This window comes from Zeugodacus cucurbitae, chromosome 5 (genome assembly GCF_028554725.1).
Source record: "Zeugodacus cucurbitae isolate PBARC_wt_2022May chromosome 5, idZeuCucr1.2, whole genome shotgun sequence".
Lineage (NCBI taxonomy): Eukaryota > Metazoa > Arthropoda > Insecta > Diptera > Tephritidae > Zeugodacus > Zeugodacus cucurbitae.
This window is the reverse complement of record NC_071670.1, coordinates 72,988,978-73,133,156: the sequence shown is the minus strand read 5'-3', so window position 1 is coordinate 73,133,156 and position 144,179 is coordinate 72,988,978. Positions and strand designations below refer to the sequence as shown.

Here is a 144,179-nt window from a genome sequence, read left to right as displayed (position 1 = left end):
AGATGTTTAGAAAACAACGCATTTTCGGTAACAGGATCATATCAAATTATTACTGTAGGAAGAGGTCGAGTCAGTGGTCCACGTTGATAAACAGGTTTCGACGGACTATTTAGAAGCTAACATTCAGAAAGACTAGAGGGAATTGGACCGAGAGAATTGTTGCTTTTTTACGTGGCACCGCCCATTTCTGGGTCAAAACCATACCAACTCAGGAACTACTCGATCAAATTCAAAAAAATCAGGTATTTCATATTTTCTTGACACCCTAATATTAGGGATGGAAAATGATTAAAATTTTTTTGCAATCACTTCCCAGATAAAATAGATTGAATTATATTTGATTCGTTCACTTTACATAACATACATATAAATCCAGAACCAATGATATCATATAATCATTACACTGGAGGTGGGACATCGCGGATCTAAAAATTCTAGAAATCGGACTATACCTTTACAAGTACCCAGATTACGAAAATGAGATCCTCTGTCACTATGGTTACTTTTCTACCGAAAATATTGGTAAGGCTCTCAGAAATTTTCTGGAAATTCAGGGAAAATATTTTCTTCTAACAACATGCCTCTGTGCCAAAAATATACTGGGCCCCTGGTTCCCATATACCTAAAATTATGATTTTAAACATCCGGTGGGCTCTATACCGTATATATCGGTTAATTTGTGAGTTATATTATTAATATTGAGTGAACGTATTATATAATCCTGGATATAGTGCCGCGTGGTGGCAAAAATTAGATAAATCGGTCCAGGAAATACCCCAGTTCTCATGTACCATATAAACAGATTGTCATTATTCTGTTGAACTTTATGCTCAATATATGGATCAATATCTGTGTTATCTTATTAAGATTAAATAAATAAATTGCGAGTGTATTAAATATCGGTTCCACCTGAACTTTTCCCTTCCATACTTGTTTTCGAATCTATTTTATAATACATTTTTCTGCAAGACACGATATTAAGCTAATTCTGTAATCTTTAGAAATTGAAAGGACTAGTATTAAATATTTATGGGGACTTACATAGTTCAATAACTAGCGGTTATTTTGATAGGACAGTGGATGAATCGCATCGGCAATTGAACCGTTGTGCAATCTGGCGCTGACTTAGCCAAGCTGGATGGAGCTGGTTAAATGGTGGAACGCACAGCAGCCATAAAAAAGTTATTATACAGGCCTACAAATATGGTAAGTATATAGATTTATATAACACACAAGCAAACCAAAAATAGATTCATGTGTGTGTAATATGCGTCAACATTATCGATAGTTTTATTTCATTTTAATTTATATATTTTTGTATTTTTTTATTTTTTATTTTTATTTTTATTTGTGTTTTTGTTATTGTTAGCAAGGCAACAATAGACCGGCCGCACCCCACCGCACCATGGGACAGCGCGCCGCTCCTGCTGCTGCGACTAACTGGTGAGCAGCCAACCAAGCGCTGCTGTGTCTATGTGCAGCGGGCTCCGCTGGCGCGGCCTCCAACCGTCGCGCTCGGCACTGGCTTAGGCTGGCAATGGCAAACGCGAATCATATTTTGCTTTCCTTTCCTTTTTTCGGTAATTTGCGTTCTCATTCTAGCGCACGCGGACTTTTTATTTTCGGCCAACAGATTCGGCAACTCATTTCAATCGTTGTTGCAAGTGCGCACACATACGCACACTGAATGCCTGCATGCCACATTGTTGCACGCCGCATCATGTTGCATCTACGCCTATATACTAAATGTTGTTGCATGCATGAGTGCTTGAAGCTTGCTGTTGTTGTTGGTATTGGGTCTGTCGGCTTAGCAGTTGATTATCATTTATAAAAATGCGCCGCGTCGTTTTTTAATATTTCATTTTAGTTTTATTTTTGATTTTTTTGTTGCTTTGTGTGTGATGTGTAAGTGCATTACGGTATTTTTCCACTTACATTCGGAAACTCATCAACGCACCCTCCTCCATCCATGCGCCATCATTCACGTTGCTTCGGCCCACCAGCGCTCGCCTACATACACAAATATTATTCCATTTTTAATCATTACGTCTATTAATCAAACACTTCACACACGCACACACACGCGCGCTCTCATCTGTGTTATTCCGTGTTGTGTGTCTGCAGCAGAATGTCCATGCACGCATCCACTCGCCGCCCGCCACCTACCTCCGCGCTGGCCCTGCATACAGCATATAGGCCGTTGTCGCCTAACAACAATGCGTTATGCGTGCGTGAGCTCACAATCACATGTCCACGTGGCTGCGTGCGTGTGAGTTTAGCGCATTTTTATATAATTTCCATGTCACACTTTTATTTCGATTTTTATTTTGTTTGCGAATTTTCGTTGTTTTGCCCTTATTTCGCGCCTTTTTTATTTACATTTTCCGTAGTCCCATTCCGCGCCCGCCATCGCACCGCGTCGTCCACATCGACAGCGATGGTCGGCAAGTGACAGCGCGCTTTGTTGTTGCTGTTTGTTGCATGCATTGCTGCATCGGCTGGCGAGTGGCGAGTTTCATTGGGGTTGTTTGCAGCAGTCCGGCTGCTCTGGGGGTTGGTTGGTTGCAGCATTTCTCTATTTGTGTGCGTGTGCATTTCGGATGCGTGCGTGCAAGTGCATTTGTGTGCGTGCGTGACACAAAAAGCAAATAAACAACAAAAACCTTTAATAGGAGAACTTGTTGTGATTTTTATAACTTTTTCTATTTTCCACAATCACACACACCCACGCGCGCGCATGCATGCGTCGACTGCAGCCGCCGTGCTCGCCGCCGCGTTCAATGTCATCGCGCTGCGCAGCGCGCAAATGGAAATTCACAAAAAAGCCAACAAGTTTTGTGGCAAATGCGTCAACAACATTAACAACAACAACAGTGAGCGCAAAATAAAAAAGCGAATAGAATGCAAAGCAGCGCGCGGCGGTGGGGCCGCGGCGTAGGCCGAATATGCAAAAATGTGCATCGGCCGCGCTCCAGCGTCCAGCTGTTGGCCGTGTGTCGTCGCATGCCATCTAGTCGCCGCACAAGTGTGTCGCTTCAAATGTGTGCATGTGTGCGTGTGTGTGTGTATGTTGTCGGCTGTCGTGGTGCTTTGCGGTGCGTAGGCGAGCGGGAGAGCATGCCAATTAGAGTGAGAGAGCATGATCGATGTTTGTTCGATTTTTATTTTTAGGCCTCGTTTTTGTTTTGTTTTGTTCTTATTTTGTTTTTATTTTGTCATTTTTCTGCTTTATTTCGCGGGAGGTGAGGGTTTGATTTTATTTGGTGTAGTTTTGTTTTGATGGTTTTTTGTTGCAATCTTTGTTGTTGCTGCCGCAGTTTTGCACGACTGAATTGGCAAATGAATCGCGCTGTACATGCATAGTTGTTGCATTGAAGGAGCATTTGAAAAGTGTGTTTATGTTCGCGATGCGCGATGCGGACGAGTGCCATTGTAAAAATATATAAACTAACTAAATAGATATAATGAGTTGTATACAGTGGGCGCAGATAGATGTTTTTGGTCTTCAAAAGCTATAATGACTGTATTTTAATATATGATTTAATATATGATAATGTTTCGATTGCCCAATCAAATGCAAAATACTTTAGTTTTGAGTTTTGAGCTTCAAAATCTGTTGAAATGGCGACACCTAGCGGGAACCCTAAAAATCGAGTTGAATGGTAACCAATTAGCTTAAAAATAATAAGGGAAATATATCGACACTGGGTACCACATTATATAACAATAATGACAGTTCGGAAACCAAAAGAGCCGAATATAATGTTCTCATTATTAGAAGAAACATATTTCCTATGAATGCCTATGAAGTATTAGAAGATTTGCCGATATTTTCGCTAAACTGTCAGTCACAGGTACTGAAATCCCAATTTTCGGTATCTAGAGCCTTGAATGGTTATAGTTCGATTTCTATATTTTTTAGCTGAGCGATGTCACACCCAGATTCAATCTTTATACAATGTTTTATTTCGATATCTTTATTGGTTCTTGATTTATAAATAGTACAGTAGGCATGGTTGCGTACTGATTTCCCATTTCGCATCCATAACATCTTGAAGAAGATAAGAAAATATTATATACCAAATTTCGTTCCATTTGGTCGAGTAGCCCCCTTTTCCTATACCGATTGTCCCCTAATTAGTCGAGCTCCTGTATCTCCATACGTCCGCCTTAATTTGGACATACTTCTATGGATCCGAAAGGTGCTTCAACACTACATTTAAATTAGTGAGATTATCAGCATGTATTCGAAAAGCAATAATAATAAAAACATGTTTGGCCTCACACTTAGTCACATTGCAACTGACCGTTGAACCTTCAGTTTCGCAAACCACGAATAGATATTCAAAATTTGTTGCCGTCTAAGCTGCATCTATGGCATTGCAACTAAAACAACGGGAAAAACAAATACTCGGGCGCAAACAGACAATGACAAAAGTCAACTGCGACGGACAGACAGTGTTTGTTTGCCACCAAATGATGCAGTTGTTGCAAATAGAATCACAGCTGTCACATTTGCAATGCCAGCGAATTCTGGCGTTTTATGCGCTGTTTTGAATTTGAATTCGAATTCAATTAAATGCGCCGCCTTTTTGCTTGATTTTCGCCACTGTTAAGCAGCTAAGCGGCCGCGGCGGCAGCAGAGATCCCCACACTGGGGGTTGGGAATGCAGCGCCTTTTTGTTGTGTCGCAGATAGGGGCTGCTTTGAAAAAAGCACAACCACATTTCCACTCGCCTCTTTTCAATGGAATGCAATGCAGTTTTTGGTGCTCTCACGTGCGTAAATGCGGCGGTGCGTGTGTGTCTGCAGGTGTATGAGCGTGCGTTAGACTGCCGAAAAAGTGCACGACAGCAACAGCAGCGATGACGCGGCCACAACCACCGCGAAAACGACCAATGCGACGCGCATCCTTATCGGGAACGCGCGGCGGCCAGCGGACAGCGACCAGTGCAGCGAGCACGCAGACAGCTGTTCGCAAACGCCGCGCTTTTCGCGTCCGTCACCAGCACCCAACAATAGCGGCAAACGCGCTCACCCCGCTGCAACATCCACATCGACGATTTTTATTTTTATTTTGCTTTATCTTATATCACTTTTTCGACTCCCATTTCGTGTGTGATTCCTTTTTTTCCGATTTTTTTGGCTCGACTTGCCGCTCTCAGCCTCGCTGCCTCTCTATGGCTCCGTTATTGCGCTAAACTAACATGTGAGGAAGTGAATGGCAGAGGCGTAGTGACGGCGACGGCGGCTGTGCTGCCAACTGCAGCCGCTGCAGGACGTTCAACACGGAGCGCATGCAATCCGACGATCGGCGCTCAAAGGCGAAGTGCGGTGACGGTGCACACAATTTTTATATGGTTTCAATTAATTTTTTTCATCTTTTTGGTGTGATTGGTCAGGTTTTGTTTCATTTTTATAATTTTTAATACTTTTTCCATTTTTTCCGTGTTCGGCAATTGCACTCGATAGAGAAGCGGCGAGGATAATGTGGAGCTCGCACATGCAACCGTGTGTGAAGGGCCGGAGCTGGGAGATGTGACATGTGGATGTGTGTAGTATGTATGTCGCACTCAACGAAAATATTGAGTTTCGTCAGAGCGCTCGAGTTTGAGTGGAAAGTTGGTGAGTTGGTGAGGCCGCTCCGCACTGGAGGACAGACTGCAACGGTGCTATGTATGGGCCTACTGATTGATTTTTGTTTTTCTGCCTCACTTATGTGCACGAAATGGAGGCAGGAGAAATGCCGAAATCCAAAAAGCAGTAGAAAAAAGTGCGCAATGCAAAAAAATCAAAGCCTGCAACGTCAACAACATCAACGGCGACAACATTGACAACACAACCGCAGAGCGCACACACACACGCGCGCACGTCCTCGAGTTGTGCGACGGTGCGGGGCACGGCACTGACATTGCACCACCGCTCGGACCCATGCATGCATGGCGGCCACGGCTTATACACGGCGATCTCTGCCAAACAGCGGCTCGGTTCGCATCGGTTCCCAACTTGCTGCAAATCGGCTCTGCGCGCGGCCACTAAACGCACGGAAGCGGCTGCAACGGCACAGCGGCAACGCAACTCGGCTTGGCGCTCAGCTTAACTCGCACGGCACGGAACGGCAATAGCAGCAACAGATACTGCAACAGCAACGGCGACGCGACGCAACAACGCACGACAATGCAATCAAGCGCCTATGCTCGACGCGGAGATCCAAAACTTGTACCCAAAATAATTTTGAAATAGTTCAGAACAGTTTAGATGAACATCAGTGAGCTTTCGGATTGGTCGTGTTTTTGGAGCTTACCTTGCATCCGAGCGATTCCAGTTAAAACAAAGTAGCATACAGTTGGATTTTTTGCCAAAGTATGGAACAACCAAAAAATGTGAAAATATGCAAGTGAAGAAAATGTTTAAGTCACAGATTTTTAGAAAAGAAAATCGGTTTGAAATGTTGTCGAACAGTGAACAGTGAAAGTTGTAGCGTTTTCGAAACGTCGAGAGCCCGCTTGGAACTGTTTAAAAATTGCCGATGTGGCATGCCAAAACTATCAGTGCAATTTTAGGGCTTCAAACAATGGAATTAATTTTCAAAATTGAAGTGTTTTAAAAAATATTAACTCCAATTCGTGCGTTTCTAACGCATAAATAACTGTGTAAACATAACTATAGTACTTAAAACGAAAAGAGAACTTGTTGAATTGAAAGAAGTGCCGAAAAGTGAAAGTCCGAAAACTTGACCAAAGTGAATCTTAGTTATTCGATAGTGTCAGCTAGTGAAGCATATATCGAGTGGTTAATCAGGACATATAGAGTATTTGAAAACGTTAACGGTTTGGATATCGCAGACGAAGATGTCATTTAAAGAGGTAAGTTCCACTTTTCCATACACCATATCGAATGAATTTGTTATAGGAGTAAAATATGATTATATTGTGTAAAAAGATATCTTTAGCCCTCGCAAGATACAGGAAATATGTATGTAGAAAAAGTCGACTTTCAACAATTTTTCGTAAAGTGCTCTTTCTTGCTCTCATAGTTTTTGGTATCAAACCCTACTAACGGTCTCTAAAACCTCTAAAAAATAAAATTCTAAATTAAATGCCCTAACAAATGCACTATCTATGCTCCCAAACTTTCTTACATTTTTAGCCTTTCAATCAACATTTTCCTCAAAAATTATTAGTTATTTCGTTAAGGTAATTTTCCTTAATAAATAAAATGATTTATCCGATTATAAAATTCTTTCAAAAGAGAGTTTTTCCTTGACGATCTCTCTACCACATTTCGTATTTTTTCTTTTCTATTGGACCTTTATGAAATAAGATTATATTGCTTTTATTATAAAAAATTTAAAGAAAAACACAAAATAAATATTATTGATATAGTATAATAATAAATTATTTTTTGATTGTTTTTGTTGTATTGTAGATATTTTAAGAATTGTGTCTCACTTTCGTTTCTAAACTTAAAACCATTATGTTTCTATTACCTTGTTATTGGATAGACAAGAGTCAAATCCACTTCAGTTGTGATATAAGAGCCCGATTCTAACATAACTTTCCATAGACTCATAGATCACTTGGATTATTATTTTAATCGCTTAGAGCTAATGTTTCTAATATTTTATTTGAATCAATTTGTTGTGAAAACTAATAAATAGTCCAAGTATCATAACTAGGATCATTAAATGTTTAAGTAAATTATACTTTACTAATCTAATCCAAAATATATTGTTGAGTTATCCAATTCTTGAGTTATCAAATGATCAGTCTTATACTAGGTGTTTAATTGTGGGATTATCTATGTTGGAATATGAAAAGAAGTAAAGTTGGTGGGTTAGCCTCGACGAGTATATCGTATACCGGCTAGATCCATTGTGGGAGGAATTGGATATCACCCAATATTTATCATTTAGTAATAATAGGAGTGAAAACTCAAGAATGTTCTGTGATGGCTCTCATAGTACGTACATACATATATAAAATGTAATATATAACTATTTAAATATCGAAATGATTTTCTTGGAAATAGAATTTAAACACTAGGAAACTACGGAATCTCTGTATCGAAAACATCAGATCGTGGTTTTGTTAGTCGGCGTAAAGTTCACTGAGTCAATATAGCTGAGTCAATATAGTATAGCGGGAACTAAATGCGCCACAGATTGTGGTTTCATTGATAAATGGGTTTAAAAATGACAGGTTCTCAGGCTATCTTTCCGATTCTGCAACCTAGATTAATTAAAAGCTTGTAAAATGCGGTTATAGCTAACATACATATAACATATGTATTCGAAAGTGAGATACTTTTAGGGGTTTTGGACATATTTAAAATGTATCAGACATTTTGTAATTTACAACGAAAATCCAGTCGAGAAAGGTGGACTTTAAATTTGAGCAACTGCTCTTACCTTTGAGACTGGAGCTTTGAATTAATTTAAAATGGATTAATTACTTTTAATGTTTAGCACTATGAATATAATTCCACTCACATAACGGTAAAAGCCAAATTAAAACAACAAAAGCCTCAACGAGCAAATGAAATCAAACAATGAGCAACTCAAATAGTAATAGAAACTTCAAAACAATACAACGGCCGCACAAGCTGCTGTTATGCTACAACAACAAAAATACACAACAAAAAGAGGCGAAACAACAACAACACGATAACAGAAATAAACGGCATCCAAAGTGGCGGAAATTTCACAACGGAAAAAACTCCTAACAATTTTGCGCGCGATTTGATGCTCAGCAAGGTGATGCGGACAAACGCTTTGCTGTAAGCACCAAACACCGACAACAACACAAACAACGCAAGAGCACTCAATAGTGGCACTTTAGGGGGGAGGCGAGTAGAAAATAGCAAAACAACAAACGTGGCAATCTAAAGCGACGAACGCCACAAATGCCGCGAACAAAGGAAACACTTGACGCCAACACACTCACAGCTCACACACGCGAGATGCAATTGTTGTGGCTGCCGGCTGCAACACAAACTAAAATGCACCGTACGACGCAGCCAGCAGCACCTAGAGGCGCTAAGTGTAACATGCAGCATGCCACATCCGGCGCCAAGCGATTTTGTGCTAGAAAATCGCCATTTTAGATGGCAAACGGACGGAAGCTCAACATGTTGACGCGCGACGAAGGTCGTGTGGCATGCTGCAGCAGGATTGCCATTGTTGAACGGCGTTTGTTGCTTTGCTGTGGCAGTCAGGGTCACTTACTGTTGATAGATAAAGTCGAGGTTTGAACAATCACTGCCGGACGAGAGGAGGGGCGTTGGTGTGGAGCTCACGCATTGCTCTTGTGGCACGTGCATATATATAATCTAGTTCATGCCAGATACCCACGTTCTGGCTTAGCACCTACTTAGTTGGCTAATATTTTTATGAGGCAACGCTGAGCTGACTTTTATCCTTTAGTTTTTATGAGTTGTTGTTGCAAGTGTGCGTGGCAAATAAATCGCATGCTTGTTGTTGCTTGTTTATAAGCACTAAGCAAGTTGCAGCGGCATTCGTGCGGCACTAAGCGCAGCTGATTGCACAGCATTAAGTTTAATGTGTTGCAATTAGCGGCACATTCATGCCACAAGTAATCGCAACATAATCGCGCACTATCTCCGTTATATCCACCATCCGCCAATGCAGGCCATCTCGTTAAGTGTGTGTTGTGCCACAAATGCTTATTTTCAATTAGACGGCGGCGTTGTGGCAAATTAATTAATGCCCACATAAATTACTATTTATTGTTAGCTCATTAGGTCGGGCGCACTTGCAACGCGGTTACAACTTCGCTGTACGGCTGTACCTTCCTTTGCGCCTTCCACTGGCATTGGTGGCAACTAGTTTGAATGTTGCAACATGCACCTGTTTTGCCACTTCTGCGACTGTTATTGCCCTGTTATGTTATATGTGCCACCGTTCTAAGTGTCCGTCGATGCGGTACTCATGTTGCATATGACAGCTGCTTGTCAACGCACTGCGTGCAACCGAGGCAGACGCTGCCACATACAACAGCACCAAAGTGTTTGCGGCCACTGGTGTTGATTGGCCATAAAGCAAGTGGCGGCAGTTGGACTTACGTAATATTTATGCTAAGCAAATGAAGACAAAAAAGTATGCAAAGAAAACGGCGCATAACGGTAAATAAGGAACAGGAAAGTATCCGACAGTACGACGATGTGCGCTCTGCTGTCTGGTGTATCGGCTTGTCGGCTTGTCGGCTTCACACGTCGTTGCGGCTGCCACAACTCATTGCCACACGGCAGCGTTGCATGTGGCAAGGCGATAAAGTGTTGTTGTGTTGCTCTTTTTGTTTTTGTTTGTTGCCTTTATAGTAGGTTAATGAAATTAGCCACTTTCTGACGTTTTTCTTGCTTTTTATCAGCAATTTAGCGCTGTCGGCCGACGGTTGTTGCCAAGTGTCCGTTTGCTTGGTTGTTGCCACACACGCCAATTCGGTTCAGAGCTGGTCTGAAGAGTAGATAGTTAGCTTTCTTTCGGCGCTGAAAAGAAAAGTACTAGCCTCAAAGAATCTAAAATCGGTATTGAAAAGTTCAACTTTCTAAAGGGCCCAGGATTTACTCATAGGCCAACTTATGCCTGCACTCCAAAACACTTGTGATAGAGCAAGTGTTGAAACTTTGCCATGTAGTATATATAATTTTTGAAGGACCTGTCTTTACTCAATTCTAATAAATTATAATAATTATTTGAGTAGGTCCATACTAAAGCTTCCATTTTCTTAACTCCTCTCTTATTATTACATCAAGCATTCCCATATTTTACATATTAAATATCTATATATGTATATAAACATTAAATATGCGATTATATAGTATATACATATCTATTTAATATACATGATCGTGTGATCGTTGGATTGCACAACCATCGCAAACCTGCTGATCTCATTCAGGTTTTCCTATGCAAACGAGAGATAGTCGGTGCACTTAAGTTCCCCAGCACCCGATTGCTGTACACAGATTTAATTATGTGCATTTGCTGTTGTTGCTTTTAATCTGTGGAAGAGCAGCTACACTCGAAGTCAACTGAAAACAAGCAACTTTTTTACAGAAATAATATTAAATATTTTTTTAATTTATATTTGCAAGCATTGCGGCTTTGTTACAGCCGAGTGCTGCTTGTTGTTGCTGTTATTGTTGCTATTTTGCTTGATTTGTTGCCACTCAGTTCGGTGCCGAAGATGAAGCAGAGATCTCGTAAGAAGAACGTAGAAGCAGGAGTAGTGCAAATTTTGACGGTCATTGCCCTAAGCGCATAGCAAATGTATACGAGTATATAACAACAGCAACAAAAACAATAGCAATGAGAAATACAACAACAGATGGTAGGTGAACAAATGTGCGAAATTACATCAAAGAGCTTTACAAGCAGGCAACGTAAACACACACACATACACACGAAAACAGATGAAAGTGGTGGAGCTCTCAAATGCACAAGTGATGATCGCCTTGGAGAGCGCTGCCGCCAGATCAGTGTGTCTAAAAAGAAAAGAAGAGCTTCGCTGCCAAAATAAATTTACTAACTCCATGCTAGCGCAGCCATGGCGATCACAACTGCCGAAATTACAAAGAATAACAACAACAACAACCAAATTTTAGGTACCCACTCCAGCCAATCGCAGTGGCGCACCGAACTTGCCGCCCTAGTCCCGAGGAAGCGCTACGCTCGAAGCCAGCAGAGGCTCAAAACGGCAGCGGCCGCCGCAGCGCCAGATGTGGCAGCGTACAGCAGCAGCATTCTTGGCAAAGTGAAGAAGTATCAAATAGCAAATTACTCATGTGTCTTGTTGTTTGTTGAGCCCAGTGCTGCAAGGAAGGCGAGTGGCACTTAAAGACGCAGCGCTTAGTAGAACCGATTGGTGGAAGCGGTGGGGAAAGCACATGCACCAAATGCATGTGAGCAGAGAATTGCCAAAAAATCACGCACACAACCATACTGTCATACAAATATAAAAACAAAACACACTGTGAAGATTGTGTTAAAGAAGCAGAACACGAAAACTGTGTGAAGAGGAAGTGAAGCCATAGACATGCTATGCTTTCAAGATCGTTGTACCCTACCCTCGCTGGCTCTACTTGCCGGCTGTCAAGTGGAAAAACATAAGTCGTCTGTTCAAGCTATGACTTTTTTCTCAAAGTGTTTAATTTCGTACGGAGAAGGTATGAACTACGAACAAAGCGACTAATAAAATGGTCCTAAAAATAAGCCAGGAAGTATATCTCTTCTTGTTGTTCGAAATAAATACTGTCAAACCATAATATCATAAATAATAAAAAATTAACATGACAACCTCTGATTCTACTAAAAAAATTCGAATGTCAAGATCGTTACTGATCTAAGAGTCTAAAGGCGGGTGGCAATTGGTGAGAGAGTCAGCGAGAACAAAGGAATTCTAAGGATCATACAAAGGTGGTTTTGACTTTGCTTTAACTCAGATCTAGTCGATTATGGACCAATTGTAGACATCGACTAAGATCTCTCATGAGACTTTACACAAAAGTTTACAATGTTTGCTTTACTTAATGAAAAAGTTTCCATTTGAGTGGTATTGAAAATATTGTTGTGGATCCATGGGTCATAAATGATCCTTTTATTGTCCTTAAGCGCTGTCTGACTCTATTTCATGGAAGTAACCAACCTTTTTGGAGGAAAAACTATTCGCATACTTCTTCTAATTTAGCGATAGAAAATGTGGGGAACTGGCATAGAGAACCGTTCCACTAAGATATTGTCCCAAAAAAACGCAGAAACCCAAGAAGCTTACCATTACAATGCCATAAAGACAAGCAGAGACTTTTTCGACAATTTATCCTAGTAATCGTCTATGTTTCGGATTTTTCTTGATTATCATTATGATTGCTACGCTCTTGATGGAAAGTCGAATGGAAACATATGTAGAAATATTCTTAAAATGTGTAAATATAGAATTAGTGAAAACTGTATAAAATATAACTTAAAGATATGTATGTCTCTAGACAGAGAAGATTAACCAATTGATTCAATAAAAAAAAAAAAATAACAAAAAAGTAAAGTTTCCTTCGTATGACCCCGACGTGATTTGAACACGCAACCTTCTGATCTGGAGTCAGACGCGCTACCGTTGCGCCACGGAGTCCACATCTCTCACCATCAATAACGGCGTATCGGCCCATACAAAAAAATACAAAAAAAACAACAAATTAGAATTCTACACATAATTTCTACAACAACAACAGAACAAACGTTAATGCAAATCAACAACAACCAATAAGCGAATAGAACAAAGAGAGAATGCGCACTGAAATACTCGCACAAGCAAATTGAAATTAATAAAACACACACAATAACAATAACAACAATGTGCGCCGAGTTGACAGAGTTGTCGATAGCCGAGCGCACAAGTTGGGTACAAAATTAGAATTCTACGACGGCGCACACACGAACACACATGCGCGGTTGATTTTCATTGCCTGCGGTGAGTGACCAGCGTTTAGCAGCCGCCCCTCTAACACCGTCGAGCGGGATCTATCTGCTGATCGTCGGCGCGCGGCTGAGTTGAGTCGCTTTGCAAATCGTCAAAACAAAGGCGCAGATAATGCGATTCTAGTAAATGGTGGCGTTTGTTTACACAGCTTTTATATTTTGGGTTGGTTGCGCCCAAAAAGAATTTGCATTTCATTATTTGCACTGCTGAGAGTCGTGTGACCAACATACATACATATATTTAAGTAAATGCATGCGCCCGTGAATGCACTGAACCTTATATCCGGCTAAACTAGGAATTCGGGTTTTAAATAACAACCTCGGCGCGGCAGCCCAAAATTCAAGTTGAATAGTGTAATTGTCGAAAACGCAAAATAACTGAAGCAAAACTCCCAAATGCGAGCTTTAGTTGTGCACTTACAATTTCACCGAACATTAGACTGTACTGCCGAGCTGGCGAACCCCCATATGTAGCCCATTACTCATGCAAAACAAAAGACCCAAAAATTAAAAGCGCCAAGTTTGCACCGAAGAAGGGCAATTGCCAAAACACGTTCGCTGTATTCTAAATAAAAACAAATTTAGGCAATGCAGCGAGAGTGTACAGCAACAGCAATAACAACAACAACAACGACAACGGCAATTGTGTCAATATGTACCTATTCCAGTTTAATGGCAGGCGTTTCACCCGGTCGGTCGGTGGCGGACGGCGTGTGCAAACAAACGAAGTCAAAAGTTTTTGGCAGTCAACGACCTCAGACGAGCTGAGCGCTGAGAATTGTGTAGTGGCACGGCAAAACAAACTTCAGAAACAATAAGAACAATGAGTAATGTAAATATTGTTTCGGGAGAAGAATCTTTACGCGCGCCATCCCACCGACCGCGATCTACGCAGCTCCGCACTCACGCGCACTGCGCTCTCGCACTCGCATTGACAAGCGTCAGAGATCACCGAATGCCTAGAGCGCGCTACTTGCATTGTGGCGTAGTGCACAGGTGATAAGTGAGTGAGTCCATGACTGCTCCGCCTAGGGCGGGGGGAAGGTGATTAGACGTTCTGGCGTTTTGCGGTGCTGTCAAGCTCTGTCTCTGGCCCGTCTGTTATCTTTTTTGTGCGTATTTTCGTGCAAATGTTTGTAGGTGTTAACCCATATTAAGTTGGTTTGCTAAGTCAGTCAAGCCCCCAGCTCTGGCGTTACAATAATAGCTCATGAATTGTAGATTGCGAACTTCATCAGAGTTTCTCAATTAGTTTCCATATAATCTAAATCATTACACAGATAATACGCAATAATTTGAAATTTTCGAAGTAAAATTTAAGTATATTATAAAGACCACTAATCTAGAAGTGCGACGATTAGCAAAGTCAGAAGAACTTTCGTTTGATTTGCACCTATCGCTGATAAGGTGGGTTCAACAGCTGCTTTTTATATAATCAAATATTAAATATGACCGATGACTGATAACATTGACTGAGGTTCGCACTGACAAATGAAGATAATTAGAAAATGAGCTTTTTATTCGTTAATATTTTGACTGTGAAAAGAGTTCAATGCGCTCCGCCGCTATTGTGTACATATGTATACCGTTATCGCTTTGTGATTTCGACAGTATTTTTAGAATTCTGGTGAAATGCTCTAACTGTTCACCGCCTTCAAAAAAGTGCAGTTATTTCCACTAAACTGTACATTTGTGCATTGCGATATTCACTCCACTCAGTATCTAATCTCGAATCAAACGCGATCTTTATCTATATCTGCCTTTCTTTACCCAAATTGGTTTCTTACGAAAATATTCCGTGAAACCTAAAACAATATTTTACTTTGTATTTCACTGGAGAAGAGATATTTAGCTGCAAGCAATCGTCAGCGGTGTTGATAAGAGTTAAATCAAAGAACAATAAACAAAGGTACAAGCACAGTTATTAGTGTACCTATGTACATATATGTATCTCGCCAACGTCTCGTCAGTGCGCTTATCAAGTCAGGAAAATAAACTTTATAATCAACAAAATATTATAATCGCTTACCATAATTGGAGCAGTTGCAAAATTCAATTGTATTTTCCTTGTTAATGCCACGAATGTTGCTGTTGTTGTTGTTGGGATTATTTTACACCGATCTCAGCGCGAATGTTGTTCGCGCAATCATAAGATCATAAAGTAAGATGCCGTTGGTTGTAGCTGAGTACATATGAATTTTAGTGGATTTATTATTATTATAAACTAGTCTTTAGACAAGGGCAATATTATAAAAATTACAATTTGGAAAAGCTATTCTTAGAAGGCTTTAAAATTACTTAAACTATCGACTTCCTTCATTAACCCTTTTGATAAGCTAAGAAGCGATGCTTAAAAATAATACAAACAGAGATTATGTACCGCGTTCCGATGAACGTAAAATAGCGTTCTTACAGCGAATTCGCAACATGAGATTTTTCGATTATTCGATTACTCTCCTGATATGTTTTATCTAAAAAGTTGGATGAAATGAATTCAAAAGTGAATTGAACATCAGCAATGATATGATAAATTCTTGATGGTCCTCAATCCATTGATAGATCGAATACTTAATGATCATTCCTTAATATTTTAAAGAGAGTTACAGTATCATCTCAGGAGGTTATAAAATTACTAGATCTAGTCTTCCTTAATGGAACGGTTCCGCGTTCCAAGACCACGCCCACCATTTAATAATTTAGAAACAACAAAAGCATATTCGCTGTGAGAGTCATTGTGCTTGTTTTTTTTTCGTATCATTTCTGGTCCCGAAGGTTTGGCACGTTTTGCTTCTGCTGATTAGAGCTTGAGTATCTTCCGATTTCTTTTGGTTTTTATTTCGCTGCATTCCAAAGTGCCAAAATGAGACGAGACTTAAATATGCACATATGTTGAATGAAAACAAAAACAACGCGCTGGCTGATAGCAAATATTATTTCACTGCAAATACGATAACGGCGTCCAAGGAACACAAATGCGCTCGCCTGTCAACTCACTAGGTTTGACCGATAAAACGGCGCAGCAACGTCGAATTTATCCACAACAAATTGTAAGCGAGATGCCAGGCAAATGTGCATTCTTTTCATACATACATATGTACATATATGTGAGGCTTTCGGGTATGCGTGATGGGCTAAAAATATCGCTCTTCCGCTGTGGCGTCTCCAAGATACGCCAATGCGCCGGCACTTCCGCGTTGCTGCCAGCAGCCGATGGATGACTCGCATGCCACCTTCAGCCACACCGCCACCGACCGCCACCTCTGTGGGGCTGTGTGTGCGGTTTGAAAGTGGAGTCTGGGTGTCGCAAATTGAATAAAATAAATGAAAAAGGATGTTGTCGTTGCGGTATCCGCTAGAGACAAATTCATTTATTAAATTAACTAAGGCGCAAGTGGAAACAAATGCAAATAAGCGAAGCGATCGTGAGGCGAAGAAGAATGCTATACGCGAACATTCAAGTCGCCTTGCAGTGGGCCCGTGTCAGCGATAGCGCGCGGTTACTCACTCAGCAGCCGGAGAATGCTCTAAAGCGACAAATACATGGCTACCTACATATTTGCATATTGGTGACTTGCGCGCATTGCTGACGCTGCCAATGCATTTGCAACTTTTAGATGCTGTCGTGTCCCGAACCGGATGCCAAGTGCCACAGAAACTCTATCAGTTCCAAGTAGTTCTCGCTTTGACGAAGTACGCGTGGATTTATCGCCTTCTTCGAGCTGTTCATACTCAAACCTTCACTCCTTTCAGCTTATCTTACTACTAAACCACCTCGGGTGTCCTTCTACATTCTTCTCGCAAGTCTTGCGGGTCTCCGTTTTTGCTGTAGAAACGCGCTTGCAAAGCAAAAACGAAACGAAAATAAAACGCTTTTCAAATATTTTAATCCTTAACCGAAAGAGAAGTTCTCACTGCCTCTCCAACGGCGCGCTGCGCTCTCAATAACCATCTTCCACTTTTTACGGGCTTCCTTAACAACAACAACAATTCCGCACGCAATCTGCTGAGAAATGATTTACCCCTCGCGCGTCATCAACTATTCAAGACTCTAATGCACAAACATTCCATTTTCTTGCCATATTTTATACATTCCCTATGTTCCTCATTTCGTATTAAGAGTTTTTCGCTATTGCTGTTGTTGTTGTGTTTTTGATTTTGATTTAATGCATAAAAGAGAACAATTTTTATACCAATATGACAACAACAATGACTAGCGAAAACGCCAAAAAAATGTGAAAAATGAAAAATGTGCCAAAAATGTGCGCCAGGAGGTAGCCACCCCGCACCCCCGCCCACAGCTTCGTTAAACCAAACTTGAGATGATTACTTGCAAAGCATTTGTACGAGCGCGTTGTTGTGGTGGCAAGCGCTCTAGCAAACGCAATAGCGCCTTTCTAATCCACCAGCCGACAACAAAATATAAAAATAAAATGAATGAAAATAAAAAAGAATAAAAGTAAAAAGTGTGTGGAAAGAAAATAATAAAGAACTTAGAACCAAAGCTAACTCGGCGCTGCCGCCCTCGCTGCCGCTTACCGCGCGCGGGGGAGAGCGGAGCGTTAGTGCAGCGCTTCATATTCAAATTCATAATGCCGCGTTTTTTCTTATTCACACTACTACGCTCATACGCGTAGTGAATGCTGTCAGCACACCAGCCCGCCACCCCCTTTGGCAAGTCGTAATGCAAAGTGGTACTATAAATTGCGCAAGAGCTTCGGCGGTGGCTGGCGCAGAGGGCGGCCGGCCGACTGTGAGCTGAGGTGTCGCTGAAATCGGAAACTTTCTTTCACAGCGCTCAGCCGAAACTCAAAACCAACAACAACAACAATAAATGCTGCAGCTACTCTACTATTTTACCCAAAGTAAAAGTGGCAGATTCGGCTGTGGGTGGTGGAGGGTGTGGGGGTGCGCGCAGCTTGTAAGTAGATTCTTGAATAGAAACGCGTTTAGTTTTTGTGCTTACTACGCCAACTTTTCAGGGTTGTTTCGCTGGCACACACGCACACACACACTCCTGTGTGCCGTAGAATCGTTCGAATTATGAAGGCGACTGCAAAGCAAGAAACGAAGGCAACAAAAGAAGCGAAGGCAGCGAAGAAGGCGAAGGAAGAAGAAGCTGATGAGGAAAAAATGAAAAGTTTATAATTACTTATTTTTTGATGAATTGGATAAATAAAAAATATCGATTGATATTAGAGCAATCGAAATGGCGAGCGCGCGAGCGAGTCAGCTGCTGCGAGTGTGAGTGAGTGAGCGAATGTGTAGTGGCATTAGCTGTGCTCTGCGGTGGGCGAAATGAATATTCCCCGTCTGTAAACCAATGTATTGCAAAATTACACAGTAAGCACAGTAATACATTCATAATCTCATAGTTGTGTCTGGCATACAAAGAATGGTGGAGAATTATGGGTGGAAATACAAAAATAATTTTGCCATCTGGGATCTTTCAATAACTTATAAGCTTATGGAAAATGGTAATAGTAAGGAAATAACTGCGAAAGATGGCGCTGCTGGTACTATTTAGGAGTTGTGTGAGATAAATGCTTAAGGGATTATGGTCAATAGTCTAACAGTCTTTGAAAATTGAGAAAGGAATGGGCGCGACACTATTTAACTGGATATCAATTGTTCTAACTATTAAAGCATTTTAAATATAAACAAAACGTGAAAAATTCAAGACCACTAAAAGCTTGAATACTAAGAGATTGTAGAGTACAAATAAGGCCATATACGACAAGTGATACCAAAATTATAATCAAACATTTCTAGGGTCGTTTAGCTTTGATCTAGTTTGTAAATTATATTTAAAGAAATAAATGTTCCAAGCGTCAGTAGAATTCATTAGCACAAGAAAGATTACGCCGTCCACAAACCACCGCAAGTCTCATATAAACGGCGGAAGCAAATGCAGACGAAACTTAAGCTCCTGGTGTCGATGTGTATGCGAAGAGAGGGGCACTAAAACTATTGCCACATACTTTGCATAGCTACCATCATCAATAAAAACTTTCGCCTAGAAAGCTGGTGCCGCCTCCACTAAATCAGTACCAAAGCATTTCACTACAAGTCAATGTAAAAAAAACAATATTTTCGTCGCGATGAGATGAAGGCGAATTCTCGGTAACACTGAGCTTTCTCAGATACCTACACTGTTACCGTTACACACAACAGTCGATACAAAAAACAACATCGTTTCGTACGACAATTCTGTCATTGAATCGCAATAAAATGTCGCCTGCTAGTGGGAGCGAGGACGCAGAGACACATCTACAAATTATCTACACAGATAACGGTAATAAAATCATTGTGGCGAGCTGATTGAACAACTAGTTCGAAATTCCACTTTTAATGACTGAAGACAGAAAGGCTTCTAGGCCAGCACTGAAAATCGTTTATTTGTTATTTTTTTAATATAGGGTGTTAAGATCCTTTCGCATTTTTCTCATTCTTTAGGAAGTATAATAATATTTGGTTCCGGTGGTCTTGTTTATATTTTCTCGCCGAAAACGTTTCAATGTGAGCCGTTGTTCCTGTTAAGGAGTTGTATGTGGAATATGTCTTAAAAGAACGGAATCCTCACCTTTCAGCCCAACTTCTTTATTAAGTACTATTGTTTCAAGACAATTTCTCGACCATAGTAACAGTTTATTATAAGACATTTTTACAAAGGTGATATGTAATATTATTAAAAAAAAATTGCTTAGAGGCAAATTATGTCACTTGGGGGGTTGTGGCTAGATCCGAAATCATTGTGGAACAAAAGAGTTTAATTCTCAAGAAAAAAAGTTGTACAGTATAATCCCGCTTACACTGCCCTGCAAGGGTTCTGCGAATAGAATGGAACCCAGTGTTCCCAAACGGATTTTTTGTGCTGAACATAAATACGAACTTGAAAACTTCCCTTTACGTCACGTTTTCGAGACATCGATTGTCCGGATTTTCAATCATGGTTTTATTTGTTCCGGATAATCGGGATTCTACTGTACCTGGAAAAATGTATCTATTTTGGTTTGCTTTTGCTGGGAAAAATATGTCAACAAGGGAAGAGAACTTTGAATTGTCATATGAAAAAAATACGCCAGAGAGGCTTCAAGACCAACTAATCACTGAAACTAATGAGCTCAGTCAAAGATTCCGCGACGTCACTCCTGTGTGAGCAGTGGCTCTTAATTTTAATTTAATATTATTTTCCATAATAAATTGCATAATGCATCTAGTTGAAATAATCAGAAATCAATGACCTTTTCACTGAGCGCGGAAAAAATCCAATTATACCTATGTAAATAAAACTTGATATATAAAAATATAAAAATTGTGAATAATAAATTTAAAATTTCGCGCGGAGCAAGCACAATAAATGCAATTGCGATAGATAGATGAATGGATGGATGGATGGCCGCATGGATAGACACATTATCAATGTAATGAATTATTGCCACTTCGGAGTAGTGAAGAATCCGGCAAATAACAATGATGCCGATTAAACACACAACAAACACACTCAGAATCAACTCGCGCTCCGCTTCCCCACTACAAAGCTCCCGCTCGACGTCTCCCGGCCTCTGGGTCGACGAGCGTCATTTAGTGTATATTAAAAAAGTTAATGCCGCATTTTTGTATGACTTTTCCACCGGGCGATAAATGAACCGCAATAAATCAGGCAGCAGCCAGTAGCCAACAGCGCCGAGAGGGCGGTGAGCGGGCAACCAGCCTAGATGCATTTTAGATTTTTAGTCAATTTGTGAATGGCAAGCCGCGCTGTGGGTCAGGGTTCACGAGGGGGCTGTGCGGCGTCAATTGCATTGCAAATTTTTATTTACGCCTCCTCATTTCCGACTGACAGCGATATGTGCGCGCTGGCCCCGCGCCCTCGCAGTTGAGCTTTCAAATTTCAATATTGGTTTTGTGCGATAGTTATGAATATATATGAGGACATATTGGCTGCCATTTTGTCTGTGGGTGTGTGTCTGTGTGTGCTTACTAAAATAATCGAAAAACTTCGAATTTGTTACACCAACACACACACCCCTCGAACAGCAATCAATAGTTGCGCAGGCAAGCAAAAAGTGGTCCCGCTTTTTAAGCCTCTTTTTCGGCGTGTAATATCTATGAAATTAAAATAGTGTGGAAAATCGCAAATGTTCATAAACAGCTCCGCCACCGCACATAAGTCCACATTACAATTGGCGAAAAGTTCTCATTCAAAAAATAGGCGAAAGCATACTTTCACACGGCGTGAAAAAATCGGGAAGACTCTACATATGCACTGCCGCGGCTTGTAATGAGTTGTAATGCACGGCGGAGTTGCGGTGGCCGCACAGCTGACGTCACAGCGCCGAGCGCAGAAGCCCAAAAGCAGTACTATACAAACATAAAAGTGCGGAAGAGGCTGGGGATATTTGGCAAAATTATCGCCATTATCCAGCTCATATGGAATTTTGCTTTGTTGTTATTTATAATTTTGGCATTTTCCAAATCTGATGCACACACGCTTTTGTAGTAAATGGAAAATCATGCAAACAACGCTGATTATTTGTCAGTCTCTAGCTTTTTTCACCAAAATCCACTTTTGAAACACAATAGAAGTGGCCTCGATGCTACCAGCATCCTCATCGTTTTGTGTAGGTGTATATTTGGCTGCTTCTAGCCGACCAAATGATCATGTCAGTGTGCAGAGCAATGAATTTAATGGAAAAAAGCACAATAATAACATTTCAAATAAATGAAACTCGCTCAAACACAAGCAAACAACCTCTGTCCCTAGCCATAGGCGACACAATGCACTCGGAGAAATTTCCGAGTGGTTTACGAAGTTAGTCAACTGGAGAAAATAATGGACTTGAAAGTCTAAAGTTAGTTCTTTCTTATGTTCCATGTCACGGTTAGGTAACTTCTGAATCTGTGGGATCGTCGTGAGATAGGATTAATTGAACCTGGTAGAGAACATCTTGAATTCTCGACGATTGAAGTTGTGGAGAGCAATCTACATTGTTTTTAAGAGAGATATAGATGGTTTTTTATATATGATTTGGCAATTTAGCCTTATTATAAAGATAAGAGTTGGCCATTGTGTTTTAAAAATGATTTCGGAAGTGACCGCAATGACTTGATCGAGTAAATTCTAGTCAAGAAACCCAGTTTTCGATCACTTGGGCCGTTTATCATCAATAAACGTCGTTCTGGAGTAAGTCTTATCAAATAGCAAATCAAACTCAGTAAAAATCTAGTGGCAACTGTGAAAAAGACTATCTCCGAATAAATTAATACCTCATTGAAAACCACACAGCTAAAAATACACCTGTTATATATGCAAGTAATAGCTTTAAAATCTGTGAAAAACAACGATTCCCAGATAGTGTCAGATAATTTCCGAAACTGTGGAACAGTAAATTGGGCTCTCTCAGGATATTTGCAGTATGAGCTATTTCGTTTTTGTGAGATCGTCTCTTTGTAAAAGAGGGGTTTTCCTCCAAAAGTGGTACATGTGAATACAAAAGTGAACTGAACTTCGTGGAAAATATGGTAAATTACTGATGGTCAAAAAATTCATTATGAGACAGACTTACTTTCATCAATCAATATTTTCATTGCCATGAAATAACCTCAAAGCCTCACAGTGTTGTTCTGGCCGCAACACTTGCCACTGTGGCGAGCTCGTCGTTAAATTATGCAAGTGAAGACAAAAAACTGACTCTAATAATTTTCGGTGATGCGCAAAATTTGCTTTGCCCACACGCTTTCCCTTTAGAATTTGCACATTTGCAACATTTGGCTTTGGACCGCGTTGAGTGTGGAAAAAATAGAGAGATGATAATACCGCTGCCGCTGCAATAACGGCAATACACAATGGGCAACAATGGCCGCATGGAATTGCGCTTCTCGGCTGAGCGCGAAAAAAATCGCAAATGGAAAAATAAGCGCTCAAAGGATATTTTTTCTTCGCTGCAAATCCCCGAGGATTGCGCTTTGGGTTAAGTAGGCGTTTAAATACAAGTGTGCAGAGCTCATTACACACACTCACGCACGCACGTACTCACGGGCAGTTGAGAGCAGGTGCAGGAGGGTGCTATGACCAACACAAAATTTATTTAGATGCCGCTGCCGCGATGTGATGTGATGCGATGTGGCAACATGTTTTCGAGTGCTTGCCAACAAATAGGAGTAAATAGTGGTGCAACAAGCGCCGAGCTCGTGCCACACAACGGAACGAGCACTTTTTTGCTCAACGGAATAACAAAACTAGATGCATAGTTGGCGCCAGTGTTGACTGCATAACGCGGCCGTAACTGTTTTAGTGGCATGCAACTGCTGCTGGCGCCCGGCAAATAGCGAAGGCACCGAGCTCATGCTGTATGCCACATGTGTTTGCAGTGGCAAATCAGTTTAGGATTCTGTTTTTGTTGTTGCTTGTTGCTTGTATTGTGTTAATCCAATGGAGTTGCTGTTGTTGTTGTTGTTGTTGCTGTAGTAGAGTTTTTGTGGCATTTTCTATGCAAATGCACACAAATGGCGCATTGTGGCTTTCTGTTGCAAAGTCACAATTATCTGATGTGTTTGCCATTTTAGTCGCTTCCATTACATTTGCAACGTCACTTGAGCAGGTAAGTGGGCGCATGAGATGCATATAGTTGGCATATAGATGTGTGAGTTTGTGTGTGGGCGGTTAGATTTGATATCAAAATAGAGTGCAAATTACTCGAGTGCAATTGACTTTCCGAGTGGCGATAAGCGATTCCCATTATAAATGCTTCGTTGAGTAGACTTTTTCACGAAAATAAGGAGATAAAGAACGAATACGTGTGTTTAGGCATACGTTTGTATGTATGCTTTTAAATTGCAAAAGAAAATAGAGAGAAATATAAATTAAACTAGAATTCTAACTTAGAACTCTAAGAATAAATATAAACAGTTGTTCGGAAGAAAGTTCCGTCCAACCCACCTACGATAATGTTCCATACTTGATGAGTTGAAGAGTAAAATTGAAAACACTTGCTTTTTCTTCTTTACATTAGTAGGACCCAATTCAAAACGCGATCCTTCTCCACTTGTTATTTCCAACGAAAACGTGGCATGATTCTTTGCTGTTATCGGCTGATACCTTATTCGACTAGATGGGCGATCCTGATCCGCGTGATTGACGTCGTTTAATACGTACGATATATCATTCGTACGATTATTCTCCCGAAGACTCGAGAGGGGTTAACTTTTCATATGTAGACCTACACAGTGCAAGGAAGCATCAACAAAACTGATTTGACATATTTCGATGGATATCAAGATTGACCCCAGATGGAGGACGACTTTAAAGTTTTAACTAAGTTTAACTACCGGAGTCTAGAGAAACGAGTAGTCATTTTACCTTGTACCCGCCATCAGACACATTCCCACTGCTTCTTTATTTTCGCATTCAGTCGTTCCAAATCACTTTTGGACGTGTGAAAATCAACTAACCACCTTAAATCCATCAAAATATTTTAAATGAGCCAATACAAAAACATTGTTTTCTAAGGCAATGTCTTTAATACCCGCAGTGCTTTAAAATAATTTAATAAAGTGGAAGTCAACCCCGGCACACTCCGCCGGCGGACAGTGTCGTCGAAAGTCAATGATTCTTAAACGACAATATTTGCACAGCACAGTGGGTGTGGATGACAACAACATTGGCAACGACACTAAGAACGTCATAATTGTCAGAGTTGACAGACGTCAACATCGTCGTTAGCGTAGCCATTGGCATTAACGACGTCATCGTCTGGTTACTTGTACTTCCTGCTTTTCGCTTTTTTGCCTTCGCAGCAATCCCCCTCACTCCCTCTCCATCGCACGACTTTTCGCGCTTGTTTTCGTTGTTTCCTCACTACCATTTGAGTTCGTAATCCAGTGACTCGTTCTACTCGGCAGCTTGCAATGTGCAGTGCAACAGGTGATGATGACACAACGTACGGCAGGAGGAAAGTGAAAACGATTTGAGTTGCACGTTCGCTATGGCCTGCGAGTGGGTTTCTTCGTATGCCACACTCGAGATTCGCCCGCACGCTGCCAATGCGGGCACTCAAAATTCAGAAATACCAACGGAGATATGTGTGTGCAAGTACACACCCCCACCCATCTCCTTGGCGATGGCTTCACACAATCACTTTCTCTTTCGCCGTCAGATTGAAAGTGTCTGTCCATTCACCATTCACTTGGCAGCAAGGAAGGCGCAACGAACGAGGTGTAAGGAAGCACAGACTGTGTCCTTGTCCTTGTTACGACAGTCGGTAGCGTAGTAACATAAAAAACACTCTCAGACAACGCGACTTAATGCCCCCACTCGAATTACGATATCGCGAACGTTCATTAACCTCCCGCACCCACCGGCACACGGCACGAAGTCAACAAAAAGAAAATTGCTTTAGCTGTTGACCGCCTCTTGAGCGTACAGCAGAGACGAGCAGAGTTGGAGAATTGCGTGGAAAAGTCAGCCAAAAGACATTTACTCGTTCACTGTCCGTCGTCTGGCCGATGCGGCGGATGGTCAGAAGGCAGCACGAGTGAACGATTTCGTGGAGGAAAGTGAAACTGAGACTCACCAGTAACCGCACCGCGAGAGACATCCGCTAGCCTCTGGCTGGTGGGTGTGGGTACATGTAATGAATGTGTGTCAGCGAGTCTGTCCGATGAACGCGTGACAAAAAAATAAAAACGAACAGGAATTGCATAACTGTTAACTGCTGTAGGTGGTCTTCAACTAAGAGGAATGTGATGTTGCACACAAGCAAGCCAGCAAACCATCAGAGCATCAGAGTAATGGAGTAGTCAGCACCCCACAGCATCGACATCTAAGGAATGTCAGAAGGTTGCTACTGAAATGCTTTTCATTTCTTACACGATTGGATTGTGCGAAATTTGTATTTCGGATCATCGTTGTCAGATTCCGTTTCATCAGCTTCAACAAGCACACGTCACAAGCTTCCTTAAATATATTTATAGGCATGTATGTGTGCGACATGCCTTCACACGCTCAAGTGATTGCCACAACCGTGTCTTTGGCTGGCCGTTTTCACGCCGGCAGGCCATCGGCCTTGACTGATACGCCGCATACAATCACCAGCACCACAACAGACACGTTCTTGTCTGCTTTTTCCTTCCTTGTTGTTGTGCCGCACAGCCTTGGCAGAAGAAGGCCAAGGTCGTCTTGTACTTAACCCAAAATCAGCACCAAATACGCACAAGTCCACCCACCCACACATGACGCATGTAATTGAATGCCCAACACAAGGCGAAGGCATGAGAATACCCGAAAGACAAGCCCAAACCCGCGCGGCACACATGTCCCAGTGCCTGCGTGCCAGAGCATATGTGTAACGTCTCACCACACACGCACATCCACAAATCCGCGTGTGTGTCTGTTTGTGCGACAACCTTTTACGAACCCCTCCTCACTTACAAGTGCAGACGAAAACGACAACATGTCGGTTGTTCTTAGATTTTATTGCCAGCTGACAACTTCCCTTCGCGCCGGCCAGCGCACACTGCACACAGCTCAACACGCCGGAAGCTCGAGTTCACTTGCCGGCCACAATGAATACATTATCACACTTACGACCCATATCAGCGCCCAACCGCTCGTTTGCCGACTGTCTTACTTGGCTGCCCTTTTCCATTGACGCGCCTGAAGGTCTGCGGCCCTTATGCGGTCGTCTTTCGTTTCCTTGCGCCTTGGCTGCCTGCTAAGCAAGATTCCATTAGTGATTGAGCGTGTGTGTTCGGCTTCGTGTGTGGCCGTCCGGCGCTAAATACTGTCCTCACTTGATGCCTTTATCTGTTGGCTTGTCGGCAAACGCCTTAGTTTATGCCTCACTTTCTTGTGCTGTCTTCATCGTCGCTCATTGGGTCGTTGACAAAGAAGGCAACGGCAACTTGTTGCCGCACGACATTCGCCACCCCGCCCCATACAGCCCAGACAGGCAAGCAGCCGTGACAACTGGCGTACAAATTGCCACAGACCATACGTGACACCAACAACATATGTCACTCGTCCTGGCATGGGACGGCAAGCGCGCCCTTCGCTGCTGGCTGCGTATGTGCTGTGTGCGCCGTGATTGTGTGTTTGTCGGCCGGCGATAGTTGTGTCTCGATAATATGGAAATTTCCGAGATTTTCTACCCCAAATACCGTGTAAGCGAAATTGTTTGCAAAGTTGACGAGGAGGTGGAAGCCATTCACCGCAAACAACTTAACACAGATAATAGGAAAATCCGTAAAGTCCTTCGAACATTCACACAATTTGCTGGCACTTAGCTCGGATTGTTGTTGTTGTTACAACATTTACTACTCGTTACATATCAATGTCGGCTGGTGCGGCGCGGAGGCTCTATTGTAAACTAGTTTCCGAAACTCACGCGCGCGTTTGAGTGCGTGAGTGAGTGTGTGTGTGTGTGCGAGAGTTGTCATTTGCAGGTCCCGCGCCGGCAAAACATTGAATTTCAATGAACAGTTATGTTTCTGTAAACAAAGCGAGAATGAAAATGTCAACCGGGTGTCCTGTTCGTGTTTAGACAAGTGAGGTCGTGCCAGTAAAAGGGTCACGCGCAAATCACCACACATGAGCATGTGTGTTGGGCAACCGGTTAAGTGACACAACAGGGATTTACATACACAACAACAAAGAGACACATATCCTTACATATCCATTCAATTTTAAACTATTTGTGTCGGGGGTTAGAGGGCAAAGTGAGAGGGTAGCTCACATGACCCGCACACAAATGGCAACTCGTAAAACTTTGATTCGTCAATGGGACAAGTACCAATTACAGCATTACCGGTTTGTGCAGCACAATGCCGTTATATGCCGTGTCTCGCAGTGACAATAGTGCCGAGGAAATACTAGTTTCTTCGCACACAAAGTTCAAAGTTCACCCAAAAGCTTGCGGACAATTCGAGATGGCTTTAGAAAATGAGGTGGAAACCCAAATATATTCTTTCGACGGCGGATAGGCCGAATACATAATGCATATAAAGGTAAATATAAATTAACCCTTCCATTGTGTCCGTTTAAATCACGTGTGCGGGGTTAATTAATGCTTGAACTTTCACCCTAAAGAAAGTGCTCTGCCTGCTAATCGGTTGGAAAGTCGATGAAATTGTAGAAAATCTCACACCAAAATGAGCAGCACATATGAATGACAGGGTTTAATATACGTAAGCATGGGTTGGTGGGTGTTAATTTATAGTAAAATGGCGTTCATTAGAACGAGGATGGGGCGGGTTTGTTATGGAAAACATAAGAAAGTGGCATTTGATATGTTTTGTATTGAGAAAATATTGTATTACCAACATACTCCTTCCTTTTTCCTCTGCGGTAGTGGCCGGATAAGGTCTCTTGTTTGAGCGAGTGGAAAAAAAAACATGCAACTCTCATGAAATCGCTTCGAAGGTATTTTACAACACTAGCTACAGCTCAGCTGCCACACAATGGATGGTATTAGTTTATGCCAAGTCCGCAGATTCTATAAGCAAGTTAATTCTTCAAATATGAAGACTCCAATATTTCAACTAAAGTATGACTTCTGGGTGACTCCTGGAACTTCAAAAGCCCTAAGGTAGACAATCTTTAGAAAATCTCTTTTATATTTGGGAACTCAGCGCTTTGGGGCTGCTGATGACGAGTAGCCCAGCGAATGAGTTACTCTGTTCCTGCCGTCATGTGAGTACCTAAAAACGTTCATTCTTTCTTTTTAGTCAAAAATGAGTTGCTTTTGTATTTGTTTTTTTTTTTTTGTGCCTGAAGCTCCCGAAGGAACCGCACATGAAATTTTTAAAATGTTAATTAGCGCGCACTTTCGTACATCAAAAATAAGTGTGCAGAAGCAGTTGTGTAACAGCAGCACCAGCAACAACACTTGCGCACACGCACACACGCTCCGCCTCGAAGGAGGCAAAGGGAGACAAGCAAAAACAACAACACAAAAACAAAACATTTTTGTTCAATCTAAAAGAAAAAGTTTTAAATTAATTATTAGAAAGAACGAAACGAAGCGTAACACACACACACTCACTCACGCGCACCCACTCACATGCTCCAACACACATGCAAGGCTGTCACACACACACACACACAAGCAGTGCTTAGCAGCGTTGGTGGGTGGACGGAAGAGGGAGCCGCCACGAACATGAGCTCTTCTTGCATATATTTGCGGTGTGGCAAGCGACACTACTTTCACATATCCATAAGTGCACGTACCCACCGCGCGCGCACACACACACTCACACAAAGCCAAGCATGTGAGCCATGCGTGAGAGTGTGTGTATGTGTGTGTGTGTCACCTCCCTAGGCAATTTCCGTTGTCAAATTGAAAAATTACGAAAAAGTTTCGCCGTCTTTTTTTAGGTTGCTCTCTACATGCAACCTTTGCGGTGCCTTTGGTGTTGTTGTTGTTGCCTTTCTACATTTTATACGCTCATTACATAATTTCCAAAGTACGAGTACGGGTACGAGGTACATGTGCGGAATTTTAGAAAAAATCGCAAGAAGCTTAAGGTACACGCTAATGAAAATTAAAATGAAAAATTGCGCCGCCGACGATGATGTGCCGGAGATCGGTGGCAGGAGGCGCGTTGCTTGGCAGTCGGCAGCGAGTCGCTCGGAAAGGGGGATGGAAAAGCCGCGAGACGCAATTGGAGACGAGTGAAATTAGCACAGAAATGATGGCAGTACAACTGTCGAAGAAACAAGAAATTCTCGTTGTCTCCGTGGAAAACAGCCGAAGGCAATTATCATTATCACCGATGTGACGTGCGTTCAACACACTCTACAACTCCTTATAGGCACAAAGAATATAACACATACTCAGATATAGTTTTGAAGGGAGGTTTCCAAGTGTTCTGGAACAACAACAGCTGGTCTGATCTTAAGGTATTGTAAATCGAAGTTTTCCCATCTAGAACCGAAGAAGGTTCAATTCAAGGTCATTAAAAATATTTCCAATGGAGACAAAAGGACCGTCATACACTTTTAAGTGACTACATATATATGATTAACCTGCGACCTCTTTGATAGTTGAAAAATATTTTTCTGGAATTCTGTCCCGAAAGTGTGAAAAATGCAAAATACAAATTTTTCCGAAAAATAAAAATCTGAAATTTAAACATAGCTTAGAAAAAAGCAAGTACCTAAAGGAATTAAATAACGTCATTCCATACCATATGTACCTCTATCTACATGTATGGGTACATACATACATATCTATGTGCTCTTCATGCGAAGTCTTTCATTTAGTCGAACATGTGGCAGCGTCGTTAAAATCATTAAAAAACTACCCTTTGCCTAATTTTTAACTTAAGCGCCCGCGTCCCTATGTTAGACGCACTCTCTAGCTGACAAGCACATACATAAGCAGTCACTCTGCCGCCCAACCGCCGCACTAACACTTTAAAACACACGCATGGGCATAAAAGCGACAGTCTAATTGCGTTTGGTTGTACATATTCTGCGTGCACACATCTAAGCACATCCATTATGCTATGTGACGCTCACGCACTATGTACATATATTGTATTTTACATACGTGCAGCAAGCGCCACAACCTTCGCTCATTACCCACTCCGGATGAAGCGCGCGCGGCGCCTGCGGCTCAAACTTCCAAGCAACGAGCGAACGCACCATATTAAATTCCGCTTCCACATCCATTGGCGCCTGCCGCCTTCGTACTACTTGCCACTACTTACTTACGCATACTAAATGTGGGACTTTCGCCGCGCTTCCCGCATGACTATGCGCCGTCTGTGCAAACATATGCGAAATATTTTCAAACGCGCCCACCCGCGCCACCTCAGCGCCGAAATACTACGCTCTAACTGGAGCGGCGGCGCGTTGTTGTTGTTCCTGAAGTTTTTTTTTTGCTGATGTTATTGTAACGATGTGCCGAAAACACCCTTCTATGTAGTACATACATATATACAACGTGCGTATGTGTGCGTTGGCACGCAAATGAGTAGTAGTAGGAAAAACTTCACATTTTAAAATCCCAAATTATAATATACAAAGAAAAAAAGGAAACGAAAGCGCAAACCTTTGGAGGGTGTTAGCGTGTGTGTGTGTAGGGTACGCACACGAAATAAGTAAAGTGTGTGTGTAAGCACAAACACAGCCAGCCGACCGTCCCGCGCTTTGCGCTGCGCATAGAAAACAAACACACGCGCACTATAGAATGGTGGAGCAGCAAAAAAGCTGAAACGAAAAATTGCCATTAGCGCGACGCTCGTGCCTGCGCCCCGAAAAGCTTGGGTTGCTCCAGCCACGACCGCTCGGGCGCATGAAAGGGCGCGCGCTATGCGCTCTACAAGGACGACTGATTTACATTTTTAATTGTATACATAAAAACAGCAACGCAACATTAATGGGGAACGCAGCAACAAAAATTTGTTAAAAATGCGAAATTGAATGCGACGATGGCGTTGGCGTTGGCATCGGCAGTGGCAAGTACGACGTCAATGGTGCCGACTCGCCGATGTCGGTAAGCGGTGGCATTGGCAATGGCGTTGCCAGCAACTACTACGCAAACAACAACAACAACGCCGCGTCAAATGTGTTAGCAGCTGAGCCGAGCGAAAATTTCCCTGCTTCGATACTCGGTTTCATAGCACAACACCGTGCCGCACCAGAATCCATATGACTGTGTATGGGTGTAGATTTGGAGTTTTTACTTTTCGATGTTTTCTCCAAGCAAACCCATTTATATCGAAATTTGTTAGTTCGATGAATAAGTTACGACGAATATTTGACACAGCCGCGAGTAACCCACAACTCCTAACATAACTGTTCCCAAACACCAGCAACAGCAATGCATAAAACTTCCTTTGGAAGACTCATGTCTTCAGCAGTGTTGCTTTAATTTTTAGAATCATCGCAAATATTCTCCAAGCATCCAACGCGATTTTTGTTTCCACTTCGCCGCGCTCCCATCCCTCCCATCGAACTGCGGCAACCGTCGGTTTGTAGTCGCTGACGTCAACTTCAGCGCCGACGTCGTCATTATGGGTTTAGGTATTTCATTTCGTTTGCAAATTTTTCTAACTTAAATAAAAATCCTTTTTTGCAGCAATGAAAACTAAGTACACATCCCTCCCGACTGCGTGGCGGCGTCTCACCTGCACCATACCTGTCGTTTAGACGCTCCACACGACGAAGCATGGTCTTCTAGTTTTTTTATTTTTTCGTTCTTCCACATTTTTCCTTATTCGCCTTCATACTCACGCCGCACAACTTCCATTCGAAATTTAGATAGTGGAAAATCTGAAGCAACCGCCGCCTCCCTCCCGTCCCGCCAACGCCGGCAACATTGCATTAGTTAGGTTAGGCATCGCAGCGCTTCCATCCGCCTGCCGAGGTGGCAATATTAACGGCGCAATTGGGTGGCAAGTGCTTAGCGCAGCGCTCAAGCAGAAACAGCAGCGGCGGCGGCACTCCGCGCAGCTCTCTAACCGCTATTTTGGCTATTAGTTGTACGCTTTATGCGACGCTCGAATACAAAAACTTTATTTCACTAAAACTGCACCTCCCACCTACACCATCCTTTTGCAGATCAAGCCACGGATGGCATGCCTGGCGCCGCCTGTGCGAGGTGTCTTGGGCGTTCGTGGCCCATAAAGCAAATTTATTAGAAAACATTTTTTCCATTTCTTTTGCATGTTTATTCGCAATTGTTATTGTAATTGTTTTATTACTGCCGACTGGCTGAATGGCTCTCGAATTGGCGTTGCCGTTGCCATTGTGTGGCATAGAAATCGTAGCTGCCGCAGCATCCTTGGTCGCGGCATAGAGAGAATTTATTGCTGAGGCAACTAAATCCCAGGTGGCGCACTGACTACATCGACTTGCGACTTGAGTTATAATTCGCTCGATTTGTTACATTTCTATTCGCCTTCGCTGCCGCTGGTGTTGTTGTTTGCTACAGTTTTTTGTTGTTTTCTGCGCTTGCATGCATTTTCTTTCCTGCCATTTCGTTGATTTCGGAGTCGCAAATTTTAAATGGATGCGATAAAGTTAAAAATTATTATTCCACTCCTGCACGATGAGGCGCAGAAAATTTATCAGCAATAAAGCGTCTGAATTAGAAGATATGTAGACACCGTATGGTAGTAAATAGTTGTATGTGGATTAGTGTTCCGTGGGATTGCGGTCTTATGTGGAATTTGAATGAGAACTGTTTTATGCGGAACTCCTACTCTATTTGTAGATCACAGAGATCTCTAGGAACTCAGGTATTTAGTAGGGTGGCTAGGTATAATGGATGTCGAACGACGCATCTATGCCTTTAGGGAACCCATTGTAAAACTATCAGTCACCTCTGAACCACTTTATAGCCCTGATAAAGTTAATCAATTCAAGATGTGCAACTCCGAGACATCACCAAACAATCCGTGACCAACAGTTGCCATTCATTTCCTATACAAAGTCTTGCATTCATATAGAAGATGTACTACAGTATCTTATTCTACTACTTCTTGGCAGCTTATAACGTAATTATTACATCGTATTCCTGTTAGCATTCCTACTAGAGTCTTTCCTTTTAATTTTTAATAATCAGCAAGTGCGATCCATATTCCATTCAGGCCAAGTTTGTCTGCTAGTTGAGAGACAGGGACTGCTTTCACTCTGCCAAATCTGGAACATGTTTGTCGATTAAGATTATTACCCAGGGGCTAATGATCGGGATCTAATTGTAATGTTGTGCCTAATCCGGTTAGTTCACCTTGTTCCTGTGTCCTTGAGCCCATTACACTTTTTTCGTGAAAAATAATCGAACAGCACTCTAAAAATATTATGTTCTAACGATAGTCAGCTGTCTATTTGGAAACTTTAGCAGATCGGACCAGAATAAAAAAATGGTAAAAGTAAAAAATAATATCTAATACCAATAAACCAGCTCGCTATAACTGTGCTTCATGTAAAATCATTTTATTCTCAGCTATGTGTGTCGCTTTGCAGGCAATAACCGCTGTAAGGTTTTCATTTCTTGGAATTAAGCATTCGAAGGCAACGCTGCAGTTCGAGCATATCAATATCCTTGCATTGTTCTGCATTGTGGCATGGATGGCCTCTTCATTGCGCTGGCAAACTTCCGCGCACACCCACACGCTTCAGCACAAAGACTGACTACACAAAATGCATAAACCCATAAGCAGTCATTCGAGGCATCGCTGAGTAGCCAGCGCCCGTCAGCCCGCCAGACCGGCTGAGCCGATAGTGGCGGTCTAATCAACCCTTGCAGCGCAAAAAGTTTCACTCTTCACACTAAAACTGCAGAGGCGGTGGAAGAAACAAAAGCAACAATGCCAATAATAAAAGCGAGAATAAAATGTCTAAAATTAGAACAGCGAAATCGCTCATGCAGCGGGTAGTAACAACCAGCCAATGCACATGCATATCGCCACACACCTCGGCATCCGAATCTGAGTGTGTGTTTGTGCCGCTGACAAACGAATGTAAAACATAATAACAATAAAGCATGTAACTGTATCGCCGCAACCTTACGATTTTACAAGCGCAATGAAAGCCAGCCAGCCAGTGATGACGGAGAAGAACAGATGCTAAGCGGAAGCTGGAAGCGAACTAGAAGGCAGGCAGCATAAGCATAAACGAGCCTAACAAAAATATTTATAACAGCGACATAAAAAGGAGAAAAATTAAACTTAAAAATCCTCGGTGAATGAGACAGTCGGCAGCAATAAATGCGATGAAGGGGGTAGGGTGTAGGGTGGGTGGTCTCAAAATTACCAGCCGAACTACTGCTGCCGCGCAGCTACCGACGGCTGCCAGCTATTATTGCTTAGTTGTCGGCGTCACAGCAGCGCTGCGCAGCCTCCGCCAGCCGACCCAGAGCCTTCTACTTTGCAACAAAAGACGCTGGAAACTACTTGAGCGCAGAAGGCATTAGGCGAAGAAAGAACGCAAGGCGAAAGGGCGGCAGACGAAAGGGGCAAAACGCTTCGTTGTTGTAGGGCAAGGCGAAGGCAATAAACATTCCTCTAAAAATTTTTATACCCTATTATGCCGTTATTCTAACGTTCTGTACGTAGTAGATGTACGTGCTTAAGTGTGTGCTTGTATGGCGTGTTGTTGTGTTGCTGTGTTGCACGAACCATCATTAAGGGTAGTTTTGGCTTAAGAAAAAATAATAATAAAAAGTCGTAAAAGAAATCGATGTAAAATTTTAAGTGCGGCAAGCAGACGCAGCGCAGCGCTCGGTGGCGGCAGCGGAGAGCGGCAGTGAAAGTTGCCACAGCGAAGCAGCCACTTGCGAAGCTACAACTACGAAATATGCCAAAAACTACACTAAACTATAGACACTATTCGGCAAGCTACTGGCAAGCGCTAACCCCCCCTGAACGCCGTGCGCCGCGCGAACTCATCAGCCGAGCTCCGACTCACGCTCAGTTTCGCTGTGGAGCGTTTTAGCAACGAAGTAAATCAATGAAAGCGTGCAAGCAACGACATTAGCGCATTCGATAGCAGAGCAGCGAACTATTTCCGAAGCTTCCCCCAACGCCCAGCAGATGGAGCCCTGTGGAGGTCGCGCTTTTAACTTCGTCGTGGCTGCCTAATAGCAAAATGCCAATGAAGTTGATAGTTAATATCCGCGTTGTTGCATGATCAAGAAGAGTTCGCCACGCGGTCGGCGCGCAAAGCGCTTCCGAAGTCAAAAGGACATTAGCGAATACAAAAGAAATATGTTACACTTTACTTAGACTCCACAGACTTGTCACCGCCGCCTTCAACTGACTGCCTACCTACCTTCGGCAATAATTTCATAGTGGCATTGTTTACTATGTGCTATCGGGTGGCATCTGCCGTTGCCACAACCGTTTTTGGTGAGTCACACTAACACAGCACAAGCGCACATCTGTTCACCGCCAATGTCAGCGCCAGCTTCAGCGCCGCTGCCGAAATCCACTTCGTGCAATCTCTACTACCATCGCACTATAGTAGCTCTCCGCCGCGTCGCGCCGCATCTACACTCTCCCACTCCGCCTCACTCCCATTTTAGCCATTAAGTTTCTCGTTGTAATAAAAAATTTTGTATAGATACTAAATTTTCTAGTTCTTTTTATTTCCTTTCTGGCATTAGTGTTTATTTTTTGAAAAGAAGATTTATGTACGATTCGTTAGGGGTGAGTTACGACCCGCTTTATGCGAGTGCGGAGGCACATAGTTGCTACCGCTGCTTAGACGGTAGTGAGGCGTGCGGCTTCGCCGGTGACGATGCGAGGATGCCGAGATGAAAAGGAAAGGTTGGCAAGTTTAGATTTCTAAGACGTTTAGAGTGCGACGTGTAAGCCATAAGCGAAGCGCTACACTCCGTCGGCTCGTCGGCTTGTTGCAGCATATGGTGTGGGGCGAAAACGGATTTTCAACTATAAAAGAAAATTTTATATTAAAAAGCATTAAAAGCGAAAAGGCAATAATACTGAGTTATGTGCACGAATTCGGCGGCACAGTGTCTTCAGAGTTCTATGCAAGCAGGTAAAACCCTAATTTAAAAGACATGAAACAAATGGCGCTCTTGCTCAATATAGAATTGCTTGCTTTATAGTTCACAAAGAAACAAGAAATGTTAAGCAATTCAGACTTCTCTTACGGCAAATTGTTATGTCGAATTGTAGATATAATGTGCAGGGCAGTGCATAGAGAACTCAGCCTACGTGTCTCAAGGTTGCAGGCATCACCTCATCTATATTGTCATCGACCTTTACTTATTTCAAATAAATTGCAAATATGTGTCTTGTTGTCTTTCGCAGTTCAATGATTGCATTTGCAAATATTTTCAGCGCAACTGCAGTTTGAAAAAGTTCAATTCTACAAACACTTTGCAGTCTGTGTTTGAACAGCTGTTGGAATATCCTAGCGTAGAGTTCAAGATCAAGTCTAAACAGTTCAGTCACTTCTGTGTGGTTGCAAGTTTTGTTCTAGTATAGACCTAATATCGAAAAAGTGCTCGATAGGAATTTTATTTATTTTTATTTTTAAGAAAATTTCGAAAAATTGTGAAAAACTTGACCAACACTCCATTTAATTACCAATTACTTTGTAATCCAAAAAATTACCGAAATTATCAGAAGATTTAAATTTAAAGCGAAGAGCGATTCAAAAACTGTTTTCTGTGGCTAAAATCACTATCTATATAAATATTTCTATTTTTAGATATCTACATATATGTCTTTAGATATAGCTATAGCGCCAGAACTGAACTAATAATATTTTTTCTTGATAATAATTTTGAGTTAGCAACAAATTTTTATTCCCAAACAGACAGACCAACTCTTCCAAACGAGCATATACAATGTATACTTTTTCTCAAAAATATTAATTAAAAAAAAAAAAAGAATTTGGCTTTGTGACCCCGACGTGATTTGAACACGCAACCTTCTGATCTGGAGTCAGACGCGCTACCGTTGCGCCACGGAGTCCTCTTATGTGAGATCGCCAACTAACGGTATAACAACAATAATTAGCGATAAAATTAAGACAAGCTGCAGTTGGTCTTAATCTGATTATGACAAGTCGATGATGGAAAATAAATAGCGATTGCAATTGCTAAGTATTATATGTTTCAGCGCTGTTTAGTGAAATATAAAATTTCGACAAAGAAAGAGCAAATGAAATGCTAGAAAATCCCATAGTTCGCAACTAAACGCGCTGCTTTCGTTTGCTTCATTCTCTCGTTGAATGGATTTTAGATTTTCATTTTCATTTTTGCGCTTTTCATCGCTTATATGAACGGCAGCTGCTTAGAGCGTAGAGCTGTTCTGTTCTGTTAAGTATATAAAAATGAAAGGTATTAAAGCGTTGGCGGAAGGGGGCTGGAAGCCTAAACAGCACCACAACTAACACTAACAACAACACCGGACAGACTATGCCCTTAAGTAGCGCAAAAACTTAAAACCCCAAACGCGCAACAGAGATATTTCACTTGCAGTCCCCTCAACCCTGATCACCACTCACACCCACCCAGACCGTTTGAAGAAAACGACTTCCTTCGTCTTCCTGCTCACTTCACTGATTTATCCACTTGATTTTCCGCCGAGCAGCAGCTAGCTACAGTTTCGACTACAACTAACGCATCGCTATAATAGCAACAACAATAGCAACAGCAACAATAACAATAACAATACCAATAACGGCCAGCAAAGTAACTCGAAGTAACCGGAATGGCAAATGGCAAATCCAAGGTGAAATACACGGCGTTGCGCCACGGCTGAGGGGAGGGCATTTTTAGATTTATTTCGGTGATTATTTCTAAGTTTTGTGAAGGTAATAGTCGCTGCTCCGCGGCTCACTGCTTTGCTAGCTGGCTGCTTGTTCAGCCGTCCTTGTTGTTGTAGCCTTGCCTTACAATACTAATACGCGTACATTTGATCAAAACTTATAGCTTATACTTTATACAATAGCAATAACAACAACAGCGTCGAATAGATTCCGTTTTGTACTCGGGCCGCGCTCGCCCGCTCCCCCCAGCTCGTTGTGTGGCCATTACCATTTGCACTAACACCAGCAATTCTCATTTGCTAGCATTTGAATTGTTTTGTTGTTATTTGTGGCGCTGTTGTCGAGCGCTTATCCACGGGTATTTCTCATTATTCCCGTTGTTGTTGTTGTTCGCCTGCGAAGTTTTCGGTTTCTTTATCCATTTGCTACTTTGTAGTTTGTCCTTTCTCGGCGGGGCTAATGTTTGCGGCTACTGTTGCCGCACAATCCAAAAATTTAGCCGCACCGCCACGTCCGTCTGTCCGTCCGTCCGTCCACTTTTCAAGTAGTTTGTGCAAAGTTTAGCTTTTGGCGAGGAATTTTGAGTGCTGAAAGCGAACCGAATTTCAAAGGAAAACTAAACCAACTAAACATTGTAGTCTAAAGTTGAGGGGGCGTGAGGACGGAGAAGGTCGCTGCACGCGCATTTGTGATCGTCCAGCGCGAATGTTTCGAATGCCACGCTGCTTCTTAAGCGACTACAGTCTCCTTCTCAGTTGAGAAATCCACAGCAATATGCGGCTCAGCCGTTCAGCCGTTCAGCTGCGCCCATTTTTCCGCTTGCGAAATAAATCTTGCAAAGCCGCGGCCAGCAGCAGCACCAAATCCATTCAAGCGGCAGCATTTAGCTCGTTACTTCACCATAGTTTAGCGGCGAAAAAAGTTGTAATAGAATGTTGCAAGTTTAAATATAAATTGCGGCAAATGGCGTCGATGAACGAGGCATCCGATGCCGCACCGCACCACCAACAATATTACTTCAAGATGTGCACCATGCGGCGAGGCGCGGTGCGGTGTGGCCATTATTGCTTTCTCCGGCACTCACATTCCAGCCACGCTCGCCCACGTCCTCTACAGATGCAGCTGGTGTGATGCTTAGGTTCTAAGCGAAGCACTACATTTATGATGGCCATTTGTAGCGTATGCCGAAACTACGCCACATCCCTGCGCAGACACTGCTATAATCATTTATTTCTTTTGCTCAATTCTATTGAATTATATTTCGACCGCGTGGGGGGCGAGGGGGATAATTTTATTGTTGGAACTTTCGGTGTTTCGCAGTTGTCTCTCCTCTAAGCACTCCAGCCGAGCTCGGCGTTTACTCCATTGCTTTTATTGCTATTTTTGTGTGTAAATCGGATGAATGTAATTTTTACTTGCTCGCTCTGAACTATTCGATAGGCAATGAGAAGTGCAAAATGTATTGATTTAAACAATGTGGGAGAAAGGAGCAAAATGGTAACGTTGAACTCTAAATTTCGCTTTGTAAATTATTGTTTTCTTTTCTCAAAATCGTCTTTAAAATAATAGTTACTTTCTTTTCTGTTGCGTAATTCCGAAATTAATTCCATGGGGTCCTCATCTTGTTTAACATAACCATGTTTTATAAACCGGGGATCATCGAGACGATTTCTGATCATTAGTATATAATTTTCATATAAATAAGTCCGATCGTTACGAATTCAATTAAATTTAAGCATTCTTCTAACGTCGTAAAAGCACGAAAACTAGTAATCATTCCAGTATTTAAAATTTATTGTCACCTAACAGATAATTAGCAGACGAATCCTAAGTCATAGCAATCCATTCTTTCTGAGAGTGCAAAATGTATGTAACAGTGATAATGATGTTCTATGAAGCCCTTCCGCTATGAATTATTTTAAAATGTGATTGTGCCATTTTTTTCTTATAGACGGGGTATTTATAGAACCTTATGAGAATACTATATTCTTGAAGTCTTGAGAAATGAATTAATAGCAGTGATAATCCTATAATTTTTTACAAATATTGAAACAAGTAAGAATCTTCATAAACAGTAAGCAATTCACAATAGGATGGAGCATATGTATATTCATTCGATTACATTCACTAATTGATCTTGAAGACCCCCAGTTCTTATAAAATATGATTATGGAATCGATAATAATTTATAACATTCTCTATATGTATATGCTAATATCGATATATTTCTGAGAACCCATCCCAAAAGAGGAGTGCTTAATTTAGACTACATTCTCAGTACTCAACTTATATTCATTTATTCTCACATTCTGATTCTGGCTATTAAGTTTTGCATGCAGTTCCTTACACAAAATTGTCGAGACCTATCTATAATATATACATATTAACAATCTCTTATTAAACAATCATTTATTATAATATTACTCACAACAATATATTTCATTCAATTTCAGGAAAATTCGTCATACGAACAGTGGCAAGTAAGTCGATATTTATTATTATAAGATAAGCATTAAGATTAGTGTATGTGATTATATATGATATATGATGATATGTGATTATAACAAATGGTTTAAGATTTTTCGAATTCATAATAAAAATTATTCCTAACAACAATTTTTGAGAATTGATGCATTGACCCCGACGTGATTTGAACACGCAACCTTCTGATCTGGAGTCAGACGCGCTACCGTTGCGCCACGGAGTCTTCTTATGCATTAACGCTCGGGAAGCCGAAACCTTATTCAAATACGCACACACACACACAAATGTCTTCGTGTGCCACAGCCAGCAAATACAATAAACAAACTGCAGTAATCAAACCGAAACCGAAACCGAACCAAAGTAAATAGTTTGATTTCGTGCGTCGGCTGACAAAGGCGAAGCGGTGGTATAAACGCGGAACCCAACAGAGATCTGCTGGCAGCCCTGAGTGTGACGATATTAGTTGCTTATATAAAGAATGCTTCAGAAGTAATAAATAAGTTGTTGCGCTGATAAGCGCCAAGGAGTTTGAGGCAGCGCGGGCAGCAATGCGACGGACATGGACTTGACAACCGCCAAACATTTGCATATAGTGCATAAGCATTTGTATTATATATATATAGGTCCGAAATGATTCAACTTAGCGACCGCCAGCGCCATTAAAGGTAGTGCAGTTCAGAGCGCGAAACTTATCTCCACCGGCAAATTATACACAGACATACATAAAGACATATTTTCTCTTTCGATAGTGCGCGGATTAATAAACACTAAATACAGGCGGAAGTTATGCGAGTTTATGCAACATAGCAACATGATACTGTCATATGTTATATGGCGTAATCTGGCCGAATTTCTTTCACAATATCTATATGATGTTCTTCTAGCATAACAACTAGGCTGTTAAGCCTTTGCTGGATTCTATAATATTCTAATATATGCTATGTATATTTATAGACTATATATTGATGCTATACCTACATAAAGTTATTCCTCATTCTTTTCTTGGATGAAGATGGATTGAAACTTCATATGATTGTTCTTGTCTGTGGGATTTGACATTGACTTAATTAATTTCAGTTTTTTTTCAGTTAGATTAGTTTAGTTTCAAGATATATATTTTTATTTGGTATGTTTGTTATAAAATGTGTGTTCAAAAAATAACGGGAATTTTATTTTTTTGAGAAATATAGTTATTCATCCACTTACATTAATGTTATTGCCTTCGCAATAGTCCACATTCGAGCGCTTTTTTAACCATCGAAATAATTTTCAAACTCGACGAAGAACTCATAACAACACGTCTAACTTTAGTGGCTGCTACATACAGAGCAAGCAATCAATACAGGCGGGAATTTTATTGTACTCCAGGAGCATATTTATCAACATAATAAAAAATAAAAAAATGGCAATTGGACTCTCCAAATATTTGAAATTTAATATTTTACAATTCCCGTTATTTTTTGAACTCACCACGTATATTGTATTATAAATATATAAATTGGACTTTAAGCGAAACATTTCCAAATAATGGCCTTTTATATGAGGGAGTGGCAGAAGAGTGTTCAAGATAAGATAAAACTTATTTGACAAGAGCAAAATATCCTTCAAAAAGGTACAAGCTCTATTTAATTTGTTGTTGGTTTTTAATTCAATTTTATTTTTGAAAATTTTGATATTTTCTATTTTTACGAGTGTTCGTTTCCTACTCACTTCCAAAAGAGTTGAGCTGTATTCAAAATATTACATTTTTTAAACCGACTGCATATTTCCAAAAAAGCAATATGCTTTTTAATTTTAATTACTGTAAATTTTCAAATCAATCGTCATCTCATTTGAATTTCCCGACTCAAAGCGAATTTTTTCCCACCAATGAAAGAGTATGGAAACTCAGCGCTATTACACATTCATATTAGCATTTCATAGAAGAGCTTATGCGAAAGTAGCAAAGGAATATTCTTGCGACGCGCGTGTGTAGTGGTGCCTAACAACCACTAACCAACAACATTAGTTGAAATTTCATCCGCGAACGCCAAACTTTGTCGCAGTCGTCGTAGTCGCTATTGCGGCTGTTGTTGTTGCTGCCACACACTGTTGCCGCTTTACACATCGTTCATATCGATTTTTTATTTCTACTATTGCGCGCTGTTTATTTCTTTTGCTTGCCTTCCTTTGCCTTTGGCTGAATTTTAAACTTATTATCGACAACTAATACAAAGGCAGTGCGGTGCTTGACGTTGTCAAAGCATATTTTTTTTGTGGGGAACTAGGTAAGTGAGCTTAGGAGGAGAGGAGGAGGAGAGCAGTTGCGCGGGGGGCGGGGTGAGTGATGGATAAAAGGTAAGGAAGAACGGAATAAATCCCTGTGGCACTATTCGCAATCGCGCGCAAACACGCGCGACCACATCCACGGAGCCCAGACCCCACACTCCTCCTCCCATACACTATACTCCATCTCCATTTTCATATCTTATCGGGGAAATTGGCAATGCGTATTTATTATGTGACTATTTCAACATTAAAATATGCATTTTTATTCACTGTCGCACACATACATACATATGTACATTTGGAAGCGGCAAGAAATTGACTTTAGTATCTGAGTTGAAAAAGAATGAAGAAAACAGAAAAATACGAAATTCTCAATTTGAAGAAATGCGTATGAAGAAAATGAAATAATTATTGCAGCCAAATTGTTATAAATGGTCTCATCTACCTGGAGTCCCTTCGACTTCACATGCTTTCTCTCAGTTGGTCTTCACTATCTGTGGCATCTTAGGCTTTCATATTTATCTAAATTTAAAATATTTGTACCGTTGCACGTTTACCTTCCTGCCGTTTATATAATAGCTAAGCATGCGTTTGTGAACACCACATCATATCACATCCCGTTATGTCTTGACGAAAGCACAAATATTAAAATAATATTAAGTGCCTTACTGGCAAGCACAAGTGGAAACTTACCGACCATCGAACACGTTCTTCGCAATCGCTTTCGGCCAACAGACCCTGTAAGAAAATGTTGAAGTGATGAATATTCAGCCAAAATGGATTTAAATTAAATCAATGCAGAGACCTAACCCACCTGACAACTGATGGTTAAAGCTAAATAAAGCTAAGCCCTGAACAATCAGCTCGTTCTTTATTGTTGAACCAATATTAAAGGAAAACTCTCACAAAATACAGTGCAGTTATGTTGGATTGCATGCCGGTTCCCCAAAGGACTTACTTAGGTTATGAGAGACAGTCAGTGAAAACCCAAGATCCCTTGGTCCTCTTCCAGGCAACTTCTACAGCTAGCGTCCGCTAAGATTTTTATTCTAACAGCGTGGATCCCATTGGGAAATTCACCAGTTAGAGCCCTTACGACTAAGGAGATATGAACTTTGTTAAAGGCGAAGAGTACCCAAGACCTCTTGCGATTCACCTTTGAGCGCACAATATATCCGCCGCTGGATATTTTCGCTTGAAAAACGCTGCAATAGTTCAGAAGTCTGAAACTTGATAAGACTGAAAGTTGATAAGAAGTCCTCGACAGTAAATAAGCTCCGAACCCCTCTCATACGGTACCTCCTTGCTATACAAACCTTCATCGAAGGAATCAGAGCAGAGAAGGGATAGTAAAGGTTCGGCCAGTGAAGTGAGAAATAAGTTTGTTCTACTCGGGTGTCTTAAATTATTAATAGAATCATGAGATTCACTATAAATGACATTTCCAACGGGGCATTCGTTGACACCGAGATAAAGCCCGCGAAATCGAGCAAAAGCATTGAAATGAAGAATGCTTGTGTAATTCAACGAAAAAGATACCTTTGCTTGCTTCACTTTCGGCAGCATCGCCAGCAACGTCATCGCGCACCAGCAATCCCGAAAGCCTGCACTGGGCCCGCACGCACCCCAACACGCATACTTCCTTACCTTACATACTTACATGCGAACCGTCTATTTACAAGCACTTCATCTGTGCATTTGAATACGCCTGCTAAGCATTCACTTACAACAACGGCAACAACAACTGGTACTACATACTACTACATACTATTACGTTCGCAACTTAGGCATTGTAAAAATGTTGATAACAAAACACAGAGCAAAAAAAAATAACAACAAAAACAAAAAAAGAATAATAATAAATGAAAAGGAAAATAATGAAAGTAAAAGAATTGAAAATAAAAGAATTGAGAATTGAGGAGATAAGTTGTGTGGCGCAACGAGGTGCAACAAGAAATCAACCCTCGACACGAACGCTTTTTTTCTGTTTGCTCTACAGGCTGTTGGGAGCGCAGGGAATGGGGGCCGGAGATAGGCAGACTTTCTGGTTTGAGTTCATCTATTCACTCAAAACTCTCTAAACAATTTTTGAATGTGTACGTTGCCTGTTGTGGTTGTTGTTGTTGTTATTGTTTTGGTTGCTGTTGTTGTTGATGCTAATACCGTTGTGGCTGCTCCAATTGTTTGCAACAGCGGTCGCCAAATCAGCTTCAGGTTGGCGATTGTTTATATTTTGAAAAAGTCTCCAAAGCGGAGAGTATCCGGAATTAATAGCCTTGGGAGGAAACTCATGCAATCTTATAACGAATTAAAAAATTATTTGTTTTTCAATAAAAATTATCTACAGGTCCTGTTTTCTCTAAACACACATATATTTCATGCCAGATATAGATCGGAGTCTCCAAGTCGTTAAATATGAGTTGATAATCCCCAAAGCTTTAAAGCAACACTGAGATTCATTCAGAGTTTTGATCTAACAGAAATTCCATTTACGAGTTCGAGGATTGCCGCCACCTGCCTTTACACTAGATGTGGGCATAAGAGCAACAACAAAAGTGTGTACAAAAACATGCCACGTCTACTGTGTCAAGGCGGCGAAAGACACCGAGAGCAGCGAAGCTCGAAACCAGCAGACAAGAATATGAAAAACATTTAAAATAAAATGTACACTGAGAAAAAAAACATGAAAACTTTTCACGAAGAATTTTCCATGAAAGCGAATTATATGATTTTCGTGTGGGCTCAAGTCATAGGTCAAGGGACCTTATAGAGGAATTACTTCGAAAATCCTGGAAATTACAATATTTACTTTCCTGATAACATCCAGCCTAAAATAATGTTATTAACATCTTCGGAGATACTTCGAATACGTAACCAAGGAACACAGATGAGTTCTAGGGTCTAGGTCCCCCATGCGCAAAGTTCAAACACCCGATTCACGAGCAAAATGTCTCCACTAAACAAAGTAATTCAAATTGGCAAAGCGGCTCAAAAGAAACGAAAATAATTTCAGTGTATTCCGACAACAACTACAACAACAACACACAACGGTGTGTCTAAACCATTACAAAAACAAATACCAGCATAAAAAAATAAAATGAGATTTTTTAACTGCGAACACGTAGTTAAAAAATATTGAGAGCCACAAAGGAAGATGATGAAGTGAATAGCGAGTCGCCGAGGAGGAATTCAAAACACTATACAATAACAGCCTTAACAACAACTACAACGCTAAATAGAAGTTTTGCCAGCGCGCAAAGGAGACCACACACATGCACACACAAACACATACTTAGACAGGAGTGCAGAGACGCGCTTATACAGCAGCGGTTAAGGCACTGGCACAAGCGAAGGCAAAAGCAAAGTGAAAGCCAAAGTACAAGTTAAAGGCAGCAAAGCAAAACTCAATTGAAACGAGCGCGCGCGCGGGGACCTTTGGGCGGTGCGGTGTGGTGCGGCGCGGTCTAGCATGAAGGCAAAGGCAAACTTCTGGCGCGCACATAAACCACCCTTGAAAATTGTTCGCGTTTCGCACAAAGCAATAGTAACAACAACAACAATAGTAATCAGAACATCGCTGACGATGTACCAGAGAAATCGCTGCAGCAAACTTTTAAAAATGTGTAGTGAAAAAGGTGTAAGTAAAAAAGGACCTGACAGCAGCCTGCCAACCAACCAACCACCCACCGAAATTTAAGTTCGTAAAAAAGCGACTCACCTCACTCACTGCAAGTGGCGTTTGGCGCGCTTGTCGCTTGCCTCTGCTGCCAGCATCGTTACCACTGATGAGAAGGGACTACCTTGGAGAGTATTTGCTGTGGCAATAAAAGTAGTAATCGGCCGCGCGCGTGTCGTCGCCCGCGTCTTAGTCTTAGTCGCTGGCTTGGCGGCTGGCTGGTTGGTGCTTATGGTTTGGCGGGAGGCACTCCAAACGCTTTGCTGGCAGCGTCGCAGCGCGCTGACTTTGAATTTGCCGAGTTAGAAAGAGATGAGCATTAGAAGAGCTGGCGTCGCTGCCGCAGCCGCCGTCGACGGCGTCATCATCAGCTGAAAAAAGAGCGCGCTGCGGCGCGAAAGAAAGAAATTATATTTTATTTTATGGGTTTTTTACATTTTTCTATAACAAACAACAGCAACAACAACACCAACAACTAAGCGCACTACAACTACAACAGCCACTTTTGGGGGGAAATTTGTTGCTGATGTGTTGTGCAGCCGTAGCAAGCAGCAGTAATAATTGCAATAGGAAAGTGAAGGTTGCAGGCTGCTGTTGCCAACATCAGCAGCAGTGCGCGGCACTTTAAAAGCGATGGCTTCAAGCGGCAGCGGTGCGGCGTGAATGGTGATGTTAGTAGTTGCGCTGCGGTGCTTTGCGTTATGTTACTTTGCTTAAATAACGGGAGACATTAATTTTTTAGAATTACGCGCGCACATGAGGCAAGGATACGCAAGCGACTGTGAGTGACTTTTTTCTATTCCACTTCATTTCTATGGAGAGCACAGAAGGTGCGTAAGCGCGAGTAAAACGGGCATTAGTGGAGCGCGAAGTTTGACGGGTGCGGGTGCGGTGGGATGCTGGCGCAGCGCGCGCGGAGTGTGGCTTAATGAAGTGGGTTCAGGCAAACGGTAGCTCCGCACTAGCGCCATGCCACTAGTGGCGTGTGTGTGTTAAGGAAAGGTAGTGGGGAAGCGTTTCTGGCATGTTTGGAGGTATTTATTTTTTACGAGTGCTATATGTTGTGTAAAATAGCACATTTGCGCCGCACAGTCATTGCCGATTTGGCAATTCGCGCACTACTCGTCGTGTGTAAAAAATGTAAAAAATCAGGCCGCCCCCGTTAGCGTCTGTCCTCTAAACATGCTGGGGGATATTCAAATGCTGCTGGCTTCCTTTTTACTCCTGTTTTTTAACTTTCAGTTTTAGTGTCTGCCTCTGCGTGTCCTTTTAGTGCGCGTCAACGAAATTCATTATATTTTTTATTTAAATGTATGTGTGCCTTTTTCATTTTATGCCGTGTCGACGTGCTTTTCTGTATGTATCTATGCGTTTTGAGCCTTTTAGATTATTTTTCATTCGCAACATTAAAAGAATTAATGGCATGCGCATACAATATATCGTGGCTGCCAAGTGATTAGTATTTAGTCATGCATTCCCATTAAATATATAGAGATATATAGGTGCATGATTACTGAAGTTTCTATTTTGGGTAAATCAAGATCGTTCTGAAATTTGTGGAAACGTTCAGTATAGTTCTGATTTAAGATACTTCTTATATAATATGTAATGCCCGAGATATTTGTTCAATGGCTTCGCGAAGTTTGAATAGTTTCAGCAATCAGCAAGAACCATTTCTCTCCATAGTTTTTAATGAAAACTAGTAAATATTAGTAAATCGTTATAGTCGCTGGGATAGACCTGGGGCTAAGAAAGCCTCACTGGTTGGGAAGACAGGGAACTCCAAGTTAAGTCCAGTAGTTGAGGTTGTCAGTTGATTAGTCTGTATGATCGCTTCATTATCCCAACACCTCCCAATGCGGACCTATGCTCCTCAATACTAATATATTCTAGAATAGATCCAATATACACCAATCGAATATATAGCGTTCAGATAGATCACGATCGTAAAAACCCGAGCAATTATAGTGTAACAAAGAATTGATTTAGAAATGAGAGTTCGTCCACAAGAATTATAGAGGAGAATTTCATGAAGTATGTATGTATGTTGCAACCGTTTAGCCGGTTATAGCCGAATCGACGATAGTGCGCCACTTCTCTCCCTCCTTTGCAGTTCGGCGCCAGTTGGAGATCCCAAGTGTAACCAGGTCGCTCTCCACCCTCCAACGCTGGTCCCTCCAACGGAGTGGAGGCCTTCCCCTTCCTCGGCTTCCTCCGGCGGGTACTGCATCGAACACTTTCAGGGCTGGAGTGTTTTCGTCCATTCGGACAACATTACCTAGCCAGCGTAGCCGCTGTCTTTTTATTCGCTGAACTATGTCAATGTCGTATTATAACTCGTACAACTCATCGTTGCCAATGTGCTGAGGACCATAAATCTTGCTGAAAATTTTCCTCTCGAAAACTCCTAGTATCGTCTCATCTGATGTTGACATCGTCCAAGCTTCTGCACCATAAAGCAGGACGTGAATAATAAACGACTTGTATAGTTGGTTTTTGGTTCGTCGAGAGAGGACTTTACTGTACAATTGCCTACTCAGTCCAAAGTAGCACCTGTTGGCAAGAGTTATTTTGCGCTGGATTTCGAGGCTGACAGTGTTCGCGTTGTTGATGCTGGTTCCCAGATATACGAAACTATCTGCAACTTCAAAGTTATGGCTGTCAACAGTGACGTGGGAGCCAAGACGCGAGTGCGCTGACTTTCATGAAGTACCCTGATGTATGTGAGAGTCCGGACGACCGGACGACGACAATATATAGCTCCCATACCATTTCATTAATTTGATCATATTTAGAGACCCGGGAATAAAATAGCTATTTCTCAAAGAATAATTATGATTTTTGGAAATTAAATAAATGGTACCTATATCCATCCCTCAAATCCGCCTTTGAGCCCCAGCTAAATCGAGAACTTTCATTCATTGCTCTTCCGTGGCAATGTGATGCCGAATTTGCTGCCACTAACTAACTTTTTGTTGCTAATCGCGCAGCACTAATACAAACGCACGCTCTGCATGGAGCGAGCCCTTCTATTGAAAGGAAAAATTAAAATTAAAAATTGCCGGAGTGAACTGCGAAAAGGACCAGGCGGCATTAGCAATTACAACAGCGAAACCATGGCGAAAAGCGACAAAAAGTGCGAACCGAAATGTGGCAAGCAACAAAGCGACGACGGCGGCGCTGAGCAAAGCCGAAAAAGTCACCTCACCACATCTCACCTGCAGTAGATGGCGCTGTGAGTGTATGTGCCGGGGGTTGGGGCTGGAGCACTATTCAAATACTCCCATGGCGAACAGCATCACCAGCACATATGCCCCTCATGTAAGCATATATATATACAAATATTACTGTACCTATTGTTGTTGTTAGAAAAAAATGGAGAAAAGGGCGCGAGCGAGAAGAACGAGCTAAATTTGCATAGAAAATTAGTTAAAAAATTACGCCAAAGCCTGCACGACTCAACTCGAACACAGACAAAACTTCGTGAGCACACACACCCTCACGCACGCACACACACATGCGCACGAACATAAATTGGCGGATATCATATATGCTTTTTATTCTAACATACGAGTACAACAACAAACAACACGCACACGTTTCACAATTACAAACAACAACAGCAGCAACAACAGCGGCGGCAAGGCCAAGGCACAACGGCGGCCGGGGGGCGGCATTAGTGGGCGGTGTTAGAAAATTTTTGCAATTTTAATTTGTTGACGACGGCATGTGTTGGGTGCGACGGACCGGGAGGTGAAGTCGAAGCTGCAAGCACAACTATGTAACCGGGAGCCTGTGGCAGCCACTTGTATATTGTACATTGTTTTTGTTGTACTTTCAGTTATTTGTGTGTCATAAAGCACCCCATTAGAGGCACACGAGCAGCAGCGACGGCGAAGGCGCACAACCATTTGCCACATACACGCTCACGCGGACCGACACACATACTCGTTCATTCATTTGTGTGTTGCCACGTATGCAAAGTGCCGCATCAATATCGGCATTTGGGGGGAGCATCCGGATTGAGAGGTAGGTGTGCGTGTGGCGTGCATGTGTGCGCATATAGACAGAATTAGAATTTTTACCGCGCAGATAAATAGAGTCGCCCCAACAAAGGGAACACACACGAATTAGTCAGTGGCACTCGGTGGTCGGGATAAAAGGAAAACTGACTGAAAAACAACGGCGCGATATGCGTGCGAGGTTGACGTAGAAAGAAAACGCACAAAATTAAAATAACAGCCGTCCCACACCCTCTGTGCCCCGAATATGCGGCCATACATGCATTGAGTCCGAAAAAACAGTTATCTCAACTGCGTTGCGCGCGATGTACCGTTAGTTGTGTGGCAGTAACCGCTGCCAATAGGACTGGGCTGTCATTGCCAGGACCACCAGGACAATGTCACGGCGGTTGGAGCAGCAACAGTACATCCACATGTGCGTGTATACTATTTGAGTGCGTACACGCGTGTACTCCCGCACTGTTGTGCCCAATATACAGTTATTTGAAGTGGTGCCAAAGTTTTCGTTGCGTTATAAGGAATCACTATGGCTTAGATAGAAAACGAGCTCCCAATCGGCGAAACCAATTTATACCAACTTCCAAGAACTCGGTTAAATTTCCCATATACTCAACATTATGCCCCAAAATATTAACAGGTAGGTAGGTAGGAGTGCTGCCCTGTTTTAGTTCGGGCTCAATTAGCACTATCTGTGCCATTTTGATGAAAATATTAACAACGCTTTAAAAATTCCTCTTCGAAATGGACGAGGAATGGAATGGACGAGCTCACTCAATCCCTTGTTCAAATCATCTGAGATTGGACTCCAACTCATGATCGGATACATATTCCTCAAAAACCAGAAACCGAAAACTTGCAAGAATGATGAAAATGCCTCTGAAAGTGGTTACACAATTCCGGAATATATCGGAAATATCCCTATATACAACTTTGGACTAAGGTCTAGAACTTTATAACTGATTTAATGAAACTTGCACACCACAAGCCGTAGACCAATGAAGAATTTATTGGTGCAAATTGGGCTCCGAAGACTTTAGACGAAGTGGCTTCACTGAACCTCAACTTTATGGAAAGTTATAAACGAACTTTTATATAGAAAATCGTTAACCTTCATCAGTACTGTCTCCTAATAATAATCAATATAAATGATTTGATGATTTAAATGGTCAAGTGACCGTCGATTTCCGGTTACATATTTAAAATGAGGATTCAGAGCTCTCAAATTATAAAATCTTGTCCAATCGTAAAACTATATTTAAATTTTTACCGTTCTGATAAATTAGATGCGCGCAAATATGAATTAATATATTGAGATGTGTTACCAGTAATTCACTTGGGACCACCATGTGTGATTATACTTCTTCAAATCGGTTGGGCACTATTTTTATGAAGAGAGCTTGCGAATGTTTGCCTCGTAGGCATTTAAAATGGTTAAACTCTATGACAGTACGGAAGTATGAAAATACAAAAGTAGATTTTTTTTTCTTGGCAATATCAACACACTCAACTGATATGTAGATGAGAGTCGCGATAGAAAAGAAAAGAAACTGGTTTAATTCCAACTTTCAAGGATTCGCAAAAAACTTCAGCGCTCATCTAATTAGTACAATTTGATTCCCTTCACTGGGTGCTCATGCCACAGCTGACAAGTCGTCAAGTTGCTATGCAAACAACAAATACAGGCTAATGCAACAACAGCAAAATGCTAACTGTGAATACAAAAAAACTGGCGATGGTAAGGCACACAATAGCGAACTGAAGAAAGTTGATAGAAACGCTCAGCGCCAGCAGTGCAACAACAAAGATGTGTATGTGACAAGCCGCGAAGAGGTGACCCTGCCTCCTCTTCCTGCTTTTCCACCGAAGATAAGAGACGTTGATAAGACAGCACACATAGTAAAGAAAGCATAAATTAATTTCACTTTCCCCAAGAAGCGCCGGCACACAGCAGCCCTCGAACGCCTAAAAGCCCACAACGGCATGAAGAGGATTCTACATACTCCTCATCCAACCGTACAACCGCTTGGTAGTTAACGTTATTGCCCCCTCACTACTGAATTCGCAGACTCGCAGTGCTTTTGTTGTTGCATTTTACATAAAACAAACGAGTGCACCTCATCGAGTGCACGCATGAAGCGTCCTTGTGCGTATGTAAACTGCCACATTAGCCGGTCTCGCTGCTCAGATTTCGGGGCACAGAATGCACAACGAAAACTACTCAGTCTCAGGCTGCCTTTGAGACCCCCCACCACACACACTCTTCCTTATCGTCCCGCTGACCCCCCAAACGTTCAGCCGATGCAAGCATTTTTCTGTTGTGCTTGCCCAACAGCTTTCATATGCTTCCTTTCGCGCTAAGAAAGCATTCTCTTTCGCCAGCTAAGAGCGACAGCAGTGGAAAATGTGCTCACAAGAGAGGCTATCGCACAGGACTTCGCTGCTGCGAACGGCAAAGTCAAGGCGGAAAGTTAAGAAAAATTAAGCGAAATCTAAGTTTCCGACGGAGAGGAAAAGAAAGCTGTGAAAATGTCTTTCTCGCGCGTTGCCATCTTCAATGGTCCCATTATTAGAGTAGCTGTTGCTCTTGGACAGGCAACAATCAACAGCAAGGAGGCGAAGAGCGCGCAGCCCATGGTGGGAGCTCGAAGATACACTCACTCAAACGGTCTTAAGCTATTCGCTTTGCTTTTGCATTTTCTTTTCTTAGTTTCGGTTCATGTTACTGGTGACATTGGTGTTGTTGTTTATTGCTGTTATTGTTAATGCTCTGTGTGCGCTATTTCGGCTGCATGACTCCACTGGTGGGTGCTTTCGTTGATGATTATGGCGACGATAATGATGATTGCAATGGTTTTGATGGCGTTGCAAATGATGGCGCGTCGCCCCGTCCCTTCCACTTCGCATCACCCGTACGCTCTCGCCCACTTGTCGCGCTCTCCTCACGGGGCGGCGATTCCGACTGGACGCCCGTACGCGTCGCGAGCCCGTTGCGATTGTGTCAAGAAGGTCCTGTCCGCGCGTTTCGACTGTTGCGCTTCTGCCTTTCCTTGCGTCGTTGCTTCTCTCTGGTCGTTCTTTTGTCGATTTTCTTATCACTTCGCCTTGAACAGAATCGTTGCGTTGCTTTACAGTAATGTAGTTGTTAACTTGGGCTGTTGCCACTGTCTGCGTTTGTTTTGCCGTCTGCTTTGTGGGTTGTGCGAGGCTGAGCGTGGCATGGACCAACTGCTGCCTCCCGTCCGTCCGTCGGCCTGGACACAAACAATTGTTGTGGCGGTGCTCTGAAGAAATTTGGCGAATTGTTGTTGTGCTTGGCGCTTCTGGCTGTGGGGCAATGATAAATAACTGAAGGCCACAGCAATTTGCCAAGGCGATCGCCAACATCTTGGCCATTTAGTTTGTGTTTGGACGTCGCCGGCTATCGCACGTTGGACACTATTAGCTGTGGGTCCAGCAGCATGTCACTGTTTCACGAAAGATGCGACGAATTAAGTTACGGTAGTTTGGGTACGAAAAAGTAGTGATTAGAAATTGTGCTCGCGGATTTGTGAAATGTCAAAAGAAGAAAGGCTTTCTTTCATTCAGTGTATCTTGTGTTTGCTAAAGCATTTTTTTCTCAGAAAAAATAAAAAAAACGGTCGGAACTGTAATGAGTTCCATCTATATAATATTATACATATGCAAAAGGCTTATTAATTGCTATTCTCCATTGCCGCCTCATTTGGCTGAGCGCATAACGCGAGCGCGAGCCGCATGAAATGAGTGTCGAATAAATACTTATGAGCAAAAAAGCACATAAAAACCAAAATAAAAAACAAAGAAAATAAAAAAACTAAAAAATAAAATACAAACCATAAAAATGAGTCAAATCGTGACAGGAGAAAAATTATCCTTTTTCGTTTGGTTATTTTTAATCGAGCGCTCGCTTCGCCGTACTCATTCACTCACTGCCAGACCAGCAGCACACCGCGCGCCGCGCTCGACGTCAAACTACAGCCAAAGCATTCGCCAAAAGCCACCCCACTCAGGCCGCTACAGCGTTGTAACAGCAGCAGTGTCATGTTTCCCCTGTTTATATTTGTGTGGCCGCGGCAGGGCGAGTTTCTCCTGAATTCGCTCGCCGCGTGCGTGTCGACGGGTTGGGGTGGTGAGCGGCGCGCTCGAGTGGGGTTGTTTGTGATTTCGTATTTTTATTTGCATTTTTCTCGGCTGTTTTTTCGAGCTTTTTCTTTTTTTCTTATGTTTGGTTTGCTTTTGCTTTTCCACACGCGCACACGAGCGCACAAACACACACACAATATGATTGCGATATTGCTTCATAGTTGGAGTGATTTTTATTTCAGGCGCTCTGCAAGCGCTCGTATTCGCGTTCGTTTTTTCAGGATTGTGTTTTTATTCTTTTAATTTCGGTTTTTATTTTTGTTTGCACATCCTTTTTTCTAGCGCTGGCGACACGAGCGAGCGAGCAAGTGAGCGAACGAGTTAGTAAGTGAGTGAGTGAATGCGCGTCTGGGTTGTGGGCCGAACGCATGTGAGTAGTGAGCCGCGCGCTGTGGCTATGGCAGGTGCGCGGAGGCGGGTTGGCTAGTGAAAGGAGAAAGGATGCAGTTACGTGTGTAGATGGATGACTGAATGCTTGGATGAATGTTGCAGACACGGCAGTGGGGGATGCCCGCGCAGCGAGCGGTGTTAGCGCGGCATGCGTGCCCGTAGTTTAAAGGGCTTGAAGGTGGTTGTTTAGATTGGTTGGTCGGTTGGTTGATGCTCAACTATATGCTGTGGAATGGCTAGGAGATGGTTGGTGGTACGTTGTTGTTGTTGTTACAGCAGCAATGGTAGTTATTATTTTAATGGTCATGGTACACATTGGCGCTGCGCGACGCCGCTGCCAGCCAGCATCAGCTGGTAGCTGAGCGGCAGCGCACGCAAGAAGCATCGCTTATCGAAAACGGCAACGAAATAATTGTGGGTTAGAAAAAAGGAAGCACCACTATTTAGCCGCACTACGCGTTCAACCGTCATCACGTTTAGTTGTAAGCGCGTTTCCGTCGCGCATTCGTTACATTTACAGCGGCCAAGCGGCGCTCGTAGCTCGCGCGTTTGCCAAGTGATTTATCTCCTCCAAAGCTTCGTTGTTCATGGGTAAATTTATTTGTGGCTTAGCTCTAGTGTTGTACGCATTTTCGAGCCCTGCCGTAACAGAAAAAAGAAACAAATTTTTAGAAGAAGCCAGTAGCTAGAAGCCTAGAGCCGGAGTTAAGGTGACTATATCCAGTTTAGTTTGCGACAATAACGACCAACAACATCACCAGCAACAACAGTAGCAGCAACGGTGAAAGTAGTCAAAGGACTCGCACGCGTTCGGCGCAGCTCCGCCACTAGACCAAACGAAGACGTCGTGCCACAACTCCGCTTTCAGATTGGCAGTGGCTGCTGCTGCTGCGACGCAGCGCTTCGCCAATCTGCGCGGCTGCCACTGCTGCTAATGCTGCTGCTGTTGCTGTTGCCATTGTTGTTACAGTTAGCGTGTTGATGTTGTTTAGTCCTTAGTCCCGTGTCCTGTCGTTCGGTTCACTTCAATTGAGTTCCGTTTTCAAAATAACGTTAGTTGCTGTTTGTTGCTCGATTAGTGTGCGTGTGTTGACGCTCAAGCGGACGTCGACTAGACAACTGGAAAACTAATTCAAAACAATAATTTTTCTTTTTTCTAACAAATGCAGTTAACACTTCTGGTGAATTGGAATGTTGTGAGAAAGTGGAATTTAAAAACGAGCCAAAACTGAAGTATGTGTTTCGCGTGTTTTTATTTTTTGGTTTAGTTTCTTCGTAGAACATAAGAAAAACAAAGTTTTCGAAAAGTTATTCGGTTAAGGCTTAACACATACCAAGTGGAAAATGTGCAATATTCGTGTTTGTTTCGAAAATATAAATTTAGTAAAATGAATAACTTTTGTGTATTGAAATCGAAAACAAATAATTGAGTAAACATACGAAGAATACAAGCGTCAATAAATTACGAAAATAGTTTGAAAGATGGATTAATGAAGTGAGCGTCCAATCCAATTCTACGAGCAACAAAAGAAGTAAGTACTTTCAAAACAGAAAATACTATATGTTTATTGTTATTTCAGAATTTAGTATTTTTAAATTAAAATAATAATGTCATAAAATACTAAATACTGTCACAATAATAGTTTAACAATTTCTGGTTTAATTATCTCTCTTATAACAGACCGTTGTCAGTGGCTTCTTTAAAGAAGTATCAGAGAATAAGCGTGGAAGTTAATTTATATATTATTATTTTATTAGCTTTTTAGAAACAGCATTCGAAGTAAATTATTCGTTAAAAAAGGGATTCAAACAGAAAAATTATTTGATAAAAAAACGAAAAAAGTCGAACTCTTAATTGGATTACCAAAATTATAATTAAAAATATTTAAAGGTTAGATATCACTATGTGGTTGGATCTAGTATCCAGTAACTGACAACTTTAGTTCAGAGATATGATTTTATTTTACTAACTTTATATTTGTTTTGAGCTGAGAGCGCTCTTAACGAGTTAAGGCCAATATAATGATGATAGTCGTATTACTAAAATATATAGATCGTTCTGTTTTAATGTCATTGAATAAAATGTCCAGATCCTTAATCTTATATAATATGTGAAAACGCTCTACCTAAATTCACCTAATCTGTTTTTCAAATTGAGCTTTTATTTAAGTGGGAAAAGAAGTGCTTGAGTTCATTTGGAAAAATTGGTGAAGGAAGTCTTCAAATAATAAGGTTAAGAATTAGTCAGTTAAGAATTAGTCAGCAACCAAAACGTCAACAGTCAATTTTTAATATCATAATACCAGCGAATGAGTTAATACTGGTTTTGTATTACTTATTTTTATTTTTTTTTTTGAATAAAGACCAACTCCTTCCACTGGAAGAAGAACAATTAAAGGCGAATAAAATGAATAACCAGTTTAGTTAGTGATATGATAAATTCATGGAAATTAAAAAAAATTTCCCCTGTCAAATTTATTTTTATTAATCTCAGTGCCACTCATAAACATAAAACTGAATTTTAAAATAAACTTTTAATTTAGAAAGTTCTTGTTAGATATGATTTTGATGTTGTTACTGTCTTATCAGTTCTAAGCAAAGTTTTTTTTAAACTAAAATGGATCGATGCCATCTGTATTTATTCATTTCATATTTACTAATTCTATTGATCAAACAGAACCGAATATATAAAAGCCAATAATAAATTTTGTGAAAAAATTTCAATTGTCATACATTTTTTGATAATTATTACAAATGACTTCATGAACAGAAGCAGATGTTAAAAATATAAATATATGTTGTTGTTGTTGTTGTTGCGGCATAAAACATTCCACAAATAATTTTGAGGAATGCTGCCGACTTGACAGTCCTTGGCTAGATAAAAATCCGGCTCCGTTATGATTAAAGTGAACTGACTGTCGTTGAAACGAACAGTTCATCTACAAATCTGGAACCGACTGGGTTTTGACAGGTTGAAATAGGTGGAGTTTCACAATTTATAAATTAAAAAAAATATAAATTTTGTTATAAAGCAAGCTTGGTCTTCCCAACAGTTCTCAAGGCTCACGAATATATTTTTCAAATAAACTTAAAATCCCTTTTAAAGAATTAGAAAATTGTGTATACCTCAGTATTATAATACAAAAACATAAGACCTTAAGTTCGAGTCTTATAAAAAACTGTGATATCTGTTCGAAGTTGGCTGAATACATAAAATTCCAGGGAGTGAAATAGACTATACAAATTTCATGTTATATTTATGGACGAATTCAGAGGCCAAAATATTTCTAATTTTTATAAAAAACAGAATAGGTATATGCAAATCGACTAATCGACTAACCGAATTAACCGAATAGGCCACTATTCGAATAATAATATAAGTTGTCGACTATTCAATTAACCGCTCATTTCCGACTATCCGGTTAACTGTTCTTTGTCGACCATTCGAATAGTGGAAGTTCATTAAATTTCTACTTTTATTGAAAAAAAGTGAAACTCACTAAAAATACGCACACTTGACATTTTCACAAATAAAAACAAACAAAAATCTTCTGCCTACCTTCAAAGAAGAAAGTGCAGTTATTAATGCACCCGTTATTATTACTAAAGTAAAAGAGGTAAAAAAATATGTGGTTATATCCAAAACATTTCCACCTAAGAAGCTGATCGTTGTAAAGTTAATTTAAATATTAAAAACAGAACATCGTTTGAGCAAGTTAGACGAAATTCCGCAGTGGCGAGCACTAAAACCTGCACAGCTCTCTCACGTGATCAACCAAGTGATTCAACGATCATTTGAAGTTAAGCGTGTAAAACGTATTACCTCGAAACTGTCATTAGTAGATTTGGGAATTTCATAACGAAATTAGCGGATGCGTCACCAATGACTGATTAGAGGTCAATGCACCCAACGTCGCTACAACAGGCATTGCATTTGACGGCTATTGAATGACGCCCTTACCACGATTTGGCCAACTTGTAGAACCTGTGAGTTGCTCAGACTCGACTTTCCTGCGCGCTTCACGTTGCCTCTTTGCCGAGCGTAAACATTCATTGCTAACAATTCAACTTGACAATTAACAATCATTTGTCATTTTTCTGGGACATGATTGCAGGCGCTGAGCAGGCCACACGGCCGCTGAGCAAATTGACGCCACATGTGGTTGACTGCGAGCACTGCTACAAAAACAACATCAGTGCATAAAAACAACAGCAACAACAAACAAAAGCAACAGGCGCAGGGGCAGGGGCAACGCGAGATGCGGAATGTGTAGAAGTGAAATTGAAATCATGAAATCATTGTGAACCGCACGAGTTGGCGCGGTCGTTGAACTCTCGGCGCAAACGAAAATATCATTTTTATAGACAAATTTTGTGAATTAAGTGTTTATAAGGTTGCCAACGACAAGCAGTCGCAGCAGCGGCAGTGCTAGCAGCAGCAACAACAAGAGTGTCCGCAATCAGCCAGAACCGAGTCGAAATGTGTAAACAGCAACCGAAACGAGAATTGCGAATTCGCGAAAATCTCGATCACTCGGCACTGGAGCGGGCGTAGGCGCAAATGCGGTGAAGGTGTTATTGATCTTGGACCATTCACACTCGCTGGCACCTGTGCCATCTATGTAATTGGTTCGAGGAATTAGTCTTCCCACGACCAAGCGATTCGAGACGTGAAGGGGAATACTTGCCTAAACAGTTACACGCTTCGACTGATGAGGAATACATTTTCCATCTTCGTCATCAGGCAATGAAAGAGAGCGAGAAGTTTCTACATATGACCAAAGTTTATCAGAAATAAGAACGAAATAACGTTAAAATACCTTAGGATCTCAGGGAATTTAATGCTTAAATTCAACAAGGATAGTATAACTAGATTATTTATGTTTGAAGTATTATCATTATGCAAAATATATCATGAGACTGGGCAAAAAGACTTTCCATCACACGTGGTTAGTCATACGCAATAACTGGGTGTTATGAAGAAACAGTTTCTAGAGCATCTGTCTCCTGCCTTTTTGTGGAATATTTTAGCTGTAGAGATGAACGACCTTACGCAACTGCTGCCCTGACGTCATTGTCCACCTTCTAACTGCTTTCCTCCAAATCGCTGACAAATTACAACGAATTTCGGTAAAAAAAAATACGACAACTTCTGCCGCTCGCGAGCGCATGGAACACAAGATCAAATGCTCGACGCTGTGTTTCAGTGTACCGCAGCCATAGAACCTATGAGTTACGGCCGTCCCTTGGCGGCGTGTACTCGTGAAGCCGAGCGTTGCACACGATCGCACACATACGAAGGCAAGCAAGGCAAGTGTTAAAATGTATGAAAGCGCAGCCGCCTGCCGCTCCGCCACCTGGCCGTCCCACAAGCCGACGCTGGTAGACATGTAAGCGCTGGCATTAGTTGAGTGCGATTCTGCGCTGCCCACATGTATGTGTGAGTGTGCAATTGCGCTCGTATGTGCATGAGATCGTGCATTTTGCCAAAAATGCTGCCCTCGCCTGCGTTTTACATTCTGCTTCGCTGCTCATTCGGTTGCCATAACTTTTCTGAGTGCGTTTTTGTGTGACGTTTGCTTTGTTGTTGTTGTCGCTGCACTGCGAGTAAATATTCCGCGGCGCATTCGCTGCAAAGCTCGGCACGCAGGCGGCGAGGTGTGACCGGCGTGGCGCAGCGCTCGGAAGCATGCAGCAAACTCTTTCGTCGCCGCGTCGTGTCGTCGGCCACTGCAGGGGTTAATGTCAGACTGTGCGGCTATTGTGTGACTGCAAAATCGCCAAATCAGCAATACAAGCGATCGCAGTGCCGAATTCGGCGCAGCCGACTTCGCTGGGCAAGGGAATCAGTTTGGGCTTTCACAGTACGACTCTCACTCACTGAATCGAAAATTGGCCGCTGCAGCTGCGAGTATTTAACGAAGCTCGAGTCGCCAACGGGCGGAGCCACAAATTTGCTGTACGCATTCGCAAATTAGACACACGTACGGGCATGTGTGCGTGCATGTGGTGGGGCGGACAGTTGGGGTTACGCTTTAAATTTGGGTAACTGAACCAGAGAAGTTCGGAAATGCCTATAGCTTTGTTGTAATTGTGATGCAGCAAAGTATTCCTGCAAATCTGCTATCGCCTGCGCGCCGCGCAACTTGGAGAGCGAGCGCAGCGCATAAATGCTGTAATATCAGGCGGACTCTCGCGATCTCCGTCGGCCTACATACGATAATTAGTCGAAAGTAGTCTAAAAGCGCTGCTGCTTTTGCTTCACGGCGCCTGTGCTGGGATAGGTACTTTCCCCGCAGTGTCCGAAGCAATTTTCCCTAACATCGGGAGCGTTAACCGATTTTTTGCACACACATACTCGTCCTCGTCATAGACTGCCGAACCTCGAGAACACGCACACTCCGCAGTTAACAGCAGCATGACAAAAAATGCGCAAATTCGTGTAAAAAAAAGTGTAACAATATGGAACAACAACATTTACAACAATAACAGCTGTAACACTCATACATAACTGCAATAGCAACAACGAAGGCGGGCAATGGCTTTGACTCTGACTAAGGCAACTGCGGCAACTGCGACGGCGGCGTCAGCGACGAAAAGCGAAAAGCAGGCAACTCTCCGAATCCGAATTGGACAGGCGGACTGCGCTTTTTTGCGAATTCAGTTGAGTTTTTTAATTCGATCGGCGCACAGTAAAGGTTCTGTAACTAAAAAGTTAGTGAGCTAAAACGCATTCGCGTCAGTTTAGTGCGCCCAGGCCGAACGTAAATTACAAGCAAACGCGCAATCCTACAGCGTTCACCAATACACAGCCACATTGCGCTATATACTATATACTTAGACCCACACACACACACACACACAGAGAAGTACCGATACGTTTGGCGCTTAGCTCGCTAGCTAGCTAAGTGAGCGCTCGCAAGTGGACTTGCGGATATAAAATTTTACGCAAGAAACGGCATACTTTTTCGCCACACAACAAATTTAGACGCGCAACAAAACGGAAGGAATTCGGAAAAAGCAAAACAAACGCTCCCGACAAAAGTCAAAAATTCCCTAAATACAATTGTGATCTAACAAAACAGTTTCATAAAACAATATGGGACAATCAGCAGTGCAAAAAGACAAGAATTGAACTCAACTGAATCAAAATCCAAAGCAAAAGCAAAAGGATACAAACTATTTAATCTTGAATGAAGTGAAGTTAAAAAAAATAATAAAAACATTACAAAAAGGGCAATTGGGTATTTTCAATAAAAAACTAAAATAAAAATTAGTGAGCCTAAAAACATTTACCTTTGGCCAAATTGAACTGAAATGTTAAAAAATGGAAAACAAATTGCCAAAATATTTTAATAAAACGCTGCTCATTACGTAGTGGAACCGATAAATATTAAGTGTAAGTATTATATAAACCCGTGTGAACGACCTTGCAATTGAAAAAAAAATTAATAATTTTTGCTTTTTAATAAAAAAAATTAAGAAGTGCTTACAAATAATTGTTTATACATAAAATAAAGCTTTCAGTAACCTAACCTAATTGCTTGCAGAAATCTTATTTAATGCACAAAAAAATAATTAAAACATTTAAATACAAATTCTGTGTTGAATAATGATATATGTATGAAGAGAAAGTGAAAGTGTCTTCAGAACACAATTCCAGATTATTTCTTCAAACCCTTTAGTGGTTTCATGGGTACCTTTTTCCTACTCAAAGTTTAAACTTTTTGCCAAAGTGACACCAACTTCTAAAAAAATTGTTTAAATTGTATTGTGAGATAAACCAATAATCCAACTGATGGTCGAACGAATAGAGTCACACACCCGACCCACAACAGTGATAAGCATTAAGTTATACAATAGAACGCCTGGAACTTAAATACCCAAATAATCTAGAGTCTTCTTCAATCGTCTTCTGTACATTAGACACTTCGTTGCAGGGTTCCCGATTTTTCGAGACAAGTCGATAACGTTCGTTCTATTTTGAGAAAAATGTTTTCAAAAGTTGAATATTTTCACAGTTGCCACTTGCAGTTGATAAACTCAAGTCGTTATCTTGCAATCGAAGTTCTCAATTTGCGCTAAACCGCTAAACCAATAAGTGGTTGGGAATTCCACAAATTACTCCATATATATGTAGTATAAGATATCAATATATGCACTCAGTTGCAACTTTTTAGCAAAAATATTTGCGTGCCTTTAGGGATGTAATAGACAGTGGCGAATTCTGGTGCAGCAATCAGCTAAGCTCGCCAGCCACGAGCAGCCACCCTTCATTTACAGCAACGACTGCAACAAAGCCGCTGACGAGCTGAAAGTTCTCGCTAATTCGTGCGGTTGGAAACTTAAGTTTTATCATCTGCGCTTTGTGCCTAGATTTCATCATGCAAATATCTTTATTCATGCGTTCGTTTCGCTCGTCTCGTCTCAGCTCTATATTTGTGTTACTGCACACACCCTGCCGATCTTACGGCACTCCAGCGAGGCGAGAGGTGATCCACGTCGCCTCGCCAGCGACTGCAGCTGAAGTTTGTGCAGTGCTTCCATGATCTTCACCGTCGGGCTGCACATATTTGCACACAACTGTTTGGGTGTGTGTTCCTGTGTGTAGAAGGACATTTGAGTCATCCCTACCCCCATCCGCAACGCATTTCTGTGGCTTTTCGTTGGTTTTTTTTCAACGTTTTCGCAATTCTTCTTCATTTCGACTTTCCTCTGTTTGTTGTTTGCTTCAGCCACTTTTTATTGTCAATTTGGTTTTCACTTTTTATTCGCGATTTTTTACACCAAGTAACTTCGCAGTTGGCGATCGCGCACTCCCTTCTGCTGGTTCTGTTTTATGGGCTTCCCTACTTCTCTGTTATGTCGTTGCTTTGTCATGCTCTTTCGTTGTTTCATTCGTCCGTGCGTGCGTGTGTCCACTGCAGGCAGCGCCGTTAGTCAGTACGCCATACGGCCAGGGAGGCGAAAGACCAGCCGCACTCAGCCAGTCAGCCAGTTAGTCAGTAGATGCGTCGCGCTGCAGATACTCGACTCGAATTTCGTCCGCTGTGAGTTTCGTTCCTCAGTTCGACACATTTATTTCGTGCAGCAACAACGTCGACGGCAACCAACGGAAGCGAAAATGTGTTTGTTGCAACGGAATTCATTGAAAAAAGCATTTTAAGAACTGCAATAGCAAAATTAAGCGAACCGAAGTGTGAACTCGCGAAATCTTTTGACTTTCGACGCCCGTTGGCGGTGGACGGACACTGGACGCCCGGGGGTTACCTATTTCAACAGCGAAGTTAGACAGAAATCGCTATTTGATTGATTGTCGCGTAGAAGCGACTCTGCAAACCGGAAGCGCTATGTATAACGGGACATAAATCGGACAGTGTGAAGCATTTGAAGGCTTCTGCAGTATTTTTGTTTTTTTTTTTATTGCTTTACAACGCAACAGCTCAGGTCATACTTGTTAGTATTTATTGTTGTTTTGCCTTCGCTTGAGGAAAACAAGCGATTTGTTACATTTTAACGCATATAGCTCATAAAATATACATACATACATATACATATATCTAAGCTCAAACGCACCGCACGCCTAAGGTAACCTCAACCAGCTCAGGATCACACAAAAGGGTAAGTACGCACAAAAAACTCATATTGCCTTTGACATTTAAAGGGACAAAAATAAAACTGGGGAAATGCAATAGTGAAATCTGTGAAATATTTACAAAACTCTAGAATCAATTCGAATTACTTTGGTCTGTGATGTCTTCTGGCTCTTAGTCGTCTTCGAAACTTTTCTCTGCCATCCTAAATCAAAAATATTTTTATTATAACCATATGGATTATTGTGTCCCAAAAGGAAAATAAATACTCTTTAAAAGTTCCTAATGACCACTGTTAAGCTTTAAAATAAAAAGTAATTATGACTGATATCTCAGCCCCAACCGATAAGAGACCAATAAACCAAGCACACTCCCCCACCAGTGGAAGCAACCGTGACAGCACACTCCACCTCCAACACACTTTCACTTTATCAGTTGCGTAAATATGTAACATCCGTTAGCCTGTATGCATGATGCAAGTGAATAAATTCGTGTGAGTGCAATTGTGGAACGGCAAGATCCATTTAAATAAAAATCACATTGTCAATTGGTGTTTTGTGCGACTAGTTTTCCACACAGTTGCTGCATGCAACACACACGCCAGCCAACAGTTGCTCAAGCACGCACGCAAACATATAGCAAAGCTCGTCTGGCAACACAATCAGCCGGCAGACCAAACAACATGTTGACGACGCAGCCGAAGCGCTGTGGGCGCTGCAAGGGAGTGGATGCCACAGAACCTGACTACGAACGAGGCCAAAAGATGGACTCCGCCAAGAGAAAAATCATAGGTGCGCAGCTGGAGACTGTCGGCTAGACCGAGATCAAGACGTCGGCCAAAACCGTGTCAGTGCCAGTGGAGCAGACCCAGACCGGCCATATGACGAGACGGCACAAGCACTCGTGCAAACATATTGTATACATTTATCTATAATTGCACCGGTGTGTGTGTGTGTGTGTGTGTGTGTGTGTGTGTGTCGGTGTGTTTGTGCCATAAAAGCGGTGACGTAATGCCAACTACTCCACTAACACATTTTCCTGCATTCCTGCTGCAACGGCGGCAACTACAACCGCTGCCGCTGCCGGCGTTTGCAGCGCTGTCACGCCTAGTCGCACACTGAATGGAGTCGTAAATATTGCAGAAGCAGCAGCAGCAGCTCGAAGATGGGCGCAAAGGAGGCAGCATACACGAGAATAGCAGAGTAGCCGGCGAATACACCGGCGGATGGCAGGCGTGCAAAATCGCAAGCACAACAATGACTATAATCTACAAGAGGAATAGAGAAGCAGCGGAGTGAAAATATTCACATGAACATGACAACAACAACAATTGTGTGGCCATGAGCGCATATGGCGACGAGAAGGAGATGAGCGGAGATGTGAGGCGCTGTGCAACATTCTATGCGTACGCATGCATAGAGTCACTCTAGCCATCAGCATGAATGCCATTGCCAATGCCACTGTGCCACAAACGCCGGCACTATCGCTCCAACACTCACCGAACCGACTAGATGCGACCAGCCACATCACTCTCATACATACATACTTACATATATGTATATGAAGTTGTGAAAGAAATCCTACGGCCAGTGTTGAATAGAGAAACAAGAAAATGCTGTTCCAACAACTGCACAAAAACGCGCATATACTCGAGCAGGTCGGTCAGACGGATGACGGGACAAGTGGTGGAGCTCTACGGTTAAGCAGTCACCGCAACTGAACACTCCAGTTTGTTCTAGAACCCTGCGAGAAATCTGCAGCAAACATTTTTTGTATTGTTCATATCAAGCGTTTTTCTCAAAGAGAGTCCAGTTATCAGGTCACAAGACGGGTATTAGGGCGTTCAAACTTACACTAATAATTTTTGTGCTTAATTTTCGAAATTAAGAAAACTTCGAGTATTAAACTTAAGGTCTGACATAGTCTATAAGAGTTGATAAGTTCAACCAGCGAAAGCTTATGACGCTGAAATAGATTCCTAAGAAAAAATTAGTTCAAAATTGAAATCCACATTTTCGAAAATAGCGCTCAGCCTAACTCTCGAATTCTCAGTTTCTACACACGCCTAGATCGCTAACAGTTGTTCTGCAGCAGTTCCGATTGGGCTTGTGATCTTGACTCTCGGTAAACTTCGCGAACATTGAGATGGCTCGCCATTCCATGGCTGTGACTGTGAGTGTGCGGAGCCTGCATGAATGCATTTTATTGCATTGCTTGCACAATATAAACACATATATATGTATATATATATAGTATACATATATATATCTAGGTCTGTGTGATTATCATGCGTTGTTGTTTGCACAAAAGCTAGTCTGCAGCAAATGAATATGGGATTGGCTGATCAACTCAGCGCGCACTTACACACACAGTGCGACCGGCAAATATAGTTGGTGCTAATAATTTTTCAAGGTTTTGTATTACAGACGAGAAAATAAACAAATCAATTTGTGGAATAAAAGCGAAAAGCGTAAAGGAAAAGGAAAAAAGCGTGCAAATAAACGAGAAATCTGCAATAAAGGAAGCTTTGTGCGTCAACTGCGAAATAAGGGAATATTTGAGTCAAGAGAGAGAAGGAGACAAACTGCATGCGAAAGAGAGAGGAGTGAGGAAGTCACAAAACAAAATGATCGATTATTGAACGACAGCGACTACCGAGAAATAATGAATCAATTTGAACTACTAAGTTGCTGCCACAAAAGCCGAAGAACCTGAATGACCGACCAAACGAGGTGCAAATTGAAGGGAGTCGCACAAACTGGTCTCCGATACTCCCACCATGCGGTTCTCATGCACTTTTTGTCGACATCCTTGTTGTTGTTGCGCCGAACTGTAGGGGTGAATGCCGTTGTATGGCTTCTGCGACCATACCCGATACCCGGAATGGAAGGAAGTGAGTGCAATTAGCTGCTATTTACAGTTAATAAATAACACACGCACACACATAACTTACAGTGGCAGCGATTCGATGACGAGCTTCAGCCGAATGCATGGGAAGCAATGAAATAGAAAAGCAAAAACACACAGAAGTTTAGAAGCCACACAGCGCGTAGCAATAAAGCTAGCAACAACAAATATATATGTATATATATATATATATATGTGTGTGTGTGTGTGTGCAAGTTGCGATAGCCAATAGGGCAAGAACTGCGCCACAGAGCACCATATAGCATGCATTCCCATAGGGCATTTCCGTTGGGCTGCTGGCCTTGATCTCTAATTGACTCGTTTAAAATGTCGTCGAGCCTGGCTTTGCCACTGAGACGCGTTGCTGCTACTAAGCTAAACAAAGCAAATACTTGCAAGCGCGTGTGAACGCGTGTGTGCATTCACATGTGGACGCGCCGGCAAACTAGTTTGTGAGCTCGATAGAATGGCGCAGGGTAAATGGCAAAAGATTTCGCTGTCCGGCAAATAGACAGACAAAGAAACTAAGGCCAGGCGCGGCGAAGAGCCAGACGAAGCGATGCAAGTGGAGCTGCTTGCCCTACAAACAGCCAAGCAACTATAAGTACTTATAGAGACAATTTTACTAAAAGCATAGGAATGTGGCATGTTTGGCACAACTTTTGCGCCTCTAAAACATTGTTTACCCACCGCGACATGCGAGGAGTCTGCTGTTTGCCCGCACAATCCATATCAACGCTGGCCACAAACCGTTGGCTGTGTGGGCACACGGCTGTAATAACAAAGCAACGCTGCGGCACAAACAGTGCCAGCGGTGGCAGCTCCATTAATGCCGTTCAAGGACGCCTCATGTGCGTTGCATAGAAATTCACACAGCACACCATTCAACCAGCCGTGCCCGGTGCATGCGGTGTGCATGCAACAAGCGCATGGTGTGCCGCATGGCTGCCAATGCAGTCGCAGCCTCTGCTCACCGCGGCAGCGCTGCTATGCCGGTATTCTCGGAAACGGATTCCAAGGCCAACCACATTTAGCCACACTCAACCGCATACAACACACAACTCACAATAAGCAATTCCGACTCGTCGTCCATGTCGTTGCATTCGCGCTGGTATATGTAGCACACTGGCCCTCGTTTACTTAGTTGCAACGAAATGCATAAAATCACATGCACATGCAACTATTGCACTGCCAGCAATTGCGCTAAGCACTCGCTGCCACTGTCACTGCCGCTGCCGACGTCTGATTGTTGTTTTTTGCTCAGGCTGTCGATAGGCGCCGAATGGCCTTTGTGTGGCAGCAATTGGCGGTGGAGCGAGGTGTGGGAATGTGTGTGCCAGTGCCCGTGGAAAATTTTCATTGCCATGCGATGGTGTTGTCGTAGGCAACGAGCCAGAAACTCCGCTATGTGAGTCGCACCGTGATGCATTTCGGAACTGAAATTTAAATGAACATGTATTTGACTCGTAGATAGGAGCAATGCAGTTTGAAATACATAAGTACGGATACTCGTCAATTGTTACAAGGAATGGGAATTTTAATTAAAAAAAAATCACAATATGGGTGAACCGGTACTTCGAAGTCATAGAAGAATCGGTCTAAAACTTCTCCGCAATCTTTAACACTTCTTCAGCGACTTTCTGATTATATTTTCGTTTATAGTTTCGATCGTCGGAGTTAATGGCGTTAGATTATTGCTGCCTTATTCATTGAGGATATAGATTACTGCGCCTTCGCACACCCTAGAGTACATATTTGCAGATATATACTCAGCGGAAGTCGGGTTCCTATGAATCACATAGAACACCGACAATGCATTTGTGCTTCCTGTGTCCACATTGCGGTTCGCATTTGTGTTGCATCGCTTCGCGCCTCTGTCCACTTATGTCATTGCTGCGCTGCAGATTGGTCGGTTAGACAGGAAAACAACGGAATCGGCTTTGAAAGCGTGGATGTAAAGAAGAAATTGAGAAGCAGCAACCAAAGCAACCACGCCAACTACAACTACTAGACCAGAATAGAGTTGTGCTGGCCCATCGTAGGTCTGCGCCGCAGTTCTCATTGGCTTTGACATTGGCAGTGTGCTGTGGCTGCGCGTCGCTGCCGAAGCCGGTGTTTGCCATGTCGGCGACATGGCATTGCCGGCACATTCGCTTTGTTTTTATTATTTTTCTCTTCCTGCAGTCTGCACCGCTGCTTTCTGATTTTTTATTACCGTCAGTTATTTTTATGCGCCGCTTTCCAACTGCATTTCGAGTCAGTCAGTCAGTCGGTCATGAGTGTCGTCATACACAATTACGATGACGTCGCTTGTGAGTAGCTGTTGTAGTTGTTGAAGTGGCTGGTTGGTTGTTGGCTTTCTTGCCGCCACCAGCTGCAAAAGCGCGATGGAACCTCAAGACAGGCGGGGGGAGTGCAAAGGCAATGGAAAGCTCTACCAAATGACTGGTCGAACAGCTGATGAGGTTAAAGTGTTGTCGAAAAGGGCTGACGGTTGGGCGCACCACATTCAGAAATGCCGTTACGCTTCTTATTTTACTTTTTACATAATTGCGGCGACTTGGCAATGACACCCGCCACGACCCGCCTCTGCCACCACTCGCTTGCCGTTTTCGCTGTCCCGCTAACCCACTCAAAACAAAATCCAGAGTTGTGCGAGTGTTACAGACACCAAACGAAAAAATTGCACGAATATACATATATGTAAAGTATCGAATATCGATGGCCCAGTAAATGAAAACTCCATAAAAAGCAATGTAATGAGGTAATGCCTCGAAGGAAGCGAAAGAAATGTGTCAGTTCTGTTTTTGCTTTTCTTGTTTTTGTTTTTACTTTACACCTCGTTCAGACACTATCTGAAGTACTTTGACGAGGCCAGAATATAATTGTTATATGATTAATTCTGGATTGAAAGTAAAAAATTCTTAGTTTTTCTACTTTTCTGTTGATTTCTTCTGAATGAAGAGCAAATAGTTTTTATTTGTAAAATGACATAAGCTTACCATTAATATGGCACACTGCGAACGCGGAATTATGCTAGTTAATTTTTGTTCAAATATTGAAGGAGAAGGGAGTAACTATGAGCTAAGGTTTTTTGGAAATTTTTTTCTCAAATTATATTATATTTCTATAGATTTATAAATATTTACTAAAGATCCTCAAATCAATGATCCTAATTTATGTCCATTAATATGTGAAGTTGTATAACGCTCACTAAGCGCGTGAGTTCTAGCACATTTGTAAATGAGTGACGAGTAGAGTGCTTCACTGCTTGATTCATCACATTCAACTTCGATTTGCACTTCGCATCAATCTGTGATCTCCGAGAAGATCAATGAGGTTCTAAACTCGAACAGCGCATGCGTCGATAAGTCAATGGCACCAAAAGTGAACTTGGCGATTTCGCGTGGGTACAGTTCAGCTGCGCGTAGTGCAGTTCAACCATAACAACAACAGCAAGAATATCCAGTAAACAGCAGTTATGCCGCTAAGTGTTGGGGCAGTGAAGTGATACGCAATATATCGGACGGAGCATAGTCAATCAAACGAAACGAGGAAATACGAGAAAATTTAGTTCGCTTTCTGGGGACAGAGGGGGTGATCAATCACCAGTCAGTGAGATCAACGCCATCATTGCAAGCACTTAGAGCGCCGTGTGGCAATAGGCATGAGGAGGAGTGTGGGAGCACAGGCCAATGGACGATTGTAACACACGGTGCCACCCGCGCAACGCCCTTCCGCCGCTGTGCGCTAATGTACGCTAATACAGAACGTAAATATTACCGAAAAGCCTGCAGTTGCAGTCGCTGCCGCTGCTGTCATTCGCCTCTTCCTGCTCATGATTTGTATTTTTTATCTAATAACCTTGTCTGGTGTTATTAAACCCAAAAAGTTTCTTCACCTCAGCGCAATGAGAAATGCTAATGCAAAGCACAGCGCGCACACATGCTGAATGCATACACAGAAGTAAATAATATAAATAACAGAATAAAAAGGCAAAGAGAACGCATTGCAAATAAACTGAAATGGCAGAGTCAGAAGCAGAATAAATAAAGCGTACAGTACGAGCGCTGCTAAAACTGGCTGCCGAGCACAAACACCAGTGCAGCGCACACACGCCGCGCGTACGTGCGTGATCAACGCTTAGCATGTGTTGGTGCGCCGCGCATCGAACGCGCTGAATTGCTAAAGTAGCTGCGCCGCGCGTAGTCAATTACTCAAACGGCATGCGAGCGTCCACCGCGCGCTTGCCGTCGTCCAGCAACCACCCACCAATCGCCTACCGGCGCGGCGGCGCTCGCTGTTGTAAGGAGCGCGCGGACATTCGGCTTTGTGTGAGCACGAACACACAACGCGGCGCAGCTGAATTGCATAGAACGTGCAACGTTTGCTTGGCTTAATTTCTGATGCGTTCGCCAGCAGCGGCCACTTATCGCTTCCACACAGCACACATCACAGTTCATTGCATTGTGTTATACAATGCTTAGCACTTAGCGTCAACAGTTACATATATTTTGCACACATTAGCAATTATATTTTTGGAATTTCTGCTTTCTCATATCGCACACACACACGCTTGCGGCAGATGAGCACAATGAACCGTGAAAATTGTTCGCAACCAAATTTAGAACATTCAGCTAAAAACACTGTGCGTTCTACGCATGCAAACTGCAGACGTGTCCACTTATGCCCCCACTCTAAGACCCCCACACGCATTTGCAGCGAAGAGCGCGCGCGGCATAAGTTGATAACGCGGTCAGAAAAACAAATTGTCATAATAAACAATAAACAAGAAAAAATTCACTTACCGCTGCAGCAGCAAAAAATTCAGCTACAACAACAACATAGCCACAGTAAGACCACAAAATATATTTCGCAATTGCACACACAAGCGAATGTGGAAAAGTAAAAGCAAATTATTCAGTTAGTGTCGCGCACACACAAGCGCGCGCCCTGCAATGCGTGCTTACACACGGACCACATGTATGTGTGTGTGTATAACTGCGATTGTGGGCATTTGTTTGTTTAAACTTTGTTTTTTTTTTCGTACGTTATCTACCGGGGGTAATGAACGCGCGTCCGTCATTTTATAACAGCGCACGCGGGTCTTCGAGCGCGCCGTCGAACGCTAGAAATTATAGGTCGATATTCAGCAGACTGCGTGTTGACAAAACTCACGCCGATAGTAACCAAAATCGATGCCATCAAATCGTAGATAGCAACGGAAATTCCACCATTTCTACAATTAAGACGCCCGCAATTGCAGTTACAAGTATCCGGAAAGAAAATCACACAAATATGCCTCGTCAGCTAAAACTGAAATAGTTTGATACTTTCAGCACAAAATGGCAGCGCTGCCTCGAATTCGAAAACGGCGTTCACTATTCGCACAAATTTAGCCTTGAACTCGGTCGTCTGCTATTTGGAAGGCATAGCGCTCATTTACAAAAATAAACACACTTCAAAACACACATATTTAGCGCTGACGAAAAACAAAAGCGCAAAACTGCGAGGGGAAGCGCAAGGGGCGCACTTTTGACGCCGACATTTACAATAGATCGCGGCGCGCACTAGTGTTGGTGCGCCAATAGACACAAGGCTGACAAGCGCAGCTGACGCTGAAATATTATTTTATTTTTTGCGTCTTAACACTGCACTTTTTTCTTATAGAAATAACTGTAATTTGAGTTGACCACTTTGAATTTTACATGTTTTTTGCTTTTTTTCGAATATTGCTAGACGAGCGCAAGCTTCGCTTTTATGGCTACATTCTCACCTAAAACACATTCAGCTGAACCGGTGATGAACAGACACACAAAAAACACAAGTTAAAACACTGAAGAATTTCTTGAAAATATGTCACACCGAATATTTTTTTCAGGTGTTGAACAATTTTTTTGGTAATTTTCACTCTTAAAATTTCCACGAATTCCACTGAAAGGATCTCACTTGCCACTGCATCGCGTTGCCACCACTTTCGTTGCGCTTTTAAATGCTGCGCCAAGCGCCACTGACCGCCGCCAAAACTATACTGGAAAATGGCACTCGATCGGCGTCGAACTATAGGAAAACTTACGACAAAAGCGCCGCACCGACAGCGCTGCCCCAAAACACATGCACGACCCCAACGATCTAAGCACTATTTTTACGTGACGGCTGCGGAAAAGATGTTGTTAGTTTTTCACCACAGCCGCACTCAGGTCCCGTCCATGAGTGCGCTGAGCGCGCTGAGCACGGTTGAGCAAAACATGGACAGCACTGCCGCAGCCAAAAGCTCCACTTTGGTCTAGCCTAGACTAATGGCGCACTCAAATAGACACAAACCCAACAAGCGGCGGTGCGTGAGCGCCAAAGCGCAAATAGTGGAACGAGACACCGAAGATAGTGTGCGTTGGCAGGCAGATAGTTTCAGCGTGCGAGCATATACACGGCGGCGAATAGCTGAATGCTGCAAACGATAGAGAGCTCACCTTGCCGAGACTCTTCCGGAGATGATGTGGACAGAGAACTGCATTGGCGCTGCAACTGGCCGCCAAAGTGCATCCTCAGCGCAACTCAAAGAGCAGCCAAGAGCTGACAAGAGAATTTTCAATTCAAATTCATCGTTGCATTGCTGCAACTGTGTGGGTAACTGCAGTCGGCGAGATTTTCACTCGACACCAGGAAGAGGTGCTTCCGCCTGGGAAAGAAACACAAAAAGTTGCAATTGTCTTATTCAGATTTTTCATTTTAGCAGAAAAATATATTGAGGGTACATAAAGAGATCTATTTAACTTGGATCAAATAATACATAACATTAGGCAGCGTCTTATTAGATACTTATAGGGATCGGATGTTAAGATCTCACAGTTTCAGCTTTGAAATCAACAATTATTCCTGAAAATATGAAATATTTCGAAACAGTTTGCTTCAAATGATTACAGATCTGGAAGTATGTTAACTATTCTCAACCTATGAACAAGAATAGAAGTAGTCTATCAGTAGTAGTATCCCTCTTCTTTCGGAAAAAATATTCTAGATTCCCATTATGCTCATGTTAGGACAATAATAACTGTCTGCATATTTAATAGGGAGAGTGTTGATTTGTGCGAATTACTAAAGCATCGAAAAACGAAAATCAAGAAGAATCTTTACAATACTAGGTCTTTTATATCGCTAAACTTTCAGCAGGTTACCACATAAAACCAAAATTTAAATATAAGAAAAGCACACCATGAAGCTGTGATCAAGATTTCAAATTCAAAAGGAAAGGGTCATTAGACACACAACAAGACCGGTGTTACCGAAAGCAGCAGTCTGACGTGACCAGCGACCATTTGAAGCGATTTCCTTCCTCAAGAACAACAGCAAAAAAGACGTCAGTCAAAATGTGAAATTAAAAGCAAAAAATAGGCGAATTTTTAACCCTCTGCCATGTCTGTCGCTTTGCTGTTGTTTGTTCCCCCATTTATTGCCCGTTCTTCTGCAGCGCATTTGGCAAATTTGGCTGACTTAACACTCGAAAGTCGCAGACATAGCTTAAATTGGTGCGGTCGCACAGTCTACGGTGTTTCTACAAATTTTTTTGCCTGACGCATGCATTTTTTTATTTGATTTTCTGCTTGTCAAGCCACCACCACCATTTAGGGCTACTACTATCGTCTATTGTGGCGATCGCGGCAGACTGTGTTGCTCTTGCCACAAATGCGATTGCCAACGAAAGCCGTCGACCCTCCAATTCTAAACTCGACAGCAGTTTTATTGTTGCCCATTAATGCTATGGCTGTTGTTGGTGTTATTATCGCTTATAAGCTAACTTCACTTTTGTGTTTTGCTAGCGCTATTTTTTGCTGATTCGTTATTCCAGCACTTCTACACATCGTCTACATGTAGTAGACGAAGCGGAAACGAGTTTTGAATTCAATTTCGTGAAGCAAATTTGAGACGCTCAAAATAATTCTACACAACACAACAATAATACTACATTCATTGCTAATATTTGTGTGTTCTAACCGCGTGCCTTCCCCTGCCGGCCCATTGCCAGTGCTTATTATTATTGAAGCCCTGTAATAGTGATCTAAACCTCTTTTTGCGGAACTAACTCCCCCCTCTAACGCCGCCAATGTAGACTCGACTTGGCTGCGCGCGGCGTACGCTCTCTATGCTCTTTGCTCTGCTTCTGTTTGTGTTTTAGAAATTTGAAATAGCCAATAGTATTCAGCTATTGCTGACGTCGGCAGCGGAGAGCGTGGCGCTCCAATGTTGGTGAGCGCCAGTAGCCGTCCTGCTCCCGACTAATGCATACACGCGAATGCCCTGAATGCCTTGGTAGGCGCGCTTGACTCACATTCACCGCTCCCGTTTGTGGTCACAGAAGCTACCAAATACAGCGCTGTGATCACACATTTGTTGGGAGTCTCTAACGCTAACTGTATTGTGGTTGTGTATCGGTGATTTGTGGCGCTGCGCTTGTGTTGCGGTGTGGGGAACGCACACTGCACAATGCGCTCATTATATATATTAGATATATTGCACACACACACGTGCGCATCGTCTGAGGTAAACGACCGAATGTCCGCCTCGGTATGACTAGGTTAAGGTGAAGGTCACCAACGACTACTCAGCACGCTATATTTTAGCACTCGACACTTTAGGCACTACCAACGCTCAGTTGTTGTTTTTTGAGTGTCTGCGCTAGAAGAGCAAGCTTTTGCCAGACACTCAGCGCGCAGTGGAATGCTGAGCGACAGCCGCGCCAGTCCATCTGCTGGTGAGTGGCTGCGTTTGACTGCATTAGAAATGGAAATAGAGAGCGCCAGAGAGCCATAGCGTAGAATCAGTTTGAAAGCGAAATTGACGCTCGAGCGCTTGTATGCGAAACACACATGCCCACACACACGTAGCCACAAATAGATCGCTTGAGCGCGACGCGGAGGCATGGGGGGCGCGCGGTATGGGTGATCGCGCTGATTTATGCCATTTGATTGCGATTTGTGTGGAGCCAAATGCGAAATGTGAATCGCCGCAATTAAACGTGTATATATTCTGTTGTTTCTATTGTTTGTGGTTTTTGCTTTTGTTTGTTTTCATTTGGCAGCGGATAGTTGGTGGCAGGCCCAGTGCAGACAACAAGTTATTTATGTAATTCTGTTTCGGGGCTTGTGTTTAGACTTGTAGACCTCTTAGAATTCGAATCGCTATTTTGCTGTTTTGCTTTGGCATGTTCACCGCACTGAGGAGTAGCCCTGCGCCCTAGGTCCACTAATACTTCTGTGTCTATTTGTGCTTTCAATTTCCGTTGATTTAGTTTGTCTGTTGTTGTTGCGTTCTCTTAGTGAAGCAACTATTGCGCATTGTTGCTGCTTTATGTTTGATTTTATTCGTCATTTGCTTTGATAGCGCTTTAGCGTGAATTTATTTGCTTGCGGTTGCTGTCGCTATTAGATTCGCTGACACACAAACAACAACAGCAGCACCACAGCCGCGCAAATATGCATATTCATGTACATATTTACATATGAGTGTGTGTGTGTCTGTTTGCAGAACGTAGGCAGGCCTGTGTGTGGCGCACATGATGGAATGGCACTAGCTTTTCTTGCTTCGGCGGCGGCTGCTGCCGGCACTGCAGCGTGCAAGCGGGCGCATGGGGCGGGCAGCGCGCGGTCAGCGGCAGCCGCAGCCATTGAACGCGAGACCTTGAACTTGGACTCAGTTATACGCGAATTTTTGGTTTCTCGCTTGCTTGTTGTTGTTGCTGTTGCTGTTAGTGTAGCGCTTTGCTATTGTTATTTAGATTCACTGTTTTTTATTCCGTTCTTTTTTCTGTGGTTTTTTTTTCGATTTGTAAATTGTTTTAAAAATTCGCCCGTTTGCGCTAGAACCGCTAGCCAGGCCAACTTTCTTCGCACCGAATATAAATATAAATACTTAATAAATGCATTATAAAAACGTGTGTATATCTGCACAGAGTTATTTTTAGTCAAATTTACTGTTTTATTTATTTTTTTTGGATGAAAAAACTCATTTCATTTCGAATGTTTGCGAATTCGAAACTTCTTAGTATAAACTTGTGTGTTGGCGCTGACAAAGCGCAATTAATGATTCAAAAATAATCTCGCCAAAAAACTGACAATAAAATATTCAGTGCCATAAATTAATGTAGTAAATTAGACATATGCACGTACTTAGTGGGAGAAAGCAAACGAAAAATAGCAAAAAATCATTTTTAAGTAGAAATACCCAAATTTGAAGAAAAATGTATTCTAATTTGAATATTGTAAATATATTTATTAGAAAATAAAGACATGAGTACAGAGCAATAAAAATTGTCTTTAACTGCCAATTAGCTGTAATCTTAATGTACTAACCATAAGCAAACCAAACTAGACTCCTCTCTCAGCTAAGCGAGTAGTAATGCCTACATAAGCGACCACAGACGACCGCAACGTCATTTCATTAACAATGTGCATATAATCGCTCACTTGCTGCCACTTTGTGTCGCCCTCATCTCACTTGCTGACATAATTTAGTTAGTTGCTGCATACATCTGTGGCACTAACTCAATGTTTTTGCGCCACAAGCCCGACTAGCAGCGACCACGTGGTCAAGAAACACAAACACACGCTGACACTGACACACACACACACCCACACCCAAACACCTCGTGTTAGTGCCGGCAATAAAAGCTCGACAAAAGTCAGAAACTAAAAGGACCATAAAACTGTGAAACGCAAGCCAGACTGTGCCACCCACCCGTGAGTAGCGCGAAAAGCCGAGCCAAGCAGACAGTTAGTTGGCTGTGTGATTTTTCTTCGTCGCTGCATGCAACGGCTGCTCATGAATATGCATGGATGTGAGAGTGAGTGTGTGTGTGGCAGACATGTGGCACATGACATTCGGGGTAGCAGAAAGAGCACAACAACCACATGCAGTCGCAGCGCCGCACAGTTGCGTCGCGTCGCAGCCACAGCACTAGAGCACCTTCGCTGCAAGCACTCGCCACCCTCCTAGACTGTGGCATTTGTGAACTTTTCCAGAATATTTCCTTTTTCCAGTCGCAACCCATCTTTCCGTTTGCTTTTCCCCACTAGTTTTTACTCCTGCGTGTCAGGCAGCCACGTGACGTCAACAATGCACAGTCGGTCCGAATGGACGTCGAGGCGGCGTGTGGGGTGTTGCATGCACGGCATCACTTTATGTTGCGACTGCAACTGGCACAGACGGCAGTCATGAATGCCACTCGCTGCCTGCGTAGATACCCTGCTGCCACCTTCTGCCACAGACGGACATTTACTACATGTTGGTTGTTGGTGTCTAGTTATTGCGGCTGTCCGTCCATTTTTTCGTCTACTACCGACGCATGCTGACGACGACGACGATAATGAAGTTGGACGGTTGGGTGGCGCAACTCACCGCCACCGACAGACGCAGGTTGCGCGCACTTAAAATCGTTGCCGGCGACAGCGCAGCATTAGAGTTAGTTAGTGGCTTGCCTCGTCTATTTCCTCTTCTATTGCTGCTCAGCCGCAGCGCAGCAACCATGTGGCGACGTCGGCATATGCCGGCGCTTTCTTTGTACTTCTGCTTTTGTGTGCGTTCCGTTTTTTTGCTTTTGCGCGCTGCCGCTATTATAGTGCGAGTAGTTTTGCCTTTTCTCGTTTTTGCTTTGCTTTGTTGAGCATCGCAAGGCTGCGTAGACTGGCGAAGCTTTCACTTTCAACGATGATGTGGCACGCTGTGTTGCACTCGTCACGCATTAGACGCCCGCCTCACTCGCCGCGCTCAATGACTTCGTCGAGGGCAAGGCAATGAATGAAGGCGCTGTCTGTGAGCAGTCTACGTGCGCATTTTTCGTTTTGCCTCGCATTTCACCGGTTTATAGTTATGAATGAAAGGGGTGGCTGCATGCCACGTGGTGAGAGGCTGAGGTATGTTGCACTAAAGTGTAGAGTGTGGATTACAGAATGATGATGATATTTAGAGTGTTGCCGAGTGCCGAGTATATTTATTTAGTAATTTAGTTCGAATTCAAAAAAAAAAAAAATTTCTATAGAATAAAGAAATACATATACATATACTAAGTAAGAAACTATCTCTACAACAAAACTCTCTCTGAGCCAATTTACGCACGCCGTCATCATGAGATCAAAGTCTAATTCTATAGCCCCAATTGATATCAACAGAGAGCGAGCCAAACGGTGTGGAGATTCCCTGCTACGCACTCTTACGCGCTTCTAAACACATTTGTAGACAAAGTAAACAAATCTACGCGTCAAATGAGCGTACCCCAGACAGACGAGCCCCTCTTTTTTCGCACGCACTTTGGTCACACGCTCCGCCCAGACTCACGCACTCACGCATACTTTACTCAAACATTTATCGGCAAAAGCGAGAACATATGTTCAGATAAGTCTATCAACGCTGATATAGTGGCGAAATTCCCCCTCCCACACGCTCTGCTCCCACTATTTTGTCTATTCTTTCGGGCAGCGAGCGAGAACTATTTTCGCAGAAACACGTCATTCCCAATTCAATCACTACAAACACACACACACACACTCGCGCGCTCACTCACATGCGCTCGCTTGTCCCACTCCGCGAACCTCATTACCCAGTGCCCCATTTAGCGATAGTGCGATAGCATGAAAAGTATCATAGATTGCTGTTTTTGTTTTTGTTTTTGGGTCCGCGCACCACTACAGCGAAGATAAAGCAGCTTTTTCTCATTCTTTTGCGAGCAAAACTAAAATTTAACCTTGAAATAGCAAAGCACCGAAATAAACGAGCGTTTGACGTGAAGTTCAGTGCAAACAAATACCACAACAAAAACAACATTCGCACGAGCGTCATGTCTGCATAGTGATGATAGATATATGTACACACAGTTTACTGTGTTTGGGTGTATGCGTGTGTATGTGTGTCTATTTCTAGGTAGCTGGGGCGACAAACAAGCGCCGTCAAACATCCTACAACAATAGCCACACTAATAATATAGAAACACATCAACTAGCAGCAATTCTGCCAGAACACCGTCGGGTCTGTGTGTGTGTGGGTGTGTGTGTTTGGAGCTCGAGCTTTTTGAGTGTGGCGAAATGTTTGGAACTATTCGAGTGTATATAGATATGTGCTTTCGTGCTTCACTTAATTCACTATAAAATTTATGGGTGCTGGATCCGAACACAGAACTTGAAATGCTTAATAGTAATATCTAAAAAAAATCAAAATAAAAAACTAAAAAATTTCGAAATAGTTTGTCTAAAAAGCCACGTAATGGATCTCTTATCGTAGCTTAAAACACTACTATCTCTCCAATATCGCTAAAAGCATAGATTACATTTGTGTGCTATGCGCTGAACTGGAGCCATATAAATTACAAGGCAGGTGTTTCGAAATATTAAGTACCGTTATGAATCATCGAGTAGTCATGAACTAAGTTAGAAATTACACCACTTTCGGAAATGTTCAATATAGTACCTCCAGACCCCTCCTGTTCAAGATACATCTATTGGCTTAACGAATTCTTAAACTATTCTATATACTCTATCTCAAAATATATAAGTATATATAGACATATATTCCTTCGAAATTGAAATAGATTTATTTTTGCATAATTATTGGACTTTCTTAGGCAGCGCAGATGTTTTGCAGCGATGAGCCATGCATTGAAATTTAATTGGTGAAACCAGCTAAACCAACCCCCCCCCCCCCAGCCCACTCCGCGGCCCCATACTCATTTTCCCATTGGAAGTATAAAACAGTTTTGTTGTACTTGCATGCGAGTTTGTTGTGTATGTGTTTTTTGTTGTTTGTGTTCGAAATCACATGCACAACGCCTCTATTTCGCTGCTGACAGCAAATGCCGCGCAGCAAATGTCGTGTTGTTGTACGAGTATGTGTGAGAACGATTGAATTCTCAGCTGGCCGTCGTCGTGTGTGAACTATGTGGCGCTGCATGTGACTGCTGTTGTTGTTGTTGCTGTTTGTTTGCTATTTTACTCGTGTTTTGCATATAATGCTTTTTGGGCAAAATTTTGGACAATTTTCTCACACATGCAAGTGAAATAGAACCCGAACGCCGCCGGTAAGAGGAGTAGCCAACCATAGATATATGACGACACACACCAACAAGCGGCGCCGCACACATTGGCACGCACAGCGAAATGCAGAATTCTAACACACTGACCGACTAAGCGGACACAGCAGACACAACAACAACAAAAGCAGCACAGACGGCTTTAGCCGAGCAGAACCGAAACAAAAACAACACATTGCAGTAATAATAGGGAGAGCCCGGTTAGCGCAGAAACTTAACTCCAAAGGGGGGCTACAGCGCGCGGGGTTCACTAAACAAGCAACAACACCCTCATGGCGACGACGACGCAAATGAGATTGTTGTGCGTCTGCTGCGCGCTGCCTGACAGCCGTTGGGGCTGCTTGCTGCGACTTCGTTCTCGATCGGGAAGCGCTCTAGCGCTCCGATCCCAGTGCCTCCTCCCGGCGACGCCGACTGCGCGCTGTGCATGTATTTTTTGTGGATAGTTTTTTGGCAATTGCCTAATGCGCTTCGGAACGTCGCTAGTCGAGCCAGAAGTAGCAGCAAAAGCAGCAGCCGCACAAGCAACAGTTGAATTTTGTTGTCGCGCGTACTTTGTTGGTCACAATCGGTACGGTCGGTCGGTCGGTCGGTCGCTCGCTAGAACAAATCAACGCGTATCCCCTGCTTGAAGAAAACAAATTCCAAATTATTCGGAAATATTTCCAAATCAATAATCTTAAAGAATCCAAATTAAAAACAAAAACAAAAACAAAAAAAAACTTTGCAGAAAAGTGAAATTAATGAATTGAATTCATTTCGGTGATTTCTGAAAACAAGTGTATTGGAATAAAGGCTTAAAACCAGAGTGAAAAGTTTTGCTTATTTTTTTCTCACGAAGTGTTGAAGTGCTGAAGCCCTTTTTACTAAACTATGCCTCGCGCATTTGTGCATTTTTAATCTATGAAATTTAACGGTATCACTGCGCCTGCAGCCGTACGTTTTGTCTTAAAAGTCTGTGCGTAGTTCGTGCTTGAAACAGAAAATATGTTTTTTAACTTTATAAATGTTCTAAAATTCAAATTGAAAAACTGCAGTCACAGCAATTCGTGTTCGGTAATTACAGTTAGTAGTCGCAACTAGTCGTCGGTCGCGTTAGTAAGTGCTCGGTACACTGTGTTACCCTCAACCGTGTGTTTCGGTGCGCCTCTCGTGGCAACCAACACCACCAACGCTACAACAGCAATCAGGTAGGCAAAAGCTCCAAAGGCTCCACTTATTTTCGAAACTAACGCTAACCAGCTAGTTCCAGCGACAAATGCGTTGAAATAATACGCTACTAACAGCTAGTTTCATTTGCTGAAAATACAAATACAACAACAAAAGCAAAAACAGCACGATAAGTCTCGGATCAGTCATACATGTGCGAGAAGACTTTCGATTAAGTTTTTTGCGAATTTAACTTGGCGCAGCCACCACCACATTAGTGCTGTGACAAATCCACCAACACCAGTGCAGCGCATTACACTAAAAAAAAAATAATTCTTCTGTGCGCCCAACTTGTGACGCAACGCAATTTCAAGCAAAGCGTTCTGTGCGCTCCTCTAATGCACTGCCATGCGCACTCGCCTTCGCATTGGCGGCGCACAGCATTTGCTGCACTGCAAAGTCAGCGAAAACATCTCGAGATACCGAACACAACTTTCATACACACTGCACACACACACGCGCACAGCATGCACATAGATACAAATGGCGATAGTTTTCGCTTCGCGGCGGTGAGCTTTTAGAAAGCTGCTGCTGCAGCGCTTTGTTGCTTTAGTTTGCGTTTTGGTTATCGCTTTGTTTGCTTGTGGGCAATGGAATGTTTAACGCTTTTTCCACCATTTCATATGAAATGAAATGAAAAAAAAAACTAATGCAGAACTTTATCTGAAACACAGCGGTGACGAGGAATGAAAGCAGTAACGCGCCTTTGCGGGCTTCTAAGCTTTGGAGCAAAGGCTGGTCATCACGATTCCGAGAATCATGTGTTGACTATTTTTCGTCAAAACCGCAAATAGTCATCGCCAATGATTAAATGGAAGCAAACTAAATACAGTTAGAGCACAAACGCTGATAAAACGCCAGCGAAATTCATATCCCAAAATTGTATTTATAGTAATTACATATATGCGAATATATGTATGTATGTATGTATGTATGTACTGTAGCCTTTCTTTGCGCCGATAAAATGTTGTATTTCAACAGAAATTCTGAAAATTATATATTTCATATTAAATATTTAGCGAATATTGAAATCTGCATAAAACTTCAGCGAAATGGCGCTGCTGCTAATGCTTGAGCATGTGAAAACGCCCGGGATGCCAGCGTGCGCTGAAAGCAAGCGCTAACCTTGAGTGTCAATAACCTCGCCTGGTCAGCGCAAATAAAACTTGTTTGTTATGTCCATTAAAAGTGAATTTTAATTTGATTTTCTACGCGGCGAATGCATTGTTTGTTTATCAATTTGGGCATTTTATAATCTGCGCGTCTATTTTAAGCCATTTGACGTACGATACTACTTGCACAAGAAGCGGAATGAGATGCGCCCGAAATAAATTATGCCACACACAAAGAACTCAATAAATATGCAAATATTTTGTTGCTGCGAAGAGACTCTCAATACAGAGCCTTAGAATATGCCAAAGCCACATTTTATAGCTGTCTTACGAGAGTATGTTCATTCTAAGAGAGTTGAGACCGATTCTAACTATCTAGAGTCGCATTGTATCAGGTTTTTAGTACGTCTATAAGAACCGTTCTACCATAAGCGAGTGGCAAAAGAACCCATTCGCATACATTTTAAGTAAATGCATTTGGCAGCACTGGTTTCACCACTGATGTCAAATTTAAACTAGTTTCTTACTTTAGCGAGTATGCTTTTGCCACTCGCTTACAAGAGAACGCGTCTGTAGTGGAGCGAATGTTGAACCTCACTTTTGATGTGACGATACAACAATGAAGCATTTTTTTTTAATAAATCGCTGAATACTATTTTTTGATTATCATCCCTCTCATCATTGCTTATTCTTTCCCCTGCGACCACTTTACTAATTGTATTTCCATCTCTTCTGTTTCTTTGCAGTTTATTTAAATTTATGAAAAATATATCTACACAAATACAAACATAAAACGTAAATAATAGAGTAAATCAACTTCCCAAATAGTCAAACTGAAGGGAGAGAGTACAAGCAAAAAACAAAAACTCAAAGACGAAGAAGAAGAAGAAGCGACAAAGTACAATTTGACGGTTCTTAAAAACCAAACAAAACACAACAACAACACCACATTAAGAATACAACTACAAAAACTAAAAGAAAGCAATCGCCAGTCAGTTTGCTGAAGAATAATTAATTTTCAAAATTAAACCAGTCCCAACAACAACAACAACAAGAAGAAGAACAACTACAACATATCCATAAGAGTGAAAGCAAGTCGTTAGTGACGCTGTCAGCAACAGCGCCAACGCAACACATCCCACACACACACATACACGGACCCGGAAGCGGACACAGTCCCAGCCCAGCCACAAAGATGGACACAGAGACACAGCATTTCTGTTTGCGCTGGAACAACTACCAAAGCAGCATAACATCGGCGTTTGAGAATCTGCGCGACGACGAAGACTTCGTCGACGTGACATTGGCGTGCGAGGGGCGCAGCATTAAGGCACATCGCGTCGTCCTCTCCGCGTGCAGTCCATATTTTCGCGATTTACTCAAGGTGAGTGACAAGACAAGCATATAATGTCTATATATTTAGATACTTATAGGTTAAGCATTCCCTAAGAGATATAAGTATTTGCTTTTCGAACTGGATAGGTATATGGGTCAAGTGGCTTGGTTTCGCCTATTTGAACCCTCAGCGACGGTCCTTAGCTTTTAGACATCCGACTATTTTAAGGAGAAGGTTATACAGTCGATACTAGAATCAGAAGAACATCAACATTTAGAGTGGTCTTAGCTTAGTAAAATATGAATCAAAGAGAACTCAGGATACATAAATACGACAAAATGTATATATTACGTAGTTAAAGTCAGTCTCAAAGATGGTTTAGAAGATCTAATACTTGGACTTGAACAAAGAGGTCATATTCGACATAAATTTGGGTAATCTCCAGTAGTTAAGGAGACTGAATGGCAATACTTGGTCTGTATACACCACTTCGCACATTCCTTATCGAAGTCACCGATCGCCGTCGGCTGTTTCAACGCACAATGAATGCTATGTCTATATATATTTTTTCGAGGACACTTCGCACATAAAGTACAAATTTTTATTAGTTAGTTATATGTGCGATGAACAAACAACAGTGCCTTCGTTTGCCATACAAATGCACTCACAAAAGAGAATGTGTAAAGAAATCGAAATTCAAAAATAAAGCAAAAGCGGCGATTGCATTACCTAACGACAGAGGGGTTGAGGGGAGTGCTGAAGGCGAAGACAAACATATAACTTCACATGTATATATAATTACCAAAGGCTGAGCAAACAGCAGAAACAGAAAATCACACAAATAAACGAAGCAGCAAGGGGCTTGAGAAACGCGTAAATTGCAAACTTTATTTTATCATTTTACGAGTAGAAGAATGCGATAAAAAGTAGATGGCAGAAATATAGTGCGAAAATGTAATGGCATAATGCAAACTGGCTCACCATGAATATCGCAAAGGAGAGGGAAGAAACACCATAGTCAGCAGAGAGCAAATCGCTCGAAGATCGTTCGCACGAAAACGACGAAGATGAAGAGGTAGTGAAAGATCATTAAACAGAAGAATTGCGAAGAAACGCAATTGTGAAGATAAAATGGCATAAAAAGCAGAGAAGAAGATGCGACTGCAGTGACAGTTCCTGTCGTCTTCCCAGTACTTTGCGAGAGGCTGAGGGGCGAAAGCGCAGCAGATACATAATTATATAGATGGTGAGCCGATGAGTATATGCTACAGGCACATTGCGCATTTCTGCCACGACGATCTGACCTACTTATGTGCGCTGGGGCAGAGCTGCGCGGTTGCTGGGAGACAATGAAACCATATATGCATTTACACTAATGTAACATGGGTATCGCTGGAGCTGTATGTCGAAAGTGCCTCTAAACCCGTTGCAAGACAGGTAAAATGTTGACTTATTGTGTACACGAGTTATTTGTAAATTTCAACAACAACAACTGGCAACAACAACAGCGTGCACAATAAAATTGCAATTAAACAATTGCGACAACACGCAACACGGAGGCACATGCAACACCGAAGTCACACAAATCAAATAGACTGCATAACTGTTTGCTTAATGCAACATGCAACAACAACAACAACAAAAACACCAAAAAGCGTGCAACCACAATAAAATGAAATTAGTCCGCAGTTTCAATTAAAATAACAAACTACAGTTATATGTTTGTATTAGCATTTGTGGCAAGTCACTTGAGTCCGTTAAATGCCTGCAATCTGTGCTTGCCACACCCTACGTGCAACGCCCAAATGCTTATGCGGCAGCAAAGTGAGCAATTTCGCATTTGAGCCGAGCCAACTAACGGTTGTTCCAGTGTGTGTGTGAGTGTTGCACATGTGCGGCATGCAACCACAATGTCGGAAATTTGTTAAAACGATTATTATTTGACGCTGATGGCAGCTCAGTGGCGAAAAGTTTCCGCTTTGTGTCATGTTGTACGGTTATTCCCCTGCCACAGACACAGCCACAGCCAACACACAAAGCCACTTGTATGTTGGAATACCAGTAGGTGCCACAGCCTACCCCGCTTTTGTGTTTGCATCAATGCCACAATTGCGTGCATATTTCCGCAATCTAAACTTGCAACAAACCCGGGACAGCCCCTACCGCCACATGCCTCGAACTTTAGTGCAGTTTAATGTCTCAATGCCGACGAATATTTAAAATGCATTAGGCGCATCAACCCGTTCACGGGAGGCGGGAAGGGTTGCGGGGACGCAATTTCTTGTTATTTCGCAGCGAGTTTGCTGCGCTCATACTAACTAACTCAAAAATTCTTAGTCGAAAATCGCACTGAACACCACCCCTAGGGGCTGACACTCCCCGAAAATGGCCAAAAATTCTTTGAATCTTTCTGCAGTACTTCCATATCGAAGAGGTGTTTGCAGGCAAAATGGGCGTAATAGAAATTAGGCCGCAAGCAGCGGCTGTGGAGGCTCTCTAAGATACCAACCATCGGCTGCCGCAACCGTTGCGGTAATCACTATCATCAAACATTAGCTGGCAGTCGCAAATAATAACGGTAATAATGAGCTCGCGAAATATTTGCCATGGCACTTCGGCCCATTAGCGATGGCGCAGTGCCACACTTTGCCTGCAAACGCCAAACGGAGACAAGAAAATCACAACCGACTTCATGCAAGTCGCCACACACGGCAGCTCCTCGTCTCGCCGCCATTCGCCACATGTGCGCTGCGTTGTAATAAACAATAAACAAAGAAGCACCGACTAAATAAATTTCACAGTTAACAAAAAATGCAACAGCACCAAGCGCGACAACAACAAGAACCACAAGAACGACTAGGGCGCGTAGAGTGAGTAGTCTGGAGACAAAGTGAGCTATGAAATAACGGCATAGCGATGCAAATTAGGTATAGTCACTGCCAGAATTGCATAAAAAGCGACTAGAAAGAGCGCGGGGCGGTGACAGCAGCGGTTTTGCTAAATCGCAAAACTTTGGCCTACACGAGTGGCGAGCGGCGAGCAGCGATTGGCGAGTGGGGTGAAGTTCGCTGCACGGAAATTTCAAATTTTAAATATATTCGTTTTATTAATTAGGTTGCCATTAAAGTTTGTTTTTGCGCCGCACAACAGCAACAACAACAAAAAGAGCCACTAAAACTTCAGCAACCAAACGGGGCCTTTGCATGAAGAACAACGCTTTTTGCTGAATATTTGAAAAAAAGAGGAAAATCGAAAACTATGCGGTTAAGCACACACACACACACACACATGGTTGTGGCGCAATGTGGAAAGTTTTCGCAACAAACAAATTCTGCGGCGAAAGGATATGGCAAAGGCAAAGGCAAAGTGCTCGTCAATGCGAGGCGTGGCGGCATGAGCGCCGGTAGGTAGGCGTGCAAGGATCTGTCTTTGGCCATTTACCGTTTTGTCTAATGTGACACAAATACATATACACACATACATACACATGCCGCCACGAAGAGAATTAGCCGCATTTGCTCGCATGCAACTTATAATGAATTGTCGAGTTATTCTTATTGCATAAACACTAGAAACGTAAGTACGTAAGTAAATAACGTTCGCGGGGCGGTGCTGCAACAGTCATGATAAACGGGCAAAGCAATAAACAAAATTTTAAAAATGTTTGCAAAGAATTTAATAATGCAAAAGTTCGTCTGCAATAAAACTGATTTAATGACTCCGCGTGCGACAGCGAAGAAAAGGTCACAACAAGCCGCTACAATGCGTACATATGTACATATTTATTTCTGCTAATTTATGTTTGCATGGCATTACCATCGCATATGTATGCAAATTCGCTTGCAAATTACTAGCTTCAATTAAAGGAACTAGACTAAATAGAATTATTGTATTTCAATGAAAAAAAATATTTATTTATAATTGAAAAAAAGGATCAAAATATTGATAAAAGAAAAGTATATGGTTACTAGATGGACGGAAGAACACAATACTTTAACATAACATAGCATAAAATAACATAACACCAGCATAAATTAATAATTTAGCAAAAAAAAAAATATGAAAACCACGAGAGAAGGTTAGAGACAGAAAAACATACTTTTAACGTAACATAACATAACATAACTCAACATAGACTAACATAGATAACGTAACACCGAGAAAAATGAGTACTTAAACCGAAAACCCCCGAGAGAATGTCAGATCGACATAAAAATATAAACATTCAACATAACATAGCATAGCATAAGATAAATATGAAGTAATGACTTGGAACCGAAAATTAATCATGAAACTGTTAAAAAACTGCTCACACAAACGGTACTTAATTATAATTCAAAATCACAGAGTTTGACCTCACTCTCCAACTCGCTACAATAGAATTTCTGATATTCAATCAATTTACATAAGTGCGTCTGTGTCACAATTGTGCAAAGAATCGCCAAGTTGACTACTCTGTTGCCAAGTTTATTGTGCCCCGTCAAATTAGATCTATGGCGAAACTATTGAGAGCAGAAGAAAGCCGAAAGAAATGAAACTGCACAAAGAGGCATGCACTAAATTGTTAAAAGTTTTACATGTGCAAAATAGAGTAACGGCAACGGCAACGGCAACGGCACAACTGCTGATTAACAACTTGTCGAAAAAATGAAATAAATCAGCGGAAAAAAGTGCAGTCAATTGCAGTGTCAGCACTCGGGCGGCGGCCTACCTACTTATGCAAAAACGGTGAAGTGAAGAACACGCTTTTTCAAATGAACGCCAACAAGTCATGACACCCCGCACACACAAACACATGAACCTTGGAGTATTGCAAGCGCTAAAAAAGACGACAATATGAGAAGGGACAACATTTAATTTGCTAAATAGCAAAATAAATGCACAACAATGCCAGTAGAGAGCGGGCGGGCGGAAGCATGAAGCGCAAGACTCGTAAGATTGCAGTGGGATGGCGGCCGTAACTCGGACAATCGCAACAATAGTAATGGGCCCAGCCTTGGTAGGCAAAACTTTATTGGCACTAAAGTGCAAACTTTTGCTGTTTTTGTATTTACTGTGCATTACCGTTATAAGAACAAACGCGCGAGTAGAATCTGCGTGACGCTCGGAATGACGGTTGTACTATGTGAATATACTTAAAAGCCATTAAAGACATAGATAGTATTGAAAGTAGCTTTATAACGGTATTCCACGTGGTTATATTCTCAAAATAGCGCTAAGAAATATAGATATATTTACACAGATTCATCTAATTTGGGTACCATGTCAGACTCTCGCTCATTTCGTCCCACTGTACACTTACATAGGTTCACATTCAAATGACACCTCTGCCTGCCAGCGCTGTGTCTTCGGAGGGGGGAGAGTGGCTACATGAAGTGCCTGCGAAGTGGATAAAGTATCCACTCGGTGCATAAATATTTAATTAACTGCTGCATTATTTTAATTAGGTTTAAACTGCAATACGGCAGCACCGCTACGCCACACCGCCCGGCGAAAAGGCGCTAGCCAACGGACGCACTTGTGTAGTGCAGCAATTTGGCATAAAAGCTAAAAGCATTTGAACTGAAGCTCTAAAATGCACAAACACGAAATTATACAAAAACAGGCGCCAAACAATGGCCGATGCCACAGTGGCACTTAAACGAGTCTCAAATACTCAGTCACACCCCACAACAAAGTGACGACTAACGGCGACACACAAAGCGCGCAGAAAGTTAGTTGTATTCGTCGCGCTGTTGTTTTTGTTGTTTGTTTAAGTATTTTTCATTTTGCTTTATTTTAACTACAAATCCGTGTAGTTGGCCAAGGCAAATAATTTAAATAAGCCGAATTGTAAAGCACTTGCTCATATTTAATGCCATTGTTTCGATGGCCAAAAGAGCTGAGCTGGACTGAGCGCACCTAATTTTCGCCATTCTGAGATTTAACAGATTCATGATCTCAGTTACTTTGTCTCGTTGATTTAAATAGAAAAATCCCGGGAATTATCAAAGCTTAGAAATCTTTCAATGATATTATAATTGTATTCGAAAGCTGATCCAAAATCACACTGTCATGTGATGTGGCCAAGCTGATCAAAGATTATAGAATTGGTTTTCAATCGCACTCTGCGCTCTAGAGTGATTTCGTCGAACGTAAATAGAGAATGCAATCGTAAGCAATAAAATTATTCCGAAAGAACTGCGATCTGGTAGCACTGCTATGTGCTCAGATGAGACGACCTATTGCAATTATTATATTTTTAATTTTTCCCTTCATTATTTATTTAAAATAACTTTTTTATCATTTCCAAGTATTATTTCAAGACAAATATATATAAAGACCCGTGTTTGTGTTTGTCTCCCAAAAAAGCAATCTCGCTGTTGTCCCACTTTCTATAGATCATAAACCGTAATTTATAATCGCAAATAAATTCCAAAGGCCGAGATGTGTGGCGAAACAATGCAACAACAAAATATGGCCCGAGCATTGAGCACTTGAATGCATTTCTTCACACGCATTCGGGCGCCTGCATCGGTGTGCGTGCGCGTGTGCGCCTATTTACAAATATATACTAAGCCAGATTTTGCAATCGACTGCTGCTGCTGACCTCATTTTCCCCAACTGACAAAGCGGCGAGCATCCAGCAAACAACAACAGATCGGCCCTCAGCCGACGTTAGCCCCTTCTCGTGATCGTGCCACAAATCATAAAAATAGAAACGATCCTGTGCAAGAAGCGCATTAAATAGCGCAATACAAAAACACCAAATGCTCAGCACTTTTTTGCATTTTGCGCAAGAAACTTGCAATGCGAGTGCGTCGGTCAGGGAGTAGTGGTGCGGCGGTAAACTGTAGAAGATGGGCGCAAGCAGACATATCGAAGCTGCAGCGCACCTAGACATTATCTTCCTCGTGACGCTTGCTTCACCGCCGCCGTCGATCATGCCTTCAGTTAGTCGGCCCTCCGCTACGGCGCACACCACACTTAGTGGAGGATCGATTTTTGTTTGGTTGTTTTTGCTTTTGTTATTGGCTGACCTAATTTCTAGACACAATGCAGCAGCGATCGCCTGCCAAGTGTTCGATGCTTTTTGTTGCTATTTGTGCAGTTCAATTGCATTTGCTGTCGAGGCAGCGCTGCTCCCTTCACTCCGGCTGCTATTAAGTTAAACGGGTGTCACAATATGTGCATACGAAGTATATATACTAAGTAAATGGGTATGAGTGTACTCGTATATATGGTGGAGCTATCAAATAATGCGCTTTGCTGCACTTACTCATACATATTTAGCCATGAGGGGCAGTGGAGCAACAAAGGCGAAGCTATTGACAGCCTTAGTCGGCTGCTACAACAGCCAGTTTATGATTTTGCGATTTTTTTCGATTTTTTTTTCGCATTTTACAGGTTTTACATTGTGTGCCTTGTTTGTCTCTCTGATTTACAAACGGACGAAAGCCCCGCGCGCTTACCTCTCTATGCGTCGCGTTAGGCTGTCGCCACACTTTCGTTGCAAACTGCGGCAATGGCAGATGCAGAAAACAAAGTACATTAATGATCGCACACAAGCACACAGGCACACAATACATATATATGTACTTATGTGTGTGTGCCTGTGTCTCTGCATCGTTAAGTAAACAAGCCACGCACAAATCAGGTACTTCAACTTGTTTTTATTGTTGTTATGCCATGACCATGAAGTCATACAAGCGAACGAGTGAGAAACTCACACACAAACACATTTTCAAAAGCTTTGTGTATTACAAAACTACTTCAAAACGCGCCAATTGAACAAAAGCATACACACGCACACTCCAATTGAGGGGCGATATACAGCGAGTATTTGCTCCGATTCGCATGCTGATGCATTTAAATATATATATAAAACATAGATATGTATTCGTTTCTGAAGCATTTGCTAACCGCAAATCAACGCTGCTGCCGCATACGAATGATAAACAGCGAAGGTCGGGCCTTGAAATGTTCATAAACCACTCCCCACTTTACTTTAGATAATGTTTGTAATAATACAACTACTCAACTACTCAACTTAAACAGAAAAGATTTATAAACTAAGTATCTCCACTTTCCTCCTTCACTTGCAGAGTACACCGTGCAAGCATCCAGTGATCCTTTTGCAGGATGTCAACTTCCTCGATCTACACTCGTTGGTGGAGTTCATCTATCATGGAGAGGTGAATGTGCATCAGAAATCATTGCAGTCCTTCCTTAAAACGGCAGAGGTACTTCGAGTCTCGGGTCTCACACAGCAGCAGGCCGAGGAAACCCATAGTGTAAGTTACCATAATCATGCCCCAATTGTTTCCATTTTCAACAAATGCATTTCTCCTTTCTCCCCCCGCAGCAATTAGCTCAAATACAAAATCTGGCGAATGCCGCCAATGTGACACGCACTCCACACAACTCACACCACAACTCATTGTTGGAGGAGCCGCCGCTATATCCGCGCAACAGCGGATCACCACCGCCACCACCAGCATCCCAGCATGTGCCATACGCATCCACAAACATCAACAGCCAGTTGTTCAAGCGCAGCATTGCCATGCTGCGTCGCGAACGGCACAACTCCACACCATCGGCCGAGGACTCGAATAATGCTATGAAACGTCTGCGTGGACCCGACAATGGTTTGCCCTCGAGCAATAATAACAGCCCCGAGATAGTACATCAACGCAGCGCTTCGCCACAATTGACACCGGCCGATTTCTCCACCATCAAGCACAACAATAACAACACACCACCGCTCAAGGAAGACAAACGTGAGTGCAGAGAGAGAGAGACAGTGAATTATAATTATTTTTTAAGAGTAGAAGTCTAACAAAAACGCTAACTTTCAGGCAATGGACCCACTGGCAATAACGGCAATAGCGGCAATGGCAACACTGACACTGGCAACGGCAATGGTATCACAAACAATGACAAAGTGGGCGGTAGCTTAACCTCCTCACCGCTGACACGCACCGCCGAGGATGTCAAATCGGAACCCATGGAACTGGTCTGCTCGAATAACAATCCGACAGTGGTCGATGAGCACAGCAATGACTCGACTGGTGAGCATGAAGCGAACCGTTCCAGCAGCGGCGATGGCGGAAAAGGTTCTTTGAGGTGAGTAACTGCGCTGACTTTGGTTTGTATTAACTTTAAGCTAATCGTGAATACATTAAACAGTTCGGGAAACGATGAGGAAATTGACAACAATATGCCAACACATCCACCACCACCATATTTGATGTCGCCGGCAGAGAGCAAATTATTTTCGCCGGCCGCCTTCAGCTTTCCCATGGGCGGTCTAGATCCTGCCGCGTTAGCTGGTAAGTGCACTTTGAATGAAAGCTTTAAAGCTACACATTTGAGCTTTCACACTATGCGAAAGCTGTGTTAAGCACAAAAGCTCAATTGTTGAACTTATAAGCAGAGAGCTTTTAAGTTAAAGCTTCCAATTTCTAATTTTTTGACATTCCACTTTCAGGTTTTAACTCGCAACTACAGTCTGCCGCCGAAATATCAGTTTCTCCGCAAGGTGAGTACGCCGCTTTCATACTTACTACTACTCGCTCTTTCCGAACATTTCAATTCAAATTCATTCCTTTACATTTTTACATCAAATGCAAATATTTCCCTAATTTAATTATGTTTTATTACATTATAACTACGGAAAATTTTTGAGAAATTTGCAATAACCCATAAAATTCTTTACATGATAATTACAGTTATTTCTTTTTTTTTTGTTGATTGATTAATTTAACTTTTGGTTTATTTATTTAATTTAAACCGACTTTTTGAGGAAAAAAAGATGAAAGAGAGTAAGGGAACAGAAAAAAGTGAAAAAATAGAAAAATCAGAGAATTTTTAAGATAGAAAACATTAAGAATTACAAAAAAATGTAACCTAAAAACATTAAAAGTAACTTTTTCTATAAAATGCAAGTGCCGAGAACGCGGTGGCAAAGGAAGTGGAGAAAATGCAAACTTTTTCTAAATTTAATAATTTAAGGTGGCTACACGCTTCATTAATGCACCAATTCATCCAGACTTCTCACCGGTTTTTCAATTGCACATTTCCTAACAACTTCACCACTAATGCAAGCACCGAACTCTCGCAGCAAGCGAGGAAGGCAAAGTGAATTGTTTGGCATAATTCATCGCTTTGATGTTTATTTTACAATTTCACATGGTTTCCACATGCATTCCCATACACATCTATACATACATACAAACATATGTATAATTAGATTCAAATGCCCTCAGCACTCACTCACTGAACTCTCCTGTGGAGAGCGAGTTATCATTGCACCGCTTCTGGAGCACTGCGTTCATCGGCATTCACTTTTCGGCCTCAAGCACTTTGAACTCAGAAATAACCGAATTTCATTAAAATAAGATTATCTAAGTCGTTCTAAGTATTTGGTTGGTAAAAGTAAAGAAAAGAAAGGAAAAGAGATAAAAAGAAAAGAAACGTAAGCAGCAGAAAATTTCTTTCTTATTTGATTGTTTCGGCGGTAAATACTCATTTCATTTGTATCCCCTTCATGAGCGTAGCCGAGTAAAAGGACCATAGAGTGTAGAGTTAACAACGAAATTCGCGAAATATATATATATAAATAAGAAAGAGGAAGGAGGAAGAAATGCGAAGCGAGTGCGTTCGAAAATCTCACCAAATTCACAGTTGCAGCTGACTGTGTTAGAAACTAATTAACCCGTTTGCCGCATTACAACAACAATAACGATAACAACCGCATGTGCCACAGGCGCCACATCGATGATGGCAATAACTGGCAAACACCAGTCAAACACTTTACAACTACAAATCTTATCAGCAAATGTTGTTGTTGTTATCGTTGTTCCAACTATGCACACTCACATGTGCTGTCTATGCCTTGCCACACGACTCATCAATTATTTAGCGCTCACTTGCCGCTCGTCACTCGCTCGGCTCTAAGCGCGCCGGCAGTCAGTCAACACGTTGCTGCCACAACGGCCCGCCCCGTGACTTCTAACTGAGCTAACTACAGCCGGTTGGCATTTTGAGCGTGTGGGGAAATTTTAATTGATGCCTTTATGTTGCGGCCGACCTCAACAATTTGCCCCAACCGCTCGCAAAAGTTTTGTCTATTTAAGTGAATGAGAAACACAAGCAAACAGCACTGGAGTCGTGATGAAAGTGTAAAATAGAGATTACGCATGTTTCGAGAGCATGTGTGTGTGAGCGTGATGCTGTGGCTTGCGGCTACTTGCCACACACTGGCAGCCGATTGTTGCAGACTCGTGGCGTGTGTGTGGCATGTGTGTGGCGGTGGCGCCTAACTACAACTTTGGCATTTGCTTTTATGTTTGCGTTAATCGGCGCAAAAGTGTTTAACTTTAATTTTGATTAGCTGCCGCACACACACACGCACACACGCACACATATCCATGCCACACAACGAGTTCACACCAAAATTTATTGCATACGCACAGGCGTTTTAACGACTAATTAAGCTCTGTGGCGGTGGCAAACACATAATAACTGCCGCGCAACAAGTTTCACACTTCCGGCGAATTCATGCTGAAGTTTATTTGTAGTTTATTTAGAAAACAACAAAAACACACAAGCGCGCGTTGAGGCGCTTAAAGTTATCGATTTGAGTTGTTCGAACGCCGCTGCCGCTTCCACTCTACTTCCTTGACCCTTCTTGCCGCATTCGCAAGCGTCCGCATTCAGCTCTATGGTCATTTTACTGTCAGGTTTGAGAAGTGCTTAATGCATACTCCTCGTTCGTCCTCGTTGCATTCCGTTCACACAAGAAGTATACGCGCGCCTCGCCACTAATCCTCGGCGCTGTAGCGGTCAACGAAAACTTTTGTAGGTTACGCGCGCGCGTTTCGCTAGCTGCGTTATTCCCGAGGCCGCCGTGGCTGCACAGCGCGCAGCAGCGTCTCAGTCGGCGTTGAGTGAAAAGCCCAAAGTATATATTTTCCGTGATATTTGTTTTTGTGTGCTAATTTTTTGTATTCGTATTTTATGCAAATGTTAGAAAATGACAATTTTTCGCCTCTTACTTACTCACTCATTCATATGTACCTGCGTGCGCCTAGGCGTAAATATGTATTTGTAATATTACTTATGACCATTTTTTCGTTGTCTATGTTATTCGTTTTCGTTATGTTGCCGATTTTTACTAATTGTAATTGCATACTTTTGTGTTCTGTATTAAAAAATAAAAACAACAACAACGCACACGCATACATACATACATATATTTGAGTTTGAATGTTTTAGTTTCGCAACATTACACGTATTTCGCCTATTTTGTAACCCACTAGATTTACATACATACATACATATATGTGTTGGTATGAATTGAGAGCGTCCACACCACAAGGCGCTCGTCAAAATAATAATTAGCAAACATTTTTCGTTTTTCAGTAAGTTTTTCATTTGTCGATGTTTGAATTGGAAAGCAAACATGAATCCAAAGTGTGTGTTTCGAAATTTTCATTTTCATTTTTATGGACGTCTTTGCGTTTGAACTAAATGTGTGTTATTTGTTAACGATTTGCTTTGAATTACACACACACACGCACACACACAGACACTTTTAAATATTTACAAATGGTGAATTTATCGTCGTTATGTATGTGTGTTTTATGATCAGTATATTGATTGTTATATAGCCAATTACAATATGTGTCCAACGCATTCGCATTTCGACGCATTACAACAAAAGCAACAATACTGTACGTTTATTAACCCAAAGGATTTGTCTGAAATTTGTACTTGTTATATTAAATGTTTTCCGTTTGCCATTTAATGAGTGAAATGCAGACGAAAACACACTGAATCCCATTGTACAGTATTTTGTTTCCAATGTGAAATGTGTTTTTCCTTTTTTTGTTTTGTTTTTATTTTTTGCTTTCAAACATCATTCATAGAAATTTGCGTTGCGTTTTAATTCAGTGTTGCAATTTTATGGTAATAACCCGCCCCACCCCCCAAACAACTAACTCAAAGACACTAACTGTTCTTGTGCAATATGTGTGTTTTAAAATACGGTAAATTAATGCATACATACATACATACTTATGCACATGTGTGTGTGCGTGTGGTAAACACTTGAGCAGGTCGCATGAACAACAACACGAATGTCTGCGAATCGGCAAAATTAGTACGAATACAAGAGCGAGCACAGCTAAAAAAACAACAACAAAAATTATATTTTTTTTTTATTTTTTTTTTTTTTATTTTTTGCATAACTAAAACATATTAATATTGGCTGCAAACTCAAAAAAGCGTAAAAGACCAGCTAACCCCACACCTCCCTGTTAATGACGCCCACAAAACCGCCCCCAAAGAATTGGCACTCGAAAGTAATGGTTGTGCATCAGCCTCAAGGCGCTGAACAACAACAAAATCAAACAAATGCTATTAACCACACACCGCCCACACCCCAATCACAAACACGAACACACACATACAGTTATATGAGCATGAAACAAATAACTGCGATCGAAAGTGCAGTTAACATAAAAACAACAACAATCAGCTGTTGTTGTAATTGTTACCCCACGCAGATTCGATATTCACACGCATTCACACACTTTGTCTCTTACTAACATCGCGCGCGCTCTCAGAGTCCACACGCCCACTCACTAACTCACTCACTCACTCACTCACTTACTCACTCTTTAACACTCACAACTAAACCAAACCACTCAACGCTTGCTTTAAAGCTCCAAACTAACCATTACAACAATAACACTAACAACAACCACATAACAAAAATAACTAACAGCAAATTGAAGAGCGCCAAGTCATGTGCCACACAACTCAAGTACTAATCAAATGTTGCGCTTAATTGGTTAACTAATCATGAAGCAGTGAATATGAAGTACAAAAGCAACTACTAGATAAAGATATAGAAACACACACACACACATACATACATACATACAGTTTATGCTTAGATCGAAATATATATATTTAAGTTATGGCAAATTTTATCCAACACACATACATATAAGATTGGTGGAGACCGTCAAAAAGATATATACATACATATACTTTCTTTAGCTTTAAGTTTCGAAATTTCCACGACAAAATTGTAAAAAAAGAAATTAAATTTTAAGTTAACATTAAGTATTTGCATTTGAAACTGAAATTGGAAGCTATTGTACACACAAAGGCATAAATTAATTATTAAGCGAAGAAATCACAAAATTGTACAAACAAAAAACAACAACAACAACAAAAGAAAACAAACGAAATTGAAATAATCAGCAAAAACCGTTTTGAAAAATTTGCATGAGAAATACATAATTCAGCGTGAAGCGAGATTTAACTGTAAAAACTCGAACATAAACACACAACAGACAAACAGACTAACAGACTGACGCACACGTTCCAATGTGACTCAGCATTCAGCTTGCATACGAGTCTCAACGACACAGGCCGAACGAAAAACGAACAAGCAACTAATTTCTGTATATTTCGCGATCCAAAATAGAGCTAAGATCAAGATCTATTGAAGCTCTTAGGGTGTGTTCACACGTCCTCGACTGAAGGAGCGCAAATTGTTCCATCGCAACCTTTGACCTTTTCTTCAAAATTTCCGCACTTAATTTACAATAAATTTTAAGTTATGTTCTTTATCATTTATATCTATTGGTTAGTCATGTAAGGCTTACAACAACAATTATTATTACAACTATAAAAACAAACACACACTCTTTGGTAGCGAAATTGAAGCGCAACAACAAACAGTATATATCGATTTAATGACACTTTGGTAGGAGGACAAATTAAAATCCACACAAAAACGTTGAAAAACCACAAATAATAACAAAAATAAGCAACAACAAATAAGTAGAACCAACGAAGCATATTTCCCGAAATGTTCTACACACACTGTGCGCTAAAGCTGAACGTACACTAACAAATTCGGCTAGAAAGATCGTCGAGACACAAAAAAATAGCAAGAGTTAGAGGAGTTTGAAAAGCAGCAATTTGGCAAAACAAAGGTTGCAGGAGCCTTTAGTAGTAGAATCATATTCGAAATTTATTGGTATGTCTTTTTTTTCGTGGAACAAAGACTGTAAGATCGCATAATACTCATATCAGCTTCATGTTTGTAAATTTTTGTACTGAGTCAAAATTGTATGTAAACAACTAAGTAGTTAATATGAAGTCGTAAATCGAAAGCACCCCACCTCCCGCCCCGAGCCCAACACCCTACGAGCACCCGCATTCCCACTCACCCCAAATAAAAAAAAACAACATTCAAACAGAAAAATGAACACTATTCGAAAGAAAAATAATGCAAATTGCAAAGTTAACCGAATACAAATAACTTCAGCTCATGCGCCCCGACCGAATCCCGAAGCGAAACGAAAATCGAAAATTTTTGTTTTCAATTGTTTCAATTAGTTTATGTTACCCGCTGAATTAAAAAAAAAAAATAGAGGCCATGTTGCCAACACGTATCTATTTGAAGAAATAACCCAAGGTGGTTGCCACCTGTTGCGCCACAATCCAATACTCCACACACACACAATGGTGATGGTGTTGAACACATACACACGCTACACAAAATACAACTAATTAACAAAATTTACGGAAAGAAAACGAATTCCAAGCCTTTCTTTTAAAATGCACCAGCCAATGAGTAAATTGAAAAATGAAATTGAAGATGAGAGTCCTATTGGAAACCCGAACTCACACGAGTGCGTTAAAATTAGTCACGAATGAAGAAATTTCAAAACGGATTTCATGTAAAATATGGCCTCGAAATACCCACGCGCCCGCTAAGGCACTCAAATAAAGCGAAATTCGAAATTCGAAATTCGAGCTACAGTAGTCTCTCGATATGCGTGAACTGCAACGCAATTGCACACCTCTCCCCGTCATCCACTCCCCCGTAGGTTCGAGTTGAGGAATGAAAACAATCAAAAAAGAAATAAATTTTGCCACATTTGCAAAGTGGCTCGCACAGCACAGCATTTCATAGCATAAAAGCAAACACAACATTAGTCTTTACAAATTAGAAAATAGAGATCTCAAAAATCAATAAAATAGAAATTAAAAATAAATAAATAAATCCAAAGTTAAATTTCGTATCCGTAACGGCGGTGGCTTGTGTGGTGCCTTCAATCGACCACCGGCAAAGGCACAACTCAAACGCGAAGAACAAATTCGGCAACAAAATGAGTGAAGAGAAATCTTCATAGAGAATCGTACGATTTTCAGTCGAAATTCCATTTGGTTTCTCCAAAATTCGTTAAAGATTGTTCGTAGTTACCGTTACCGTTACTGTTACCATTAGTTTATACTTCCAATCGTTAATACCTAACTCGCTGAAATCTGTCAGTTGTCTTTTGGGCTAATCCAACGTTTTATGACTTTCTTCCACATTGTCGTCAGGTCAACTGACGGCAAATTCCACTTCTACAACAAACCTATGCCACAAATTCAATTACTACAACAACATGTTCAACTGTAACAACAACAACAACAACTATGCCAACAAACGATACACCGATCTAAACGCAAATTGCGGCAATCCCCCCTTCGAACCGGTAGCCTCGAGTATCTGTGGCCTTAATCTCACGACATTCACCGCCAACTGCACTGCCTCGAACAATGGCAACGGCAGCGGTGGCGCCAATTGCAGCAACAACGGTGCCGGCAGCAGCGCTTCGAGCAACAACACATCCAACCTCTTGCCCGCCGCGCTCATGCAGGCAAACTCACAACACCAGCACCAGCACCATCATCACCAGCACCACCACCATCAGCAGCAGCAGCAACAGCACGGTCCGAACTCCGGCAGCAATGCCGGCAACGGTTGCAACAACGGCAACGGTGGCCTCAGCAACCAGCAGTCGCAAATGTTCGTCGCCGCTGCTGCTGCGGCCGCTATGGCCAACATGGCGGCGGCGTCCAGCAGCGCGGCCGGCAACACCTCCGCCGGCAGTCTGAACACTTCGGGCGGCGGTGGCGGCGCTGACGAGTTCCGCTGCGATCCGTGCAACAAGAATCTGTCATCGCTGACGCGACTCAAGCGGCACATACAGAACGTACACATGCGCCCGACCAAAGAGCCCGTCTGCAACATTTGCAAGCGCGTCTACAGCTCGCTGAACAGTCTGCGCAACCACAAGAGCATCTACCATCGCAACCTGAAGCAGCCGAAGCAGGAGGCACTCGCCGGCGCCGATATGACCCAGTCGCCGGGTCTGGCCGGCGTGGCCGTAATGCATAACTCCTACTACTCGCCGGTCAATCATCGCTCATCCTCATAGGGTTTCATGTACTTTGACTACCTGACCAATATAAATTTTTAAGCCAAGCGCCACAAGTTGTAGATGTAGCTGTTAGTAGCAGGTGTGGCGAAGTTGTTATGTTTTCAGGTGCTCGTTAACATTTAGCATATGTTAAATAAGTGAATAAGTAGAATTAGAGCAAGTGCGGACGCGAGACGTCAAGAATGGCATTGTACATGCATACCCAGAGGTCAAACAGATTAAAAAAGAAATGAAGCTGTAGACGAAGGAAATACGAAGGTAGTTATAGTATGCACGACGTCCCGCAACAACAACAACAAGCGCGCGTTATTTTGATAACTGATAATTGTAAACAAAGGTGCGAACCCGAAAATGGCTTTAATGTTCTCAAACTTACAACAGAAGTAACGCCTTAGATATTTTTAATCCGCCTGTTTGCTATGAATTTTGTACATTGAAGAAAGAGAGAGAAAGCAAACAATATCGTAGATCGTAGTTCGTAGATTTAATGGAAAACTTAAGTTTGTATAAAGCACGTCCACAAGAATCACATCCAAGGGCCGACCGACCGACCGACCGACCGATCGATCCACGAAGTGCACGAGACGTACTACGAGCGTAGGTGGATATTAACGGTATAATCATAGCATGTAAATATTTTATACAAATATCTGTTTGTCATTGACTATTTTATATTCGACTAGGCTTAGGAGCTTTAAGAACGATCGAGATACTTTTTACTTCAGTTGTGTTCGTTTTTAATGAAATCGTTTACTAATAAATATATTTATATACATATACATATACATATACATATATACATATATACATATATACATATATATTATATATATTAACGAATTGTTAAGCTAGTATTTAATTAGCAAATAAAGAGTTTTGTTCAAATCATACATACGTACATACCATTATTAGCTAACTTAGAGTGTTACCATATGTTTTGACTATCAATATGAAATATTTCAAAAATTATAAAACTAATATATAACTGCTTGAGCACCATTATAACCTGTACCAACTGTAATTATGGATGTTGCAAAAGCAACAAAAGTATGTCACAGGTATGTTGAAAGAGACACGAAGCGTCCATCCGAGGTGCAACCGAGCGCCTTAGCATTTGCATATGTATGTATCGGTTTAGAGTTAACGAGTATGTGTGTTTTCGCTATCACAATCGTGTGTGGTCGTGTTGGAACCAATTGGTATACAGATTTGCCACGCCGCCTTTCGCGCCGAAGGGAACCGAGCAATTCCTCAGTTCAGTTTGCAAACAAATCGATATCGAAACACATCCATCATTATCATCTATCACAAACGAGCTCTCAGCACACATTACAAAAAGTACTACAATTGGTTTTAAATCGAAAACGCATTTTTTATTTTTTTATTTAAAAATTCACATTTTTTTAATTTAAGAATTGAAATTTATTTGAAATTTGAAAAAAAAAATCAAAATACAAAATTTATAGAAATTTTTTAAGTGAATCCCGAAAATCGCCAACTACTACATCAACCCAAGCCTGCACCTCACCCAAGCCCCCACCACTACCACCCCCATTTACCCAAGTGCCTTCTACCGCTGTTACTACTACTACTACAACAACTGTTACTACCACACCCCCATCCGCCATCCAGCTACCCCGCGCCTGGGTTAAACGTCCGGTGCGCCATGGGTCGCAGGTTGGTGAGCTCCCCTTAACCATCGAAGAAAAAAAACGAAATTGTAACAAAAAATATGAAGGAAAAAGAAGCAACAAAAGAGACACTAGTGACAAATAACAATAAAAGCTTATGAAAAGAGAGAAGAGAAAGAGAGAGAGAGAGGTATTAAGAAAAGAGAAAAAAACAAATATCGCAGAAAACAAAAACTACAAATCAATCAGGCCAAAAATGTTTCAAAATTTCAAAATATTTTTTTAACTCGTTGCCGCAAGGCATCGATCGAAAGAAATCAATGCAAAATTCATACGCGACCATCGTTCTCGTTGATCTTCAACGTACACTCGCGAACTTTTTGTTTGACTTACGTTTTTGTTTCGAAATTCTAACACTCGCCACGTGAATCAACGCTGCAATGCAACGCAAGTAAAGAAATAACGTAAAACTGATCAGCACAGTTATAACAATTGGTTCCAATGGCATCGGGAATCGGCAGTCCAGCTCCAGATAGCATGCAATGCATGCGGATGAAGCGCAACTCGTGGCTATGGAGTGAACACCCCAAAAGCTCACTCCATGCTTCCGCTCTGTGCTTCGTTCGCATGCACTGTGGTGTTCGTCTATGCATGACCTTGAAACGAGCATTTCATCGAGCGAATTCGGAAACCCAACTAACGTTTTAGTACCAACTAACGGTTTGTTTTATTTGGTTCGTAGTTCAAGGAAAACTCGAACCGCAACTCCGAAAATAGTCAATTTCCTTTCAACAGGAACAAGAAGAAGCATTAGCAATGCATGCAACCGAAGCTTTCATTGAGATTCCATAAAGATTGATTTTCTAAGAAAAATTGTTGATACATTTTTGAGCCTGGATTTGTTAGTGTACCAAGACATGCACATAATGTAGCCACTAATCACTCACGCGTAAAACTCGAAAATTACACAACACCGAAACCAAGTAGGGTACACGAGACACCAAAGACAGACAGATGGAAGCTATAACACGACCAACAACAAATTTGCGAAAACTGAAAAGTAAAGCACAACAACCGAACAGAACAGAATACTAAAATCAAAACCAAACAAACAAAATATACAAGAAAATAACTAAAAAACAACAACAACAAAACAAAAAACAAAATCGAAAAATGATAGCAAGCAAACAAAGTCACTATTGTCTCTTTTTTCTTCTCTTCCTATATGTCATATAGGTGGAAGCACCAACCTGCTTGGCGGCGTTATAATACCCGGTGGCAGTCCCAATACAAGTAGTAGTAGCAACCAAAAACTGCAACATGAACATCTCCACCATTCCACCACTACCACTACCACAACCACAGCCACCACAAGCTCAACTCATCAGTTCCACCACCACCACCATCATCAGCAACACCAGCAACAACACCACCAACACCTTCATCATCAACACCCACAGCAGGAAGCATCCTCACCGCATCACCAACAGCAATTGCTGCCGCAGCATTTGCGCAGCGACCGCGACCGCGACTCCGACCGTTCGAACGCTGACTGCAGCCCGCACTCACCCATCCACCGCATGCCAAAGCGACCGGCTAGCGAGCAGCCACATCACACACAATCCCACCTCTCGACGGCCTCCTCGCCATCCGACGTTATTGCGTCCACACCACCGCCGCTGCCCGCACCACAACACATGAAACCACCGTCACCGCACCACAGCCACCAGCATCCGCACTTTGGCCACCAACAGCTGCCGCTCGGCATGTTGCCATCGCACCATCTACACGCACATCACGAACTGAGCGCCTCCTCGCACCACCACCATCACTTGTCGCGCACCGGTTCACCGCTGGACCATCATCATCTGTTGCACCACCGACGCTCCTCGCTCTCGCCCTCGCCCACCGGTCGCGGCTCCGGCGGCTCCGCCGCAGGCATACTATCGTCGACGCGTGGCGGCGATATGGTGGGCGGCAGCAGTCGATTGCTCTTGCCGCTGCCATTGAACGCTTGCCACCGCTGCGACGTGTGCGGCAAACTGCTCAGCACAAAGCTGACGCTGAAGCGGCACAAGGAACAACAGCACTTGCAGCCGCTCAATAATGCCGTTTGCAATCTGTGCCACAAAGTCTTTCGCACGTTGAACAGCCTCAACAACCACAAGAGCATATATCATCGCCGCCAGAAGAATCACCACTCCTACTTTCATCACAGCGCGGTGGGCGGCGGTGTGAGCGGCAGCCCCAGCAGCCGACTCCATCAGTCGCTCAGCTCGCTGAGTGCCGCAGCAGTTGCCAACAATGGCGTCGGAGCGGGTGGCAATGGCAATGCAGTGGCAGCAGCAGCAGCGGCCGCTGCCGCAGCAGCCGAGCTCTTACTCTCGCCAATAGTGGGCGCCGCGGCGGTGGCAGGTGGTGGCGGCGCCGGACCCACAGTGCAGCTCGCACACGGCGGCCAGCAACAGTCCTCACCCAATATGGTGAAGCCCTGCATGGACTTCTTATAAGATCAACATCACCTGCTGCAACAGCTCTTCCATGTTGCTTTGAACGCGCCACAACCGCCACCACCACCCTCGCTGTCTGCAAGCATGAGTCCGTTGTCCGCCATGGGACAAGGCGCAATGCCGGTCTCATCAATGGTCGACTTACAGTATGGCCATCAACTGCCGCCCACCGTGGACCTAACGCAGATGGATCACTACGGTGGTGCTGGCAGGGGCAGTGACGGCAGTGGCGGTGTGGACCGTGGCAGAGAACATTATGAGCGCATCAATCTGTTGGAGCACTAAGTGGCTGTCAACCTATTATACCGACAACCAACCGAACTAAACCGACCGTACCGATCAAGTGATCAAATCAAGAAGAAAGAGCAAAATAAGCAAAACTCGAAATAAAAAGTTACCAAAAAATAACAAAAAAGTGTAAACGGAGCCGAGACTCCCAACTAAAATCTTCGAAACGCAGTGAGAGACCGACCGACCCTCCCACAGTGAAACGAGCTAAAGATTTTAAAACAACAGAACAAACTAGAACTCAGAAACAAGCGAGCAGAAAAGGAAAAACAAAAAACATTGCATGAAGAAATTAACTAAAATAACTGAATTGAGAAAAGCAAGAATGCAAAACTGTGATTTTTTACATCTCTTTTTTGAGTTTTACGAACAAAATATTCAAATATTATTTCGATGTACAACATCTAGGACTCTTATACATATATGTAAGCAAAAGCACTGTGGACATATAACAATTAATTTAATTTAAGTGTAGACATAACGGTTTGCAGCAGATCCCAAAGGAGTGGGGACTACTGAGAAGGACTAAGCGCGGATTAAGCAATGAGGAAAAAAGATATTTTGTTTTGACAACTTTCATATTCAAATGTCAAATTAAAGCAAAAACAAAAACAGAAACAAGAATGTGTGAATGTCAGGTGTTTTAGGGAAGATTGATGATTGAAGACTACTGTAGAGCAATTCTACTTGAACTTAAATTTTGTTTTGATTATGATTATTAGACAAGTTTAGTTCATGGGTTCCGTCTCAAGGCATCCAGAGTCCCAAAACGTGAACTCTAATACAATGAAACCAACAACAACTAGCAACAAACACACATACAACTGTAGGTAGAATGATGATAATAATGAGATGTGCAATTTTTATTTGTTGACAATACAAATTTATTTAGTCTTAGTATTATGTTTTAACGTTATACACACACTATATATATCAGAGAACAAGAAGAATCACTTCAAGCAGTTAGGAATTAAGATTGAATCCGTTACCAGTTAACCAATATGGACCACGAGTGCGACAACACTCATGCAAACATACATACATACATATGCAAATACATACAAATATTGATGGACTCACTTCGATAGAGATATAGATATAGATATATGTGAAAATCATACAATAAAAACAACAACAACAATGTAATATAACATGTAATAATTTGCCCTCTCCTAAATGTTACAAACACACAGACGAATGTAAAAACTATAAACTGCATATATAATATATATACATATATATATACTAGATACAGATCTTTATATAGCCAATAATATTTAAGCGTTTAACCATTTATCAATACAAACACACATAACTGTACATACAGACATGCGTGCGATGTATTCAAGAATCACATGCAGAGCATAGGATTTTCAAAGTTTTAAACTAATTAGACTAAGGCTAAGGTGGAGAAGAATCTGCAGTTCGTTATGCATAAATACATATTCACATACATACACACACACACACACACACACATACATATATATTGTAGGTATATATAAGACTACACTTTTGTATATAGGCGATAGGTTATATATATATATACATGCATATGTACATAACGGTGTATATTAGCAACTTTCTTTTTTTGTTCGAAATATTTTATTTTCTCTGAAATTTTACACAAAATTGGAGTATTGATAAAATATATATATTTTTTTACAATTTTACAAAGCATAGAGAGAACATTGAATCACGGGCCTTAAATTAGCCATTTTTGGATTTTATTTTTTTTTTTTTTGAGGGAACTCAGAAGTCTTTGGATTGCCTGCGAAATTTTATTTTTCAAAACCGCGATGGCAGAGTAACAGCTTATCTGGCAGACATTTAATGCTACACGGACTTACTGGGCGCATGCCTGCGGACAAGTGGTTGCCATGTCAGCTGCAGCAAGAACTGATAGATTTTAGGCAAAAGTGCAGACTAAAAAAATGATTTAAAACTCGTGCAAATTTGACCATTTTTTTACTCCTCTCGAGCAAAATTGATATATAACAAATTTTTTAATGTATGATAACTAAAGGTATTGTGAAATTTATGACTAAAAAAATTGTGATTCGCGTTTAATTGGCATTAGGGGCGTGTGAAACACGCGCAGATTAAATCAAAATTTTTGTATTTAGCTATAGAAATTCGAAACAAAAATGGAGGAAGTAATCGAATGATTTTCATTTCATTTGTAGAAGACTGAGAATTGGCATTTCGAAAGAAGTAAAATTTTAGAAAACCAAAAATTATTTCAAAAACAAAAAATTATTTGATTAAAAAATTTTATATTTTGAGCGAATGATTTTAATAAAAAAAAAATATTCGAAATTTTAAGCAAAATTTTAGAAATTTACGATTTTTTTTTACCAGAAATTTTATCTCAAAATCGGCGAAATATATTTACATGTATTAAGTAAGATTTAGAAATTTGGGTATTTATTTTTTATACTAAATTTTAGGGACAAAAAAAAAATAACAAAACTTTAAAAGGCTAGGCATATTTTTGGAGGTGAAAGTCTGTTTTATTATAACAATTCGATACCAAATTTTATTATTTACACAAAAGCAAATATTTTTTTTTATTTTTACTAAAATTTATTTTTTTATTATTACCTTTGATTTACCACCTTTGTCATGGCGCTGACCTGAAGGGGCGGCGCTGTGAGGAGTTCAAAACTTTTTTATGCTTTATATACGGTATTTCTCGTTTATATTTACACACACACACACATACTAGGTTTTATATATACACATACGTATATGTAGGTGATAGTTGCGAGGGCCACATACTATTAGCAAGTTGGGGTTTCGCGCCACATGCATATACATTAGGTACTGTTAACTTGTTTTCAGCATTTCACATGCGACATGCGTACATACTTAGTTTGAACTAAAGTGCTTTACTAACACACACTTACGAATTAAATTCACTAATAAATATAGTTTAGATAATTAATGTTTTATATAATATGCTTTACATACATACATACATACATATATACATATATGCAGGAGGCGTAGGAATGACGAGAAACTGATTTTGTAAATGTGAAGTGAAGCGTATATAAGAACGATATATAATATCCATTAAATAGCAAATAGAATTTTATAAAACTTGTAAAAAAATTTGAAAAACAATGAATCGGATATACTATATATAAATATATATAATATATGTATATGATAAAAAGATATTAATCTAAATATTGTACACAAAAGTCGCCAAAGCGTGGCAAAAAAAAAAAAAAACAAAATTAAATCTATAGTTCATTACACATAGCGGTAATGTAATGTAAGCGTAATTTTATTGTAAATACTTGAAATACTTATTGTAATTAAAAGCAAAGTGAAATAATGTACGTTTTGTTAATATGATTTTTTTTTCAATTATTATACAATTTAAATGTCGTTCATGAACACGTTTATATACAAACTAATACAAACATACATATATTATACACTTGTACGTTCAACGTCTCTCAACTTGTGTCCTTTAACGTTAATTTTATACATACATAATACAACGCAAAGTAAGCCACTGCAGCCGAATGCAAATACAACAAATAATCAATGAACGAAACATGAAAAACAAAACCATAACATAAACATGATGCATGCCATACATACATATATGGCATGGTCATAGAAAAACCAAAATAGCTGTAAGACAAATCCATCAGAAGCATCCGCAAACCGCCATACAAACATACCAATATTGAGAAATCCACAAACACATCCACAATCCAAGAATCCAGCTGCCTCATCCTACACACCCAAACATAATGACACAAACCCAATCCCACACACACCCACACAAATATACATGAACACATACTCTATACAAAGTCTCCACATACACACTCTGACACCACCCTATACCCATACCCATACCCATACCCATCTCCAATAAACTACTCATACTACCATCAAGCTACTACTAAATACTACAACTACTACTGCATACTATATAGCATTATGGAAATATTGAAATCTTACAATAAAAACATAACAACTGTAATCGAAACAAAAAAAAATAGATTGTCGTATCTCTTATTGTTTTCCTAAGTGATTTATGTGTGTACGTACAACTCCGAGCTACATGTTCTTAGAATACAAACATAACCATAGACATAAGCCATAGACCATAGTCCATAGACCATATGCCATAGAGAGCACCAGCGCCAATTAAAGCCGTTGCAATATGAAGAGTGCGAAAAGCGAACAAAGTGTGTACTGGTTTTTAAGATAATTGCCGAGAGGCTCTCATATGCCATAACAATAATTGAAAACTTAAAATTACCATAATCACAAGAAACAACTAAATGAAGATTACCGCAACAGAAACACAGTACTCTTAGCCGTAATTAGTGAAGCAGCCCGAATTGACACTTTTTTAATTTCAATGTATTTATATTATTATCTCGAAGTCTTATTTATACCCTATACAATGTGGGTGAGAAACTACTCAAAGAAAGAAGAGAGGTGGGAGTATTATTGATAAAAATATGACAAAATGGGAAGGTTAGGAAAGCATAGAACTCTATGATAAGGAAGAGTCATTAAGGCTTTTCTCCAACTCACGAACGAAAAAGCGAATATAAAATCTTGGATTTAAGACAGTTATTTGGAAAAAGATAGATAATCTCTTATTGATCTAGTCAAGAATATCCAGATCCAGATTTAGTCTGTGTTCTGCACAGAGCTTTCAAAGTCAATATCAAACAAATTCTCACTCTTCTCTGCGCTCTCACGCTCCCATTTTGACATTGTTACTCACAAAAGATTCTCCCACTCTCGTTCTTGCGCTGTTTAACTATAATTTAGATTTGATTTGCGAATAAAATTAAAGCAAGATCACATCACGAACACATTAAATACTTACACAGTTACTTTATCACTTGTGCTTAAAGAGATATACACACACAGGGATACTACATACACACGATTAAATGAAATGGCACAATAAAGTGAAGAGTAAACAGAGTATTTATAGTAAAACTGAGAAGAACTGAGAATCCAAATAACTGCAAAACGACAAAGTATTTTCGTAAATAATTGCAAAGTGTAGAAGATGAAGAGATAAGAGAGCAGTAAAGAGACGGAAATTTAACGAATTATTATTTGAAATAAAAATCCAACTGTGAAAAATGTAAACAAAAACGGGCGTTTATTTTGAGCTTTCTCTCCATGTGCGGCAGGTGTGTAAAGTCAGGCTTATATATAAACATATTTGGATGGTGCTGTGGGTTACTCCAAGGTTTTTTAGGTTAACAATTCTCCGTTCATAAGTTCATAGTTATTCATCACATATATATATATACATAACTATAAGTCAATAAATACTTCTAAAACAAGGTAAGATTTCGCTCTGAGCGCATAAACACTACTGCATAAATCCTCACGTCAACCTCTCAGTTTTCAGTAGTCTTTGAAGCAATCGTCTACAGCATTATATCTGAGCATTATATGGTACTTGCTTTTGAGGGGTTAATGCGGTCTTGCCAACAATAAGTGCTGACTAATGGTGTGTTATTGTAGTTGGATTTAGAATTAGTGTGGATTAGCTACTAATCATCTGGTATTGGTACTTTATTTAGTTACTTTATAGCCGATTAACGACGACGAGTGTGATCGAATATGGTGCCAAATGCGTGCTTGAAACACTCTTAAGGTTTCGCAAAAATTTAAACTTCAAAACGGTAGTAAAAAGGAGGTGATCTATCTGTGGCTGATGCAATTAGGAAACTTTTGACACAATGTCGGGTTCCTTGGTTACGATAGGTTCGCTTGGTGTGCGGTGTTCTATTTTAGCTTGTCAAAGTCAAACATTAAAATTAGGCCGCGAATCGCAGCATCACAACTGCAACTGGGTCCGACGTAAGCACAACACATCGTAGCCGGCTAGCATAACTGTATCTCTATATTACTTAAGTCTCTAGACACCTACCTGTTACATAGGTACTCGTACATACATGTGACACATTTCGCTCCTTTTGCCGGGCGTTGGGTTCACCAGCGCCACTTGCTGCTCACAATTACAGTTACATAGTATATGTATGTTCGTTGTTTTTGTTTAGTAATAACTGCATCACAACAAATGTGTACTTATAAGTATTCGTACAATTACGTAAGCCATCCATGCCATTTTCACCGATTCTTTGGTTTGTTTGTGGAACATTTATTATTATTTTCTTCGGTTCAAATTCGAAAAGGCATAAGTCACTAATACATATATGTTAACTATTAACACCAATAACTGTTTACTTATTCTAGCCGTCAATGTGTAGGTACAGAAACGCAATTAGCGCCAATTATTAAAAAAATCTCATCCGCACCACTTGCACATTGGTCAGCCATCGTTTTTCGTTTCACCTTTTACGTTTTGGTCGATATTTGCTATATACTTATGCATACTCGTATATACCGTTTGTTCAGTCATAAAAGTATTTAAGTATCTGGAAGACACACTCACCCACACACAGACACACAACTACTTTACTTGAAAATCTATTATTTGCAGCTCTACATACATGCCTCAACATGTATGGCATCATATATACTATATACTACTATATACAACTATAAACACATACACACATACAAATCTATTATGGTACTCACATACATACATATGTATACATATATAATATATATATATTATATAATAAGAATTGTAATTTTAAGTTCATTTGCGTGTTTTGAATGATGTTTTTTGCCATTTATACGTTAATCGGTACAAACCAAAAATCCTTAACTTACAAAAATTCCAGGACATTCGCCTAAGAAACTCTTCTCATGCCATCTGTGCGGTAAGCTTCTGTGTTCGAAAGCCTCGCTCAAGCGTCACATCGCCGACAAGCATGCCGTGCGCCAAGAGGAGTACCGCTGCATCATCTGCGAGCGCGTCTATTGTTCGCGCAACTCCCTGATGACACACATTTACACGTACCACAAGTCGCGTCCCGGCGAGATGGAGATGAAGGACATCAAGCTCTATCACCCATTCAATTCGTCGATCTGAAACGCGATGCGCAATTTGTATAATTGCAATATGCCATCGGTGACAATCGCCGCCATGCCAATAGCTGGCAAACCGACAACAACACCACAAACACTATCAACAACAACAACACTAACAAAGCCAATAGATGAAGGGGCGAAAAGCTTGCATGCTCAGGTGAGCGTCAAGGAGACAAGCGCCATTAGATCGGTTGAGCTGCACAAATATGATGACAAGCAGCAACAACAACAACAACAACACCAATATCAATTACAACATCAGCACCACCACCAGCACCACCAACATCAACAACAACACTACCTCTATGCTGAGTACCACCAATGGCGGCATGGTGACTCAGCACAACAAATACAACAACCACATTCTCGCCAAGACGATGCATTCCATTTGCAGAATCTCATAAAACAACGACAAATAATGACCTTATACGACTACTACATGTACCAGCGCCACTCGCCGACGCCGACGCAGCCACCATTGCCAATTGGCGGTCTGACTAAAGCATTGGGTTCGGGTCTCGACTCGAACCCCGAGTACGGACGAGTGGCTCGACTATAGTGACAAAAGACGTAGATTTAGAAAATTACAAAAACAAAAAAGTAAAAATTAACATTAAAGCAATGCCATAAAGTAGTGATAACTGTAAACCTTAGCAGATAGCGACCCACATACATACATACAAACATTGACAATTGCAAAATATTAGCGACCTACGTCGAGTGGGCTTAGTAGATTAGCGAACAATTTAAGCTTAAACAATTATACATACAAACATATACATACATACATATATATGAATATATAACGGTAATTAGCATAATTTTTCACATAAGATTCTCAACTCAGCTCTCTACAAAAACTAAAAACTCAGAACAACAACTGCTCAACTATTTGTAAAACATTTTTTAGGTTAGGTCTATACAATATTAGGAGCATACTTGTAGGAGCTCAGGCATATACAAACGCATATAGATATATAAGTTTACTTGCATACAAAACAAGCATAGAAGTATTTAGAAACCGCATACGTACTCGTTCTACAACGCACGACTTTTTCGTGACGAACTCTTATATTCTAAATGACCACCGTATCTCACAACTACCCACTGTGGCCTTCTATTTGTGTCTACCGCACGCACGGACACGCCTGCGCGAGCGTGCTGTGTGCGTGCCCATGAATTTCTAAATGTAGTCAATTCGAACTAGAAATCTTTTTACCGCATTTATATAGTGCCCTATACACATTTTTATAACTCATTTATCTATACGGAGCTTTACCGAAGACGACAACAACAGACTTGTTGAACTTACTAGCGTTACTAGAAACAAAACAAATAAATACAAAAAAATCTAATAATTAAATAATAATAATCGTAAAAAATCGAAAATGGAACATGGAACGGCGCCGCATTGAGAAGCCTATACGCAATGCCTCAACAAAAGACTCAAGCCACGAACTTCGCCTGTGCAGCGCTTCACTCACGGACTCCAGCCGGAATGTGTGTGTGCATCAGTGGAGCAACTGCGCGAGCAATCTACCGTTATACTCAACAAAGTTTTCTAACACCACCACGAATCGTCAAAAATTTGATTCCCTGACCCAACCCAAAAAAAAAAACTAAACAAATTCATCCAAAGTGAATCCTGTGCGCCCTTTTTTCGCGCTGGACAGCTGCCCACAAGGTATTCAAGCAAAGTGCAGCTTAAAAAGTCTATTGGGGTCAACAATGCCAAAATGATTGATTGAAGATGTCAACGTCAAGGTTAGCAAATACAAAAAAAACAGTCATCAAGAACAACTCTCGTAGCGAATAAACTGGAACTATTTCAAGTAGTTAGTTCACGTTCACGGACTATATCCACTCAAATATAATTATGAATATAGCTATATCTTCTGTATCATCTGTTAAAACCGTTGTCTTTCACTCTACTTAACTGCCCACACTATCCCCTTTTGGGTCTAATTAATCTCTCCACTCTTTCTCTCTCACACACATACGTACACTATCGAACTCACTCGTTGAGACAGTAGAAGCTGCAACTCTCCGTAGCTGTAACGGTTCTTCTCACACACTCACTCACTCTCTCTCTACATATATATATATATACATCTCTTTCTCTCTAAACTAGTTTGAACGCTCTTTGTGCGTATCGGTATTGAAGGTCTCGCTCTCACCCACACACGGTTATTCTAGTTATCATCTCACTGCTGTATTGTTGATATCTCGTATGCATTAGTATACCGTTGGGCTAATTATCTAAATGCTATCCTATAAGACTCTCCACTATCCACTTAGCCAGCTTGTAGTTATTTAATACATACATATAATGCACATATGCAAAGAAAAATCATCTGGTTTCGAGAGAAGCACGATTGCATAAATACATACATACATATCTATATAGTATATTAAGCGCCTTCCTGAGGGCTTTCTGTAAGTGCACATTCATACACTTGTACATATATTTATACATACGATTTGGTATGTATTTCACTAGTAGAGTTCACAGTTGCTATGGTGACCCAGCAAAAAGCTTGTGGGCCTTCACATCAACACATTTCAATATCTACATATCTTGAAATTAACGCCTCTGCTGAGATTGCTTTTTGGAGCAGGAACCTTTTCTTTCTTCTTAACTCAGCGCTGAGTTGCTTTGTAGTTTTTACTTTTTTGATTTATTATTAGTTCGACTAACATTTTCTCGCTTTTTTTTTACTAAAAACAGTTATTTTTGATTTATCTTTATTTTAGTTTATTTTAAAAATACTGGATTTTTATATAATAACTCCAGACGCTACTCCTACTACATGAACTTTAAATTAAAAAGCTCAGCAAAAATTAATAAAAAAAGATATAAAAAAAATTATTTATTACATAAAAATATTTTCAGCTAAAAAAAATTGTAATTTTTCTAAAAATAAAAAATTTCTAAAAAAAAAAATTAAAAAAAAAATATTAAACAAATTTTTTATTTAAAAGTAAAAGGTATTCAAGAAAAATAAAAAATGATTAACAAAAAAAAATATTATCAAAAAGTTATTATATTTTTTATTATTAAATTTTTTTCACTTTCAAAATTAAAAAAATTTTAATAAATTTTTAATTTTTATTTTGTTTATCTATGTTATACAAACTTCTATCGCTAAAACATTTCCAAGGCCTTTCTGCTATTTTCTCTCCGCTCACCTCCGCTAAATTTTAACTTATTGAACATGGGTTTCTTCTGAACGATACCTCTTCGTATTATTTCTTCATAATATTCGCACTGGCATTATGTATTCTCATCAACTCTACTTCTACTCTTGTCGGAGTGACTGAAGCCGAAGGAAGTTCTCAATCTGTATCTCTCCCTTTACTCTTTTTTATTGTCTGCGTCTCACGCCCTCGTTGTTTGAAACTCCACTGCGTTCTTCTTCTACTCAAAAAAACAAAACACTCTTAACTAAACTAAATATTTAAGAATTCTATGCAAATGTAATTAATTTAGGATGTATCTAGTACACCTCCTTTGAGTTTGGTAAGTTTTTTCTCTCTCTATTTTACAGAGCGCCATCTACGTATGTACGTACATAAGTAATACTTTTAAGTAAATAAATACGCCTATCTTTGCTTATTGACTTGAAACATTCATCAGCTAACCATCACACAATCCAACCATCGACGTCATTATTGTATTTTTATTTCATCGTCAACCAACAGAAATTCATCAAATTCATTACACACATACACATATATATACATGCTTATATACAGAGCCGTCTTCTGCGGGCTCTAGTGTTCTCACACACACTCATTTATATAAAAATCAACGCTGAAATCACACACACACACACACACACTCGAAATTCATGTGCCAATCAAATGGCTGCGCTTTGCTTTTGCTTTTGCTTTTTGCTTTTGCTTTTTACAGTTTGCCGCCTGTGGCTTTGCCCGCGCTTTGCTGCATCTGCATGCCTTAGTGCTTTTAACTAGCTTGAATTGCGCGTAGCTTGTAACCTAACGCACGTTTATATATTTATATACACTCACATGTACATATATACATACAAACTTATTTATATAAATATTATATATAGAAGTAGCAGTAAATTGTTGCATGCCACATTTATTATTTTGAGCCTTTCATTTGTGTTTTTTGTCCTAATTTATTTTGTAAATATATTCCGTATACTTTCTACTCTAATTATTTACCGTTAAAAATTATATATTTTAAGTTGGAAAATATATATTTATACAGCCAAGTAACTCAAGTAAGCACGTAGCATACAAAAGCCTACTTGGCCGTTAGTTGAGTTACTTCTCTCTCATAAATTGCAACTACGCCAACTTTTTTCGAACTTTCGCTTTAGAAAACGAACTTTACTATCCTCCAAACAGTACTTAGTATATATTACGGAATAAAAATTAAAAAAAAAAAACAAAAATTGAAAAAAATCGCGGCCACAAAAACAACCAAACTACAAAACTGTTTTTCCAATTCTAAATTACTGTATATTTGCCCTAGAGTTGGTTTTGCATTCCACATTTCCACATTTACTCTTACACAATTCAATTAGTTTAAGCCTCTCTCCCGCTACTACCACTTTCGCTTTAACATAAAATTAAGTTACTCCAATAAAATATATAAACTCTATTTGAAAATACTATTTCGCTAGTAAACAGTTGACAACTTGTATGATAAGTAAATAAATTTCTCATTTCAACGCGTACTTTCTCACTCTCTTTAAACACGCGCACACACACACACTCTTTTGATTTCCTTTTACAAACATGAAGAGACCATGCCTACGCCGCCTTCTTTTCTTTACACGTTTACTAATTTATATTTTCTCTCCACTTTGCTTGTCCTCTTTCCCCCCGCTTTAGGTGCACACTCAGCCATCCGCTCAGCTGCAACGTCACCAACCAGCTCAGCCTCGTCACCACCTTCACCGCCGACGGCGCTCACATCGCCATCGCCCTCTTCATTGAGCTCGTCGCTGGCCTGCAACGGCAGCGGACTCTTCGGCATGCACAGCTCATCACCGCCACGTCCCGGTAGCGGCGGCAACATCACGCCCAATGGCACACCCAGCGGTGGCATCGGCGGCCCATTGCCTGCCACGCCCACTTTGACCACCACACCACCACAAATGCCGCTGCGCATGCCGCCACCCACCAGCGGCGGCATCAACGAGCCGCAGGAGTGTCCCTACTGCCGACGCACCTTCTCGTGCTACTACTCGTTGAAGCGGCACTTCCAGGACAAGCACGAGCAGTCCGACACTCTGTACGTGTGCGAGTTCTGCCATCGGCGCTACCGCACCAAGAACTCGCTGACCACACACAAGAGTCTGCAGCACCGCGGCTCCAGCGGCATGCTGAAGCGCCTGCTAAAGACGTCCGCCATCAAGAACGTGCTCGTGCCGCCACCGCACCACCACCATCACCATCATCTAACGCATCCGCGCGCCAGTCTCTTCGACTTCACCAGCGAGCTGGGACAGCCACCACCGGGCATCCAATAGGATTTCAGATGGAATGCGATCTTCTAGAGAACCCACCTGGGTTAGAGCGTGGGTGGGCGTGCAGTCGGCTGTTGGATTTATAACTACACATATATATTTACAATTCTACTTATGCTTAGACGAGAAAACTAATTTACTGATTTTATAATTATTGTACTTGAGTAATTGAGTAATGCACGGTCATTACCCATTACACGGATGTAATTACGCATGAGTTTGTACGATTTTAGTTCACAAACTGCCCACACACACACACACATACAAGCGGTTAAGATCAAGTGCAATACAAAATGGAAGCAGAGAGAGATAGAGAGAGAAAGAGAAGGCAAACCGCTGACACTGGCTTCAAATGCAATAACAGTTAATTGTGGCGGCGCTGCATATGTTTAAGCCAAGGGATCATTGTAAATAGACACCACACACACACACACACACACACACACACTTACTTATATGCAGTTTTAAGTACATATATACAAATATATTATATATTGTAGTATTGATTTCTATTAATGTAGCTACATTTAAATCTAGTTTACTTACAATTACAATTACCGTTAGTTTAATTACTTATGCATTATTTTACTTACTGCAAAGCTAAGATGCATTGAGAGAAACGAATGTACGATAGTTCTTGGGAAAGAGAATGAAGGACTTAAATAGTGAGTACGCACTCCTCAAGCGGCGGGTGCGCGGCGGCAGCAGCGGCGCTGGAACTGCTCTCCCCTCTTATCATATTTGTACATATCACGGCAACACTTTCGGAAGAATTAGCAAAATTAATTAATTGTTGATTAGCAGAAATCAAGAGAAAATAGACGAGCGCCTCTACCGCCGCACGCACCCCCCGGCCGTTCTATGAGAATACGGAGGAGAAGTAGTTTTATTGTGCAACATAGAGTTTTAGTGTACGGTTTCTTGTGTTACGTCTTTTCACATTTAATAATTTGATTTGCAATAATTTCGAAGGCGCGACAAAATCTCTAGAAATCAAATGTATTCCAACTGGACAAAAAACAAAAGCAAAAATAAGAAAAAATGTATAACGGTTAATCAAAGAAATTCACTGGAAATGTAGAGCAGTTTGAGCAAAAGCGAAGAAAAGAAAATTGAAAATAACGGCAAATATGCACAAGAAACTGGGCGTGATCGGTGATGATTTTAATTAGGCGTAATTTTGGGCAACACAGTGTGCCAAAACGGTTTCAGCCGTTTGCATTTCTTAATTAATTAACGATAATAACAGTGAATAAATCTGCATGATTTACTGCAAATTTAGCTACTTATATACATACAAACATACATACATACATATATATATATAAATATATATATATATATATATAGAAATGCATTAATTAAACTTAATTCAGTGTAAATTAAAAATCTAAAATCTAAAAATGAACTTTATCAGGGATTAATATCAGTAGCATGTCCTTTTTTCTATACAATTAAATAATACAACAAAAACATTATTATTATATATTTAAATTAGTGAAGAAACAAAAACAAAAACAACAACTTAACTTAACAATTAAGCAAACTAATTACAATTACAACAATTACAAAAACTTAAAATGGAATCTATGAAATTTATTACAAAACTTACAAACAAACAAACAAACAAACATATATATGTATACAATACAAAAACAAAAACAAACACGCATACAACAACAACAAAAAAATGTTAATGTACCAGTAAGCCAACACAATTATACAAGTACATACATATGTACACATGGAAGACGCAGACAGACATATTTATGCAAAAAATGCACAACAACAAACTCAGTGATTTTCACCAGTGAAGTACAAATGACTTGAAATTTATACAAACAAATGAAAATGAAATGCAAATGCAAAAGAAAAAACAAAAAGTAAAATTGTTAAAAAGAAAATAATTTAAAGAAATAGTTTTGCATAACTGTATTTGGCGCATAGATTTGTAAAACAACTGCGCTTGCAAAGCAGTGTCGTAAACTTCAAGAAATTCAGTACGAAAAGCCTCAGAAACCTCAAAGTTTTTTTTTTTCATTTTCATTTTCATCAATGAAAATCGCACAAGTATGGCAATTGCTGAAACAAATATTTAAAACTAAAAAAAAAAAAAATAAAAACAAAAACAAAAAATATTTTTCTAAATGTACATTCAAGTAGAACACAATTTTTATTAACTATGTAAGCGTGTAAATAACAAAACAAGGAAAAAAACAAAAACAACAAAAAAACTTTAAACAAGTAATTGTATGCCAAGAAAAAACTATAAGTTGAGACATATTTGAAAGTCACGAATTAAATTTAGATGAGAAAAGTAACAACACAAAAGCAGGAACTTGTAATTTTAGCATTTAAAGAGATAACACTTCGGCTGGCACGAGCGTGGTGTTATTTTGGCACATATCCGTAAATTGACTCAGGAAATACTATTTATAAATTATAAACTAAAGTAATCCATATACATACATATTTACAACTAACAGACAGAACAACAACAACAACAAGGCAGTAATATGCAACGCAAGTAGGCTTTTAGGCTCAGGCAAACAGCTTAAGACGCTAGCAACAAGAGCTCTTTGGTTGCTCAAAAGCAAACAACTCAAATATTCTTACAGAGAAAGTTACAACAAAAGCAACAAAAAATATTGATAATGTTTAAACTAAACCGTGCCCTTGCGTTCCCACAAATTTGAGAAAAGCAGTAAATCACTGCAATAAAATGCAAAACTAAGAATAAGAATTAAATGTAAAACAAGAAATGAAAGCTCGCGAGGCGTATGAAAGCTCGTATATAGTATAAAAGCCCGCGAGACATATGAAAGCTCGCATTGTACAGTTAGCGGCAGACTTTCGTTACGGTTCAATGCAAGCTATGCGAATTTCTGCACAGTGGCTTAGCGCTAAGTTTCCATATTTCTCAGAGTAACTTAACTCTTTTGGAGCATTTTAAACACGACTCAGTGCGAATAAATGTTTGAAGAATGGAGCGCTCAGACGCCCTATATAGGTTATATGTGTATGTATCTAGTTGTAGACAACAGAGTTTCCTTAAAATATAATTGTATAATTTATTTTTAAACGTTTTTAACTAATTTTAATTTTGTTTTGTTTTTGTCTATTGTACTCTTTAATACTTAATGAATTCGTATTTTTCGTAAGTGTAGTTTCAAATGAAAAAATTGAAACAAAAAAAAATACAAAAACAACAACGGCGTGTGTATGTAGTCATGCGCGATAATTTATTATAATTTTTTTTATCAAAATTTTAAAATTAAAAACATACAACAAACTGTGATCTATTTTCTCTCAAATTTACATGCAAAATTCTTGTTTGGCTGTTAACTATTTTTACAAAAAATAAGAAATATTCAAAAAAATATTAAAAATTAAGAATTAAGCAAATCTTTTTGTACAAAATTTATGTTTAGGCCCCACGTGCAAATTTACACGATTCTTATTTATGTATATTTTTAATTTTTGGTGCGACTCAAATCATTTAAATTTACACACACACACACACACACACACACATAAAATGCAAACACAACTACAAATTATAATTAGTTTGTACATAAGTTAAAAGAGTGTATTGTATTTATTTTATCGCTTTAATATACATATGTTATAATCGCTACAATTAATTTTACTTTTTCGCAAAATTCGTAAATGCGTTCATTGACGAACGCCGCTAAAACCTTGAATTCTTAAAACATTTTGAATTTGTTAATAAAGTGAAAAATAACAAAATTTAAAAAAAAAAAAAAACAAAAAAAAAATCATTGGCTTTTATTTTTTACACGTACACTTAACGGTTGTCACAACCAAGGCAACAACAAATGCTGGAAATGGGAATGAGCCGCACTGCCCGCACCCTTATTTTGAACTTTTTTTTTCAAATATTTTTCTGATAAATTTTAGTTTTTTTATGAAATTATAGCTTACAATAGTTTAGAGATGACCTCGGACTATCTCAAATTTATTTTATTGAAATCGCTTTTGTTTTGGAAACTCATATCAATTTCTTCTTTTACCAAAAGTCAATGAAATTTTTAATTTTTTGAACTAAACTAAATTTCATTAACTGATTCATTCATTTTGAAGCAATGCATCCATGCCACGCTGTACAGTGCTGTGCTAAATAACAGCCAACACTCGAGTCCAAAAATGCTTTAAGATGCCAATATACCTCGTTCTTGAGCTCTTACAACCTATTATTGAAATGAAATGCATTCAGAAACAGTATCAATGGTCGATAAACTCTCAGGGAAATTTCCACGCATGCTAAGCATATCACAAAGAAACCGCTAATACGAACGTGTTGTATAGAAAACATAACCTAAAAAGAAAAATATTCTAATAAGTGTTTGTATGTAACAATAAAAAAGTTGACTCTTTAGATAATTGGAAATTGTATTGTGTTTTAGTCAAAATTATTGGAAGAAATTTAACTTTAATCTTAAAATTGCGATGTAATAAGAATATATTCGAAATTTTGCTCTTCTACACTAAATCAATATTTCGGAATTATGTATAAACAATGTATAAAATGAAAGGCAAATTTGAAGACAAAAACAAAATCTGTGATTTGATCAAAATTAAATTAAATGAAAAAAGAAAAACATAATGAAAACATTTCAAAATGCGAAATTGAAGCATGAAAATTTCAAAATCTAATACTTAAGTCACTTTCTCGATTTTCTTTATTGATATCAAAATTATATTGTATGAAAAATAAATTGTGTGTTAATGTTACGATTTACTATATAACAAATCTGGATTTTTCGGCAAATAATTAATGCAAATCTGCTTTAACATTGATAAACGAGACTTATATAACAAAACAAAAGTCGCAGCCTGAATTCATCATCCACCCACTTACATCCTGAAGTGTATAAATATGTATTTAAAAGACTCGGTCAAAAAAGTAAGCTAAAAGTCCCATTGTCATACTGGGAATATTACAAACTTCTTAAATTATAGTTGGCTTTATTTTCTGCCATGTGCAGGGGCCTTTCAAAGTTCTTATTATTATTTTCAATTCTACTGATCAGCGTCTATACCTAGCATAAGGTCACTGTCACCAACAAGATAAATATTTTAAATATGAATTAATGGCTTAAAAGAATTATTGAGTGTGGTGAGACGAAATGCAACCCTGCATTTATATCTGATACTTAATTAAACAGAGAAGGCATACAGCAGAATTTCAGATGGAATTGTGAAAATTTTGAAGATTTCAAACAGCCAAATGTATACAAATGACAAATGAAATAAAATAAAAACAAAAATCAATACACGAATACAAGTATTTGTTTTATTTCGATTCGAAAGACCAAGGAGTGCTACCTGAAATATCAAATAAAGTTCCTATGCGTTTCTTAAGTGCGAATTGTCTTAGGTAGCCGCAACTCTTATCCGTTTCATACAACGAAAATTATATGAGAACAAACTAGAATCGACAATCGAAATCGATAACTTTCAAGATTTATCCAGACATCGATATTCGTAGTTGCCAGAATGTTCGAAGGGCGATATATTGCCAATAATCGACTATATAAGGGCTGCCGGACTGGCAGCAAGACACAGTTCTGATAAGAGAGTTGTCAAGTAAAGTGTTAACAAGCTATATGCTGTCACGGATGATAGACCGAAAACTGCGAAATGAGAAATTAAAATAAAATCATTAATTATGTATCATTTAGATGTTAATAAAAAATATTTTTTACTTTAAACATGTATTATCGTGCCACACTATATACATGAGAGGATTTTTATAAAATATTAAGTTATATTAATTTTTACAACAACAATACATAATTGTTGTGATTATTCAATACACGGTGAAAATAAACAAAAACGACCACTTTATTAAACACTTACACGAAGTTCTTAAATTATTATTGTTAACATTTTGACAGGGATAAATGCTTTTTCATTCTTAGTATTGTTGATAGGTCTATTAGCTTTCATTTATATAATTTCCCCACCTCTTGCACATAAATAATTTTCCATTTTTTTGCAATATCATCATGTGAAATCGTAACATGCAAGCTATGGAGTTATGCTTTAATGGTAAATTCTCATCGCCGCAACTTGCAACACTGGAAAATTTACAGTTTGACAAGTGAAGCCAAGCGTGAAAATAACGGAATGCCGCATTACCAGAGATAAACATAAAATTCAATAGAATTCTCAAATATGTGCACATTAGTAACGGTATTTCGTCCTGGCGTTGAATATCGAAATCATTCTGGTGTTACTTTTCCAGTTAGTGAGAGGTTGCGGAAATTGTTTTATTTTGCTATAAAATTTCGAAAGCGAAAATCGTATTTAGTGGACCTAGTAAAGAACACATTTCAAAGTTTTCTAATAACAATGGTGTCATGGGAAGTAGAACCGCTGCTTTGCAGTGGTTCTACAAAAGGTCCTCTTCATGGATGTGATGTCCTAAGTGTGAAAGTTTCGATGTATCATTGGTGGAATACTTGAGTGTACATATATAACTGTTCAAAGGTTTGTTTTTTTGTTTATAAAATTCTATAATTAAAATTAATATTTATAATAGTAATGTTTTTTAGATCCACATTCATTCATACGTGTGAAGTCTAAATGGCTTCGAATGAGGCAAGTACGCCGTTACCAAAGATCAGCCTGGAAAACTAAAGACAGACGACATATCGCCCCACCGGCAATTCCAAAAATTGCAGTTCGTCTATCGTATGATGGTGCTGGTGCATCGAACCAAATGTAATAATATTATTGTAATGGTGTCCTCATATCTCGAAATGCATTAATCGTCGAAAAGAACAGTATCATATTTTTCGGATGGTAATATTACATTAAAAATCTGTAAACTGCAGTGCTCACATCGCGAAATGCATCAAGAAGAACACAGAATACCATAATTGCCGTACGTTAATATTTGAATAATACACTTGTGTGCTGCAATGCGCCTATTGTCAGTTCTACGCCTGGTCATAAATTGCTCCCATAGCTAATTTACAATTACATTAAATCAATCAATCGGGGAACCTGACCTCAAATTGCTGCCATAGATAATCTACAATAGGTGAGTTGTTGTCATATCGTAATTGAAAGGATTGTATTTGGTTACATTTGGATTAAATTTTAATTTTTCATTGGATACGGCTACTAATGAAGACGCTATCGCGGAATGGAGATTTTAAACACTTTCCCCCCAATCGAATGTCAGAAGACAAAGGAATTTAGTACATAAAGTGAGTTTACTGTAAAATACATTACATAGGCTAAGATAGAATTTTTTTTTAAAGAATTTGATTTGATTATTCAATATTATTGCCTCCAAAGCTATACAGTGGTTATAACGGTCATGCATTTTATCATATGACGAGTTACCTTTAATGAGAAATGTATAATATAGTATAAAAAGCACTTCACTTCAGAAAACACGATTATATTATAAACTAACTAATTAATTATTGTTTCTCTGTAATCGCCTGCTACACTTCGTACACACTTTAAATTTTTTTTCAATCCAGATTTTTCTACACACGATAGAGGTATGTTTGCAAATCATTATTTTTATTAGTTATGGACATGAGATTTGGATTCTAAAGCTATTCCGGTGATATTTATTTTTGAGATGTGCAGTCAAATTCGACGTTTTGCCGCTTTTTTTTTATAGGTTATCCACACAGATTTCAGGAAATATTTTGTTTTTTTTTTTCTTTGAAAAAGTTCCATACAACATTGGAAATCTATATATATTAGAACAGGATTAGAATAGTAAACTGGTATAAAAACCGCAATGCCATTCCATATAAACCACAAATTTATTATTCAAAACATCAGAGTAGTTTTCATTCTGTCTTGTTTGCACATAATTCTTCTTGGCAGAAATGGCCGTAAAAACGGCTCTACTGTTTTTAGAATACCCAGGTTCTTCTGCAATTTTATGTTTATTATATGTTGTAGCTTATTACTCCCATCTGTTTTTATTGTGATATCTTAAACATTTCTCTACTTTTTCCATTCTACTTTTTAATTTTACGCGGTTGACTAATACGTTTTCTGGTTTATATCCTTTTGTTGAGTGAGCAGTTCCTGTTGTATTGTTTAACTGCATTACTACATTTTTCTACAACAACTATGGACAGAGAACACAACATAGAGAAGGTGCATTTTGTATGAAGTTCGATTCCTTTGTTTACAAAGTTTATAATTGTCTAGTAGGGGATTCACGCGATGGCATAAAAACCTCGATTTAACATAATTGATTTAATTTTATAAAAATTTGGCTCGCGTTTTCGGTATAATTCCGATTTCGTGTCGTGTTTTCTAGACAACTAAACTACAAACTATAACTAATACTAAAATTTACATCTAATCAAAAACTAAATTACTACAGACTACCCTGAAAGAAAAAAATTAATATATAGGAATATAATCTGAAAAAAAATATTTATTAATTACTGTACATATTTATTAATAGAAATTTATTTTATCTATAAAAAAACAGAAGTTGCCGCAATTTTTGAGCCCGATCTGCAATTTACGTTCTACATTTTTTTTAATTTTTTTTTGGTATGCGCTGGCTTTAGCGACTTTTTTACATTGTTCTGTTTGAAGAGCCAGCCACTTACTGTTTTTGGATAACAAAACAGTTATCAAAAAATCAAGGAATGAGTGCATATGACCTAGGCATTTTCCTGCCTCCTCATACCATTGCGGATAAGTTTCTTGTGTCCTTTTTGTAATTTGGGCTATTATCAATTACTTAATACCCACTTTATGCGCGTGTTTTGCAAATAGTTCCTTGTAGTAATTAAATTGAAGCCGGCATACTTCAAAAACTCATCAGGATTTACCAATCTTAAATCGTCGGGACTATTATAATTTTTTGACCTTATGAGGGCTTCCGATGAGTCTTCAAGCGAGCTTGTCGTATTCTTCATAACAGCAACACATTTCTGGCATTTCAATCGACATAAAACCTTCTGGTAAATGGCGTATCTCGTGTAGTATCGACGTATCTGAGTTTCTGATGGTTTTTCAGAAGCAAAGTGCTCATATGGAATCTCTATTTGTTACACGCCAAATTGCTCTGCTGGTTGTAAGTTTTCTCTCAGGTCGTCTTCTTATCCATAATTCCAGTCATGGTTTATATCGCCATCTTCACAATTGCTCCCTGTTTGTGAGAATTGACGACGTAGAACATGCATCGATATCAGCCTTGCTACTATGTATTGCATTTCGTGTACTGATGGATGGCTATTTATTCCCAAATTTGCCCGGATTTCATAGAAAAAGTTTTCAAGGGCGTCTTGATTCATTTTCCCTAAGAGTAGAAACGATATCGTGTCGTTTTCTTTAAATAAATCGCCGCTCAATTTGATCATGGCGTTGATGGTTAAGATGGTTGAGTCGAAACATCTTTTCAAAGGTACCAGGGTACACGTGAGAATAGGTCAATTTTGGGCACATTTTAAAATTGACATTCGCTTGGTCTATGGCGTATATCTTTCTCACAACATCGAATGTTGCTATGCCATCACGTGTCTCAAGGTCATATTTCATAAACATGTTGCGGATGCATTTAATCAAATGGCTATAATCGAACATAAAATATAGTTTTTTTCTTTGTAATAGAAAAATGGCTCATCTGAACTGACGCCCAATAGTCCTTTCAATTTTATATTTTGGACGCCTTGATCGCAAACTATCGATTTCACATTAAGCCCGATTTTTTCGCAGGCATCTAAGTTGTTATTTAACAACATCATTAATTGTCCAACTTTTACGCCTTCCTTGGCTACGTAGTAGGAAACTATATATTTCCATTTGGACACTAAGCCTTTTACCATGAAAAAAACAGCACTTATTGCCGTTCACACTTTCTCGGTGACCTTCTCCGTTATCGACGAAGCCATCTATAACGTCCCGTACTTTATTGTACGTCAGACCTCTTTAATTGAGTCTTCGTCGAAAATTATTAGGCAAATGCGCTCCTCTTTTGACATGTTTCTTACGATTTTCTCTAAATTGTGTAAAACCTCATCGAAACCGGGGGACACAGACCGGATCGGCCGCCAACGCAAAAGCGTTTTTTTATGCGGTAATGCAAATGAGAGGTCGTCGCGCATGAAATTATAGGCTTTTGAAAACATATAATTTATGTTCAATGCCATTATCTTCTCCTTTTCGTCATAGGAGGTTTTATTTTTAAGTATAATTTTTGCGAGTGTTATCGCGTATTCGCTTGCACCGCTGGGTATTATTATTCTTTTTTCTAAAGCTTCACATTTTTTTTGTAGCTCATATATGTATTTGTTTTTTTTTTTTAAATCCGCGATAATCTGGCTTTGTTTTAGCGCATTTTTTTGGTAGCCTCTGGCTACTCGAGCATAATGCTCATGATCATAAGTAGTGATCTCTTCACTACTTTCACATTTCATCTCGATTTCTCATAGTTTTGTCATATTTTCCATTTCGGAAAAAGTAAAGCTAGAGGGTGAAGCCGCTTTTTCATTTTTTACATCATAGCTTTTTCCTACCGCCGGCAAAACCTATTCAGATATATCGCTATTATCATTATTTTCTTCAATTTTGATTACCGGTACAACTTCATGTAACAGTCGCTTTGCCGAAACGTCTTTCTTATAAAAATGACGTTCGCATACAAATAAACGTTTACTTTTATCTAATGGCAATTGTAAATTGCAGGCCCGAGCCCAATTGTTGGCAGCGACTTCCGTTTTCGGAAATTCGAAGAGCTTCCGGGACTCCCATCCCGTGTAGTTGCTAACGCAGCAACTGCGATACAGTTTTGCTACCACATATTCTTGGGCTGGGCTCCCCTAAATGCCTATGAAACAGTAATTAATTAAATATACAGTATAATATATATTAATAAAGAATAAAATATGCAATTTATAAATAAATTCATTTAAAAAAGTAAAATTAAGAAAATTCCAGCATGAAATTATATTTTATTTGTAATGAGCTAAATTTTCATTACGACCTCTAGTCTTTGGTGTCCGATGTCTTTCTCTCGGATTATGAAGCGAGCTTGTATATTTCTAATTTCTTTATATATATATAAATCTTTTGTACGTGTGTTAGTCATTGAACTCCTTCTAAACGGCTGGACTGATTTTGATGAAATTTTTTGTGTGTATTCCAGGGGGTTTGATGATGGTTTAGATTCACAATACGATCAACTAGATTTTGTTTTTTTAGTTATATTATTTATTTAAAATTTTTTGTTGATATTAGCACAACTTACATAGAATCCGGCAGACTGCGCTGTAGTCGCTGTGTCAAATATTCAAGAGTGTGTCTTGAAATCTTCGTGGAAGACCAGGAAAGAATTAGAAAATATGTAAATATGGAAAAATTGCGATGAAAATAATAATAAGAAAATTTTATTTGAATTGACAACAAAATAAAAAAAAGAAAAAAAAAATTATTTTATTTTGAAGGTTGTCATTGTTCAATTGTATACGGTTGTGTCGATAGCCGAAAAAAATTTGTAACAAATAAGAAAAGGCTAAGTTCGGGTGCAACCGAACATTTTATATACTCGCAATTTATTGCTATATTTTTATTAAGGTAACACATAGGCATAAAGTCCAATAGAAAATCATCATATATAATTCCTGAACAATTTTCCCTCATTTTCACAACCATGGTAAATTAATCCTTACAATCAATATCCGTGTTTAACTCCAAAATGACCCATCTGCGTCGCGGTTTTCTGAACATTTGCTAAACATTGGTAATGGTGAAATTCAATTGTATAGAGATACGCAGTATATTCAACTACCAGAAAACTTTTGCAATATGGTTGCTACTAAAGATGAGTTGATGCAAAGTATTTTCCCACAGATACAATATAATTATACAGACCATACATGGCTACGTGAGCCAGCTATTTTAGCTGCGAAAAATGAATATGTCGACACGATCAATTTCAAAATACAGCAGTCACTGCCTGATAATGAATTTACATTTAAATCAATTGACACTGTTGTTGATCCAGATGAAGTTGTCAACTATCCTGTATAATTTTTGAATTCACTGGATTTAGTACACTTCTTTCAGACTTATTTATTTCGTTGTCGAACCTGCACCTTCTCTATGTTGTAAGTTCTCTGGTTTTAGTTGCTCAACGGTATAAACACTAAACAAATCTTTACTTGACGACATTTTATGTACAATACAGCCACTTCTGATGTTTTAAACAATTTTACAATATTGAACGCTCTTTAAATGATACTGCACTCGTTTCACTTTGTCTACAATATGACCGCAGATAGCGCAGCCACCCTCTTCTATTTATAATTAAATATATACATATATATAATTTACAGATTTATAATGTTGTCACAGTAATATAGTTATCAAAAAATCGAGGAATGAGTGCTTGTGTCCTAGGCATTTCCCCTGCCTCCTCATACCATTGCGGATAAGTTTCTTCTGTCCTTTTTGTAATTTGGGCTATTATTAATTATTTTTAATACCCACTTTATGCGCGTGTTTTACAAATAGTTCTTTGTAATAATTCAATTGATGCCGGCATACTTCAAAACTCCATCGTCGGGATTTATCAATTTTATATTGTCGGGACTTTTATAATTTTTTGACGTTATGAGGGCTTCCGATGCGTCTTCAAGCGAGCTTGTCGTATTCGTCATAATAGCAACACATTTTTGGTATTTCAATCGCCATAAAACTTTCTGGTAAATGGCGTATCCCGTGTAGTATCGACGTATCTGAGTTTCTGATGGTTTCTTAGAAGCAAAGTGCTCATCTGGAATCTCCATTTGTTCCACGGCAAGTTGCTCTGCTGTTTGTAAATTTTCTTTCAGGTCGTCTTCTTGGTCGTAATTCCAGTCAAGGTTTATGCCGTCGTCTTCTTCACAATTGCTTTCTGTTTGTGAGAATTGACGACGTAGCACATGTATCGATATCAGCCTCGCTACAATATATTGTATTTCGTGTGCTGATGGGTGACTCTGAATCTGGATTTTATAAAAAAAGTTTTTAAGGGCGTCTTGATTAATTTTCCCTAAGAGTATAAACGATATCGAATCGTTTTCTTTAAATAAATCGCCTCTCATTTCGATCATTGCGTTGATGGTTAACATAGATAAGTCGAGGCACATAATATTGATGTGTGGACTTTTAATGGCATCTATACGATATGATTTTTTAATCTATAGATTTATTCAATACAATCTCTATGTATTGGTCGCCTTATTGGATTCTCATTATGGAGCGTTTTGCAATCCAATCCACCAAATAGATTATTTTTTTTTAAACTGTTGGGTTTGCTTAATATATGCGTGGCTCTGGACACAGACATTTTTTTCAAACGTTCCCGGATATAACTGCGAATATGTCAATTTAGGGCAGCGAATGTTGCAATGCCATCACTTGTTTCCAGGTCATGTTTCATGAACATGTTGTGGATGCATTTAATTATATGGCAGCAATCGAACATAAATACATTTTCTTTTCTTTAAAAAAGAAATATGACTGTGGTCTGAAGTTACTTCCAATAGTCCTTTCACCTTCATAATTTGACCGCACTGGTCGGAAACTATTGATTTTATATTGCGCCGGATTTTCTCGCAGACATCAATATTGTTGTTCAGCAATTTGTCTAATTGCGCACTTTTACGCCTTCTTTGGCTATATAATACGAAACTATATATTTCCATTGCGACACTAAGCCTTTCACCATAAAAAACCAACATTTATTGCCGATCACACTTTCACGGTGACCTTCTCCATTATCGACGAAGTCATCTATTACGTCCCGAACTTTATTGTACGTCAGATCTCTTTTAACTGAGACTTCGTCGAAAATTATTTGGCAAATGTGCTCCTTGCACAATTTTTTCTAAATTGTTTAATACCTTCTCGTCGATACCGGGGACACAGACCGGATGCAAACGAGAGGTCATCGAGGATGAAATTATAGGCTTTTGTTGACATATAATTTAAGTTCAATGCCATTATCTTCTCCTTCTCGTCATAGGAGGTTTTATTTATTAAAATCATTCTAGCGAATGTTATCGCGTATTTGCTCGCACCGCTAGGAATTATTACGCTTTTTTCTAAAGCTTCACATTTTTTCCTTAGTTCATGAATTCCTTTTTTTGTAGACTCACTATGAGTTGACTTTGCTTGAGTGTATTTTTCTGATTGCCTCTGGCTACTTGCGCATAATGCTCATGATCATATGTTGTGATCTCTTCAATATTAGCACATTTCATTTCACTTCATTAAGTCGCGTCAGCTTTTCCATTTCGGAAGCTAGATGGTGAAGCCGCTTTTTCAATATTTCCACCATAGCTTTTTTCCACCGCCGGCAAAACCCATTCTGATGAAACATCGCTGTTATCATAATTTTCCTCAATTTTCAATACCGGTACAACTTCATGTAAAAGTCGCTTTGCCGAAGCGTCTTTCTTATGAAAATGACGTTCGCATACAAATAAACGTTTACTTTTATCTAATGGCAATTGTAAATTGCAGGCCCGAGCCCAATTGTTGCCAGCAACTTCCGTTTTCGGAAATTCGAACAGCTTTCGGGACTCCCATCCCGTGCAGTTGCTAACGCAGCAACTGCGACACTGTTTTGCTGCCACATATTTTTGGGCTGGGCTCCCCTCAATGTCTATGGAAAAGTAATTAATGAAATATACAGTATAATATACAATAATAAACAATACAATATGCAATATATAATAATATTAAAATAATCAATTTAATACCCACTTTATGCACGTGTTTTACAAATAGTTATTTGTAATAATTCAATTGATGCTGGCATACTTCGAAAAACTATAAAAGTCCCGACGATTTAAGATTGATAAATCCCGATGATAGAGTTTTTGAAGTATGCCGGCATCAATTGAATTATTACAAATAACTATTTGTAAAACACGTGCATAAAGTGGGTATTAAATTGATTATTTTAATATTATTATATATTGCATATTGTATTGTTTATTATTGTATATTATACTGTATATTTCATTAATTACTTTTTCATAGACATTGAGGGGAGCCCAGCCCAAGAATATGTGGCAGCAAAACTGTATCGCAGTTGCTGCGTTAGCAACTGCACGGGATGGGAGTCCCGGAAGCTCTTCGAATTTCCGAAAACGGAAGTTGCTGCCAACAATTGGGCTCGGGCCTGCAATTTACAATTGCCATTAGATAGAAGTAAACGTTTATTTGTATGCGAACGTAATTTTTATTAGAAAGATGTTTCGGCAAAGCGACTGTTACATGAAGTTGTACCGGTAATCAAAATTGAAGAAAATGATGATAATAGCGATATATCATCTGAATGGGTTTTGCCGGCGGTAGGAAAAAACTATGATGTAAAAAATGAAAAAGCGGCTTCACCCTCACCCTCTAGCTTTACTTTTTCCGAAATGGAAAAGATGACAAAACTTCGCGAATTTGAGATGAAGTGTGAAAGTAGAGAAGATATCACTACCTATGATCACGAGCATTATGCTCGAGTAGCCAGAGGCTACAAAAAAAATTCGCTGAAACAAAGCCAAATATTCGCGCACTTAAAAACAAATTCATGAACTAAAAAAAAAAAGAAATGTGAAGCTTTGGAAAAAAGCGTAATAATTTCTAGCGGTGCGAGCGAATACGCGATAACATTCGCTAAAATGATCTTAATAAATAAAACCTCCAATGACGAAAAGTAGAAGATAAAGGCATTGAACATAAATTATATGTCGTCAGAAGCCTATAATTTCATCCGCGATAACCTCTCGTTACCGCATTACCGCATAAAAAAACGCTTTTTCGTTGGCGGCCGATCCGGTCTGTGTCCCCGGTATCGACGAGAATGTATTAAACAATTTAGAAAAAATTTTAAGAAATATGACAAAAGAGGAGCGCATTTATTTGCCAAATAATTTTCGACGAAGTCTCAATTAAAAGAGATCTGACGTACAATAAAGTACGGGACGTTATAGATGGCTTCGTCGATAATGAAAAAGGTCACCGTGAAAGTGTGATCGGCAATAATTGTTGGTTTTTTATGGTGGAAGGCTTAGTGTCGCATTGGAAATATATAGTTTCGTATTATACAGCCAAAGAAGGCGTAAAAAGTGCGCAATCAGACAAATTGCTGAACAACAATATTGATGTCTGCGAGAAAATCGGGCTCAATATAAAATCAATAGTATGTGATCAGGGCGGTCAAAATATGAAGTTGAAAGGATTATTGGGCGTAACTTCAGACCAGCCATATTTCTTTTATAAAGAAAAGAAAATTTATTTTATGTTTGACTGCTGCCATTTAATTAAATTGCATCCGCAACATGTTCATGAAACATGACCTGGAAACAAGTATGGCATAGCAATATTCGCTGTTGTGAAACAGATATATGCAATTTTAAAATGTGCCCTAAATTGACATAATATATATATACATATATATATTATACATGTCCAGAGCAACAGGTAGTAAGCAATTCTGTAGCCGCCGCTATAGAAATGGAACGATCTATTTGATTAATTGGATTGCAAAACGCTCCACAATGCATATCCAATAAGGGGACCAATAGAAAGAGATTGTGTTGAAAAAATTGATTGATTGATTGATTAAAATAACTCATTGAATATGTAAATGTCACTAAAAGTCCAGACATCAATATTATGTCCCTCGACTCAACCATATTAACCATCAACGTCATAATCGAATTGAGCGGCGATTTATTTAAAGAAAACGATTCGATATCGTTTATACTCTTAGGGAAAATTAATCAAGACGCCCTTAAAAACTTTTTTTATAAAATCCAGATTAAGAGTCACCCATCAGCACACGAAATACAATATATTGTAGCGAGGCTGATATCGATGCATGTGCTACGTCGTCAATTCTCACAAACAGAAAGCAATTGTGAAGAAGATGACGGCATAAACCTTGACTGGGATTATGGCCAAGAAGACGACCTGAAAGAAAATTCACAACCAGCACAGCAACTTGACGTGGAACAAATAGAGATTCCAGCTTCTAAAAAACCAGCAGAAACTCAGGTTCGTCGATACATCACGGAAATGTTGTGATGCTATGAAGAATACGACAAGTTCGCTTGAAGACTTGTCGGAAGACCTCATAGGGCCGAAAAATTATAAAAGTCCCGACGATTTAAGATTGATAAGTCCCAATCCCAATAATAACTTTCCTTTATCCATTTTGATTTCTTTATAATGATTGAATTAATTTAAATAAATCCAACATAAAAATTGTAGAAAAGCTAACGCATTGACCATGAAATAATAAAAATGAAGCGTACATTGAAATATTGAATAATCAAATCAAAAACAAATAAAATAAACGTAACAATAAACAAGATTAATTGTAATTTAATTAATTTGGTGAAACCAAATAAAATCATGTGAAATTGAAAATAAATGAAGTTAAAATTCATAATTTCCTAATTGAAAGTATAAGTAGTTATATAATTTTGCAACTATGTAAAAGTAGTTATATACGATATACATACATGTGCTATTGATCGGAATGAAGTCTTTTCACCATACCGGACATGCAAATCCATACGAGTAAATTCCACTCCAACATACCGACCGACCACACATGTACGTTTGTCGTGTATGGCAACTTAAATTGTCGAAAATTAACGAAACAAAACTTTAATAAAAAAAAAAATATTGAAAACAAAACAGCAAAGTAATGAAATTTAAATGATTATAGCTTAGGGATATTACCCCTTAATTGATATAAAAGTTATGTTGTATGATTATTATTGTTAGGATTTACATATAATTATAAGTGCATAAAACAAGCTTACCGCGGGTGGGGGCAAAACAATAGGTACATCAGTCTTGACTGAGAACATTGTAAGTTTATTTTCGTATTTCAAGCATTTATGTACAATAAGTAAAATATGTTTTTTAAAACTCCCAAACTTCATGTCCATATACTAAAATATATAATTAAAAAAATATAAAAGATATATAAATAAAATATAAAAATATATATATTGTTTTATTTCGTTTTAATATGTTTTAATGCTGTACTGTCAGAACTGTATTAATAGCCTTTAGGCTTTTTAGGAAAATTTGTAAATTGCGTACCCGCTAATGGCTGACGCATTTCACCACGTCCCGTGTACGGTATTCCGTCGATAAAGCTGTGGTGTAGTACATCAAACACAGGTAAACCAAGTGAAAGAGAACATGTTGTGCGAACGTAGGATAATGCGATTAAGTGTTAGAGAGCAACTCCTGGAGTTTCGGCTTAATGGAAACATCAACAGTGTTGATGATTTTAATGGCAAAAGGAACGTCAAATTTGTGCATTTCTGATTTGACAGTTGGTGGTTGGAGCGAAACGTCAAATTTGCAATGGACTAATAGGTACACAAAAATTTTCGCTGAATTGGCAAAAGTGTACAAATTGTAAAAGATACATTGTAAAACGTGAAAAGGCCAAAATAGATAAATAATTTGTGAGAATTAGAAGCGATCTACCAGCGCCATGGCGGAGCATTCGTTCCTTGGCACTTGGGAGGTGTGTAAATGTAGTTCGATTTGTAATATTAATATTACGCGCAAATTTATATAAAATTCATTTTTCAGATCGTGTCTTGCACCTTTGAGCTTAAAAAGGAAATCTCTGGTTTGGAAGGGTAAACTTGCATTTTACATTTCAAATAATAATTAGATTACTACAATAATCTATGATTTTAGGATTAAATTTCGCTTGGATGATACGAATGATATAACCTGGTATAATGATTTGGTTAATCCACTTCCTGAATCAAAAGACTGTGCCACTTGCTGCGATTCGGCGAGTGTCTTATTTAGTTGTGAAACATTCGATGTGAACGAAACGAATCCACGTTTAGTATTCGGCGCGTTTGCGGGACATAGCATAGAATTTAGGGTAAGAGCGTGCGAGCGTAACATACATACGTCCAAACAAAGATTTCTAATAAGTGTTTGTATTGTGCAGACTAACACTTTAACACCGACTGATACACTAGTTTTGGATTGTGAGAACTGGTATGCATTGGAATGCAAACGACTGAAAGAGTGTCATGCAGCTGGCCAGGAGCGAGAATTCTCCTTCGCAGAGGCGTTGCAGCAGTCGTACTTTACGGATGTGATCATCAAAAGCTCGGATGGTTTTGATGTATGGAAATCATCGCTTGCAGACACATTTGAACTGCAGGCCTTATTTTGTTTGAACAACTTTTTGGTTTTGATTTCGCTTGGTTGAATATTGAGTTTACATTTATGGCAAAGGTCTCTTAATTTTTGTTAGATAATTGGTGTAAATATATTTATATTAACATCTATTCCATCTCCTTCAGTTCCATGTACATTCATCTGTATTGCGGCTAAGCGGTTTCGACTGTAGTATGTGTGTGCAATCCAACGGGTCTGCGCTCCCTCAGCAAGCAATTTCATGTAAAACCCATGATATACCGTACCAACAGCAATACCAAAAAACGCAGAAATGCCAAACGGGTGATGGCGTTAGTGCAATACTGGGCGCATCAAACCCTATCAAGATCTCGGTGACACTACCCATTTCTAATGTGCAAAATCATGATGATAATCAAATGTCTCTACCGCGACTCAACATTTCTCCAATATACCTGCAGCCACCAACTGAGCACACAAGTTCTATTTCCAATAGTGGTTTGATTGCCAACCGCGGTGCACACTTGTCGAACTCCTTTAATTGTCTCACGACCAACAATATCGGAATTGGCTATGACAAAAATGGATCCAACTGTGAAATGAGCGGTATGCGTCGTTATCCACCAACATCAAATTCAGATTCTCATCTCGAAACGCAGTCCCACTGCAAAAATATATTCAATTTTTGTCAAGACTTTCTGCTGCAGCCGACGGAGACAACAACGGTGTGCAATACGCGTCGGCCGCCCTTATCACCATACCGTGTGCGCAGTCCTTCGCCCTTTCCTAGCTCGATGGATACACCGCCTTCCTCGCCACTAACACCGGTTGCAGTCCTTTACAATTTGCCAACCTTTCTACTGACCCCAGTGTTGCATTGGCTGTACGCAGAGTCGCTGATGCCCGATATGGATGAGAATGTGTGTGAGAAGTTGATAAATTTCGCGGAAACCCAACCATCTCTTACAAAAATGGTCGAGCCGACAAGACAGTATCTCAAGCTCATACAGTTGAAGAAATGTAAGGTTATGTTAAAGTGTTGTATGTATATATATTTAATTGTCAATAATTTGCAGTTGTAGTAAACACGCTGATGGATTCACATACCGTACTCAATCATATAATACAAGCAATCAATCCTTTCACGATATTACATGAACCCGCCTCACTCTATGCGACTTTTAAAGACTGTCTCAGAGAGTCTGCAATCGGTAGTCTATTGCTATTCCTCATTTATAAACAAGGTAAATTAACATTTCTGTTCTGTTCTCTGCAGGATGTGCCAAGGTATTGCAGTTTTGTAATATTTTCATACGAGACGCCTCGGATATAACGCGCTACCAGAAGAATGAGATCATCAAATACGTGCGCACACGTATACCAATTTTTATGTCGCAAATCCATCAACTCTTGCGAAATATTTTGAATGTTTTCACCAGCCTAACGGATGAAGAAAAAGCGGAATTGGTGAATTATTTAGTACCTGAAGTGAGTTTTCAAAACTTTGCTGAAAAGTGCAGCGGTTACACTTAATATATTTTCCCGTTATATTCCCAGATCGAATCTGCATTAGTAATATTAACCGATGTCACTGAGGAAATCAAAAACTCTCTAGAAAAAATGTGTAAAGTGAGTAGACAACCATTTTTCTGAACAAAAATTGAGTACATTTTTCGCATGCAGGATATAAACTGTTCCCATTTGGAGTTATCGGCGAGACAGCAGACGGATAGCGCTTTCATCAGTGCCAATGTGGGTTTAGAAGACAATGGCGCACCGTTGTTCAGTCCGCCACCCATGTCACCGCGCCCGCGACGTGGCCCACCGGTGGGCCTGACACTGTACGAGAATCCAGCAGACAAGAAAAGCTTAATGACGGCGGAGAATGATTTGAAATTTGTTTTGTATATGTACGAAGTACGAAAGATGCGTGATATTTATGGGCGGATCGCCACGGCACTCGAAATTATTAGGGACAAAAAGTTAGTCTACAGAGACTACTTGAAAAATACTACAACAAATATAATGAAATTCTTTGCATTTGTAGGGCGTCATTCTGCGAAATGGACTTTTTAAGTAAACGGAGCACGATAAATCAAAATCTGGAACAGCTGATAATAGACATACCCGCATACATTTTGATTATGGAGAATCTTGCTGATCGCGTCGACGAGAAATTGGGTTGGAAAGAGTTCAAGTTCTGTTTCAAATTGGCGACAAGTCAAATAGTAAGCATTATTAAGCATTATTTGGGTATGTGTTAAGGCTGAAGAGATGCTTTGGTACATTTCAGAATGGTGTGATTGTGAAGCTGCTGGATCACAAGTCGGCGCTGCGTGAATCCATCGGCAATGTAGGTGGCTTAACTAAAATCCCGAATGCCGTTTAATGCTTTTGTGCACATTTGTAGGTCTGCAAGCTGGTGCAGAAGCACGAATTTACGGAATCGCTAATTGAACTCGGACTTTTGGAGGCCTCCAACATACTCGAGCACGAAATGAAGTTACCGGAGTTGGATAACAACATGGATGCTGCTTCTGATGACTTTGCTATGGAACGTGGGCGCTCGTATGACTATAAAAATGTCAAGGTATGTGCGCGCTAGCGTGATCTCCTGATTGCAAAACATTTAATGTCGTTCCATAAACAGTTGAACTTAACCAAACATCTGTGTGAGCCACCCATTGCGGCCAATAGCAACTTATCGAAGAATGCTTTGCGCCTCCTGCACTCAGCGCAGCTGGCGGATATGGAATTCGAGGTGCACGCCTTCGCGGAAAGCAACACACAGTTGCCAGGCATAACCGTTTTGGGTAAGGATAACATTGAAGTGGGCCAGCTGCCACATGCGGTGCAGCTGCAGCGACCACCAACACAAGTGCACACATTTCGCGCGCACAGAGTGATCGTTTCGGCGCGTTGCGAGTGGTTCAAAAAGGCGCTGCTCTCCGGCATGCAAGAGAGCATCAAGAGGCAAGTATAACTGTGTACGTTTGAGTGGCACGGGTTTGAAAGCTGACTTTCATTGCAGAAAAATCGTCATAACCGACACTTCGCCGGTGATATTTCGCCGCTTGTTGCTCTACATCTATGGCGCACCTATCGATAAAACGGTGGGGGCTGAACAGATTTGCGAATTAATGCTGCTTGCTGATCGTTTTTCCATTTGCGACTTGAAGGTATGTCTATCTTTCAATCCAAATGTTTTGTAAAATAAATAACACTTTGAATTGCTAGGAGCTCTGCGAGAACACTTTGAACTCGCTGATTGACGAGGAGTCGGTGCTCTGCTTGCTGGGCATTGCGGATCACTACATGGCCACGGCTTTGAAGTCGAATTGCCTCTCGTTCCTATCGCAGCATGCGACCGTCACCAAACAGGAAATGTTCAAGGAATTGCCGCAGACTTTACAGGTAATATCGGTGACTTTTTTATTCGAATCGTAGTATTAAATGTCTCTCCCTATTCGTCCACAGTTGGAGGTCATGGATTTGGTGCATTGGTACGGGCGTGTTTCGGAGCCCTGGAGTGATGGCTTCAAGTCACGCAGCAGCTCGCGCCACAGCTTGAAGAGCCCCTCGAAGCCACGTTCAAGATCGCGCAAATCCTCACCCTCCTACATGTGACACTGACCGCGCAGTTCTTTGGCGTAAGAAGCACCACCATTTCGCTGTTTAGCGATCATGCACAGCCAGACAGCCAGCAATAAAGTACGCTTTTGAGGGTGAAGCAAACGAAGGGACCCGGTGTATGGATCCGGTGTCATACGGGTATTTTAGTTATACATTCCAAGCAATGAAAGAAAAAGAAAAAGAAATTGTATGAAATGACTCGCTACGTTTTTTCGAAGCACAGCAGCCGTTTTGATAGAGTTTTTTCAAAGAGAGATATTTATTTGAAGTTTACGGGCTACCTTTTAACGCTGCATGTGCACGCAAAGCAAACAATTTCTCAATGTAATCATACCTCCACGCAGGATTGCATGCGATTCTATGAGTTAGTGTACCGTTATCATACTCTACTGCGTGTACTCTTCTTGATTTACCGTACGCATATTTTGTTAATGTTAGCGGTACTTGTAGTTAGGTGTTATTCAAAAGGTACTGTGTTGTGTTACAGATTTTCGAAACGTTAACTTATTTATAACTAGAATAGTCTACTTTTTAAACTATTTATATGGTGAAGCTATGCTATGGTACCGATACATATCGTACATTTGTTGAATACTATATATTATGCTCTGTGCGAACCTTTATCTGTGTTGACATTAAGTATGTATTGTAAGCGATTGATTTAGTGAAAATTTACCATTTTGAAAATGTTTAGATAACGTGTTGTGGTAAGTGTAAAGGAAATTTATAATGCATTTTGTGGGGGGAACAAACATATTTTTATTATGCAATTTTCAAGCTGTTTAACACACATACATACATAAATGAACTCGTATTTACATGTATTTTCTAGTTGTAATCGAAGTATGTATATTAACAATAAGTATGATTAGCGAATATTTTCGAAGAAACGTGCTGAATGAGTCTCCAAAGCGGTCCAAGACGCTGCAAAGGCAAATCTTAGCTGCGAATGTTTTATTGTAATTTCAAAGAATAATGAAAACGAAGCAAGTGTTGCACGAGTAATCGATCTGCGTTCTGCTAGTGCATAATATTTACTTAATATGTTTATTGTTGTCTTTTAATTCTTTAAACAAACAAAATATACTGTCTATTTAAAAGGAAACTTTGTAGTTTTTGATTAACGGTTAAAGTTACAAATCTGTTTTGACAG

At 40.4% G+C, this 144,179-nt stretch overlaps 2 protein-coding genes, 1 long non-coding RNA gene and 3 other non-coding genes across 11 annotated transcripts; 3 read left to right on the top strand and 3 right to left on the bottom strand.

Annotated features, from left to right (window-relative positions):
• Positions 1-13,070: 13,070 nt before the first annotated feature.
• Trnaw-cca (transfer RNA tryptophan (anticodon CCA)) lies at positions 13,071-13,142 on the bottom strand. The gene has a single exon. It is a non-coding gene; the product is annotated as a tRNA-Trp (tRNA).
• Positions 13,143-37,867: 24,725 nt separating this feature from the next.
• Trnaw-cca (transfer RNA tryptophan (anticodon CCA)) lies at positions 37,868-37,939 on the bottom strand. Its single transcript has one exon. It is a non-coding gene; the product is annotated as a tRNA-Trp (tRNA).
• A 3,434-nt stretch (positions 37,940-41,373) lies between these two features.
• Positions 41,374-41,445, bottom strand: Trnaw-cca (transfer RNA tryptophan (anticodon CCA)). Its single transcript has one exon. It is a non-coding gene; the product is annotated as a tRNA-Trp (tRNA).
• Positions 41,446-61,565: 20,120 nt separating this feature from the next.
• Positions 61,566-122,906, top strand: LOC105212751 (broad-complex core protein isoforms 1/2/3/4/5). Of its 5 annotated transcripts, none has more exons than XR_008471294.1 (9): positions 61,759-63,138; positions 85,378-86,015; positions 94,052-94,240; positions 94,312-94,726; positions 94,805-95,072; positions 95,136-95,278; positions 95,437-95,487; positions 114,437-116,450; positions 119,556-119,705. XR_008471294.1 is itself a non-coding variant. In XM_054231318.1 (8 exons), exons 2-8 carry the CDS (start codon positions 85,827-85,829, stop codon positions 107,385-107,387), a joined length of 2,529 nt encoding a protein of 842 aa, XP_054087293.1. In that variant the 5' UTR covers positions 61,566-63,138; positions 85,378-85,826; the 3' UTR covers positions 107,388-111,309. The 5 variants fall into 5 exon arrangements, 3 of the variants coding, with proteins under 3 accessions (XP_054087293.1, XP_054087294.1, XP_054087295.1); XR_008471295.1 differs by having other exon boundaries at positions 114,437-116,521; XM_054231318.1 differs by lacking the exons at positions 114,437-116,450; positions 119,556-119,705 and adding an exon at positions 106,114-111,309 and having other exon boundaries at positions 61,566-63,138.
• A 3,387-nt stretch (positions 122,907-126,293) lies between these two features.
• On the top strand, positions 126,294-132,509 carry LOC105212750 (uncharacterized). Its single transcript, XR_008471296.1, has 3 exons — positions 126,294-126,709; positions 126,762-127,265; positions 127,358-132,509. It is a non-coding gene; the product is annotated as an uncharacterized LOC105212750 (long non-coding RNA).
• Positions 132,510-138,486: 5,977 nt separating this feature from the next.
• LOC105212749 (uncharacterized) lies at positions 138,487-144,131 on the top strand. 2 transcript variants are annotated; one of them, XM_011184971.3, is made up of 16 exons: positions 138,487-138,755; positions 138,824-138,873; positions 138,935-139,130; positions 139,200-139,379; positions 139,561-140,413; positions 140,470-140,604; positions 140,670-140,881; positions 140,951-141,022; positions 141,077-141,375; positions 141,441-141,621; positions 141,687-141,746; positions 141,804-141,983; positions 142,044-142,366; positions 142,425-142,572; positions 142,631-142,807; positions 142,871-144,131. In XM_011184971.3, the coding sequence occupies exons 1-16, from the start codon at positions 138,723-138,725 to the stop codon at positions 143,018-143,020; spliced, it is 3,249 nt and encodes a 1,082-aa protein (XP_011183273.2). In that variant the 5' UTR covers positions 138,487-138,722; the 3' UTR covers positions 143,021-144,131. The 2 variants fall into 2 exon arrangements, with proteins under 2 accessions (XP_011183273.2, XP_011183274.2); XM_011184972.3 differs by lacking the exons at positions 138,487-138,755; positions 138,824-138,873; positions 138,935-139,130 and having other exon boundaries at positions 139,351-139,492.
• Positions 144,132-144,179: the final 48 nt, after the last annotated feature.

Coding starts and splice junctions, on each gene's coding strand:
- LOC105212751 (XM_054231318.1), top strand. CDS start 85,827: ATGGACACAGAGACACAGCATTTCTGTTTGCGCTGGAACAACTACCAA. Junction 94,727..94,804: donor ACCGCTCAAGGAAGACAAAC/GTGAGTGCAGAG, acceptor GCTAACTTTCAG/GCAATGGACCCACTGGCAAT. Junction 95,279..95,436: donor AGATCCTGCCGCGTTAGCTG/GTAAGTGCACTT, acceptor TTCCACTTTCAG/GTTTTAACTCGCAACTACAG.
- LOC105212749 (XM_011184971.3), top strand. CDS start 138,723: ATGGCGGAGCATTCGTTCCTTGGCACTTGGGAG. Junction 139,131..139,199: donor GACATAGCATAGAATTTAGG/GTAAGAGCGTGC, acceptor TGTATTGTGCAG/ACTAACACTTTAACACCGAC. Junction 140,605..140,669: donor TCTCAGAGAGTCTGCAATCG/GTAGTCTATTGC, acceptor TGTTCTCTGCAG/GATGTGCCAAGGTATTGCAG.